The 131,964-nt window shown below is 42.1% G+C and overlaps 11 protein-coding genes across 16 annotated transcripts; 6 read left to right on the top strand and 5 right to left on the bottom strand.

Annotated features, from left to right (window-relative positions):
- The first annotated feature begins 39,599 nt into the window (after positions 1-39,599).
- On the top strand, positions 39,600-50,930 carry LOC121995501. The gene is made up of 9 exons (XM_042549228.1): positions 39,600-39,662; positions 44,682-44,809; positions 48,634-48,754; positions 49,225-49,299; positions 49,399-49,458; positions 49,896-50,009; positions 50,392-50,499; positions 50,757-50,822; positions 50,925-50,930. The coding sequence occupies exons 1-9, from the start codon at positions 39,600-39,602 to the stop codon at positions 50,928-50,930; spliced, it is 741 nt and encodes a 246-aa protein (XP_042405162.1).
- A 124-nt stretch (positions 50,931-51,054) lies between these two features.
- LOC121998734 lies at positions 51,055-61,441 on the bottom strand. Of its 2 annotated transcripts, none has more exons than XM_042553774.1 (11): positions 58,497-61,441; positions 58,044-58,283; positions 56,923-57,052; positions 55,539-55,691; positions 55,109-55,353; positions 54,954-55,020; positions 53,740-53,946; positions 52,746-52,981; positions 52,110-52,188; positions 51,411-51,683; positions 51,055-51,317 (listed from the first exon to the last, which is right to left on the bottom strand). In XM_042553774.1, the coding sequence occupies exons 1-10, from the start codon at positions 61,220-61,222 to the stop codon at positions 51,528-51,530; spliced, it is 4,239 nt and encodes a 1,412-aa protein (XP_042409708.1). In that variant the 5' UTR covers positions 61,223-61,441; the 3' UTR covers positions 51,055-51,317; positions 51,411-51,527. The 2 variants fall into 2 exon arrangements, with proteins under 2 accessions (XP_042409708.1, XP_042409709.1); XM_042553775.1 differs by having other exon boundaries at positions 54,954-55,014.
- Positions 61,442-62,062: 621 nt separating this feature from the next.
- LOC121998733 lies at positions 62,063-64,355 on the bottom strand. Its single transcript, XM_042553773.1, has 4 exons — positions 64,202-64,355; positions 62,632-62,671; positions 62,456-62,565; positions 62,063-62,381 (listed from the first exon to the last, which is right to left on the bottom strand). The coding sequence occupies exons 1-4, from the start codon at positions 64,298-64,300 to the stop codon at positions 62,274-62,276; spliced, it is 357 nt and encodes a 118-aa protein (XP_042409707.1). The 5' UTR covers positions 64,301-64,355; the 3' UTR covers positions 62,063-62,273.
- A 168-nt stretch (positions 64,356-64,523) lies between these two features.
- Positions 64,524-68,111, top strand: LOC121998732 (THUMP domain-containing protein 1 homolog). The gene is made up of 7 exons (XM_042553772.1): positions 64,524-64,643; positions 64,749-64,865; positions 65,052-65,420; positions 66,681-66,820; positions 66,913-67,033; positions 67,327-67,467; positions 67,766-68,111. The coding sequence occupies exons 1-7, from the start codon at positions 64,575-64,577 to the stop codon at positions 67,847-67,849; spliced, it is 1,041 nt and encodes a 346-aa protein (XP_042409706.1). The 5' UTR covers positions 64,524-64,574; the 3' UTR covers positions 67,850-68,111.
- An 883-nt stretch (positions 68,112-68,994) lies between these two features.
- LOC121998731 (copper transporter 5.1-like) lies at positions 68,995-69,714 on the top strand. The gene has a single exon (XM_042553771.1). It carries the CDS (start codon positions 69,118-69,120, stop codon positions 69,544-69,546), a length of 429 nt encoding a protein of 142 aa, XP_042409705.1. The 5' UTR covers positions 68,995-69,117; the 3' UTR covers positions 69,547-69,714.
- A 292-nt stretch (positions 69,715-70,006) lies between these two features.
- Positions 70,007-74,413, bottom strand: LOC121998729 (chaperone protein dnaJ 16-like). 4 transcript variants are annotated; one of them, XM_042553766.1, is made up of 12 exons: positions 74,033-74,413; positions 72,388-72,511; positions 72,144-72,226; positions 71,928-72,039; positions 71,751-71,855; positions 71,524-71,574; positions 71,242-71,328; positions 71,039-71,147; positions 70,825-70,973; positions 70,689-70,742; positions 70,395-70,593; positions 70,007-70,331 (listed from the first exon to the last, which is right to left on the bottom strand). In XM_042553766.1, exons 1-11 carry the CDS (start codon positions 74,188-74,190, stop codon positions 70,399-70,401), a joined length of 1,227 nt encoding a protein of 408 aa, XP_042409700.1. In that variant the 5' UTR covers positions 74,191-74,413; the 3' UTR covers positions 70,007-70,331; positions 70,395-70,398. The 4 variants fall into 4 exon arrangements, with proteins under 4 accessions (XP_042409700.1, XP_042409703.1, XP_042409702.1 ...); XM_042553769.1 differs by having other exon boundaries at positions 70,007-70,316; XM_042553768.1 differs by having other exon boundaries at positions 70,007-70,309.
- A 1,906-nt stretch (positions 74,414-76,319) lies between these two features.
- LOC121995500 lies at positions 76,320-77,362 on the bottom strand. The gene is made up of 2 exons (XM_042549227.1): positions 76,659-77,362; positions 76,320-76,497 (listed from the first exon to the last, which is right to left on the bottom strand). The coding sequence occupies exons 1-2, from the start codon at positions 77,360-77,362 to the stop codon at positions 76,320-76,322; spliced, it is 882 nt and encodes a 293-aa protein (XP_042405161.1).
- On the bottom strand, positions 76,335-81,114 carry LOC121998730 (putative DNA glycosylase At3g47830). The gene is made up of 4 exons (XM_042553770.1): positions 80,639-81,114; positions 80,338-80,538; positions 79,703-79,759; positions 76,335-79,628 (listed from the first exon to the last, which is right to left on the bottom strand). Exons 1-4 carry the CDS (start codon positions 80,963-80,965, stop codon positions 79,392-79,394), a joined length of 822 nt encoding a protein of 273 aa, XP_042409704.1. The 5' UTR covers positions 80,966-81,114; the 3' UTR covers positions 76,335-79,391.
- Positions 81,115-91,574: 10,460 nt separating this feature from the next.
- On the top strand, positions 91,575-93,380 carry LOC121995499 (U-box domain-containing protein 41-like). Its single transcript, XM_042549226.1, has one exon. The coding sequence runs from the start codon at positions 91,575-91,577 to the stop codon at positions 93,378-93,380; it is 1,806 nt and encodes a 601-aa protein (XP_042405160.1).
- A 2,887-nt stretch (positions 93,381-96,267) lies between these two features.
- LOC121998728 (succinate dehydrogenase subunit 7, mitochondrial-like) lies at positions 96,268-103,630 on the top strand. Of its 2 annotated transcripts, none has more exons than XM_042553764.1 (4): positions 96,268-96,381; positions 96,495-96,569; positions 101,902-102,004; positions 103,376-103,630. In XM_042553764.1, exons 1-4 carry the CDS (start codon positions 96,316-96,318, stop codon positions 103,420-103,422), a joined length of 291 nt encoding a protein of 96 aa, XP_042409698.1. In that variant the 5' UTR covers positions 96,268-96,315; the 3' UTR covers positions 103,423-103,630. The 2 variants fall into 2 exon arrangements, with proteins under 2 accessions (XP_042409698.1, XP_042409697.1); XM_042553763.1 differs by having other exon boundaries at positions 96,492-96,569.
- Positions 103,631-105,179: 1,549 nt separating this feature from the next.
- Positions 105,180-112,560, top strand: LOC121998727 (pre-mRNA-splicing factor ATP-dependent RNA helicase DEAH10-like). Its single transcript, XM_042553762.1, has 12 exons — positions 105,180-105,852; positions 105,942-105,988; positions 106,144-106,224; positions 107,159-107,375; positions 108,233-108,629; positions 108,953-109,156; positions 109,777-109,937; positions 110,067-110,252; positions 110,851-111,082; positions 111,636-111,838; positions 111,921-112,055; positions 112,154-112,560. The coding sequence occupies exons 1-12, from the start codon at positions 105,764-105,766 to the stop codon at positions 112,335-112,337; spliced, it is 2,136 nt and encodes a 711-aa protein (XP_042409696.1). The 5' UTR covers positions 105,180-105,763; the 3' UTR covers positions 112,338-112,560.
- The last annotated feature ends 19,404 nt before the right edge of the window (positions 112,561-131,964 follow it).

Here is a 131,964-nt window from a genome sequence, read left to right as displayed (position 1 = left end):
GCAGGCCGGGCGGCGCAAGCAGACCGCCCGGAATATGTTTCAACAGGAGGGTTCCTGAGGCACTCTTCCGTACTCCCCCATAAATCGCGCCCGCTCACGGGGAGCAAGGATCTTCATCCGATGAGCCTCCCGTTCGGGATCATAAGAAGGGCAAAGCTCCCCGAGCGAACGCACCACCCGAGCAGGTTCACCGACAGTTCTCTGAAGCCATACATCGGGATCCGTTACCAAAATACTATACACCACCGCCGATCGGAGCTTACAATGAGGCGACCGACCCCGACGATCATTTGGGGAAGTTCGACAGCATCGCCACCTTGCATCAGTACTCCGATGGCGTAAAGTGCCGGGTATTTCTCACCACTCTATCGGAATCTGCACATAGGTGGTTTCGGAGGCTGCCGGACGACTCTATCACTAGTTTCCAGGAGTTCCGAAAGGCATTTCTTCATCACTTTGCGAGCAGCCGATGTTATCAAAGGACAAGCGTCAGCCTGTTCACCATCAAACAAGAACCAAGAGAATCTCTCCGGGCGTATATACAGCGATTTAATCAGGTAGTGATGGACATCCCCACAGCCACCTCGGAGACAATGGTAAACGCCTTCACGCAAGGCCTCGCGGAAGGGGACTTCTTCCGCGCGCTCATTCGCAAACCGCCCAGAGACTACGACCACATGCTACACCGGGCGAATGAGTATATAAATGTGGAAGAGGCGGAGGCTGCCCGACGGAAGGGAACTCATGCCGAACGTCCGGCCCATGCCGAACGGAAGCAGCCCGCTGCCCATCAGCCACCAAGAGGACCAAGAGTTGAGGCATCCCGGGCACATCATGCGAAGTCCCCAGTGGTCCAAGAGGTAGCGGCCGAGCGGTCAAAGATGAAGAAAAAGAGGGTATGGACCCCCAATGTTTTGCTCTTTCCATAATACTGACTCCCACAACATCCGCGACTGTCGGGGCCTGCCTTCAATCACCCATTCCGTACGACGGGGTGGCCCTCGTCGATCGCCTTCACCCGGCCGCCGGTAGCGGCATCAAGAGTCCGGTCGGAGAACATATAGAAGATCTCCCGAACAGCGTTTCCCTCCAAGGCATGAAGATCGCTCTCGAAGGTCCAATGAGCGACCTAGGCAGTCCGCTCGGGAAGAGGAGAACAGAAACAACACCTCCCGGGGAGAAATCAATATTATTGCGGGTGGGTCGACCGGAGGAGATTCACACAGGGCGAGAAAGGCAAGCGCCCGGCAGTTCAGAATCCATGAGGTGGGTTGCAGCCAAGAAAAGGCGAGCGGACCCGAGATCAGCTTCGGGCCCAAGGATCTTGAGGGAGTTGAAGTGTCGCATGATGATGCCCTTATCATCAAAGCGGTGATAGCCAACTACACCATCCACCGTATCTTCATTGACACTGGCAGCTCGGCATCATCTTGAAAGGCCTTTGATCAACTACAAATCGATCAACGAGCTGCTGCCCATGACAACCCCTCTACGGGTTTACGGGCAATGAGGTTCTGACATGTAAGACTGGCTATCTCCTTAGGGGAAGAACCGCCCGGAGAACGAGGACAACAAACTTTGTGGTGGTCGCCCTTCATCCTACAACGTGATCTTGGGCCGGCGTTAAGCGAATTCCGAGCTGCTGTGTCGATAGATCAAATTCCCGGTCGAGGACAAAATCGGTGAAGTACATGGAGATCAGTTAGCCACTCGGAAATGCTATGTGGAAATGGTCCGAGCCGAATCCAGCGCCGCGCGAAAGGCTCCACGGATCGAGGTACACGCCATAATCGAGAAACCTCCTGCTTTAATTTATGATGAAAAGGAGGAGGTTCAGATCCATCCGAGCCGATCGGAGGCTACAACCTTTATTGCCGCCGACCTGGAGGACGAACAGAAAGAAGAAGTGGTCAAATGCCTCCAGATGAATCATGACGTCTTCGCTTGGTCGACGCATGAGCTGCCCGGTGTCTCCCCTAGCATAGCCCAACATAAGCTTCACATCCGGCCGGACGCTCGGCCAGTAAAACAAAGGAGGGAACGGGCGTCACTCCATTTCACTTGGTATATGGAGGCGAAGCAGTCATCCCGATTGAAGTTGGGGTGGAGTCCGTTCGAGTACAAAATTATGATGAAGATAACGTCGAACGGAGGAGCATGGAGCTAGACTTGGTCGAAGAGGAAAGAGCTAAAGCGTCCGTTCGGCTGATGGCGAACCGGCAACGTATGAAACAGAACTACAATCGGTGCGTGATCCCCAGAGCCTTCCAAGTAGGCGACTTAGTTTGGAAGAAAGTTAAGCCGGTAGGAGATGTCGGCAAGCTGGAAGCTCCCTGGGCAGGACCCTTTGAAGTGGTCGAGAAGCTCCGTTCGGGTGCTTATTACCTCAAGGATGCGGAAGGTCGGATGCTGGATCGGCCATGGAGTGCAAATCACTTTCAGCCATATAGAGCTGGGTGAGAGGTGTGCTTTTGCTCTATTTTGTGTAAATTCAAAATAGCTGTACTCCTTTTATCGCAGGAAACAAATTATTCCCAAGGCATTCTGTGTTCATAGCCGAACGGTTGGTTATCCGAAGGCCTCGTGCCGCTCGGCCGGAGGTAAATTATCGGAGCCAAGCGCTCGACGACGAAGGCCCCGAGCCGTCTGGAGGTATATTGTACGAGCCAAAGGCTCAATTCAGAAGACCCTGCGGCCGGTAAACGATTGTCTAAATTAGGCTTAAAAGCCGACGAGCTCCGTCGTTAAAGATCGAGAGCTGCGCCGACCGCTATAAATATCCAGAGCCCCGCCGTTAAAGATCGAGAGCCGCCCGATCGGCTATAAATATCCGCTACCGACGAGCTCGCTATTAAAGATCGAGAGCCCGACCGCTATAAATATCCGCTACCGTCGAGCTCCGACGTTAAAATCGAGAGACGAGCCGTATAAATCCGGGAGCGCCGACGAGCTCCGTCGTTAAAGATCGAGAGCCGCGACCGGCTATAAATATCCGCTACCGACGAGCTCCGTCGTTAAAGATCGAGAGCTCGCCGCCGACCGCTATAAATATCCGCGCCGACGAGCTCCGTCAAAGATCGAGCAGCGCCGACCGGCTATAAATATCCGCGTCGAGCTCCGACGTTAAAATCGAGAGACGCAGCCGGCCTATAAACCTCGAGCGAAGACCGACGAGCCCGTCGTTAAAGATCGAGACACCGACCGGGCTATAAATATCCGCTACCGACGAGCTCCGCCGTTAAAGATCGAGAGTCGCGCCGACCGACTATAAATATCCGCGCTGACGAGCTCCGTCGTTAAAGATCGAGAGCCACGACCGCTATAATATCCGCGCCGAGCTCCGACGTTAAAATCGAGAGACGAGCCCATAAATCGAGAGGAAGACCGACGAGCTCCGTTGCTAAAGATCGAGAGCCGCGCCGACCGCTATAAATATCCGCCGACGAGCTCCGTCGTTAAAGATCGAGCCGCGCCGACCGCTATAAATATCCTCGCCGACGCGCCCGTTAAAATCGAGAGATGAGCCGACGCCTATAAATCCCGAGCGTAAGACCGACGAGCTCCGTCGTTAAAGATCGAGCCGCGCCGACCGGCTATAAATATCCGCGCCGACGAGCACCGTCGTTGGAGATCGAGTGCCGCGCCGACCGCTATAAATATCCGCTGACGAGCTCCGTCGTTAAAGATCGAGACGGCGCCGACCGGCTATAAATATCCGCGCCGACGAGCCCGTCGTTAAAATCGAGAGCCGCGCCGATCGCTATAAATATCCGCCGTCGAGCTCCGACGTTAAAATCGAGACGAGCCCGCCTATAAATCCTCGAAGGAAGACCGACGAGCCCGTCGTTAAAGATCGAGAGCCGCGCCGACCGGCTATAAATATCCGCGTCGATGAACTCCGTCGTTAAAGATCGAGAGCCCGAACGGCTATAAATATCCGCGCCGACGAGCTCCGTCGTTAAAGATCGAGAGCCGCTCCGACCGGCTATAAATATCCGCGCCGTCGAGCTCGACGTTAAAATCGAGAGACGAGCCGCCGTATAAATTCCGCGCCGACGAGCTCCGGCGTTAAAGATCGAGAGCCGCGCCCGACCGGCTATAAATATCCGCGCCCGACGAGCTCCGCGTTAAAGATCGAGAGCCGCGTCGACCGCTATAAATATCCGCGCCGCGGAGCTCCGGCGTTAAAGATCGAGAGCCGCGCAGTCCGAGCGGACTACCGACGAGCTTCGTCGTTAAAGATCGAGCCGGCCCGGCGGCTATACATATCCTCGCCGACGAGCTCCGTCGTTAAAGATCGAGAGCCGCGCCAACCGGCTATAAATATCCGCGCCGTCGAGCTCCGACGTTAGAAATCGAGACGAAGCGGCCTATAAATCCTCGAAGGAAGACCGACGAGCCCGCTGTTAAAGATCGAGCCGCTACCGACCGGCTATAAATATCCGCTACCGACGAGCTCCGGCGTTAAAAATCGAGAGACGAGCCGCTATAAATATCCGCGCCGACGCCCGCTGTCAAAGATCGAGAGTCGCGCCGACCGGCTATAAATATCCGCGCCGACGAGCTCCGTCGTTAAAGATCGAGAGCCGCGCCGACCGGCTATAAATATCCGCGCCGTCGAGCTCCGACGTTAAAAATCGAGAGATGAGCCGGCGTCTATAAATATCCGCGCCGACGAACTCTGTCGTCAAAGATCTAGAGTCGCGCCGACCGGCTATAAATATCCGCACCGACGAGCTCCGTCGTTAAAGATCGAGAGCCGCGTCGACCGACTATAAATATCCGCGCCGTCGAGCTCCGACGTTAAAAATCGAGAGACGAGCCGGCGTCTATAAAAACCGAGCGGAAAACTGACAAGCACCATCGTTAAAAATCGAGAGTCGGTCCGGCGACTATAAATACCCCGGGCGGACGAACGAATATCAAAGAATAAGAAACCGCGGAAACCACAAGTATTAAAACATTTAGGCCCGCTCGGGCTTTGGTCCTTCGATACTTGGCGTTTGTTGACTTCACACAGGCTAGATACGTGCAGAGCGAGTAGGCCCTCCCGCTCGGACTTTGTTTAATGGGTTAAGCTGATCGACCGCGTGACGGAGAACACTTAGAGCATGACTGACTCCAAGCATAAACGTTAAGGAAACAGAAGAATATTATGGATAATGATCAGGAAGACGCAAGCAAAGACATAATTGCATTAAAGGGAAAGCATACCGGACGGCAAGTACAAAAAGTTGCGCTGGGCGTAAGAAACGCAAAAACAAGATAGAGACGAGGAACACTCTTCACTCGGGGTCTTCGAAGTTGAAGAAATCGTCCGGAATGTCGTCTGTCATGGCCGCCAGATCGGAGGCGGGAATGTGCATTCCCGCAGGAAGGTGGCCACCCTTCTTCAAGTAGGCCATAGTGACCTTAACGGCCTCGGCAAAGGTTGAAGAGACGCTGCCGCCAAATTTCGTGCCGAACCTCTCCGAGCGGAGGTAATCTTGACGTGAAGCAGCCAGACGACTCGGCTCCTCTTCCTTGTACTTTCTGAGCGCCGCCCGGGAGGCAATTAGTGAATCTTGAAGAACTTTCTGGTCCACCTCCGCTTTAGTGCGTTCAGCTGAGCGCCCATCCCGTTCGGTAGTTAGTTGGGCTTCCAGCTCCTTAGATCGCTGATCTAGGGCTCGGACTTCAACTTTCATCTTGTCCAGATCAGCAATCGCCCGCTTCTTCCGGCTACTGGCGAGCTTTACGTCTTCGTCGCGCTTCTTCACCAAGCCTTCAAGTCGAGCCACCTCTGTAGCCAGGTCGGCGGCCTTCTTCTGTTCGGCCTCGCGGGCTTGTTTCTCCCGCTCGGCCGATGGACCCCCCGAGACTTGAAGCTTTTCCATAAGATCCTCCAGCTCGGCCAGCCGATGGTTAGTGGCGATTTGCTCAGCCCAATGCTGTAAGGGAAATAATAAAATCAGGAACCGAACAGTAGCATGGCACAGGAAGAAAAATGAACCTACCTGAGTGGCCTGCTGCATGTGGTTATCGCCGAGCCGCTTAGGCCATGAGGGCCACCAATCTGGGCCCCTCGAAAAGTTTGGCAGCGGACCCGCAAGGTTATTTCATGAACGGGCTTGATGGCCGATCGGCAGACAATAAATATTCCTCCGACGGGAATCGAAGGGTAGTCTTGATGGTCGGGTGGCGGCCAGCACTTCCTCAGCCGCGATCGCCTGGCCCGAGGACTCCCTATGGTTGAAGTTTCGCCCAACGTAAGCGACGACGAGTCCGTGGAGGAGAGCCGAGGGTTGCGGTGGGCGAGGCCACGGGGTCTTGATCTGCGGGCGTGCGATCTGGAGAAGCGATCTCGATCGGCGCCGCGGTTCGCCCTCTGGGGTTGGCGGAAGGACTCGACGTTTCCGCCGAACTTCCGTGGTGAATCCCACTGGGGACTCCTACCGAGCAGAGGAAGCAGATCCGCCTCAACCTCCGTTGAAGCGGGTTGGGTGACTGCTTGTGGCGGACCGCCCCCTCTCCGCATCTGCCGGTGAGATAAGACCCGCCGGCGAGTTCTTTTGGTAGCCTCAATTTCACGCCTTCAATTTCGATGATCGGTAGCCTTGGAGTGCCACATGACTTCAGTTGCAGAAGAAAATCAGTTAGACAAAAAAGGCGAGGGGAGTAAAGAGTCCTTACCCATGCGGTAGGGGAGATTGGCCCGAACGGGAGATAATCCAAAAATGTACAACACCCCTTTGAGAAGCAACTGGTCGATCTTGTACCGCTGACCGGACAAGCAATTTGCCGCATGAAGGTAGGCCGGATTGCTTCTGAATTTGCCGAGCTCCGGTTACCATTTGGTTCTGAATGCTGGCCGCTCGGGAAGCCGTATATAGAAGAAGAACTCCCTCTAGTGCTTGTTGGAGGTCGGCATGTTCTCAAAAAATTTGAAGCCTATTCTACTTTGGAAAATAAAAGTACCCAACTCGGATTGTTTGGGGTAGAAGAAGTAGTGGAATATTTTGGGGTCAAGTGGGATACTGTGCAGCCTAAAGAGGACGACAACCCCGCTCAGTAGCCTAAAGGAATTCGGCACAAGTTGGCCGAGCGGGATGCGGAAATAATTACAAACTTCCAAAATAAATGGATGAGTAGGAAATCTAAGGCCGCCCTGGAATTGGTCCAGAAAAAAATAAATAGTACCGATCGGCGGGTTATGGGGCCGGTCGGTCGGGCCGGCTACAACTATTTCATGGTCGTGCGGGATCCCGTAGGTCCTAACAACGCGCCGGGCGCGCTCCTCATCTAACCTACTCTCCATACTCATATACCACGAACCGTGAACCTCGGTAGCGGGTACAGAAGTGCTCGCCATGACTAAAGAAGGGATGGAAGCCTAGCAATACTCGGAAACAAGGGGACGAGAGAAGAGAAGAAGCTTACTGAGGGAAGATCAAAGGAAAGAAGCCCAGGAACTCGAAAACCACCGGAAAGCAAGTACTGGGAGTCGCCGGAGTAAGCTAGCAGCAGGCAGCTTCGACAGAGGACGCGAGATGAAACAGAAAGTGCGGCGTGAAGGCCAGAACGAGGGCTTTATACAAACGAGACCGCTCAGCCTCGTCCGTCGGATGAAGGGCACAAGAGACGAGGTCATCATCTAGCCGTTCATTTCAAAACAAAGGGCGTCTCATCGTACGGAGCGTCACCGCCACTAGAGACAAGCCACGTGGCGCTCTGTCACCAAGCGCAATTAATGCGCCCATACCGCGCATGCTTCGGCTTAATGAAAAAGACTTGCGCGATTTTCAAGAGGATTTAGACAAGCAAACATTCACGTTGGGCGCCAAGGCATACAAAGCGAAGAGCCGAGCGGATAAATTTGGCATGAGGGCCGAATGGCTCAAGGGATATCAGCAGCAGCGATAAGGTGACGATCGCCCGCTCGGACACACAGTCCAGTCAGTCGGACTCACTGCCCCCTTCGACTAGACTTGAAGGGGAGGCAAGTGATCCGGCGGTAAGAATGGGGGACCCACAGATGGGGTCCCGTCCGAGCGGAACCAGAGATTACCCAGCCAAGGTTTCGGCTCGACCGAGGACAGAATGGCCGAGCGGAGGTGTCCGCTCGGCCGGAATCGTGGCGAGGGAACAGTGGTTAGCCGAGCGGCCTATTCGATCGGCTCGGGATATGATATGTCAGCAAAGGCATGATGATTAGACTGTACGCAAGATGGCACTATTAAAGGCCCCACCATCACGTCACGGACAGGTTGATACAGTAGCAGTATGGTCTTATGGATGCCCTTCTGACAGGTCCACACTTAGGCATGGTCGAAAGCAGGTGATCGCTTCGATTGGTGTGCCCAGGCTCCTTCGAGAGGTCTATATAAATCCTCCATTTCTTCAACCGGAGGTACACAGGTCTACATTTTCTAAGCCACTTTCTTATTCCTTCGCCTAACTTGAGCGTCGAAGGGCCGTCGCCGGGACACCCCCCCCCCCGGCTCGGTTTTGTTGCAGGTTCACCGGAGCACTCGAGGATACAGCAGGGAGCGCCACATCCCCAGCGTCCATTAATCCTGGTTCGGACAGGATCACTAAACTTTCATTAATTAACTCAATCAATTAATATAAAATTTAAAGTTGTGTTAATTAAATAAGTATTAAATTGAGTTACTTATTATTGAGTTAGTAACAAATAAATTCTTAACTTAATTAGAATAATTTATTATTGATAACCTTATTTTATTCAAGCTTATATAAAAAAGTATATAGAAATTCTTTGGTAAATAATACACTTGATAAACTGTTACTAAATCCCCTAAAACACTTAGAAAAATGTGTTAAGACTTTAAAATTTAACATACCCAAATCTTAATTTAACATAAGGGAGAGAGATAAATTAAGGAAAAGTAATAAATTAAGGAAGAATATCAAATTCAAGAAGAGATCCAAGTTTTTTTTACTTAAAAAATTATTTCCTTAAGTTTTTTATTAAAAATTGCTTAGATTTTTTTTCCTTATCAAATTTCTCTTTTGAAAATCCTACCTCATTTTTTTTAAAAAAAAATACTTTGAAAATCTTACGTTAAATATTAATGTTAGGTTCAGGGGAGGATTAATTCAAATTATTTTCATATTTATTATTTTCTCTTCTTTGAAAATATTTTTTGTAAACTTATTTTTGAAAAGTATTTCTCAAAATACTTTAGCAAAATTGTTTTAATTTTTTAAACTTATTTTTGATAAATGTTTTGAAAATTTGCTTTAATTTTACAAACTTAGTTTTGAAAAGTAAATTTTATAAAACTTATTTTTGATAAATGTGTTGAATTTTTGCAAAACAAAAATTATTTTAACTTACTCTGAAAATTATTTTAGAAAATTTTATTTTGAAAAATTTTAACTTATATTTTCAACATATTTTGACTAACTTATTTTTCTAAGTTAACTCCCCAAGGTCAACGTACAAATTTTATCAGAATTCACTGTTGTCCAATTTTATTTTCTAAAGTTTTTCTAGCTTATTATCAACCCGAAAATTATCTATGCTTGTCATTTTTTTGATGAATGCCAAAGGGGAGAGTTAGGTGGTTTAAGTTAGTTAGCAACAAAATACCAAACATAAAACAAGGCTAACTTAAAAACCACGTCTTCCACTTACTTATGTTTTGCATATTTTTTCACTAACTTAACCCAAGTTGTCATTGCATCAAAAAAGGGGAGATTGTTGGTGCAGTTATCACTAACGGTCTAACTCAGATTTTGATGAATGACAAAGTAAGATAAGTTAGTTTCATAGTAATCTAACACTTTGACGAAGTGTGCACGAGAAGCTCAGATAAGCCGACAGGCCGACCGGATAGCTGGCATGAAGCCCAGACTGGTCGACGGGCTGACCGGATGTTTGGCATGAAGTCCAGACTGGTCGACGGGTTAACCGGATGTCTGGTGCAAAGTCCAGATAGGTCAACGAGCTGACCTGATAGCTGACACGAAGTCTAGACGGGTCGATGGGCTGACCGAACGTTTGTCAGGTAAGTTAAGGTAAGTCATTGGAAGGGAGTGACTTGGTGAGGACACGTTCCCAGTTAGGGAACTTAGGCGCCGATCCAACTTAGAACCATTTAGGAAATCTAAGTTGAGATTTTGACTAGATTCCGGTCTCGGTGAGACAGAATCTAATTACTATTCTTTTGTCATAACTGTGATAACACTTTGTTTTACAGGATAGTATAATTTGCATTTGCCTCAGACTAACATTTTCTTGCAAGAAGTTGATTGCTGGAAAATGGGGGTCCGGGCGCCCGGAGTGTAAATCTTATCCAGTCGTAGTCATCGCACGTGGAGCTCACTGGTTGGCTAGGCTACTTCACAGTCCAAGCGCCCGGAAGGGATCCGGGCGCCCGGAGCTTCCTATATAAGGAGGGTGAGCCCTGGAGCAATGAACAACAACAACATCTTCCAACGACTGCTCTACTGTGTTGTGCTCCTGCGATGCTGCTTCTCCGATGACCTGCTAAAGTTTTCTTTCTTTCATTATTGTCGATATCTTTCTTAATAGTTCTTGTACTCAATATTGTAATCTGATTTTGCGAACTATTAGTAATTTCCCAATGAAAGCACTCGACGAGTGCAGGCCTTGGAGTATGAGTCGACCAAAGCTCCGAACCAAATAAATTGATTTGTGTTAGCATTATTTTGCTTTTATTCTTCCGCCATGCTTACTCTAATTCGATACTGATCCGGCGGTTAGAACAGGGGACCCCCATTTTGAGGGGTCAACGCCACGTGGAAGTCAAAGGGCCAGGTGGCCGTTCGGAGAAGAGCGGACCGGTCGGCCGACCGGAGAAGGATGGGCTGACCCCCCGGCCGGCCGGTCGGTAAATAACCGATGGTAAAAGGCGCCCCGACAGGGGTCGGGGTTCTCATACTCAGCCGTAGACATAAAGTAACATACTGCTAGCGGTCCCCACATAGCACCTTACCGAGGATCTCCCCAGCATACCGAGGCATGCGAAGGGCCGGACGTGATGTGAGTGCCGTCCGGCCGGGTGAAGATGATGTCCGGCCGGACGAAAAGTGCAGCCGGCCGGACGGACGCCCGGCATGGAGTAGGAGGAGAAGGACAATCTTATATCTTATGACTAGACCATACTCCAAATCTGGCGGAGGTGTTCTGCTGTCCCATCGAGAGTGTGTTGGACTGTAGCAGTATGGTGTCAGGTAAGCTTTCTGACAAACACATACCGAGGTATGGGCTAAGGACACGTATTTGCCTCAGTAGGTGTGCGTGAGCTCTTTCACTGCTCTATATAAAGAGCCTTATACTTCGCCGGAGGTATGCGTTCTACAACTTTGGGAGCCACTTCTTCACTGTTAGCTTGCCTGACTTGAGCGTCGGAGGGTCGCCGCCGGGAACCCCTTCCCGGCCCGACTTCTTTGCAGGATCGCCGGAAGTTCGCACCAGCATTCGAAGACCCACGTCAGCAACCGGAGAGCTCCACGTGCCCAGCGTCCGTTGATTCAGCTTTCGGACAGGATCAATTTGGCGCCGTCTGTGGGAACTCTCCTGCATCCGAACGGAAACAATGGACGAGGATGGACGACAACACACGGTGACACTTTCCACGGAGGAAATTGATGCTCTGATCGAGTTGAGGGCCGCTAAGCTTGTGGAACAAAAACAGAAGGCACTAGCCGAGCGGCCTGAGCAGCAAGCCACATCAGCATCAGGTGGCCGAGCGGAAGCACCACATACCACGGTCCCATTCCATCGAGCTCTATTCCGCACTCCTGAAGCCGCAGCAACTAATCGAGATCGGGGATCATCTTCGGATGAAATGCCAAGATGAGATAGCAGAAAAGGGAAAGCCCCCCGAGTGGACGCATCGCCCGAGCGGATCAACCGCCAATTTTCAGAGGCTATTCTACGAGACCCTCTGCCCAAGCACTATGTGCCTCCGACGATCGGCGAGTACAATGGAACCAGCGACCCGGATGATCATTTGGGTAAATTTGATAACACTGCAACCCTGCATCAATACACAGATGGGGTGAAGTGTCGAGTTTTCCTCACCACCCTCTCCGGATCGGCTCAACGGTGGTTTCGGAGGTTGCCGGACGAATCTATCACAAGCTTCAAAAACTTCCGTACAACCTTCCTCCACCACTTCGCAAGCAGTCGGCGCTATCAGAAAATCAGTGTTAGTCTGTTTGCCATCAAACAGGAAGCCCGCGAATCGCTCCGAGCCTACATCCAGCGGTTCAACAGAGTGGCCATGGACATTCCAACGGCCACCTCGGAGACCATAATGAATACCTTCACACAAGGCCTCGTGGATGGAGATTTCTTCCGATCACTCATTCGGAAGCCGCCCCGAGACTACGACCACATGCTACACCGGGCCAACGAATACATCAACGTGGAGGAAGCGCAAGAGGCCCGGAAAAAAGAAACTCCAGCCGAGCAGGCTCCTCCTGCCGAACGGAAGCCGCACGCTGCTCATCAGCCACCCAGGGGACCAAGGGCCGAAGCAATCCGCTCCCCCCATGCTAGGTCCCACGTGCAAGAGGTAGCTGCCGCGCGGCCCAAGCCAAAGAAGAGATGGACCCCAATGTTCTGCTCCTTCCACCGGACGGACACACATAACACCAGGGATTGCCGTAGTCTTCCTCTAATCGCCCACCCCGTTCCCAGAGGCGGTGGTCGACGGTCGCCATCAGCCGACAGGCGACAGAGGCCTCGTGAAGCCGATCGGACGGTAGCTGACAGACGACAACAACAGACTCCAAAGCGGCATCGCTCTCTGAGGCGGGAGAATCTCCGGATGTCTAGGGAACGTCCCAGACCGTCCACCCGGGAGGAAGAAAATAGAAACAACACTTCCCGGGGCGAGATCAACATCATAGCTGTTGGGCTGACCGGAGGAGACTCCAACCGAGCAAGGAAGGCGAGCGTCCGGTAGCTCCAGATCCATGCAGTCGGCTGCAGCCAAGAGCGGGCGAGTGGATCCGAAATCAGTTTCGGGCCCGGGGACTTGGAAGGAGTTGAAGTGCCCCACGACGACGCTCTGCTCATCAAAGCGGTAATAGCCAACTACACTATTCACTGCATTTTTATTGACACAGGAAGTTCGGTCAACATCATATTCAAAAAGGCATTCGATCAACTACAAATTGACCGCACCGAGCTGCTGCCCATGACAACCCCCCTCTACGGGTTTACGGGCAATGAAGTCATGCCGGTCGGACAAATCCGGCTGGCTATCTCACTGGGAGAAGAGCCGCTCAGGAGGACGCGGACAGCAAACTTCGGGGTGGTCGACTCTCCCTCATCATACAACGTCATTTTGGGACGACCGGCGCTCAGCGAGTTCCGAGCGGCCGTCTCCACCTTCCACCAGAAGATCAAGTTCCCCGTCGAAGACAAACTGGGAGAAGTACGGGGAGATCAACTAGCAGCTCAGCGATGCTACGTCGAGATGGTCCGAGCAGAAGCCAATTCCGCTCGGAAGTCGCCACGGATCGAGGTGAACACTATAACTGAAAAGCCTCCCTCTCTAATTTAAGAAGAAAAAGAGGAAATGCAGATTCACCCGACCCGAGCGGAAGACCGTCGAGCTCCGACGTTAAAAATCGAGAGACGAGCCGGCGTCTATAAACTCTCCGAGCGGAAGACCGTCGAGCTCCGACGTTAAAAATCGAGAGACGAGCCGACGTCTATAAACCCTCCGAGCGGAAGACCGTCGAGCTCCGACATTAAAAATCGAGAGACGAGCCGGCGTCTATAAATCCTCCGAGCGGAAGACCGTCAAGCTCCGACGTTAAAAATCGAGAGACGAGCTGGCGTCTATAAACTCTCCGAGCGGAAGACCGTCGAGCTCCGAAGTTAAAAATCGAGAGACGAGCCGGCGTCTATAAACCCTCCGAGCGGAAGACCGTCGAGCTCCGACGTTAAAAATCGAGAGACGGCAGTCTATAAACCCTCCGAGGAAGACCGCCGAGCTCGACGTTAAAATCGAGAGACGAGCCGGCGTCTATAAACCCTCCGAGCGGAAGACCGCCGAGCTCCGATGTTAAATATCGAGACGAGCCGGCAGCTATACACTATCCGAGCGGAAGACCATCGAGCTCCGACGTTAAAAATCAAGAGACGAGCCGCGATATAAACCCTCCGAGCGGAAGACCGCCGAGCTCGGGCGTAAAAATCGAGACGAGCCGGTGTCTATAAACCTCCGAGCGGAAGACCGTCGAGCCCGACGTTAAATATCGAGAGACGAAGCTGCGTCTATAAACCCTCCGAGCGGAAGGCCGTCGAGCTCCGACATTAAAAATCGAGAGGCCGGCCGGTGATCTCTCCGACGGAAGACTCGAGCTCGACGTTAAAAATCGAGACGAGCCGACATCTATAAACCTCCGAGCGGAAGACCGCCGAGCTCCGATGTTAAAATCGAGAGACGAGCCGGCTCATAAACCCTCCGAAGGAAGACCGCCGAGCTCGACGTTAAAATCGAGACGAGGCCTATAAACCTCCAGCGGAAGACCGCCGAGCCGACGTTAAAATCGAGACGAGCTGGCGTCTATAAACCCTCCGAGCGGAAGACCGTCGAGCTCCGACGTTAAAATCGAGACGAGCCGGCGTCTATAAACCGCCAGCGGAAAAACCGAGCCCGACGTTAAAAATCGAGAGACGAGCCGCCTATAAACCCTCCGAGCGCAAGACCGTCGAGCTCCGACGTTAAAAATCGAGAGACGAGCCGACATCTATAAACCCTCTGAGCGGAAGATCGTTGAGCTCCGACGTTAAAATTCGAGAGACGAGCCAGCGTCTATAAACCCTCCGAGTGGAAGACCGTCGAGCTCCGACGTTAAAAATCGAGAGACGAGCCGGCGTCTATAAACTCTCCGAGCGGAAGACCGTCGAGCTCCGACGTTAAAAATCGAGAGACGAGCCGGCGTCTATAAACTCTCCGAGCGGAAGACCGTCGAGCCCGCGTTAAAAATCGAGACGAGGCCTATAAACCCTCCGAGCGGAAGACCGTCGAGTTCCGACATTAAAAATCGAGAGACGAGCCGACGTCTATAAACCCTCCGAGCGGAAGACCGTCGAGCTTCGACGTTAAAAATCGAGAGACGAGCCGACGTCTATAAACTCTCTGAGCGGAAGACCGTCGAGCTCTGACGTTAAAAATTGAGAGACGAGTCGGCGTCTATAAACCCTCCGAGCGGAAGACCGTCGAGCTCCGACGTTAAAAATCGAGAGACGAGCCGGCGTCTATAAACCCTCCGAGCGGAAGACCGTCGAGCTCCGACGTTAAAAATCGAGAGACGAGCCGGCGTCTATAAATCTGCAGAGTGGAAGACCGTCGAGCTCCGATGGTAAAAATTGACGTTAAAAGGCGGGCAACCGGAGCCTATAAAGCCGTAGGACGGGTAGCTCTCTGCGTGGTCCTACTCGGTTGTAAAGGTCGACCTCAGATCGGGCATACCGATGAGGCAAGAATAAAGAAAGTGTGGGGCCGAGCGGCTCCTTTATCAAATGTACTTGGGACGCGAGAAAACTGTGACTGAGACGAAAGTAAAGGTGGGACGCTGGTCGAACAAACAAATAACAAAAGGAGACAATCCACTTACGTTGAGCGGCGGACAGACAAAATTTATAATATTCGCCCCGAATGGCAGGCATACAAAAGATTACACACTTAGAGAAATTACATAAACCCCTCATTCACTATCATCAAAGTTAAAGAGAGAGTCGGGGATGGAGCCCATCATGGCCGCCAAATCTTCGAGAGACGGACAGCTCGGCAGGTATGTGGCCTTTGGTCTTCAGATATTCCACTGCCACTTTGATCGCCTATCAAAAGTTATGGACAGCTTGTCGCTGAACTTTTCGCCAAATTCATCCGAGCGGACGAATGCTTTGCGCGCTTCCGCCGACCGACAGGGCTCCCCATCTTGATATTCTTTAAGAGTGGCTCCGGAAGCGTCAAGGGTCGCCTGAAGATCTTTCAAAGCCCCTTCCGCTTTAACCTGGTCGGCCGAGCGGCCCTCCCGTTCAGTCTTGAGCAAGGCGTCTAATTCCTTCACTCGCTGCTCTAGCCCATGGTTCTCTACCTTCATCATATCCATGTCGTCGATGGCTTGGCGCTTCCGGGTGGTCGCGGTCTTTATCTCCTTGTCCCACTGCTTGACCAAAGCCTCGAGTCGAGCCACTTTGCTCGACAAGCCGGAGGACTTACCCCGTTTGGCTTCCAGCATCTTTTTGGCCTTCTCCAGAGCGGTCATTGACTGTCTGCTTTCTCCCGCTACTTTGAGCTTTTTCAGCTCGTCCTCCAGTTCGGCTAGGTGATTGCTGATAGCAATCTGCTCCACCCAATTCTGCAAATGAACAGGAGCAAGTTAGAAACTAAATCCAAACAACTAACAAGGCAAAGAACATACCCCGGTCGCCTGTTGTAAATTGCTGTCGCCTAGTTGACCGGGAGTCATCATTGCAATTCGGAGCCGAGCATCCTCCCAAGCTTTGGCAAGAGGACCCGTGAGGGTGATCTGCTGCTCGGGGACCACGGGTCGATCAGCAGCCGCCATATATTCCTCCGACGGTAGGCGCAGGACAGTTTTTATCAATCTCGGGCCGCTCGGATCGCCTTGGGACAAAGCCGCTTTACCAGACGGCTCATCGCTTGAGGAAGGAAGGTCGCCCAATCGCCTAAGGCGACGCATGGTTCGAGGAGGACTGGCGGGCGGCACCTCAAAGGTAGCCCTAGGAGAGCCGCGCGGCGTGGGGGTACTCTCTATAGAGACCGTCCCGGACAGCACTGGAGCTTCATCGCCCCGCCCGGACTGCGGTTCATCAGATGGAGTTGGTTGAGAGGCTGGCTCTGGCCGTCTGCGTTTTCGAGCTGCCAGGGGAACTTCGTCGGCCGAACGACCCTCTACCTCGACTTGAGTAGAGGGCTCTATATCGCCCGCAGCCTCGTCTAGAGAGGCAGAAGCGTCTAAGGCTTCGGGGACACTCTGAGTCCCCTCACCCTCTCCGCTGGCCGGACTAGCTGAGGCCAAGCTCCGCTCGGCGACCTCCCTATTCTTGGCCGCCTCGATCTCAGCGGCTCGCAGTTTCAGCCGCTCGGTAGCCTTTGCGCTCCACATAACTTCGACTGCAGAAACAAAGAATAAATCAGTTAGAACAAAAGAAACGGGAAGATAAGAGAACTTACTCATGCTGCAAGGCAGATCGACTGGGATAGAAGACAAGCCGAATATATACAGTACTCCCGGAAGGAGCAGCTTGTCGATGTGATAGCGCTGGCCGACCAGCCAGTCGGCTGCATGAAGGTAGGTCGGATCGCCCCTAAACTTGCCGAGCTCCGGTTGCGCTGGCATCGTCGTCTGCCATTTGATACGGAAGGCCGGTGGCTCAGGGAAACGCACGTAAAAAAAATGCTCCTTCCAGTGTTTGTTGGAGCTCGGCATATTATCAAAAAGGACAAAACCTATCCTAGATTGGAAAACGAAAGTACCCCACTCGGCTTACTTAGGGTAGTAAAAGTAGTGGAACACTTTGGGGTCCAACGGGATATTGTTCAGTTTAAACAGAACTACCACCCCGCTTAGCAGCCTGATTGAATTCGGAACTAGCTGGCCGAGCGGGATGCGAAAGTAGTTGCAAACTTGCAAGAAAAACTTATGGGGCGGAAAGCGTAGCCCGGCCAAAAATTGGTCTCGGAAGAAAAGAACGGTGTCGGGCGGCGGTTCAGGAGGCCGGTCGGCGGGAGTGGCTAATACTATGTGGTGGTCGGCAGGGATTTCATAGGTCCGAGCGAGGCGCAGCGCGTCCTCCTCGTCAAACCGGCTCTCCATGGTCATGTACCAAAGACCGGGAGCGCCGGCGGTTGGCTGTGAGGAACTAGTCATAGTATAAATCAAGGAACGAACGTAGAATGAAAGGAAAAGGAAATAAAGCAAGGAAAGAAGGGGGCAGAATGATAGAGACAACTAACAGGAAGAAAAGGAGGGAGGAAGCGAGGAAAAGAAAGGCTTACGAGGAAAGGATGGTCGCAAGGGGCCTCGAGGTCACCGGAGAAGAAAGGAGCAGCGGGGCGTCGGGGATCGATGAAGCCGAAATGCGGCGAAGAAGAGAAGTCGCGAGCTTTATAACGTCGGCCGCAAGCAGCTTCCACCGTCCGATTCAGGTCGTGAAGAACGAAGCCATCATCCAGCCGTTCATTTCAAACGGCGGCTGTCCCATCAGAGGTAACGCCACCGCCATACGCTGACAGAAGCGAGATCGCCACGTGTTAGCAGGACACGGGTCGCATTTAATGAGTGCCCCTTACCGCGCGCAGCGCACGTGATTGGCAGTAGAGGAGAGGATTCGGCATGGATTCCAAGGGAATACAAGGCACGGGCAAGACACCGCCGAATGGAGGAGCATCCCTAAGCCTGGCCGAGCGGACTAATGCAGCGGCCGTTACTCAGTCAGATCGGCAGTCCAGTCAGTCGGACTTCGCCTCCTTCGACTAGACTTGAGGGGGAGGCAAGTGATCCGGCGGTTAGAACAGGGGACTCCCATTTTGAGGGGTCAACGCCACGTGGAAGTCAAAGGGCCAGGTGGCCGTTCGGAGAAGAGCGGACCGGTCGGCCGACCGGAGAAGGATGGGCCGACCCCCCGGCCGGCCGGTCGGTAAATAACCGATGGTAAAAGGCGCCCCGACAGGGGTCGGGGTTCCGGCGCTCGATTGAACAGTAACGAAGGGCCGAGCGGAAGTCATGCTCGGCCGTAGACATAAAGTAACATATTGCTAGCAGTCCCCACATAGCACCTTACCGAGGATCTCCCCAGCATACCGATGCATATAGAGGACCGGACGTGATGTGAGTGCCGGCCGGCCGGACGTGAGATGAGTGTCGGCTGGCCGGATGGGAGATGAGTGTCGGCCGGCCAGACCGGAGATGAGTGTCGGCCGGCCGGACGGGAGATGAGTGCCGGCCGGCCGGACGCCCCGGCATGGAGTAGGGAGAGAAGGACAAGGAATATCTTATGACAGCTGTCAAGTCCTATGACTAGGCCATACTCCAAATCTGGCGGTAAGGTGTTCTGCTGTCCCATCGAAGAAGTGCCGGGACTGTAGCAGTATGGTGTCAAGTAAGCTTTCTGACAAACACATACCAAGGTATGGGCTAAGGACACGTATTTGCCTCAGTAGGTGTGCGTGAGCTCTTTCACCGCTCTATATAAAGAGCCTTATACTTCGCCGGAGGTACGCGTTCTACAACTTTGGGAGCCACTTCTTCACTGTTAGCTTGCCTGACTTGAGCATCGGAGGGTCGCCGCCGGGAACCCCTTCCCGGCCCGACTTCTTTGCAGGATCGCCGGAAGTTCGCACCAGCATTCGAAGACCCACGTCAGCAACTGGAGAGCTCCACGTGCCCAGCGTCCGTTGATTCAGCTTTCGGACATGATCAGATACAATAAATTTTCGATCGTTATTCCCCCCCCCCCCCTCTAGCGCTTTCACGATCCATCACATGTATCGTCATACTAATGAGCATAGGAATGCTTTCAAGCACATTTTAAGATATTTAGGTAGTACCATTGATCAAGACATTCTACTTCATCGTCAATCGTTTCTTACTGTACCTGTCTGATCCTGTCCGAACCAGGGATCAACGAACGCTGGGGATGCGGCGCTCCCTGCTAGATCCTCGAATGCTCCGGCGAACTTGCAACAAAACCGAGCCGGGAGGGGTGTCCCGGCGACGGCCCTCCGACGCTCAAGTCAGGCGAGGAATAACAAAGAGGTGGCTTAGAAACAGAAGACTCGTGTACCTCCGGTGAAGAAATGGAGACCTTATATAGACCTCTCGAAGGAGCCTGGGCACGCCAATCAAAGCAATCACCTGCTTTCGACCATGCCCAGGTATGGGTCTATCAGAAGGGCATCCATAAGGCCATACCGCTACTGTATCAACCTCTCCATGATGTGACGGCTAGATCCTCTATCGTGAAATCTTGTGTACGACATAATCATTAGGCATGCCTTTGCTGACATCCCATATCCCGAGCCGAACGAATAGGCCATTCGGCTAACCTTTGTATCCTCGCCCTTATCCTGGCCGAACGGACCACCCGCTCGGCCCTTCGGTTCCAGCCGGGCAGACACCCGCTCGGCCCTTCAGTCCTCCCGCCTTGGCGTCGGAAACCCAAGCCTATGGCTGGGTTATATCTGGCTCAGCTCGGACCTGCTCAACTGCTCGACGCGGCCCTTACCCGCTTAGTCAGCCCTCCATCTGTCCTCAGGCTGGGACCCTTCAGGAAGTGGGTCCCCCATTCTCACCGCCGGATCACTTGCCTCCCCTTCAAGTCTAGTCGAAGGAGGCAGTGAGTCCGACTGACTGGACTATGTGTCCGAGCGGGCGGTCGTCGCCTTACCGTCGCTTATAATATCCCTTGAGCCGTTCGGCCCTTATGCCAAATTTAGCCGCTCGGCTCTTCGTTTTGAATGTCTTGGCACTTCACGTAGATGTTTGCTTGTCTAAATCTTCTCGAAAATCACGCAAATCCTTTTCATTAAGTCGAAGCATGCGCGGTATGGGCGCATTAATTGCACCTGGTGACAGAGCGCCACGTGGCTCTTCTCGCGTGGCGGTGATGATCCGTACGATGGGACGCCGATTGTTTTGAAATGGACGGCCCGATGACGTCCTTGTTTCTCGTGACCTGGATCGGACGATGGAGGCCAATCGACTTCGGCCGTATAAAGCCTTAGCCCTCCTCCTCTGCCGCATCTTTGCTCGTGCTTTGTCCTTCTGCCTCCTCTGTTGCTGCGGCCTCCGGCGATCCAGTTCCCGTTTTTCGGCGGCTATCCTCTCACCGGCGATCTTCTCCGCCCATCTCCTTCTTAGTGAGCCTTCTTTCCTCGCTTACCACGTCTTTCCTAATCGTTTCACCTCTCTTTCGTTGCTATCCTTTTGTCTCTTCGAGATGGCGAGCTCTTCCGAACCCGCTACATATGTTCACGGTCCATGGTATATGAGTATGGAAAGTAAATTTGATGAGGAGGGCGCTCGGCGTCTTGTTCGGACGTACGGGATCCCGGACGACCATGAAATAGTTATAGCCGACCCGACCGATCGGCCCCATAACCCGCCGATCGGTACCATTTGCTTTTTTCTAGACCAGTTCCAGGGCGGACTTAGATTTCCTACCCATCCATTTATTTTGGAAGTCTGTAATTATTTCCGGATCCCGCTCGGCCAACTTGTGCCGAATTCCTTTAGGCTGCTGAGTGGGGTGGTCGTCCTCTTTAGGCTGCATAGTATTCCACTTGACCCCAAAATATTCCACTTCTTCTTCTACCCCAAACAATCCGAGTTGGGCACTTTTATTTTCCAAAGTAGAATAGGCTTCAAATTTTTTGATAATATGCCGACCTCCAACAAGCACTGGAAGGAGTTTTTCTTCTATATGCGACTTCCCGAGCGGCCAGCATTCCGAACTAAATGGCAGACCGTCGTGTCGACCCAGCCGGAGCTCGGCAAATTCAGAAGCAATCCAGCCTACCTTCATGCGGCTGTTGTCCGGTCATACAAAATCGACCGATTGCTTCTCAAGGGTGTTGTACATTTTGGATTGTCTCCGTTCGGCCAATCTCCCCTACCGCATGAGTAAGGACTCTTTACTCACTTAGCCTTTTTGTCTAACTCGATTTTAATTTTTTCTACCGCGGTGAAGTCATGCGGCGCCAAGGCTCTTGATCATCCGAGTTGAAAGTCGTGGAAATTGAGGCGGCTACCAAAAAAGAACTCACCGAGGTGGGTACAGGAGAGGGGGGGACGCAGTCCGCCCCGAAACAGATATTCCATCCGCTCAACAGAGGTTGAGGCGGATCCTCCTCTGCCCGAGGGAGTCCCCAGTGCCGGATTCACCATCGAAGCTCGGCGGAACGTCAAGAGACCCCACCTTCCACGACCCAAGAGGGCGAACCACAGGCGCCGATCGAGGTCGCTTCGCCAGATCGCACGCCGTCGCAGATCGGGACCTCAGTGGCCTCGGCCACCGCACAGCCCTCTGGCTCTCCTCCTCGGACTCGTCGTCGCTTACGACGGTTGGGCGAAACATCAACCATAGGGGAGTCCTCGGGCCAGGCAACTGCAGCTGAGGAAGTGCCGGCCGGCCACCCGACCGTCAAGACTACCCTTCGATTCCCATCGGAGGAATATTTATTGTTTGCCGATCGGCCTTCAAGCCCCGTTCATGAGATAACCTTGAGGGGTCCGCTCGCCAAGCTTTTTGAGGACGCTCAGATTAGGGTGGCCCTCATGACGCCCAAGCAGCTTGGTGATAACCACATGCAGCAGGCCACTCAGGTAGGTTCATTTTTCTTCTTGTGTCCTGCTACTGTTTGGTTTCTGATTTTATTGTTTCCCTTACAGCATTGGGCCGAGCAAATCGCCACTAGCCATCGGCTGGCCGAGCTGGAGGATCTCATGGAAAAACTCCAAGTCTCGGGGGGTCCATCGGCCGAGTGGGAGAAACAAGCCCGTGAGGCCGAACAGAAGAAGGCCGCCGACCTGGCTATAGAGGTGGCTCGACTTGAAGGCCTGGTGAAGAAACGCGACACAGACATGAAGCGCGCCAGTAGCCGGAAGAAGCGGGCGATTGCTGATCTGGACAAGATAAAAGTTGAAGTCCGAGCCCTAGATCAGCAATCTAAAAATCTGGAAGCCCAGCTAGCTGCCGAACGGGATGGGCGCTCCGCTGAACGCACTAAAGCGGAGGTGGACCAGAAAGTTCTCCAGGACTCGCTAATTGCCTCCCGAGCGGCTTTCAGAAAGTACAAGGAAGGGGAGCTGAGTCACCTAGCAGCAGCGCGCCAAGAATACCTCCGCTCGGAGCGGTTCGGCGAAAAGTTCGATGGCAACGTCTCCTCAACTTTCGCCGAGGCGGTCAAGGTCACCATGGCGTATTTGAAGAAGGGAGGGCACCTTCCTGCTGACCTGAGCATTCCCTCTTCAGATCTGGCGGCTATGATTGACGATATCCCGGACGCCTTTTTTAATTTTGAGGACCCGGAGTGAAGCGAGTTCTTCCCAGTACTTTCTGTATTTTATCTGCTAATGTAAAATTTTTGCATGTGCCGATCGGCGTAATTGTCTTCCTTTGTTTATTTTTGCTTGCCCTTCATTGTCGTTTTTTGTCTGTTTGGTGCGTATTCGTAGAATCAGTTAAGCTCCACGTGTTCCACACTGGACGACCGATCGGGTTAATCAGTTGACTTGTTTTCCCCGAAATCGTTTAGCGCTTGGCTATGCTGTTTGCATTCATTGATGGCCGATCGGACTTAATCAATTTAGTACTTGCGAACGCTCGTTATTTGGCGTCCTTAGTTTCGTCCAGTAAGCTCACAATCGCGGGTTTGACTCTCTATCTTTAACGTCGGTGCTCGACGGCGCGGTTATTTATAGCCGGTCGGCGCGGCTCTCGATTTTTAGTGACGGGGCTCGTCGGTCTTCCGCTCGGACGTTTATAGACGCTGGCTCGTCTCTCGATCTTTAACGTCGGTGCTCGACGGCGCGGTTATTTATAGCCGGTCGGCGCGGCTCTCGATTTTTAACGACGGGGCTCGTCGGTCTTCCGCTCGGACATTTATAGACGCCGGCTCGTCTCTCGATCTTTAACGTCGGTGCTCGACGGCGCGGTTATTTATAGCCGGTCGGCGCGGCTCTTGATTTTTAACGACGGGGCTCGTCGGTCTTCCGCTCGGACGTTTATAGACGCCGGCTCGTCTCTCGATCTTTAACGTAGGTGCTCGACGGCGCGGTTGTTTATAGCCGGTCGGCGCGGCTCTTGATTTTTAACGATGGGGCTCGTCGGTCTTCCGCTCGGACGTTTATAGACGCCGGCTCGTCTCTCGATCTTTAACGTCGGTGCTCGACGGCGCAGTTGTTTATAGTCGGTCGGCGCGGCTCTACGGTTTAACGTCTGGGCTAGACGGTCTTCGGCGCGGATATTTATAGCCGGTCGGCGCGGCTCTACGGTTTAACGTCTGGGCTAGACGGTCTTCGGCGCGGATATTTATAGCCGGTCGGCGCGGCTCTACGGTTTAACGTCTGGGCTAGACGGCGCGGATATTTATAGCCGGTTGGCGCGGCTCTATGGTTTAACGTCTGGGCTAGACGGTCTTCGGCGCGGATATTTATAGCCGGTCGGCGCGGCTCTACGGTTTAACGTCTGGGCTAGACGGTCTTCGGCGCGGATATTTATAGCCGGTCGGCGCGGCTCTACGGTTTAACGTCTGGGCTAGACGGCCTTCGTTTTTTTGAGCACTTTGCATGAATAATTTACCTCCGGCCGAGCGGCTCGAGGCCTTCGTCTTCGAGCCTCTGGCTGGCTCGTATATCAACCTTCCGGCCGAGCGGCTCGGGGGCCTTCATCTTCGAGCCTCTGGCTGGCTCGTATATCAACCTCCCGGCCGAGCGGCTCGGGGGCCTTCATTCGGAAAATTACGATGAATTCTACGCCCGAAAGAAACTATATCTGAAAAACTAACCTGCCGATCAGCATAAGATCTAACGCAATTTCTCAACTCCCGAATACCCGTGGAGTGAGGTGGATACAATGTACTTCGTCGAAATTCATCCAAGGCCAGGAGGATGGCGAAACTTCCCGGTCGGTCCTCCATGGCCGTTCGGCCTACCAGAGGTGGAGGCGTCCTGCTGCTTTATCCTTTTACTTGAGCCTTCTGCTCCCATTACTCCATGAGCCTTCGTCAGCGAGCGCCTGGCTCGGATACTATACCTCCAGCCGAACGGCTCGAGGCCTTCTTCATCGATCCAAGAGCGCTTGGCTCGTATCTTATACACCATGAAGATAGGTCACTGGGCCAATAATTCCAATTGCGCACATTATAACATTTTGCCTTCTACATTTCAAATATACAACCAAACGGAAAATATACAGCACATATTCTATTGGTGCACCTCTCGCCCTGCCCCGGACAGGCTAGAGATAATTTGTGCTTCATGGTGGATCCAAGTGCCAATCCCTCTTCATCCGCTCGGCGGCTCGTCCACCCAACTTCCTCGTATGCGGTCGATTCATCGCCTGACATCAAACTCCCGCTCTTGAGGTTCCAGAAGGAGGGGCTTGCTATAAGTCGAATTTGGGAGATGAAGTATCTGCTTTTGAGGGAAATGGAACTGTGGCAGTCGGTGCTTCCGCTCGGGAGAAGCGTCCGCTCGGAGGATTTTACCCTTCCTATGATCCCGCACGGGAGGCTCATCAGATGAAGATCCTTGCCCCCCGTGAGCGGGCGCGATTTCTGGGGGAGTACGGAAGAGTGCCTGAGGGAACCCTCCTGTTGAAACATATTCCGGGCGGTCTGCTTGCGCCGCCCGGCCTGCTGAAGCCGAGGTTTGCTGTTGCGCTCGCTCAGCCTGTGCTTTCTCCTTTTGCTGCGCCACTATCTTGGCTGCCCTCGCCTCGACTATGGCGTCCCACTCTTCTTGTGAGAGTGCCACGGTATGTATTCTTCCAGCCTCGTCCATCGTTCCCGTTCGGATGCAGGAGCGTTCCCACAGACGGCGCCAAATTGATCCTGTCCGAACCAGGGGTCAACGAACGCTGGGGATGCGGCGCTCCCTGCTAGATCCTCGAATGCTCTGGCGAACCTGCAACAAAACCGAGCTGGGAGGGGTGTCCCGGCGACGGCCCTCCGACGCTCAAGTCAGGCGAGGAATAACAAAGAGGTGGCTTAGAAACAGAAGACTCGTGTACCTCCGGTGAAGAAATGGAGACCTTATATAGACCTCTCGAAGGAGCTGTTGGTTGCTACTCGGAAAGCCTAGAGGTTCCACTGTACAAAAATTTTGTACAAAGATCTGAACCTTTTCCTAGCTACCATGTGTTCTTTTAAATTAAATTTTGGATCGCCTGCGGAACTTAACACGTTTGATCCAAAACTTAATCTATTCGTTCTTTTAGGTTTTGACTTGGGTCTCCTGCGGAACTTAACACGTTCGACCCAAATCACCTTAAGTTATTAATTCCATTAAATATTAATTTCCATAATTGGTTCCCAGTACTGACGTGGCGAGGCACACGGCCTTCTTGGATATGGGAGCAACCACCACCGACTAGACAAATCTTTTATGGAAAGCTAATATTTAATTTCCTAAAATAACTTTAGGTTAACCGAAAAGAACAATCAAATCACAAGGAAAAGAAAAAACAAAAGAACACAACATCGAAAAACATATTCGAAATTCTAGAATCGTAAGCCTCTTGTATTTGGTATTATTTCCATAAATAACTAGCATGATGCGGAAAGAAAAATTACTAGTTATACCTTGTAGAAAAACCTCTTGATCTTCTACCATATTCCTCTTCTAACCTCGGACGTTGTGTGGGCAACGATCTTCCGAGACGAGAAACCACCAAGCACCTTCTTCTCCTCCTAGCTAGGTTCGGCCAAAACAAGAAAGCTTCACCAAGGAAGAAGAAAAACACCAACCAAGCTCTAAGAGATGCAAGCTTCCTCTCCTTCTTCTTCTTCTTCTCCAAGTAGTATCCGGCCTCCACAAGACCTCCAAGCAATAGAGAGTTTCGGCCACCACAAAGAGGAAGAAGAGAAGAGATGATGGCCGGTCACAACACCAAGGAAAAGAGGGAGAGAAAACAATAGAGGTTGTTCACATGAAGGCACCCTCACCCCTTCTTTTATATTCCTTGGCCTAGGCAAATTAGGAAATTTAATTACAATAAAATTTCCTCAATTTCCTTGACATGATTTAATTTAGAAAAATAAAACAAATTTTCCAAATTAAACTTCAATGGCCGACCACATCATTGGAGAGCAAATTGGACAAGTTTTAATCAACAATTAAAACTTCCTAATTTGTTTCCGAAAATTTTAAAAATAAAATTTCTCTTTAAAAATCTCTTCATGGTTGATAAAAGGAAATTTCTATAATTTTAATTTTATCAACGTGTGGATAATTTTTTAAAGAGAAAATAAAATAACTCTCCAATCTACAAATAAGGAAAGAGATCTAATCTCTTTCTTTAATCTTTTGTAGATCTTTTACAAGAGAGATATTTTAATTTTAATTCTCTTTAATAAATTATTTCTTCCACATAATAAAAACTAAAATTAAAATCCCTTTTAAATTTAATTTGGCCGGCCCCCACTAGCTTGGGTTCAAGCTAGGGCCGGCCACCCAATAGGCCCTAGCTTGTTCCCAAGCTAGCTTGGCCGGCCCCTTTTGTGTGGGTATAGAAGGTGGGTATAGGTGGGTATAGAACTCTATAAATAAGAGGCTACGATAGGGACCGAGAGGAGGAATTGGTTTTGGTCTCCCGATAAAATTAAGCATCCCGTGTTCGCCTCGAACACACAACTTAATTTTATCAATAACAATTCATTCCACTAGAGAATTATTATTGAACTACCGCACCAATCCCAAATTACATTTTTGGGCTCCTTCTTATTATGAGTGTGTTAGTCTCCCTGTGTTTAAGATATCGAATGTCCACTAATTAAGTGAGTTACTGACAACTCATTTAATTAATTTCTTAGTCCAAGAATAGTACCACTCAACCTTATTATCATGTCGGACTAAGTCCACCTGCAGGGTTTAACATGACAATCCTTATGAGCTCCTCTTGAGGACATTATCAACCTAGTATCACTAGGATACAGTTTCCTTCTATAATCAACAACACACACTATAAGTGATATCATTTCCCAACTTATCGGGCTTATTGATTCATCGAACTAAATCTCACCCATTAATAAATTAAAGAAATAAATATCAAATATATGTGCTTGTTATTATATTAGGATTAAGAGCACACACTTCCATAATAACTGAGGTCTTTGTTCCTTTATAAAGTCAGTATAAAAAGAACGACCTCAAATGGTCCTACTCAATACACTCTAAGTGTACTAGTGTAATTATATAGTTAAGATAAACTAACACCTAATTACACTACGACCTTCCAATGGTTTGTTCCTTTCCATCTTAGTCGTGAGCTACTGTTTATAATTTATAAGGAACCGATAACATGATCTTCTGTGTGTGACACCACACACCATGTTATCTACAATATAAATTAATTGAGCAACTACATTTATCATAAATGTAGACATTTGACCAATGTGATTCTTATTTCTAGATAAATGTTTATACCAAAAGCTAGGCTTTTAGTATACACTCTGACAGGAGCCTGGGCACGCCAATCAAAGTAATCACCTGCTTTCGACCATGCCCAGGTATGGGTCTGTCAGAAGGGCATCCATAAGGCCATACCGCTACTGTATCAACCTCTCCATGATGTGACGGCTAGATCCTCTATCGTGAAATCTTGTGTACGGCATAATCATTAGGCATGCCTTTGCTGACATCCCATATCCCGAGCCGAACGAATAGGCCATTCGGCTAACCTTTGTATCCTCGCCCTTATCCTGGCCGAACGGACCACCCGCTCGGCCCTTCGGTTCTAGCCGGGCAGACACCCGCTCGGCCCTTCGGTTCCGGCCGGGCAGATACCCGCCTTGGCGTCGGAAACCCAAGCCTATGGCTGGGTTATATCTGGCTCAGCTCGGACCTGCTCAACTGCTCGACGCAGCCCTTACCCGCTTAGTCAGCCCTCCATCTGTCCTCAGGCTGCGACCCTTCAGGAAGTGGGTCCCCCATTCTCACCGCCGGATCACTGTCTTTTTTGATGCAGTCTGGGTGAAAATAAAGATGATTTTACATCCACTATCATTTATATTGTCTATCTTAGATGAAATCCTATTTTCTAGAGCTTAAAAAAAATAACACATTGTTGTTCAATCCTCTACTGAAGCAGAATATCGCTCTGCCACGATCACGACTACCGAACTACGTTGGTTATCTTGTCTTCTCTTCTTGGCGAGCTTGACTTCTCTTCCTACAAAAAGCCAACTTGTCATCTACTACGACAATATGGATGTCACCAATTTCTATTATAGCCCGATGTTCATGCTTTCTTACAAATGTTTCGAAACTATTTTCACCGACTCAAACTCAAAGTCTTTGATGTGTTTCTTGAATTACATGGTAAAGAAATGAGATTCAAATTTCTCTTACAATTGAATTCAAAGTCGTACCTTCCATGAGGCCAAGGAAGCAACCGCCTTAGGGCCCGATCCAAGAAAGGGCTCATTTTTTTAATGATACCAAAAAAATATGAAAAGCACGAACCCTAAATAACCACTAAACCCTATTCTCATGGCTCCGAGGCAAACATCGACACATGACTATGTTGAATAAGTGTGAATGGAGAAAGAGGTGGAAGAGAAGAAGCTCCATTGTGAATGAGACTTTAGTCCCACATTAGGAGTTTCAAGGCACTTTTGTTGGTTTATATTGATTCACATACATTGAGGATGTGAACAAATGCATGGGGAGAGGCTCTCACTCACGCGTGGGTGCAAATCCAGGGCCCAGATTGCATTAAACCAAGGTGACTCGTGTGTTAGCGCGACCTGCGCACACGAATGTCGGACCGATCGAGGCAAAAACTTGCCCAAGTGGAGCAACCAACATTTTGCCACGTTGATCTTTTTGCAGCTGTGAAACGGATGCATTAAATTCGAGATTAATGTAGAAGCAAAACGACCGAGGAATATTGAGTGAAACGGTGGACGTTGCACTGCTCGGTGAGTAATGGTCATTAATCGACCATTAACCCTGACATTGATCTGAGCTCCTATATAAGGAGGCTCTGATCATAGGCGGAAAAAAACACAGAAGAAACAAGCAGAAGTTCTCCGCCTCATTCCCCTCCTCTGTCGTGCAACTCCTGCTCGGCAAAGTGCCCGTGATAGCGATCGGGTTCCTCTCAGTTCACCGTGATCACCAGTGCTTGGTGGAGTTCACGGTCAAACCGTTGTATCCTGGGAAACAGACGACCCGAGTAAGCCTCAAAATACATCCGGAGGTAGGGGCGAATCTGTTTCAAGGAAACTGCGACTTGTAGGCCTTAGTCGATCCTCTCGGCAGACCTACCCGCTCGGCCGACCCGACCTTCTCTCTGCCAACCTGACTGCTTGGTCGATCCGCCATCTGTTCAGCCGACCTGCCCTCTGGGCCGACCCGACTCCCGCTAGGCTGACCCGGCTTCCGCTCTGCCGATTTGACGTGCTCGCTCAACCGGCCCGCCCATTCGGCCGATCTGCCCTCTCGGTCTTTTCCCCGCTCGAGCTCAGTTGTTCGCCCGACCGGCTCCTATCTACTTCGACTGATCTACCGCCCGACCTGTCTGTTGCCCAGTCTGCCTTCTGACAGACCTGTCTTCCCGACCCGTCTGCTTCGATTGGTCTGCCTCTCGCTCGATCGGTCTGCCTCCTGACAGACCTATCTTCCTAATCTGTCTGCCTCTCGCTCGGCCGGTCTGCTCTGCCCGACCAGCCTCGTGGTCTGCTCGACCTATATCTCTGATCTGACGAAGACTTTGCCCGATTGGTCATACTGCTCGGTCGACCTTTCTGATCTGCTACGCCCGCCCGATCAACACAGTGTAGACTACCTTCATCACTTGGCAGAAACCAGCCCCTGCTGGCAGCCTGAGATCATCCGCTTAACTCTTTTCAACAAATAAGTGAATTTAAATTCGATATATTTAAATTCAACTAATACCCCGAAAAATCTCCGATAAGATTATTCGTAATCCAACAATCTTGAAATAGATTCGATTCTGTTGAGATGGCCACGGAACAGAATGTTGAGGTGCAACAGACTCAACACGTGCAGGCCCCCTCCTCCCCAATTGGAACTATGCCAATCAGTCATGGAGAAAATCCAGAGAAGTTCAGTGGACTGAACTTCAAGAGGTGGCAGTAGAATATGCTCTTCTACCTGACCACGCTCAATCTGGCTCGGTTCTTGATCGAGGACCTTCCCAAGCATGCTGACGATGCTGATGCGCAAACCATCAGTACAGTGGAGGCATGAACCCATTCTGAGTTCCTTTGCCGAACTATATCCTCAATTGCTTTGCCGACTCGCTGTATGCTATGTATAGCATGAAGAGAACGGCTAAGGAGCTGTAGGAGTCCCTGAACAAGAAATACAAGACGGAGGATGCAGGGGTAAAGAAGTTCAATATCTATCCGTATCAAGATTCAAGAAATGAAATTAAGGTGGCGTTTGGTTTGGGTGCAGGAATAAGAATGAGAATGAATTTGATAGACTGGAATGAGAATGGATTTAGCCATTCTAATATTATTGCTTAGTTTATATGCTGAGATTAAGTATGATTGTCAATACTGTTATTTGAGTTTGTCAGAGGTTTGGAAATACAAATACAATAAATATCATATTTGTCCTTAAAATAAGTAATATTATTCCTATAAGGTTTATATATATTTTTATCTCCAAAATTATTTCTATGTTATTTTGTAATTATTTTCTTATTTATTATTCCTAATAACTCTCCCTCCATATCGTGGGGGCTAGCAGGTAGCGGATCTACCTTTGAAATATATTTTATTACCTTAGGATTTAATTCCATATTATATTTTTAGAAACATATTCCTAATAACTTGAAATATAATTTATTACCTTAGGTTTTAACTCCATATTATATTTTTAGAAACATATTCCTAATAACTTGAAATATAATTTATTACCTTAGGTTTTAATTCCATATTCTATTTTTAGAAACATATTCCTAATAACTTGAAATATAATTTACTACCTTAGGTTTTAATTCTATATTCTATTTTTAGTTTGTTTCGTATTTAATTAAGTATGTTATTTAATTGAATTTTGTATTTAGTTGAGTATTTTCTTTAAGTGTTTTAAAAATTTTAAAGGATGTTCAAAATAATTTTCTAAAAAGATTTTTTTAACCGTTTTAAAAATAATTTTGAAAGATTTTAAGAAGATTTTTTAAAAGGATTTTAAAATAATTTTTAATTATTTTCAAAATCATTTAAAAAAGGTTTTTAAAATATTTTTTAAAGAATTTTTAAAAAGATTTTAAAAGAATTATTAAAATATTTTTAAAATAATTTCTAAAAGTTTTTTTTTAAAAAAATAATATATTGTTAATTTAATTATGATTTTAGATTTAATTAACATTATTAAACCAAACAATTTAATTTTCTATTATTCCATTCCTTTCCAAACCCTAAATCCCACTTAACTATTTAAACCCCCTTTCCTTCCAACCCTACCATCCACCATGGATCTCGATCGCGATCGCCGCTTAGTCGTTCTGGCCTTGGTAAAAGCTGGCAGGGCCTACTTAGACGCCGCCTCGGCGGCCTACCAAGTTGAACGCCTCGGCTTTGGCCACCTCGTTGGCGACCCAGCTGCCGACGCAATCTTGTCCTTCAAAGCTGCCGCCGCCTTGTCCTTCAAAGCTGCCGCCGCGTCCAGCGCAGTTTTAAACGGCGCGGCCTACCCAGCTGCTGCCGTCCCCGTCGCCGACCTCCCAGTCCCCATCGCCGACCCCGTTGCAGACCTCGCCCCAGTCCCCATCGCCGACCCCGATGCGGACTTCGTCCCAGTCCCCATCGCCGACCCCGTCCCAGTCCCCATCGCCGACCCCGCCGCCGACCCCGTCGTCGTCCCCCGTCGTCCCCGTCGACAACCTCCCCGTCGACAACCCTCCCGCCGATGCCGCCGCCGCCGCTGATCCGTCGTCGTCGCTTTCATCTCATCACTTGTTTTAGCTTTGGTTAGCTTTTGCTAACGGCTGATAAAACTTTCTAAGTTGTTAGTTGCACATATGGTCTTACCATGGGGGTCATCGTCCCCTCTTTAGTTGACTATTTTTTATGTTCTTGATTTAGTATGTTTGCTAGTACTTCAACACCTATTGTTGTGGTTGTGTTGGTTGGAGTTTGCTATTGATGTACTTACTAGCTGTCAAATGCTCAAGCTTAACTGATCGATAATTTTTTTTTTTTTTTATGTTTTCTTGCAGATATGAATAGACCCTTAGTAATTAAATACTAAAATGATGGCCAGTCAGTGGGAAGCACAAAGATCATGGATAGGTCATTAGAAGTAAGTGTGGCTTCTGATGTATCGGGAGAAGGTACAGATGGAATAAATAGATTAACAAAAAGAATTAGTGCTTTTTTAGAAAATGAAATTTGCTTCGATGGAGCAGGAGCAGAGCAGAAGAAATAGTCCATGCTGTAGATAGTTCCAAACAACATGTAGTTGACAAAGATATCACAAGAAGTACAATTAGTTAAGGGTGTAAATGAAACAAGCCGCTTGTGAGCTATTCGAAGTTCGATTCGATAAAAGTTCGTTTGAACTCGTTTAATTAGGCTCGTTAAGATAAACAAATCAAGTTCAAGTTTTACAATATTCGGTTCGTTAGCTCGTGAACATGTTCGTTAATTTATGAATTAATTTTTAAATAAAAATAATAATAGTTTTGATATTGGATTTATGGATTTTACACTCTATTTATGAAAAACATAGATAAATATATTAAATTTATTTATTAGAATAAAATTATAAATTTTAATAAAAATATTATAATTTTTTTAAAATATATGATTTAATTTTTAATGAATATTTAAGTTTGAACTCAGCTCGATTATAAACGAGTCAAACTCAAACATCCAAGAGTTTAGTTCGGCTCGGCTCAATTACACCCCTACAATTGGTGTCCATGGATGTGTAAAAAATTTGAAAAAGATGTCTGAGACAGCTGATTATCTACAATTTCTATAACAGAAGGTGGGTATCGTCTTTCACTCTGAAGATGAAGCATTTAATTTCTATAATTCATATGCTAAAAGAAAAGGTTTAAGTGTACAGGGGCGTCTTTGTCGAAGAAGAGATAACTAAGTAACCGTGACCATTAGAGAGAACAAAATAAAATGTTTGACTCGTATTGAGTTCAAAGTAAACCATTGAAATGCATGGGTAATAAATAAGTTTGTTGAAGATTATTTTATACATGTTGAGTTTTCATAGAAAGACATTACCTGTTGAACGGGCAGATTTTACTGAAGCAGATTACTACTATGGGGTTAAACCGTCTCAGATGCATCATAATCATTCAAAGGAGTTACATGGAACAGAATTTTAAAACATTCCTAGCTATTAAGAGATAAAAGAATCATCCGCATCAGACATTTTTTCTTAGAAGGTTCATAATTTAATTTGAAAAAAAATAATCTATTATATAATAGTGTAAATATAATCCCTGATACTCTAATTATCTTATCAAATAAATAGCAATATGAACTTAACTTGACAAACTCAACCAGAAAAGGCAAAGAGAGGAAATTATAACAGAATTTTAAAGCATTCCTAGCTATTAAGAGTAAAAATTAATTAGTTTGCTACATGCAAATTTAGATTTCTATAACAATGTACTTAAACTAGAAATGTTATTGATCATTGCTATTTTTAAATTGTTTCTAGCTACCTGAGTTCATGGTGTCAGCCAATTTTCCAAGGCTTTAAGCCCAGTCAGATAGCAGAAACTAATCCAATAACTATAACAAGGCACCGCACCGCACGCACTGTGATCAAATAGCGCAGTAATTCGTGTTCAGATTATATAAAAAAAGATAAATCACAGGTCAGTTTATATCCGACCGTCAAATAACTAAGGGAATTTTTTTCGAAAGCATGTGTCCGTCGGAAATTAATCTCTTACTCTATTTTAACATATCTATCACCCTCTAACCAATTGAGTATCCCTTGAGAACAACTCGACAATTAATTTGTGCATCTATTTTGAATGGTGTTTGAGTTTCCATCCAACTTGCCTAGCTATTTTGAATCAATTTTGGTTTGGTTCGGTTGGATTCAGTTTAGTTTGATTAGTAATTGAGAGACAGTTTTTTTTTGGAACCGGTTGAATCCTAACTTAAGCCAAGATGTTGCGCTAATAGATATTGTGCTAAATTAGTCCATTGAAAAAAAAATAATAATAAATAGCCAGATCAGGTAACAATAAATCCGGCACGCTGAAAAAAAAAATCCAATCATAGCTAAGAATGACCATTGCCCAGGGATTTAACATCAATGATATCTGATAAAATAATAACTTCAAATTAACGATTTATTATGATAAGGTCGAAAAAAAAACTTTTATTTATATTAAAAGAATCATAAAACAGTAAATTGAATCATCCATTTAAAAGGGTAGATATGGGTAACCAAGGCTCTACTTCTTTAATTAATAAAAAAAATTGATAATCTCAGTTAATCTTATTGATTATTTCTGGGACGACTAATCTGGTCCCATAAAAATTTTTCATCGATCATCAGGATAAATAAGGAAGCATACGTGACGACTAATCCAAAAACCCAGCATGTCATCATGCAATATACGTTTCTTTCGCGGTCTTACACAAACATTGGCAACCACCACTTATATCCACTACCACTCCATGCCATCATGCAATCAAAAAACATTCAAGAATTTCTCCCACAATGAAAACAAGGAACAAGAAATCTCATCGACCTTTTAACTTTTAGATACGATGAACTCTATCGTAAAAAGATTTAAAGCTTTTAATAGCTGTTCAGAGAGGTTAAACTAATATGTGAAACATAGAATGATGTAAGATATTTAGAACTTAATTTAAGATTTCTGATGCTTCAATATAAATTTAGGCTTTAAATAAATAGATTGATCAATTTAAATAATCTAGTTAGTAACAAATTAGTTGGAAACTAAAATTCAATTTGAGTCAGTAGTTACTATCTTATATTTAAAGATTATTTTATAGATATTTTTATTCTCTTTAAAATATTTTCAAAATTTATGCATTTTATATTACTTTGACTTTAGAATAGATTTAATTAAGGGAGAGGAATTCATCAATTTTAGCTACTTTCAAAATTAATTTTCAAAAACTTTTCAAAATTTCCTTAGATTTTTTCCCAAAACTCTCTCTCACAATTTTCAAAAAAATTTCAAACTAATTTTTGAAAAATAGTTTTAAAATTTGTACTTAAAAAATATTCGAAGCGACGGGGCTTGCAAGGCTAGCTGGGCCGGTGGGCCTACAAGGCCGACGGGGTTTGCAGGGCCGACGGGGCGGGGCCCTGCAGGCCCACCGGCCGACCAGCCTGGCGGACCCTATTGCTCCGCTAATATAATATTTTTTGACCGGCCTCTCCGTATTAGGGTTTAGCATCTAGAGAGACCTTCCACTTCAGTGTTTGATAGAGGTGATGTTGGGCAGAAAAACATTAATGTATATGTTAAAAAACTATGGGAAACATTTTTTGTTCGCCGGCTCTTTCAATCATTAGAAAAGGTTCGTCTCTTATTTTTCTCAAATTTCTATGGTGAAAGTGTGTAGATGATAGACTTTTTAGATGCTCTCCTTTCTCCATGCTTCGTTCAATTTGCTCAGCCAACAAGAGAGAGGAGAATGACGCTTTTATATGCCTTTACATAAGAAAGTGATTAGGCTTATAGTCAGTTTGTTCCGAGCACTCAGCATCACATAGCACCGAACGTCTCCCAGCACTCAGTGTAGGGGTGTAAATGAATCAAATCAAGCCGAATATGAAGAAAAATCTAAGGCTCAAATTCAACTCGAATTAGTTATATTCGACTTCGATCTCAATTCGAAGCTCGAAATATTTAAAATTTTTGGCTCGAATTCGGCTTGAATCAGAGCTCGGGTTCAAGTTCGACTCGAAAGATTTGAACATGTTCATGAGCTATTAGAACTATTGCTTAAAAATAAGTACTCGAAGGCTCGAAATATATTTATTTAATATATAATTATATTATATTAATAAAATATTAAGGCTCATCAGCGGCTCGCCAACTATCGAACTAAATAATTTGGGCTCGAGTTCGGCTTAAAAAAAAGTTTGAGCAAGTTCAAGTTCAACTCAAATTCAATAAGTTCGAATACGAATCAAATATTTATCGAGCAGGTTCGAAAAGCTTGTGAATGGACTCGATTCGTTAACACCCCTAACTCAGTATCATAGGGCACCGAACATGTCCGAGCACCCAATATCACAGAACACTAAATATCTTCGAGCATTTCTGTATCCCAAGGCGCCAAACATATCCGAGCACCCAATATCCCAGAACATTGAACATCTCCAAGCACCCAATATCTCAGGGCACCGAATATGTCCGAGCACCCAATATCCTAAAACATCTCCAAGCACCCAGTATCCCAAGACACTGGACATGCCCGAGCACCAAGTATCCCGGGGCACCGAACATGTCCAAGCACCTAATATCTCCATACACCAGACGACTTAGAACTATTATATTAATTAGGTTTATTACTTTCCCAACGCAGTTACATTGCTAACCTTCTTGTTCATACCAAAATGATAGATGCTCGTCTTGTTTCCACACCACTACTTTCCATGCCTACTCTTACACTTTGCGACGACATAATTCTCTCTGATCCGTCTGAGTATTGTACTATAGCAGATAGTCTTTAGTACTTATCTCTTACTCATCCTGATATTGTTTATGTGGTTAACAAGTTATCTTAGTTCATATTGTTGGTGCGGTTAGCACTAACGGTCTAACTTAGGTTTTGATGAATGACAAAGTAGGTTAAGTTAGTTTCATAGTAATCTAACACTTTGACGAAGTGTGCAGGAGAAGCCCAACTAGGTCGACTGGGCGACCGGATAGCTGGCACGAAGCCTAGCTAGGTCGACGGGCCGACTTGATAGTTAGCACAAAGCCCAGACTGGTCGACGAGCTGACTGGATGTCTGGCACAAAGTCCAGACTGGTCGACGGGCTGACCGGATGTCTGGCATGAAGTCCAGCTAGGTCAACGGGATAACCTGATAGCCGGCACGAAGTCTAGACTGGTCGACGGGTTGACCGGACATTTGGCAGGTAAGTTAAGATAAGTCACTGGAGGGGAGTGACTTGGTGAGGACGCGTTCTTGATTAGGGAACTTAGGTGATGATCCAACTTAGAACTATTTCGAAAATCTAAGTTGAGATCTTGACTAGATTCCGGTCTCGACGAGACGGAATCTAATTACTATTCTTTTGTCATAACTGTGCTAACATTTACTTCGGACTAACGTTTTCTTGCAAAAAGTTAATTGTTGGAAAATGGGGGGCCGGGCACCCAGAGTGCAAATCTTATCTCGTTGCAGTCATCGCACGTGGAGCTCACTGATTGGCTGGGCTACGTCACAGTCCAAGCGCCCAGAAGGGATCCGGGCGCCCGGAGCTTCCTATATAAGGAGGGTGAGCCCTAGAGCAACGAACAACAACAACATCTTCCAACGACTGCTCTACTGTGCTGTGCTCCTGTGACGCTGCTTCTCCGACAACCTGCTAAAGTTTTCTTTCTTTCATTATTGTCGGTATCTTTCTTAATAGTTCTTGTACTCAATATTGTAATTTGATTTTGCGAACTATTAGTAATTGCCCAACGAAAGCACTCGACAAGTGTGGGCCTTAGAGTAGGAGTCGACCAAGGCTCCGAACCAAGGAAATTGGTTTGTGTTAGCATTATTTTGCTTTTATTCTTTTGCTTTGCTTACTCTAATTCGATACGATAAATTTTCAATCACTATCCACCCTATAGCGCTTTCACGATCCAACAAGTGGTATCAGAGCAGGACCGCTCTGACTTGGTGCAACCACCAGTCAGACAAAGTGGGTGAAATTCTTTTTCAGTTTTTTTCGGCTTTAGGTTTTATGTTATAATCCAAACTAGAATCATTACCTTTTTGGAAGTTTTTTCGTATCAATTAAGATGAACTGGTGCAACACCAATTCAGTTTTAGATTCTTTTTAATTTAATACTGCACTAGTAATCCAAGACCAAGTCTTGAGATTCCTCTCCTCATTTTCTTGTGTGCAAGATCTATGACCCTAAACGAAGATATAGCACTGTTCATCCCCCTCTATTCAACGGTGATGACTTTCCCTATTAGAAGAAGCGAATGGAGGTCTATCTGAAGACCGACTTTGACCAGTGGTTTAGCGTCACAAAAGGCTACAAGGCGTCGATCGACAACTCTAGAAATCCACTGGACCTAGAACAATGGACTCCGGACATGAGAAAGAAAGCCTCGACGAACTTCAAAGCCCTTAACACACTGTAATGCGGGCTGACGAGGGAAGAGCTGAACCGAGTGGGTCCACACCAAAATGCAAAGGAATTATGAGACAAGTTGGTCGAACTACACAAAGGAACGAGCGACGCCAAGGTAACTAAACGTGACCTTCTTTTAAATAAATTGTTTAATATTAAAATGCAGGAAGGAGAAACGGCAAGTCAGCTCCATGAGAGGATCAAAGACATCCTTAACGGACTTCACGCAATAGACCACCAAATGGAGAATCGCAACTTAATCAGGTACGCTCTAAATACGTTTCCTGGAAATGAAATGTGGGCATCCATCGTGGATGCCTACAAGATTTCGAAGAATCTTTCTAAGTTGGAATTAGGCGAGTTGTTTTGCAAACTTGAGTTACACAAGCAGACTAACTCCAGAACCGAGAAAGGTATCGCTTTGTTTGCAGGTTCCTCCAAGGAAAAGACAACCAAGAAGAAGGCTCTTAAAGCAACATGGGATGACTCGTCTTCAGAAGAATCAGAGGTCGAATATCAGAAGCACCAAAGCCACCTCGCGCTAATGGCCTGCAAATTAGAGGACGAATCAGAAAACGGGTCAGAACCCAAAACGAGTCACGAGTCCGTACTCGTTTCCGAAGGTCCCAAAGAGGTATACCTTAGTTTAAATAAGAAATTTTGTAAAGTCATTGCATGATTAGATAGAAAGTTAACTACAATTGAAAACGAAAATAAAATGCTCCTTGTGGAAAACCAAAACCTCAAGGAACAAATCACGAATTCTAATCCAACTCAAGACTTAACACTTGAGGAGGAAAATTCAACACTGAAAATAGAAATTAATAAATTAAAAGGGCTTTTAGAGAAATTTACAACTAGATCTAAAAATTTAGATCTTATATTAAATAATCAAAAAGTTGTTTACAATAAATCTGGACTTGGATCCAAGTCGAATTCAAATAAGTCGTTTATATCTCTAATAACTCAACACAAACAACAAATTAAAGCTTGGGTTCCGAAAACGTGCTTAACCACGCAAGTAGTAATTAACTAATATTATATACCCAAAGATAAAATATACTATGTAAAATCAAATAAACTAAATCAAAAGCCAAAATACAAACCTAGACCAACTAAACCAAAAATAAACTATTTTAGAACCTACCAAAAATTAGACTATCATCAAGTTAAATACAATTATAAAAGTAATCGACATAAAATCAAAACTAAAACCTAAATCGGATCAATAATTCAAGGGGAGGCTCTAGAATAGTTGGCACCTCCAAAACTAACCTACTCGACAGGGTAACAAAAAACTAATCTACCCGGTAGGGTAATTAGGACTAGTTTAAAAAGGGATAATAGTTTAACTTGACCTACGGTACTGGTGAAGTTTTGGATGATAGTACGTTAGGAAAACTCTGTTTATGCATGTCTAGGAAGATATGACTTCGACCTGGTGCATTTGGCTTAGTGGAACTAACCGAAGCTACCCCTTACGGATCCTAACTAGTTAGACCAAGGTTTTTTACTAAGTTCAGTGGATAGGACTATTTGGAAAACCTCGAAGGTATGATTACTCTAATGATGTCCAAGTAACTCACCATAGCCCAGAAGTTTATCCAAAGAATACTTATTTGTTGAGCTCAAAGTTAAATCTGAATCCAAAAAAAAATTAAACCAAACCCTAAAAATTGAACTTAACTTCATCTCACAAAAATTATAGGTTTCCCTAATTGAAAATATAGATCGGTCGAGAAAACTAAGGACTTCAAATCAAACCAAATCGAATTAAATCGAATCAAATCAAACTCAATCAAATCAAATCGAATTAAATTTAAATTAAATTCAAATAAATTAAAATTAATTAAATTATAATTAAAATTATAATTAAATTAAAATTAAAATTAAAATTAAATTAAATTAAACAAAAATTAAAATTAAATTAAATTTAGATTAGAATTAAAATTAAAACTATATTAAAATTAAAATTAAATTCAAACTAATTTAAAAATTAAATTAAATTAAATTTAAAATTTCAATTATAATTAAATTTAAATTAAAAAAATAAATCAAATTAAATTTAGCTTAAAATTAAATTCAGAATTCAAATTTCCAATTATTTTAACACATAAATTATTTTAAATTAACATAAAAAATTATTTTAAAATTTATTTTAACTTTAAAAAAAGTTATTTTAAAAATAATTTCCCATAAAAAATTATTTAAAAATTATTTAAAAATTAACTTAAAAGATTTATTTTTTAAATTATTTTATCTTAAAAATTATTATAACATTAAAAAAATATTTTTAAATTTATTTTTAATTAAAAATTTATTTTAAAAATTAGTTTACCTTAAAAATTATTTTAACTTTAAAAAATTATTTAAAAGTTATTTTTACTTATAAATTATTTTAAAATTAATTTAACTTTAAAATTATTTTTAAATTATATATAATAATTTTATTTTAAAAATTAGAATAACATAAAAATTATTTTAACTTAAAAATTATCATTTTAAAAATTAATTTAACCTAAGAAAAAATTTTAAAATTTAAATTAACTTAAAAATTATTTTTAAAAACTATTTAAGCTTAAAAATTATTTTCAAAAATTATTTTAACTTAAAAATTATTTTAAAAAAATATTTTAACTTAAAAATTATTTGAAAAAATATTTTAACTTAAAATTTTGTTAAAAATTATTTGCAAAATTATTTTAACTTAAAATTTTCTTAAAAAATTATTTTTTTAAAAAATATTTTATTTTAAAATTCATTTTAACCTAAAAATTATTTTTAAGTTTTTTAAAATAAAAAATGTATTTAACTTAAAATTTTATTTTAAAATTTCTTTTTAAAAATTTTATTAAATTAAACTAATTAAATTAAAATAAATTAAACTAATTAAATTATGTAAAATTTAAATTAAGTTAAAAATTAAACTTTAAACTTAAAAGTAACATTAAAATTAAACTTTAAAGTTAAATTAAAATTAAAATTAAAATTAAGTTAAATTTAAATTAAAGCTAAACTTAAAATTAAAATTAACCTGAAAATTAAAATTAATTCTAATCTATATTGCTTAACTTAAATTTCAACCTAATTTAACAATTTGAAATTAACAACTTATTTAATTTACTTAACCTAACCTACTTATCTCTTAACTTGTTAAAAAGATTAATTAATCTATTAATACACTCAATCAAAATCATGTTTAAAATTATTTTTATAAAATTTTATATAAAATTTTTTTAAAAATTATTTTAAAAATTCATTAAAATACTTTTAAAAATTATTTTAAAAATCCTTTAAAATTATTTTAAAATAATTTTAAAAAGTATATTAAAAATCCTTTAAAATTATTTTTTAAATATTTTAAAAATTATTTTAAGATGCTTTTAAAAATCCTTTTAAATTATTTTAAAATATTTTTAAAATTTATTTTAAAAATCCTTTAAAATTATTTTAAAAATACTTTAAAATTATTTTAAAAATACTTTTAATTACTTTAAATTATTTTTAAAATACTTTTAAAAATTATTTTAAAAATACTTTTAATTATTATTTTGAAAAATTATTTTAAAAATACTTTTAAAATTATTTCTAAAATCCTTGAAAATTATTTTTAAAAAATAATTTTAAAAATACTTTTAAATAATTTTAAAATTATTTTAAAAATTCATTTAAATCAAAATTCAATTAACCTAAACTTTAAATTTAATTAAACAAAATATAATAAAATTAAAATTTATTTATTTAGTCTAACCTTATTTAAGAACTAAGATTGACTTAATTAGTATCTTAATTTAACTTAATCAACTTTACTCTAAATCATTTTAAATCAAACTTGATTTTATATTAAAATATTAATTAAAATATTTACTACTTTATCTTAATTAAAGAACCTCAAAATTACTTAACTTGCTTAATAACTTTAACTCTGAATTAATACTTAAATTAAATCTAAAAACAAAAATGTGAAATAAATGAAAAATTATATTATAACTAAGACTTTCATTAATTAACTCAATCAATTAATATAAAATTTAAAGTTATGTTAATCAAATAAGTATTAAATTGAGTTACTTATTATTGAGTTAGTAACAAATAAATTCTTTACTTAATTGTAGAATAATTGATTATTGATAACCTTATTTTATTCAAACTTATATAAACAAATATATAGAAATTCTTATGTAAATAATACATTTGATAAACATTAGTGTTACTAAATCCCCTAAACCACTTAGAAAAATGTGTTAAGGCTTTGAAATTTAACATACCCAAATCTTAGTTTAACTTAAGGGAGTGATAAATTAAGGGAAAGTAATAAATTAAGGAAGAATATCAAATTCAAGAAGACATCAAAGTTTTTTTTACATAAAAAATTATTTCCTTAAGTTTTTTATTAAAAATTGCTTAGATTTTTTTTCCTTATCAAATTTCTCTTTTGAAAATCCAACCTCATTTTTTTTAAAAAAATTACTTTGAAAATCTTACGTTAAATATTAATATTAGGTTCAGGAGGAGGATTAATTCAAATTATTTTCATACTTATTATTTTCTCTTCTTTGAAAATATTTTTTGTAAACTTATTTTTGAAAAGTATTTCTCAAAATACTTTAGCAAAATTGTTTTAATTTTTTAAACTTATTTTTGATAAATGTCTTGAAAAATTGCTTTAATTTTACAAACTTAGTTTTGAAAATTAAATTTTATAAAACTTATTTTTGATAAATGTGTTGAATTTTTGCAAAACAAAAATTATTTTAACTTACTCTGAAATTTATTTTAGAAATTTTATTTTGAAAAATTTTAACTTATATTTTCAACATATTTTGACTAACTTATTTTTCTAAGCTAACTCCCCAAGGTTAACGTACAAATTTTATTAGAATTCACTGTTGTCCAATTTTATTTTCTAAAGTTTTTCTAACTTATTATCAACCCGAAAATTATCTATGCTTGTCATTTTTTTGATGAATGTCAAAGGGGAGGTTTAGGTGGTTTAAGTTAGTTAGCAACAAAATACCAAACATAAAACAAGGCTAACTTAAAAACCACGTCTTCCACTTACTTATGTTTTGCATATTTTTTCACTAACTTAACCCTTGTTGTCATTGCATCAAAAGGGGGAGATTGTTGGTGCAGTTAACACTAACGGTCTAACTCAGATTTTGATGAATAACAAAGTAAGTTAAGTTAGTTTCATAGTAATCTAACACTTTGACGAAGTGTGCAGGAGAAGCCCAGATAAGTCGACAGACCGACCGGATAGCTGGCACGAAGTCCAGACTAGCCAACGGGCTGACCGGATGTCTGGCACGAAGTTCAGACTGGTCGACGGGCTAACCAGATGTCTGGCACGAAGTCCAGCTAGGTCAACCGGCTGACCTGATAGCTGGCACGAAGTCTAGACAGGTCGACGGACTTACTGGACATTTGACAGGTAAGTTAAGGTAAGTCATTGAAGGGGAGTGACTTGGTGAGGACACGTTACCAGTTAGGGAACTTAGGCGTCGATCCAACTTAGGACCAATTAGGAAATCTAAGTTGAGATCTTGAATAGATTCCAGTCTCGGTGAGACAAAATCTAATTACTATTCTTTTGTCATAACTGTGCTAACACTTTGTTTTACAGGATAGTATAATTTGCATTTACCTCGGACTATCATTTTCTTGCAAGAAGTTGATTGCTGGAAAATGGGGGTCCGGGAGCCCGGAGTGCAAATCTTATCCCGTCGCAGTCATCGCACATGGAGCTCACTGGTTGGCTAGGCCACGTCACAGTCCAAGCACCCGGAAGGGATCCGGGCGCCCGGAGCTTCCTATATAAGGAGGGTGAGCCCTGGAGCAACGAACAACAACAATGTCTTCCAACGACTGCTCTACTGTGTTGTGCTCCTGCGTTGCTGCTTCTCCGACAACCTGCTAAAGTTTTCTTTCTTTCATTATTGTCGATATCTTTCTTAATAGTTCTTGTACTTAATATTGTAATCTGATTTTGCGAACTATTAGTAATTTCCCAACGAAAGCACTCGACGAGTGCGAGCCTTGGAGTAGGAGTCGACCAAGGCTCCGAACCAGCAAATAAATTGGTTTGTGTTAGCATTATTTTGCTTTTATTCTTCCGCTGTGCTTACTCTAATTCGATACGATAATTTTTCGATCGCTATTCCCCCCCCCCCCCTCCTCTAGCGCTTTCACGATCCAACACATGTATCGTCATACTAATGAGTATAGGAATGCTTTCAAACACATTTTAAGATATTTATGTAGTACCATTAATCAAGACATTCTACTTCATCGTCAATCGTTTCTTACTGTACCTGTCTTTTTTGATGCAGTCTGGGTGAAAATAAAGATGATTTTACATCCACTATTATTTACATTGTCTATCTTAGATGAAATCCTATTTTCTAGAGCTTAAAAAAATAACTCATTGTTGTCCAATCCTCTACTGAAGCAGAATATCGCTCTGCCACGATCACGACTACCGAACTACGTTGGCTATCTTGTCTTCTCTTCTTGGCGAGCTTGACTTCTCTTCCTACAAAAAGCTGACTTGTCATCTACTACGACAATATGGATGTCACCAATTTCTATTATAGCCCGATGTTCATGCTTTCTTACAAATGTTTCGAAACTATTTTCACCGACTCAAACTCAAAGTCTATGATGTGTTTCTTGAATTACATGGTAAAGAAATGAGATTCAAATTTCTCTTACAATTGAATTCAAAGTCGTACCTTCCATGAGGCCAAGGAAGCAACCGCCTTAGGGCCCGGCCCAAGAAAGGGCCCATTTTTTTAATGATACCAAAAAAAAATATGAAAGGCACGAACCCTAAATAACCACTAAACCCTATTCTCACGAGTCCGAGGCAAACATCGACACATGACTCTTCTTTGGATGCGATTTTTTTTTCTAGCGTTGCTCTTCTTTGCACGTAATTTTTATAAGTACTCCGGGTTGATTTTGATGTGATCAACCAGGTTAAGTTAGGTTCTGCGTTATTTGATGTCTTGTGTCTAAGTATGTATGGACTTAGAAAGACAAGAATTCGAGCGAAAGACACAGCGAGCGAGAAGGATGACACTAGAAGCGAGTCGACGGACTCGGTGCAACCGAAGGACGAGGAGATGTGGAAGAGTACACTGGTTGATGAGAAGGACGTGCATGGTGCTTCCAAGGGACGAGAAGCCGAATGGAAGACTGCTCGAGAAGAAGGCCGGAGTTGAGTTTGGGTAAGCTCAACTCTAGATGACCAAAAAATCACCCAAGCGACTAGAGGAGCGACCGAACAAGTCAACATGCAATTGACTTGTTCTTAGCCCTTGGAATAGCTCTAAGCACCCAGAATCTAGGCGCCCAGAGTAGTTCCAGCGCATGGATCATTTTGGGCCAGAACAGGAACCCTATCTCGAGGATAACGTTCGGGTCCACGTCAACGTCAATCAAGGCGCTCGGAGTTATTCCAAGCACCCAAACAAGGATAAAAATTTATCCTCAAACCATTGTGTAGCCATTGAGCTTGCACCGTTGGGGGCTCTAGGACCTGTGATAGGAGCCTGGAGGTGCCACATCAGCCAACGGATGAATTCGACCAGTAGGCTATAAATAGAGCCCTAGTCCTCTTCATTCATGACAACATTTTCTGTATTTCATTTTCAACTCTGTTTTTCGTATTTACACTTCGTGCTTTCAAATGTTGTACGGGGCTTCTCCGCCTCCGACTTTGCTTGAAGAAGGAGACTTTGCTAGTGCTTACATTGCCTTGGATTAGCAACCTTCTCGGTTGCAAACCAAGTAAATCTCGGTTGCCTCGTATTTATTTATACACATTTTCTTTTTATTAAAGTGTGTGTCTAACTCAAGTCGAAAGAATGAGAAGGGTATAATTGTAATTTCAAGATAATTCCCCCTCTTGTCGGCTGCACCGGAAGAAACAATTTCTTCTCTGGCGTTCTTTCCACCAAGGCACGAATCCACTGAACAAGAGGTCATCCTAATATTCTTCTCCGATCATCTTCTTTGTCTTGAAACACACGACACCAATTGTGTCCGAATCGCGCAACAATGGTCATTCACGCAACCTAATTGCGTGGATTCTCGAGGTGGCTGCCGCATGCGACGTGGGCCGACACACGACATCCACTCACGTGACCTATTCGTACGGCGCAGTGGTTGTTACATGCTACGCCAGTCGCTCATGCAAACTATAACCTAATCGTGTGGTGGCTAGCGCCTGCAACCACGGTTTTGGTCTCAATGTCATAGGATTACTAAATGTATTTGCAATACTATCGATTGAGAAAAAAATAATCTGATAATTGGATTATACATATTTAATAAATATTTTTACCTCTAAAACAGCTAAATAAATGAGTTTATATAATTATTTTAAATATTTATTAATTTTTTATTAATGTAATATATTATTTTTGGTTTATTTTTTATTTAGCATACATCCTATTCGTAAATTAAACTTTATCGTTGATCCTGTCCGAACCAAGAGTCAGCGGACGCTGGGCACGTGGCGCTCTCTGCTGGATCCTCGAGTGCTCCGGCGAACCTGCAACAAAACCGAGCCGGGAGGGGTGTCCCGGCGACGGTCCTCCGACGCTCAAGTCAGGCGAGGAATGACAAGAAGGTAGCCTCAAGATGAAGACGTGCATACCTCCGGTGAAGAAATTGAGGCCTTATATAGACCCCTCGAAGAGGCCTGGGCGCGCCAATCAAAGCAATCACCTGCATTTGACCATGCCCAGACATGGGTCTGTCAGAAGGGCCATGCCTAGATATGGATCCGTCAGAAAAGGCGTCCCTGAGGCCATACTGCTACTGTATCAACCTCTCCATGATGTGACGGCAAGATCCTCCATCGTGCGATCTTGTGTACGACCTAATCATCAGACATGCTTCTACCGATATCCCATATCCCGAGCCGAGCGCATAGGCCGCTCGGCCACCTTTTTGTCCCCTCGCCCTTATTTTGTCCGGGCGGGTTGCCCGCTCGGCTCTTTGGCCCCTGCCGTTCGGTCTCCCGGTCGGCCCTTCGATCCTCCTGCCTTGGCGTCGGACACCCAACCCCATGGATGGATTATCTCTAACTCCGCTCGGACCAACCCGGCTGATCGGCTCGGCCATTGACCGCTTAGTCAGTCCTTCATCGGTTCTCAAGCTAAGACCCTTCAGAAAGTGGGTCCCCCATTCTTACTGCCGGATCAATCGTTATTTACCCCAACACCAAAAAAAAAAAATCACTCTTTATTATTCGTTTAAGACCCATTGAATCACGTACGGCTCTGCTTGAATTGCTTTCGTATTTAAGGACTAAAAATATTAGATATCAGCAAATGAGAATTTTGCGTCTCTTCAACAATATGTCTTGATGTTTCATTATTTCAAGTAACTTCATTAAATCCTATCTGAATTTATGAATTATTTGCTAATTATTAAATTAATTAAAGTCGCATTATTTAGTTGTAAATAATGAATGATAATCAAAATTACAGTATAAACATTTCAAGGAAAAAAAAAAAGAAGCCGCAATATCTTCCCTCTATACTGCTCTCTCAGCAAACAAACAGGGACGGATCTAGGCGAGGGCTGGAGGGGGCTGAAGCCCTCACCAAGATTTGCCGGAGAAAGCCAAGGAGGAGTCCCGGTGCACTCTTGGAGAAGCAAATTGTTATTGTTTGCTCAAATTTGGTAACTTATTCTCTCTTTTTAACTTGTCTTTTAATTTATATTTCTACTAATTCTTATTTGATATTTTGTTTATTGCTGTACCTTTTGTGTCCCGTTTCCAAGACAATAACATATTCTGTTCATGTATTGGAAAATGCTTGACCTAATTCTTTGCTATGTTCATTAATCATATTCCGACAGTAATTCAATATTGTCCTATTGTGAATTTTATTGCCAAGTAGGTTTAACCGTTTAAGGAATCTTTATTTTTTTCTTCTTCTAGTGATACTGTCATGTTCTTTCAAATTAACTGAGGACCATCTAGACTCCTATCTTACAATCCTTGTTTGCGGTTTCTCAAGCATTCTTTAGTGTCATCTAGACTCTGAATTTTGGTGCACGTAATAAATAACAGTTGTTGTTTGGTTATCTATCTCATCTTCTAAATTGAAGCTACTGTATATATCATGTAATCAACATTTAATGCACAGGGAGTCTTGTCAGCATCAGTATTATTAGTTCTTGCATTGATACGCCCCTATCAGTGGCATAACCTTCTAATGCCTGTATGTAACTTGAACTTGCCAATTCTTTACTGATGTTATGCCTGGAGAGTTATTTCTCTACCTATTGTCCAATAACATGTGCTTGCATCTGAAATTAAGGTTTTGCCGAATGACATGCTGGACTTTCTTGATGCACCTGTTCCATACATCATAAGTTCAGTATTTTGTCTCCTTGTTTACTTTTCTGAGCATATACATATTATGATCAACTTAAAGAATTAAAATAATTGTTTGGTTCTCTTGCATATGTGGTTTATCTCTATATCAGTGATGCTAAAATATAGTTCCTTGGTATACTGAATCATGGTAGGAGAATATTTTTGATATGATGTAATAGTTTGTTGGTCATGTGGCAGTAGAGTTAACAGGTCTCCCATTATGCATTTTTCTGATGAGAAAACAATCACAAAAGATTCTTTATGAGCTTGGTATAATTACTTCGGTGATAAGATTTAAATTCTATTCTTGTCTACCATTGGGTCCATGATCTTACAACCCGTCACAAAGGACATAGGAACTGTACTATCATTGTCCTCCTGCCAAGGGATTCACTTGCAGTGAAACCACATGGAGATGACTTTCCAAAATGAAGTTAGGTAGGACATTGGATTAAGATAGACACTATATCTTCAAGGCTCCTGCTAGCAAAGCTTGTTGGTGAAAGCTACCTAGCCCAAAGAAGACCTGTGTATGAGTGCACAGATGTTCAGGTAATTCCTGTTCAAGCATGATTGTTAACATCAAACAATGGCGTAAAGAATTTCAAGTTGGGTATGTATTTGTGGTGTAGACCCAGTTTCCATAAGTATGACTTGCCCATTTACTGATAGTGGATTATCCCACTAAATGATAAATTCACATACTGGGTAGTGAATTTTTCTTGTTTTTGGTACTCAAAAGTCGTTGTGTTATGTTCCTTGATATCGTAAAACACACGAGTACACAACTTGATTGTATTTTCATGGTAGCTAATTGCACATAAATTTCCATCCGGAAGTTATAGAGATGAATGCATATTCATAATAAGTAATTTTAATGTACACTCTAAAGTTACAGTTAGGTCTACTAATGTGTTTTTGCTCATCTTCACAGATTGAAGCTGCTAAAGGTTTCTTGGCAGTTATTAGGTTGTATCTTGATTCATTTTGCTCCAATCTACGATCCCACACTATCACAAATGCGCAATCTAACAATGACAAGGTTTGTGTCTGATTTTGACAATGTTCTCATCTCCAAGGTTATTATTTCATGTATTCCAATAAAAACAAACTTTTTTTCTTAGCATGACCTTGATCGCTGTTATATTGCCCTAACGGCTTGACTAAGTCTTTGAAAGGTTTAAGTGAAGATTTGAAGTGGAAACTTCTGTAACTAAGATAAATAATAGACATAATACTGCAGTGATACTAGGATAATCATAGTTATATTGTTAACCTTTTGCTTTGTGCCATCTACAGGTTTCAGTGCTGTTGACAGATAGTTATATGGATTCTTTTCCATATCACGACAGACCTTTTATGAAGGTACATTCCATTGCATTCCTTTTCCTGCTCTATCCATTTGTGTTGATCCGAGGAGTTTATTTACTTAGTGGATAGAATGTGAAATCAGATTATCTATTTCAGGATTAATCAGGTGTAAAATTCAGATATCTGGTATATAGAAAAAAAAAAAGTTGGGTTACCAAGAGCCATGTGCGAAAGATCATGTCAAATCTTCTTACCTCACACATTCTTTATCGTAAACGCTCGAGTGTTGAATTAACTGTCAAAGATCATCGTAGATTATACATAAATCAAGTTAATTAAATTAAAAAAAATATTCACAAACAAAATACAAATACAAATCCTCTCTACATGTATACAACACACAGAAGCATGCAGACGCAGTCACCCATGCATCTGCCCAAAGCATACATGAACTGTCCTCTGTTTTCAGTTTACCAAGTATAAACATTCTTCTTCAGCATGTCAATAGAAATGGACTCGCACCTCAAAGTTTTCTCTTGTTTTTGGCTCCTGTCTCTCAAAAAAAAATGATTTACTGAGTGGAGATTTTGAGAAAGGAAGATGAAGCATAATCATATTCTCTCAAATGTTAGTAGATTATACCTTGCGGGTAGGAAAGCCGCATCTCAACTTCTTTCTCATTTTTAGCGCCTTTGTATCTCAGCATGGTTTAGTGAGTGCAAACTCCGGGAGAGGGAGATGAGGCATAATTATTTTCTCTTAAATTTTATTAAATTTATACCGCGTGGCGTCAGAAAGCACTGTGTATGCCTCTCCTATCAACTTGAACAATCTGTCTGCATCCCTGTGGACTTCCTCAGCTACCTCTTTCCAAAGCCCATCAGAGGTTTCGCTCCTAACCAAGATCTGACCAGCCTGAAGTTGGAGTAGAAGTTAATAAACTGAGAAAGGGTTAAATATAAAGCAAACAAGAAAACTAAGTTTTTTAGGAAGTATTTAAGTTGGCAACTGTTTAATTTTTAGGATATTAATTAGTGTTACTATGTTCTAATTTGAATGGCAAAATAGTTTTAGTAGAAATCTATCTAGATTAGTGTATTTCCTAATTTGCATTATATTATTTTCCTAGTTTGCTTGGGTTGAGATCAACCAAAGAGGTGAAATTCTTCAATATTAATCATTTTCCAAGTGATATAAAATCCCCGTTGTGAGTTTTCATTCTCTATGAGTTTTTTTTTTTTTTTTTTTGGAGCATCAACTCAGCCCCAATTCTTTGAGTGCTTTGGTTCAATTTTGGTGTCGTATCAAAATATTTGAAAATTATTGTCCATTAAACCATACCTTGTCAGGGTGATGTCGGAGTGCAGCTTTCCGGTATGCCTTCTTTATATCAGCAGCAGAGCTTGATGGTTCAATTCCCCTGTATACACAAGTAGTAATAAACTGGGTTGCCCAAACAAGACTAGCAAGTGTTCTGCATATGCATGTTCACTAATGGACAAATATTTAGATCAATGAAATTAATCCTAAATATCAGTATATCAAATTCAAACTGAATTTTTTTGAAAGATTTTCTGAATAACAATTCTGTTTAATCTGGGGACAGAAACAAAAAAGTAGTGACCCCTTTGCAAAGAAAGGGAAATGGATGTCTACAACAATTGGTGAACATCCATCAGCACAACCCATTCATCATTTTACACTAATCATCATTTTCATCATTATCCATCTGTCTTTGCCCAACCTACTTGGATAGGCTTCATAGATTCTTAAAGCACCATGTAAGTCTATAGCACTAGTAATGTTCAATTCATGTTTTACCCTAATGTGACTGTTATAAATGTTGGAGTAGTGGAGAACTAACATAAACAATTGCCATTCGGGCTTGAAAATCATGAATTTCTTTTTGAAATAATGTCTTTCTAAAAACATAGTGTAACCATGAATTAAAAAAGACAGAAGTTGGTGAGAACTCACAATATACGGTGCATATCCAAAGGGATATCTTTCCTAGCTGCTTCCTCTGCAATAGAAAGCCGCAATCGGGCATGATGTAGATCACTAAGGTTACTGTCTGAGTTTTCTGCACAAACATTTTGATTATCCTTGACTTTGATTTGCCTTTGCAAAAGAGACACAAGTCTGTGGAGATCATTAGATGCTTGTTCGTAGTCTTTGATCATCTCATATAAGGAAGCCCTTCTAGAAAGTGCCTATCAGAGCAACAAAAACAACAAATCAGCACATAGAGCAAAGGTTTCAAATAATAGTTTGTTAAGCATTGATCTGATACCATTATTCTTAACCTTTGAGTTATATTGCAGGAGTACATATAACAGAAACATACACAAACTATATGGTCTAGTCTGGTCATCAATCTCATCAAAAAGTACTTGCATATTGTTAATAGCAGCACATTTAAAACAATTTTGAAACCATGTCCTTGTAATGAACAAGTCAAATACTTCCCGTGTTAAGTTGTTTCTAAGAAGGTTTGAACAATTTGGTTCAGGAATTTTAGTTTAAGACAATTTCGATAATTTCTAGCAAAGTGGTTGATTTGTAAACTTTTTGGTGCTCTCCAGGAGTTTTTTCCAAATTGGTTTAGGAATTTGTCACAGATACTTAAGATTGGTTTGATAATATATGCATATCCAAATCTTAGTTGCAATGTTCCTTTCTAATACAATCAAATAAGCAATACAATCAAATAAGCAAAGTGACCAGGGAGAACCTGAACTCAGTTACTTCACAAAAACTCAAAGTTCAGGTTCGGTGTGACCCAGAAAGGTGTTTTTCTGTGCAATTAAGGATTCATTGACTGGTTTAAGAGAGAGAGAGAATATTTTCTATATAAGCTATAAGCATGTGTCTAGGCTACGGTTTGATTGAAGTACAAAGGCCAGGTGCTGAAATCTGTTAAAAGTTCAAATTACAATTTGAAAAACAGGAAATATAGTTACTGGCCAACCTTTGGGTAGGTAGGATCAAGAGCTATGGCTAGACTGCAATCTGCAATTGCATCAGTAATTTGGCCTAGGGATTGGTATGAAGCAGCACGGTTAGACAGGCATATTGCAGTAAATGGGCGTGATTCAATATTCAATGCTAAAACAGCACTGTAATGTTTTATTGCATCCAAATGCCTCCCTTCTTTAAATGCTTCATTTCCAGCAGCCTGATAATGAGAGATTGCAATAATGACATCAATACAAAGACCTCTGCATGTATATGAAGGAATAAACAAACAGATAAGATCGAAACATTGTCATGAAAAGAAGTATCCACATGATTATGAAAAATAGCACAAAATTGACACAGAAAGTGTAAAGTAGCAGAACAACCTCATAAAAATTCATTGTGGGCATATTGTTTCATTTATTACTAGTTCACTTCTTTCTGAATGTTAGTGTATTTACCTACTCTAGGTCTATATCTACTCTCTTGTGAATAAACATTACCTTTTTAGATTGAATTGGACACCATGCTACATATTGTTTAATGCTTTTGGTGGAAGTAATTAGATGAAAAAAGCAATGCTTGAACCAATCCATTTCTTCTCCTTTAACCACTGTTCATGCTCCCAGTTATTTACTTTTTGAGGAAAAGGAAAATATAGCCTACAGATAAGAAAAAATGTTTACAAGGATAGAACATCTAGATAGGCACTACTGGTGGGTGGTCGAATATGTAAATAGCCTATCAAATTACTTGATGCTACAATCCTGTGTTAGCCTCATAATACTTCTCCAACAGATAATATGTAATATTGACTACCAGCATCTCATTCAATCCCCTAGAAGTTCTGGCTTATCCTGCCATTATAGCACTTTACTCATAATGTGTTCGGAGCCTAGTAAAATTAGTTTTAAAATAAATTATCACCAGTCTTTACATGACTATGTTTCCCATTTCTAAAGATTAAAAAAAAAAGAGTCAAAGAATCAATTCAGGTGTATAGCATTGTTGTGGTGTTGTTGTTAACTAGTATTTACACTACAAAAAGCAACTGACCTGGTTAAGTTTACCTCAACTTACAGTAATCAAATGTCCAATGATTCCAAACACCAAAAACTAAATAATATAGCTACAAGATCAGGTGTCTCAAGTATACATTATTTTACATGGAATTTATAAAATAGTTCTGAGAAGTAGAAAAGGCTTAAAGAAAATGAATGGGCTTACTTTACGGTGTAAAAGATCATGAATGGTAGCAAAAAGCTGAGTTGAAGAGTCTGGCTCATTGCTATTCCTGGGTATCATTATATAATTATAAGAACATATTTGAAAATTGGTATGTCCCAAGTAACTTATAAATTGCAAATAAGATTGAATCGTACGTGTCAGTTATACTTTTCCTTTGATTGTGCTTCTTTAGTAATTCAAATGCTTCATCAAGTCTTCCCAAAAAGAAGTTAGCCTTTGCCATCAAGTGCAAATGCCAAAGCCCTAGAGGAAAATCTTGTAAATTTTCAGGTTTTTCTACTTTGCTTGACTGCCCATTGGTTCCAGATGTCAACACATTATATTCAGCATGTTCCATAGTTTGCTCACAGAATTTGATAACTTCTTCATACCTTCGAATCTGTAAAATTGAAGAAGCATTCAAGATAGAAAAATACATACAGCCAAAAGAAATATATGTGATTATATATATTCCGACAAAATCTATGAGATAGTATGACTACTATTGCTACGTTCTAATATATATGCAGCAAGAAGAAAATTAATATGTAAAGGACGCTACTCCAAGATATTTAAACCACAAACCATAAGGAGAGCATCAGCTTTCCATTCCATCAATCTTTCTGAATGTGTACTTATTAGTAGTGACTCCGAGATCAGTTGTAAGGCCTTTGTCACTTCATCAAATGTCTTTTTATGTAAAAGCTCCTCAGCGTGACCCACATGATCGGCCACATGCTGTTACATCAGAACAATACATGTCAGACCTAGAATCTTCACACACTTTATTTCATTTATCATCTTAGGAAATTACAACTAATTGCTCTCATCTAATAATATGCTTACAATTTCCATCTTAGTATTGTCATGTTAGCTACACTATTTTTTTGTTGTGTTGTTTGCTAACTGTTAACACTAATACCAGTTGGGTGTACAACAGCATTATAAAGTACTTTTAGCCTAAGAGGCACACAACTATATAAAATACCACCATTTTACTAATTCATCTATTATACTATTATCAACAATGATATATTCATCAACATCTCTTAGTTGGATAATGAATCGAAGATATTTAAAACTGTTTGCATGGATTTCTTGTTCACTAATCTTAATTATTCCCTTATTTTTTAGCTAAATAGAAACCACATCTCAAATATTCATTTTAATTACATAACTTAAAACCATTAGTTTCTAAATTTCTCTAAATAATTCAAGTTCCAAGTTTATTGTGTTTATACTGAATCAACTAGCACAATATCATCTACAAGTAGTATACATAAAAAAAAGGCTCATTATTTCATCTTCAATATAACTGGTAAACCCATCTATTACTATTTTTTTAAAAAAAAATTATATGGTTTGAAAATAATCATCTTTAGCATCATCATTTCTTTAGTTGCATAAACGAAATAGTTGCATAAATGAAACATGACAGAAGAAAAATAGAAAACGTTAATTTTGTAGGCTGAGTCTAGTATTCATGTTAGCTTGCCTAGACTCCGCTCCTAGGAAGTACTAATAAGAAAAGATTCTCAGATACAGGATATTGCATAGCATATATGAGGTGATTGTTCTTCATTTTCCACAAATGAGCAATGACAAACAAAACATGAAATTTTCCATATCATCCAAGTTATCCTGGTACTTACCCAAAGGATATCCTTTCTCAAAAGAACCTGATATTCTGTATCTGCCATCTAATCTTAAAAGGTCAAATTATTCCTTTCAGAAAGGTTTTTAATCTGCTACTCAAGTCTTTGTCATGGAAATTAAACTGAAAAAAAGAACTGCCACACATAGCCATATCTCTATCATGCTCCCCAAAAAACTTTCGGAGATTACAGGTCCTTGTTGGTTTCTGGGCTATTGAGAGCTATCTCAAAAGCATAAAACTTGTTGTATGTAACGTAAATCACATCAAGTTCTACTATAAAATACTTGATGCAATAACTAGATCAAGTGCTACCTGAGCTTTCTCAAGTCCATCAGAAGCTTCGGTCAATATTTTTGCATCCTGGTTTCCCTTAGGCATTGAAGATAAGCATTCTTTAAAATGTATCATAGCTCTATCAACTTCTCCCAATGCGAGATAGCAACTATGTCAAACGAACATTAGCCATTATCATAGTTTTGTCTACCATAAAGCAAGACAAAAGCAACAATGTATTATTCCACTAAATATCTCGCTATCAAACAATTTTAGTTAACTAAAAGCTTAGTAGTAAATAGCTACTAGAAAATCCTCTAAAATTTCCTATCATAGGCAAAGGAGATTAGTAATTTGCAGCAAAATTAGTATTCAAGTAGCTGTTTGGCAACAAGCATTAAAATTAAATCATCTCAAGGGAATCTTTCAGATAAGGACTATGGAAAAATGGAATACGAGACCATATTAGAAAGAATGGAGAAATCATCTCACTCAGAATCTTCAGGTAAAGACAATGGAAATATGGAACACCAGATCATATTAGAAAGAATAGAAAGAAAGGTATACTACAGTAATGGCCTAAACCATGTAATTTGATATGTGGAGATTAGGCAAAAATGAAAAGTTCCTGAGTAGGAAGATTAACTGGTATCACTCTACTATATTGACAGAAAATAACTTTAACTTAACAGTTAACTCTCATATCTTAGTTTGCACTTTCAGCTAAAAATTCAGACACAACTAGAAGCTTATATTAATATGATTTCTTGGTCAGTCTTCTTGTTTCGTCTAATTGTGCATGCTTTCACAGTTTCACTAAAATATTTTGTCTTGCGGAATGTATATCGAATGCCAAAGGTTTCTTTTCGTCTTTTCAAAATTTCTTCATAGAAACAGAAGTTTCAAACAACGCAGAAACAAAATAAAAGACTTGATATAATTTTCCTTGCAATTAGATAATCTACAATTTTCATTATGGTGCCTACCAATTTCATTAAATGGGCACACTTCTCAAATGAGTTAAATTAACAACCAAGGATTCCCAACAACTACTGAGTATCAAGCGAGATGTACAGTTTCGAAGAACCAAAATTCAATATTCTGGGTATGCACACAATATATGAAGACAAGATATCAATAATCAAACCAAGACAACTTACTTTCCAATCCTTACTTGAGCCCGCAGGAAGTGGGAATCTATTGCAACAGCTTGCATACAGTCATCAAGAGCTTCTCTCATCCTTCCAAGGGACATCCTTGCAGCTGCACGATTACTGTAGCACAACATCAATTCTCGATTACAGCTTCCATAATGTTCTTTATGAGACACAGAGTTCAGCCCTTGTGTATAATACTCCTCAGCTTTGAGCAGATGACCGTTTGCATAAGCTTGATTGCCCCTAATGCATGCCAAATTGTCAACAATGTAATTCCCAGTTTGCAATTAATTGATTGCATTTTTTTGAAACAAAAGACCCTCTAATCTTTAATAGGATTAATCAAAGTTACCAGTAGTTATACATAGAATTACTGATACTGCTAGGACTGCTGCCTCTGACATACAAAATATATGAAAGCACATAGAGTCAACAAATAGGAAACTTATAAAGTACCTAAGTCTCCATCTTTCACAGGCTTCCTGTTCTGCAACTCTTTGAGAATGATAATTTTCAAGATCTTTCTTGGTCTCCAGGTTTGTGTTTGTTTTGTCTTCCGTATTGCCCACATTTTTGGTTTCTCTTGTATTATTTGATTGCATAGACTTGCTGTCAATTGGAATAGTATTTGTCATGGAACCCAAGAGACTGGAACTTGAATTGGAATCTGACACCTCAGGAACAACTTCCATGCTGTTTTTCCTTCGATATTGATGCTTAGAGGTTGACAATGGAACTTGAGTAAAAGATGAAGAACCAAAAGTAAAATCCGACCCTCTAAAACTTTCTACACTAGAAGTGAAAGTAAAGCATGCCCCACAATCACTAGCTTCTGCAATACATCCTTCACTGAGAAGTTCATTTTCCTTTTCCATTGAATTAAAGCAATGTTCACAAGAAAAATCAATAATTTCAGGCTTAGAAACAAAACTTTCTGAAGTATTGAGATCAAAATCTTTGTCAAATTGATCTCTGGCATTAATATGACCAGGTTCTCCATGTGGTAGATTATCTTCAGTGATATTCAAGCATTGTGTAGCAGAAATAAGATTCTCGCTTTCATCTATGTTAACAGATTTTTCTGTATTAATTGGTGTTCCAGATTCGGTAACATGGTTGAATTCATATAATGGTGATGAATCTTCTCTTGAACTTGCATCAACAACTAGGTTTTCTTGATAAGGAGTGTAATCCATTGGTGAGTAACAATTGGCAGAGTCTGTATATTTACTTTCAAAAGCTTCTTCAGCAAAGGGAAATGTTTGAGCAAAGGTTTGGTGTTGTGGACTGAGATTATTTAGTTTACCATTTCTTTTTCTCATTCGGGAAGCCTTAGATTCTGCCTTCTTTCCACTAAATGGCGCGCTTTTCCGTGGTCCAGAAAACAAATTCTCTTTCAACATGTCATCAGTAGTTCTTGAGCTCCTAAATTCCATGTGTGGCATCCCTACTTGTTCTCGCGTGCTCATGAAATTGAAGAGAGCCTCACTAGATTGTGATGCTTGCATACTCTGAATACTCACTTTATTAATCTTCTCCGACAGCACATTCACAGGACTCTGAATAGTCACTGTATCAATCTTCTCAGCCAATGCATTGACAGGACTACCAGCAGAGGAACTAGGAGCGCCCTTGTTATTACCAAAAAGAAATAAATTAGCAGAATTAAGCTTCCCACAGTCATCAGCTTGGTTCTTCATTTGAGAAGTAACATGGTCACCAGAATTTTGCAAATTCAGTTTCTCCATGTTGTCACAAAGGCTAATTGAAGCAGACTTATTATTACCAAATATGAAAGAATTAGCAATGTTGTGTTTCACTTTCTCTTCAGTTTGGTTGCTCCAATGAGAAGCAACAGGATCACCATAATTTTGCAAATTCAGCTTCTCCTTGTCATCATGCAGACTAGTGAATGAAGGAATATTAGAAGCAATTGAACTAGAACTTATCCGCACTCTATTACTGAATAGCGAAGGAAGTTCATCATAAATACCACTTTTGCAATTGGTCACATTACCTAGAGATCTCATGTGATTCGTTGGAACACTGCCTTTTGAATCAGAATTGCTTGTTGAACTGACCCCAAAAATGAAAGTGCTTTCAAGCTTCGTAGGTACAGAAGTATTTACAGCTGGAACCCCTGGGTTTTGTGATTTGCTACTGCTCATGGTATCACTTTTTCTCAGACCACTTGAATAAGAATCCATGTGTGTCTTATCAACAACGGAAGATGTTTCGTTTGATAGTTTGTCAGGATCATGTCCTTTTAGATTATTAACTATCTCCGGAACAAATGCTGCACTTCTAGATGTCCCTATATGAAAAGCACTAAAATCTAGGTCACTGAGTTTTGATCTCTCCGGTGAAGTCAAATGAGGTTTAAAACTTTTCTTCCCACAAGCTGCAGATCCAAAGGGATCCAAATTGCTTGGTTTATTCTGAGGGGCAGTATAATTCCTGCTGAAATTTAATGAGGATCCAGCACCATAGACGAATCTGGCACTTTTGGACTTGGACAAGGCAAAATCGTCCAAGTTTGGATCAATGAATGGTGAACTTTGACCAGAACAAACATTTTCCTTCAACCCATTCCCAAATGTGAACATACCATCTGCAGCAACACACCGGTTTCTGTCATGGTCCGCTACAACACTCTCAGGTCCTAAATTTCTGACTGTTGGCTGTGAATAATAATCAACACGCCCTTGCTTCGAAAGATCTTCTCCTATACTTTGACTGATACTGGAGCTTGCTTCCATGCCACTCTGAAAAACAAAAGCACCAGCATCCTTCCCATGCTTGGAATGCTCAAGATTATCCAACTTTGAACTCTCAAACGGATTCCATCCCACGAACCTCTCGCGAAACCCCTGGGCTCCATCACTCTCAGGAGCACCTGAGGCTGCCCCCCCTGCAGTATAGCAGGATGTACTGAACCCCGATCCATCCTTCGTATCTGCAACCACTGCCGGCCTCGCTCGCGACGAAGAAAGTTGCTTCCTTGCCTTCGCCAGCCGGGGTCTCGAGAGCCCAATAGCCGCCGACTGCTTCGCACGAGCCAGAGCCGGAGGAAGGTCGACAGAGGGGAAAGGCGAGACAGGGGAATCGAATCGAGCATCAGACTTTCCATCTACGAAGCGCATAGAGCCGTGATATTGATGCCCTAGGTCAGTCCGATCCATGAAACCAAAACCAGAAGAAATGGGGAAGCGAACTGGAGTCGGCGAATTTGGGCAGGGGGATATCTCTATATTGGTCGGGAATTCCTTCCTAGACTCAAATCCGGCTACTCCAAAGGCGGAATCCGGCGAACGGATCGCCGTCGGAGGTAGACGTATCGATCTTTGGGGTTCAAATTTTGGGTTTCTTCAACCATTTGCCGTCCGTTCCGCTACGAAGTCGGCGACGTTATTCCTTTTTTATCAGCAACAAGAAAACTTATATTATTATTCATATTTTAAATTATTTTTTAAAAAAATCATTAGGATTAATCATTTTTTTAAAATATCTCCAAAACTTAATCGATATAAAAAAAACTTTAAAATTTTATTTTATTATTATAGCGTTGACTAAAATAGACAACTGAATATTTAAAAATTTTAACAATAAAATAAAAAACTTCAATATATATTAACATTAATTAATTCTTGGCACCATTAAAAAAATAGTAATCATTAAATCATTTTAAAGTTTTCTTAAGTGGCCTTTTCCATTTTATCTTACATTTAAATCTATCTGAACAATTATATTATTTCATATAAAACTAATTATAATTTGTAAAATATTTTCATAAATTTTAACATATACTAATTCATATAAACTAAATATATGTTATATAAAATAATTTAAAATTTTCAAAAATAATTAATTCACAAAAGTTACTATTTTATTATATTTACAAATGCTTAGCTAATCCAATTTCTCAAACAGCCATTCTTTCAAGCGTTGTATGACATTGATATAATCTTTCTAAAAAAACTTAATGGAAAAAATATATAATCTAAATGTTGAATCTCAAATGCTCGAGACAACCATAATAAATAGACTGCAATTATATGAAGATTTTTTTTTGTCAAAAGAAGAGAAAAATGTTTCCAAAGTCAAAATAAAAGTTATCACAAACCAAAAACCAAATGGATATTCTGTAACACAAGCTTAAAAGGTACATAAATTCTAACTCATAAATCTATAATCTATAGAGAAAAGGTAAGAGATTATGTTGAAAACCACCACTTAAGTTGTCAATTTGGCATCAGCATCCTTCACTGCACTAATTAGATGAGTGATCCGATATTGAAGTTTCCGGTTTTCTGCTGTAAGTTTTTGTATTTCCTTCGCGGCCTGCGAGTCGATGCGTAAGCTTGTAATCGAAATATAGCATCATGGTTAAGAAGCAATTTGAGTAATACAACAACCTTGTCTCTTTCACTTGCTAATTCAGCCTGTGCAGCTTCTAGCTTCGACTGGAAATCGTTAATGATGATGGATGATATTTCCGTGTTTGCGCATCCACCATCCGTCTCGCCTAACATAATTAGTAGTTTCACATGAATACAATTTGAACTTAGTTCCTGAGATAATTTAACCATACCTTTCTTGGCAAGCAAGGTCTCCAACTTTGCTAATCGATCCTGGAAAAAAAGGGGGTGGTTAAGGACAGGCATTCCAAGTTCTTTACCAATGTATCATTTAAGGAGATATAAACAGGTAGAGTCGGATTTAAGGAGATATAAACAGGTAGAGTCGGAAAAAAGAAAGAAAATGAGATAAACTCAGAGGAAGAAAATGGACAAATTGGCCGCCCGAGAAGTGAGAATAGGACAGTTCTGTCAACCGAAGGAGTAAGAATCCTATCGCAAAGATGTCTATCTATGATTCGGCACATAGTATGAGAAAAATGTATTACAGTGATAACATAGATCAAAATTAGTGGTGTCTTGCGTAATTATTTTCCAGTAAAGGCAAGACCCATGACAACCAGTTGCACCCTTGGTTAGAGCAAATCATGTCCCAAGTACAGATGATGCTCAAGTGTCTCTTAATTATCACATAACAAACGAATGGTGCTATCACGAAATGCAAGAAAATTATTCTGTAGAGTTTATCAAAAAGAGATGAAAAAAATGGTAGAAAAATGTAATCATTAGATGAACCTTGCTGGAGCATCTAAAAGTATATGGAATGCATTAGGTGAATGAAATATTGTAAACTAGAACAGTTTCACGTTAAATAGATAATTTCCATTGCGCTATTTTGATGCAACTACTTTTGGATGTTTTAAGAATATTATTTCTATGTGATGTATTTTGTTGAAAAAAAGGGTAGGGAAGTATTCTTATATAGTTGGAAGTATTGAGGTATAACAACATGACTCAAGGAAGATGATGATGATTTGCACTAATGATACTGTGAAATTCTAGTAAGCATATCTATTTGAGAACCAATAGGTAATTAGGATGTCATCTAGGCACTAATATATACAGTTTGAAGGCTAAAACAGTGCTTAAATAGCCCAAAAATAGTAGTTGAAGAAAAAAAGTGGAAATTTTGTCTATATGATTATTCTACACGTACAAAACCAAAGTTAGCAAAGGAATTAACTAGTCTGTGATATTCCAATAAGTTCAATGCCAATTAACAGTCCTCCTAGCAGTTAATGGCCTTAAATATTAAGAAATCATTTACAAGACTCCTGGTACTAATTTCATTAGCACTATAACTTTTTCCCACTTTCTGTAACGTGTTAATAGTTGAAGGTGTAACTTTGTTGACCTAAAAGGTGCCACCAAACATGAGAAGGAGCAGCTGGTGCACAGTAATTGCAAAAGGAAACTACAATCAATTACTTCAGTGAACTCCTGATGGCACAGAAGCATATCGCTAACCATCAAACAGTATGAAAAATGGAGATACAAGTAAACTGAGAAGAGTAAATGATGTCAAACAACTCTATTACGTCATGCTAGATATGACTCAGACTGAACATATCGTGGGGGAGAACACAAGAATCGGAACCATGTTTTCCAAAAAAAAAAAGAATTAGTGTCGCTCAAAAAATCGAGTTTTTTCCCCCAATTGTTGCTAAAAAAAAATCGCTTCTAGAGGACGAAAACCGAGAGGGGACTCCGATCGACGAAGAAAGCAAAAATGGAGAAGAGTACCTCAGCTTCAGAAGCCCTTTGGAAGAAGGGCTTGAGGACCTCTTCCATGTCCGAAGTAGCCTTCTCGGCCTCCGCCGCCGCCATCGATTGCCCTTCCATTATTCGCCCATGAATCGGACGAGCGAATTTAGAAGCAAAAAATTTCAATTTGGCCCCTGTAGTTTGTTAATTTACTATATGTTGGTCCTCTAAATGCAATTTTTATTTTCTCCTCCTTTACGGACCTAGAAAATCAAGTTGAACCGCATTTATCTAAACCGGGTTCGGTGAACCGGGATCCACTCGCCCACTACCTGCGGCGGTTCGATCCTAGGGTTTAAATCTCCACAACGCCACTCGTCTTTCAGAGAAGTGAGAGAGAGAGAGAGCGGCCATGGCGGACAGCAACAAGGCTAGCGTCAACGGCAGCAAAGGGAAGAAGAGGAAGTACCTTCCTCATGGGGTAAATCTTCTCTCCTCCACCTTTTAACCTTCTTTTACCTTTCTCTCCTCCTCATGCATCATCAACTGAACTTTGTGTTCGATGATCTGTACCGTTGCCGCGCAGAAACCCGTCAGGAAGGGATTATATCCGCTGCGTCCAGGTGTGCAAGGTTTTTTCCTTACTTGCGACGGAGGGAGGGAGCGCCAGGCGGCAAATGAAGCCCTTAATCTCCTGGAGACTGTTCGTTCTTGTTCTCCTCTGAATTGGGTTCCACCTAGGTTTTATATCTAGGTTAACTGTATTAATGTAGCATTAAAGATTAGAGCTTTCTCATCTTATTTTTGTGTCTGCTTTTTGGCTTTTGTTGTTGCATAGCAATCCATGGATGTGTGGTCTAATGTAGGATTGCTTTCTTTCAATGTGCAGTTCTATGAAGAGTTAGTGCATGGGAAAGAGTCGGATGTGAAATCTAGTGATGTTCCTAGCAAACCACTAAATACGAAAATTAAATTTAGTGATTCTGATTCTTCTAGTGATGAAGAAGATGATGCTCATGCGGAAGAACCAACTGCTTGCCCACAAGACCAGGAAGACCTGCAAACGAGGAAGGACAAAGAAGATACCCCCGCTGTCCCCCATGACGGTGAAGAATTGGAAATCCCAGAACATGCCAATGAAAGGGAGGAGATACCATCTAAGAAGCAACGAGTAGATGCAGATGCCCGAAAACAAGAGGATAAACCTATTGATGAGTTGATTGAAGAGGAGCTCAAGGAGCTAGGAGATAGGAAGAAGGTTTATTTTAATTTGATTATTACTTTTAAATCTATCTTATCCTGTTGCTATACTGATTTGCTCAGAAAATTCAAATATGGTACAATCAGGAAGTTAGAATAGAGCTTATTAGTGCCGTACTCTCTCAAATCATGATCTTTACTTTCAATTGATATCTCAATTGACCTTTACATGCTTCTTTATTACTGCCTTGTTTGCTGATGTCTGTGTAATTAATTGCTGGCTGTACTTCATGCATCTTTGCTTCTCAAAAACCTTTTTTTTGGACCTCAAACATTCCAATGATAATTTGTTTGGAAAAGTTACTGGATTTATCAATTTCTATTTTTCTGAAGAATGTTAGTCTAAGACATAATCTTCAATATAGCATTATTTTTGTCCATCCTGTAAATTGCTAAAGCTGTATTCCAAAATTCAATCTCACTCTCTCCATTATATGGTCCAGCCAGCACAAAATGAAGTATATCCACTATGGCAAAAAATGACATACATCCATCAATCTCTTTTTGGACGACATTTTAATCCATGCACCATGCACTTGAACTGGGGTTTCATTAATAGGGTTCCTTTTTATTACTAATCTTCATTCTCCTGGAGCAAGGCACTGAGTATTTCTGGTTAGCTGATCGCACTGTGTGCACTGCACTAGCTTCTGTCCCCAGATTTGGCTTTCTCTCTTGATTGGTTTCCTGCCCTCTGCTGCTTCTTGTCCGATTTTCCTTTGGACTTACTGCCTTTTTGTCTTGACTAGCTCTCTATTGTTAGTTTGTTACTCATCTGACTTGCTCCATATGGGCAAGTCAATTTTAGAATCTGCCAATAGTCATTGCTTAGTATTTGACACATTGACAACACGGTCCCACTACAGGCCCTGAATTCGAAGAGTTTTTCAGCTCATTAGGTATTATCACCTTAAGAAAATCTATGTGAACTCTACCAAGAAAGGCAAGATGTCCCCCTTGCTTGGTATCCTTCATGCAGCAAGCAACTTAAGAGGGCTGACATGTAACTTGTTTATCTTATTCCAGAGATTGTGACTGTAGTTTTATTGAATTATATATATATATATATATTCTCTTCTAACTAGAATCCTTTGTAAGCTCTAGGTCTCAATTTGGGTTTCTTCTAGGTGTATTAGATCCTTCATATCCTGAGGCCGATTGTTTGTTGTCCTAACTTATGTTCATGTTTCTTTGATGCTTTAGAATTTGTTTTTTTGTTTGTTATGTTAACTTTTTTATCTTTGCATTTTAAAAACAGAGGCACTTTGTGAGCCTTGACTCGGGTTGTAATGGTGTCATCTTTATTCAAATGCACAAACGACCTGGAGAGCCTGGCCCTAGTAAAATTGTGCAATACATGATGACTAGAATTGCTTCGACAAGGAAGCATATGTCAAGGTCCATTTTTCATACCATCTCAATTTTTGCAAATTTTGTTGGTAAACACTATAAAAGGACCAAACTTATTCAAATTCCAAACTGTCTTCCAGATTTATATTGAGATTTTTACCAGTTGAGTTGGCATGTTATGCATCAGAATCGGAGATTTCAAAAGCAATCAAACCATTAGTTGCAGAATACTTTCCGAGTGAAGCTCCTACTCCACAAAAGGTATGGTCATATCCTTCTATTTGAGATATTATGCATGATATCTTCTACAAGCATCTCTTAAGAACATGGATGAAATATAGAGGAATAAATGATAAAGAAATTTGCCACTTTGTTTTGAGAAAGTAGCGACTTCTGTTACTTTCAGCTCATAATTTTATATGTATCTCCTGTCACAATTTCCCGGGTTTTTTTCTCTCCTTTTCTCCATGCAAGTATTTATTGTTTTTGTTTTCAATATTCTTTAATTCAAGAAATTGATAGAAGATAGCTTTAGCTACTCCTTGCTCTTGTAGTTTGCAGTGCTATACGATGCTCGAGCTAATACCAGTGTTGAGAGGATGACGGTCATAAATGCAGTGGCAAAATCTGTTCCCCAGCCTCATAAAGTGGACCTCAAAAACCCAGATAAGTCCATCATAGTACAGATTGCTAAGGTACTTCTTTTCTCTACCACTGCAGATTTGTTGATCCTACTTTCAGTCTCTGTATCCTTACATTTGGGAGTAGATAAACTAAGTGAAACATATTATAGATTAAAATAAATACACTACCAGAAGTTGTAGTTTTCCAGTTGAAGACAAAACTTCAGTATGAAGAATGAAATGATGTTCTTGACTTGAAACTGATTTCACTTGTTAAGTTTTACTTGGTCATTAATATTTTTGCCTTTGTTTGACAAAACCAGGCTAAGTTTTATCTGATCATGAAACTATTTTGGTGATCTGTTGTCAGACGATTTGCTTGATTGGAGTGGTTGAAAGATACAAGGAGCTTTCCAAGTTCAACCTGAGGGAATTAACGTCGCCAAAGCAGTAAGGGTGGTACGACTTCCATGAAAACCGATACATCCACGAGAACATGCATTATTATTATCTAGAAATAACCCGGTCCGAAGTTGATAAGGCGATAATTGTGTGATAGAGCAGAGACCTGTCCATTTATTCAGTAAGTTATAAAGAACATTCAGTGTATCTTTAAAATGGAAGCCTCGTTCTTTAGATCAATTGCGTGTCATTGTGGGATCATTAGAAATATTCTTCCGTGTATTTTTGGACTAAGGAGACATTTTTCAATCTCATTTATTACTTAGTTTATGGGCAAGTTTGTATAAGCTGCTTCTAGGGTCATTGTCTCGTGATTTACCTCTAGAAGGTTATAGTAAAAGGGTGGAACGTGGTCCGTCCCAATGATGAAGAATTTGGCACGGATGCAGGTTGGTCCAATTATTTGTTCCACGTAGCTAAAAAATATTACTAAATGAAATAGTTACCGAGTAATTTTTTTTTTAATTTATATATCCAGTTCAATCGATTAATCTTGAAAGTAATTGATCTAATTTTAAAATTTTTAATCGATGATTAAGGTAAATCGTTCATTAGATCTGTCTAGATAATTAATATTTTTAAGCTCTCATTTAAGGGAAAAATTCGTTGAAATTTAAATATTAGATTCTAGTTATTTATGAGAGGATTTAATCATTACATCATTATTTCAGAAGCTACCGAGTAACATAAACAAATCGAATAATATAAATATATATATGATATTTAAATTTGATCTGGAATTCAAAAATATAAATAATTTTAATTCATTTGAAATATGTTCGAATTTTAGGTAATGTGAATTATTTAAACTTTAATTATTTAGATCAGTGCCAAATGATGTGCATTTTAAAAAACCGCCCTCCAAAAATAAAAAATATATAATGAACTCGCGAGTCGCGAGTCGCGAGTCGGCTGTCGTTTGCTTGGCCCCTAGTTGAGATTATTAAAGATCAAATAAGTGTGTCGTGTGGAACCGGGTTCGAGTCCGACCCCAAGAGTTGGAATTTGGACGTGATTGTGGTTAAGTGCATCTCAGTTATCGGATTGGTAGTACAAGTTGTACTGCACCCATTACTCAATGTAAAATTACGAATCCGTCCTTCCACCGTGGGCAGATGTTACAGGGTAGAACCCAGAGTTCGAGTTATAGCGGACGATAGAACGAACGTTGGGTTTTTATGTACACTTTCCCCATTTAAGTTTTCTCCTTTTATCCAATTTCTTCTTCCGTCGCTGGTTCCTCCGATCTCAGCCCTCAAGATGATGCACATGACCTTCTATTGGGGCATCAAGGCGACGATCCTGTTCGATTCCTGGCGGACCGACTCCTGGACCTCCTACCTCCTCAGCCTCGTCGCCCTTTTCGCCATCGCCGCCTTCTACCAGTACATGGAGGACCGCCGACTCCGATTCAAGTTCCTCGCCGTCAGATCCAAGCGCTCCCCGATCGCCGCCCCTCTCCTCGCGCCCGCCTCCTTCGCCGTCGCCGGTTCACCGGCCAGGCTCGCCACCGCCCTCCTCTTCGGCGTCAACTCCGCGATCGGGTACCTTCTCATGCTAGCGGTTATGTCCTTCAACGCCGGCGTCTTCATAGCCGTCGTCGTGGGCCTGGCCCTCGGGTACTTGCTCTTCCGCAGCGGCGGGGAGGAGGACTTGGTCGTCGTGGACAACCCATGCGCCTGCGCTTGATCGGATCCGGATCCGAATCCGGATCTCTTCGTACGTACGCCTCTCTTGTTACTGATGTATCATCTCACTCTTGCTCCCTTATATGAACTGAAAAGGCTGCGATGTCTTTATGGCAAAATCTCTTGTACAAGGTTTTATAACTATATTTATCTTGTCCACTCTTTGATATGCTCCAAATCTTCTATCTTGAAAACCCTAAATCATATTTAATGATGGATCTTAAATTCTTCCATCTAAATCAAGCTAAATCTGTGATTACTCTGTGTCTTTGGATTAGGGTTATCAATAATGGTTATGACGCTGTTTCTAGTGGTTGAATTTAACATGAATTGTATGAAACTTATAGTAACACTCAATTACTTAATGAATAAACTCCACAATGAACAACGATAGTTGTTATTTGATACCATGCTAATTATATAATAAATAAACATGTAATTCAGATCAGTATAAAGCTAAATAAAATAATATAAAAAGCTGAATCTTGTTAATAAGCTTTACGATGCACAAGTTCATAGTGATGAATGAAAAGGATCAGGGCAGGTATCAAGACCATAGATGGTAGTCTAATATACGCACAGCATTGCCTATATCCAAACTGCCAAAATGACAGCTAATAGATAATATTAGCTTATATCATTCAGAATTCGCGATTGATAATCTACCAACGAACACGAAAAAGGGTAGGGAAGGAATGGACCCTTACAAAGATTGAACAAAATGTGGTCCTGAGAGGCATCCATGATTGATCCTTGCAGCATCTCTAAATGCTTCAAAAAGCAAACCTATAACAAAGCTTAACCATTGGACGGTAAGAAAGTTCGAGTAGAAGATTGGCAATTTCTAACCATTTTAACATGCTTTTCGACGATCGACCTTCAAGTGAATTTTGAACCATTTCTTCTTTCTCGATCGGTCCCTTGGCTTCTTTTCTTTTGTCGGGCACTCTTCTTCACACCTAGACCCCTTGAAGGTGGTTCGTTTTGAAGGCAGATTGGTGGTGTATAAAGCATGGATTGCATTCCTTTCCTTCAGAAGCTCATCGATCTATCGCAGGAGTAACAATAACAATCGTGATAGACCAAGTAAAAATAGATAAGAAAAAGTGCACTTATTCAGGTTGTGCGAAGCAAAGAACTCACCCCTTTCATTTCCTGAGCATATCTGTCGGTCATCTCTCTGAATCTTGCTAATACCTGTTAATTTCATATGAAGAAGAAAAGAAAACTGGTATGAACAATGTAAACAAAATATCGGCAAACCAAGAGGCACATAAACCTCTCTATACTCCATCTCAAACTTGGAGATCTCAGCTCTTTTAGTTAATATCTTCGCTTCCACGTCCTGGAGTTCTCTTGTTTCAACTGAAAAGTTCTCCGCTGACATAACTTCTATTGTGTAATTTACACTTTTAAAGAAGTTGTCGCCTAGAAAGAACTCTACGATAAGAAATCACTCGGCAAAATAATATAAATATGACTAGAAAACTTACCATAGACTGCAAAGACATGGATGCCCGGTTTCAACTCATTTACCTCGCATGCTTGAAACCCATCCAATTTCTTAAAGAAGGCGGAATCAGGATCTTTAGCAACTGATATCTTGAAGAAACAAAGGTGATCAATACAAAAGAGAGGTTAAGTTAGATGGTCCAAAAGTTGGGTGTACAACTTTTGAGACAGTCGTCGACCTTACCGAATGGCTTGGATCAAACCGATATACTGGAAAACGAAGGAAGAACATTCCTGCTGAAGCACCCTTGCCAGTTTTAGTGCTGTCTTCCTGCACCATTCATTAAGTTTGATGAACATCAAAAGTACTATTAGTTAAAAGATATATCATCATCTAATAACATCATGAAGTTAACTACAAAGAGAGGACAATTTCAACATGATTACAATTTAGTATGAACTTCAAACAGTCTTCTTTTGTAGATTTAATTTCAAACAATAGATATTAGCCCAACATTTAGCTAACCTGCAACACGAGGCTCAGTCCACCATTCTCTTCCTGCTCGAAGTACAGGAGCTGTACAAAACAAGAGGTTTTAAATTCCCGAAATGAAAAAAATAAAAAGTAGTTTAGAACCTACGTTATGAACAAATTGAAAAGCAAAATCATTTTTTGTCGTAAAATATCCATAAAGAACTGCTAACTGGCGCATTTATGCTCGATTAAAATGTGGACTAAGATACTGAATTAACCTTGAATTTGCTTTTCTCAGATGAGCAGACCCTACAAACCACTCCCGCGTGAGCCTCCCTTTCTGTTATTTCTACTGAATAAAAATGCGCGCACTGCTTTTCCACCTGCGCAACATTGGAAGAGTAAACAAAGGAAAAGTGGGATGCAGTCCTAAAGCCACTAAGACAGAGTCTGACCTTTCTAGAAATTGACTGCCCCAGCGAAAGCGGAAAAACAGCAACTGAACCATTAAGTGCCTCCTCCAAAACAATTGCAGAAACAGTTGTCTTAATTGGAACACCAAGTTTACTAACATGCGGAACAGATTGTGAAATTTAGTCATCGAAACTTTTTTCAATAGTTGTGCAAAACTGCTATGATGAGATGCAAGAATAGTAGCTGAACGCATTTGCCTGAATAGTGCAGCAAACATAGTGTTGACAGTACTAAGACTGGAAAGATCAAGCTCCAGCTCTTGACCTTCTGCTTCAATAGCCTGGTCAGGTTAAATTCTAGCTCGTTATCCATTTGGTGCTTGAATGAGAGGATGAAATAGACAAAGAAGCGGAATGTAAATATAGCTGTATGCAGAATCATACGAGAAAAGATAATAGCAAGCGAACCAATATAAAGAACGAATGAACTTGAATCACAAACCTCGAAACCTGATGTGTCATATTGATGTCGTTTATTTGGATCGGACAATATACTGTATGCAAAAGTGACTTCCTTAAAAACATCAGCTGCTGCAGCATCATTTGCATTTTTGTCAGGATGGTACCTGCAAAGTAAGCACAACTACATGGATTTCCAAGCAATGAAGTTTTGATTCATTGCTGTTACTAGAGAATTTCCAAGCAATGACTTGAAAATAGCTACCATTGAATGAACACCACAAGCTTAACAAATATTCCCTACCAAGATATGGATTAACCAAGTTTGCTGTAAATAATTTAGTAAATTAACTTATTGATGAGTCCAAGTAAACAAGTCCTTGATGCCCAAGTTGTAAGAAGCATACTACATAGTATCCAAAATTGATTTTGTTAGATGGTAAACTGATTTTGCTTACACTTTGAATCCACCTAAAGCATTTTCTTTGTCTAACCAGCTAGCTCATTGTCTGCATAACCAACGTCAGTATGAACTGGATGTTTTTATCTGGATTTTATTATAGCCGAATTGTCAATAAAGATATAGAATTCAATATATTAGCAAACATAAAGATGCTTATTTGCGTCAGAGTTTGTGGATTTCATTGTTTGAGTCTTCGTGGTAAACAACAAGCAAATGATTAAAAAAAAACTATGGTTCACCTTGACCATGAATCCTATGACATTGAACTAAAGCCTAAAACAGAATTAGCAACACCTTAATCACAAAGTTGATTTTTCACAGTTGGATATTATCATGTTATTAGTCCTGGCTGATTTCATACAATAATTCAAGAATTAGTTAGCAAGGACATGGTACAGAGCAAAGAGTTCAATCAATTGGATAAATTGTAATCTGTATTCTCAAAGATGCCAGTCACATAATCTGCATATACCAAAGGTAGGAGTTGAGGATGATAATTTAGTTCCTTAATAGCATCTACATAACTTCGTCCAGACCTAGTGCTAGCCTTGTGGTCATTTGCAGAGGAGAAAGCTGTGCAATCGTGAATATTGAAACATATATTCATCAGACTTGACACAGGTAGTAGCAGCAAAGCCGCATCTACTTGATTTTGGTTTCCAAAACTTCAATCCCCTGGTCAACTCTAAACACTCTTATATATCACGGGTAGTAGCAGCAAAGCTGCATCTACTTGATTTTGGTTTCCAAAACTTCAATACCCTGGTCAAGTCTAAACACCATAGATATCTGGACAACAGACATTCTGAATGTTGTTCATCGGGATATAGATTTTTTTTCTACTGAGAAGCTAAAATGTACGTGTTGAATGTGTACATTTTAACATTGCAGACTACAAGGACGTCGTTGACATGTTGAATGTTATTTACCTTGATACAAGTTTTTCCTACTATAATTTATAAATTCTTTGTAAGATCAACTGCAAACTAAAAGGAATATGATATGTAATTTTCAACTTCGAATTTGTTCCTGTGTTATGCATATCTGTTAGCAAATTAGTCCTTCATTCAACCCAAAAGGCTGGATTTCGTTCTCATCCAAACACGCCCCTTGTAGAAAATAACAAACCGAATCCAAAAAAACAAATGCACCAACAGGATCGACATTCAAGAAATAAGCATGAATCAAATAGCAAACAAAACCAAAACTAAACCCAGGTCCTCACCTGAGCGCCAATTTCCTGTACGCACTCTTGATTTCCTGATCCGTAGCATTGCGAGCCACCCCGAGAACTTCGTAAGGATCTCTCCTGGGATTATTCGGCGCATTATTGGAATCCGCCTTCTTCTCCGACTTCGACGAAGAGAAACCCGGAGCAGGCATCTCCCTCCTTTGAAGAACGACAGCCTCCCAGAACTACTCCCAACTCCTTCAAAGGATCTGGGCCGGAGACTACCACCCGGATTTCCTCGGCTACACCTCTCAAAACCAAACTCCAAGGCAATGGCGTTGCGGGATGGTGATCGGAGCCGCCTCGAACGGTGGAAGAGGCGGAGAGAAGAGAGCGAAAGAGGAAGAGGACTTTCAAATGTACCTCAGGAACACTCTGAACGGTCTTATTCTTAGCCACAGGACCTTCCCATTTAACGTCCGCATAAAAAGACATATACGAGATCATACATCTGACCGTTTATTTATTCATTTTATAACATCGGACGGTGGATCCTTCCCCTCAGGACGAGAAAGCTTTACTTTTCCCGACGCATTTTTTATCCACTCAAGCCAATACCGAACTCGCGATTGGGTTTAAACGCAAGCTTTTTGTGGAGCCCGGTGGAGCAGGAGCTCTGCTTCTCGTCCGTCCACCGTACACTATTTCCTGCATCCGATGGGACCCGCTGAGGAATACTCGGTCACTATCTGTTGTACCCAGACTTATACCTTTATGTTCTATTAGGTGTCCTTTGGTGAGGTCACCATGCACACAAAAAGAAACAAAAAGAGAGAGAGAGAGAGATGGGTATTTCGATCCGTATTTTTGCTTTTCCATTCCGCTACCGTAGGGATGGCAATGGGTCGGGTTCGGGTCGGATTCTATATCCTCCGTCCTCATACTCATCGGGTATAGGATCTCCGATGGGTATACCCATACCCATTAAATGATCGGATATCTTCTATAGTTTTAATTTTTCTTCTTTCTATCCAACTATTATCATTCAACAAAAATATATTAAAATTTAAATCCTATTAAAAAATATATATATAATTTAAAAAATAGATTAAACATCTATATAGTCTCCTCCTAATATCAACAAAAATAACAAGTTGATTTTGAAAAAAGAAAATTTTCTTTAATATATGTACATATATTATTTAATCGGGTATTCGGGTCGGGTATTGGGTATTGATAGTCCCTCCATACCCTCCTCCATTCGGGTCGAGTATCGGATCCTCCATCGGATTCGGGTGGAATTGCCATCCCTAGGCGCTACGCATATAGTTTTGTCTTCTATCTTCAAGAACATGCTTTCAAATAATATTTTTTAAAAATATCATATATATAGATCATTCATGGGTAATTTTGCATGCAGTCCCTATTGACAAACAAATCTTTGCATGCAGTCCCCATCCATTAAAATCATTATTTTCACTCCCCAGTTAAGTATCTTTACCAAATTGCCCATGATATTTTTAGGTACAAAAAGTCTAAAAATCAGTATAAATCCTCTTAAATTGAGTATATTAACTTAGAATCTAGTATATTTTCTATCAAATTGAGTACGATTCTAAACCCTAAACCCTAAACCCTAAACCCTAACCCTAAACCCTAAACCCTAAACCCTAAACCCTAAAAAATAAGAGGAACAATTTTGATAGAAAATATACTCGATTTTTAATATAAAGTACTGACTTTAAGAAGAATTATACTCATTTTTGGACTTTTTGTACTCAATTTTGAAATTTTTGTACTAAAAAAATCTGAGGGGCAATTTAGGTATCAATATTTGCATGAGGGAGTTGAAACAAGTAATACTTTACATGCAGGGAGTGGAAATAAAGTTTTTTGGACATAGGGATTGCATGCAAAGTTAACATTATGATTGGGAATTTTTCTCTAATTTACGGATCATTCATCTTCATTTTCCGGATGCAGCCTCCGATATATATAAACCGATTTATTCCTCATTATATATACAGTCATATTTATGTAACTGAACATACTAATTTTCCCCTCAAATAAAAATATTATATTTTATTATTTCATATTTCATCAAAAGCAAAGAATTTTTAAATGCTTTGAAAGTATTTTGACAAATTTATAGTCTACGGCATTTTGAAAACAGATAAATTTTCCCATAAAATTAGTATCTAAATTACATCCAAATGCTTAGAATTATTTAGTTGTAGCCAGATTAACATTGACAGCTTCGAGCACTGATTTACTGATATCTACCATCTCAAATCACCTTACATAGATCGATCAATCATCTCTAACATAAAAGTTAAATAAGTCACAGACCAACATAGAGCTCAATGAACGACGATGAGATGATGACGAAGATATAAACAAAGAATTCATCTTTATAGAGGCAAAATATGTACATCTCACATAGAAGCTCCTCGTCGATAGTCGATGCTTCGATGTTGGGGCAGTTGTCTAGTTCTTGAAGTCTACGAGAACAAAAGTTGCTGCGAGAATATAATTCACATGCAACAATTCATTGGATGACACTACCATGTAGATTGAGATCCTTGCAAGTAGCTTTTTTAGTCGAGGAAATCGGTCGATCCATGTATTGTGACTTCGTGAGTTCATAGGCTGGAACATGTCCATTGGCTAAGCTTGGAACCCATTTCTGGTAGTGTTGCAGGCAGTGGACTTCACCGCAAGGCGCAGCTGAAGGTCCAGTTCCTGGTAACTTTGCTTTGACCTGGACAAGGACGAAGATATGGCGGCGATTGGCCAGCTTGGCAATTGTTTCTCCTGTTGCATCATTCCCTGCAAGCCGGGGTGCTGCTCGACTGGAAGATGAGGCACAAAGGTAGGTGGCTTAGATGGCAGAAGGCCGCCTGAGAAGGCATTCTGATCCACAGTCTTGAAGTTCCCATTTGACTCTTCAAACAAGAGGTAGTCAGGCGCGGTGGCACGGTAGTACCATGGCACCGATAAGTCGAATCCGGAGCAGTGGCTTTTGATGAGAGGTTGGAGGTAGAAACCGACGCCAGTTCTCCTGGCCTGGAGCTCCAGCTTCTTCCTCTTCAACCGCTCTTTCTTGTGGGCATTCTGATGGCCCCCGAGCGCTTGCGAGTTTGGGAACTCCTTGCGGCAGAATTGGCACCCATACTTCTTGTCCTCCGGTCCACTGACAGAGCAGAAAGCAGGGGCAGGTGAAATCTTCTCACCATCCTCCTTGTTTCCACTCTCCCCATCCCCATTTGGATCGAACTCAAAGCCAAACAAGCGAATCCTTTTCTCTTCTCCTTTGTCTGGATAGAGAGAGTTGGCTTTCAGCTCCCTGGAACCAGAACCTTGTGCTGCCACACCAGTTTCCATTTCTTCAATAGGGATATTGGATGAAGAGCCAATGTCGGATCGAACCCATCCTTATACTGAGCTGACATGACTTTTCTCATCAGTAAATTAATGTTTCTCCACAGCAAATACATTGCTAGAGTCAATCAAAGGGAAAAAAAAAATCAAGATACAAAGAGCATCACCAAGTGGATGCAACTTTTGTTTTATATTTTTCTTCTACATGATAGCATGCTCTGGAAGTTTCATCGTTTCAATAAACAAAGTGGAAACATACTAATAACTGCAGGAGGACAAGATTAGTACCACTTAACAGAAAATCCAACTTTGTTTGCAAATAAACGTGAGAATAAGAGAGCATATCACTTGAAATCCTAAAAGGTGAAAAGCTAGAGATGCATTTGTGTAGCTCCACAACTTTGTCCTACCAATTCAATATAAAACAAAAATGGGAAAGAAACTTGTTTTTTGCTTACCATGCTTAAAATCTTGAAGCACTGGTCCACTACGGCAGGTTGAGTGGCCTCGTACCCAGTAAAGTTGGACAAATAATAGTACTTATGCAGCTATTTGCATAATCACACACATGAGTGTGAATCAAAGAGGAAAAGAAGTATGAATATTAAAAATGCAGATGACAAGAGAGTGACTTAAAGGTACACAACCTAATTTTGGCCAGAAAAAAAAAAGAGAATATAATGAGTGGGTAGTGATGTAAGCAAGTATTAACAATGTTGATAATATCAGAACATATCTTCTTTAGAACCAAAAGCATAGGATTGCCTATGAGTTAGTTGCTAACCTCTATGATAGACAAAGACAAGCCAATGAATAAGAGTTGAACAGAAAATTTTCAAGAATATTAAACTCGATTGCATCCACTTTCTTCCTGACAAATCCCCATCTAACATATTGGTTTGAAAGCTCTCAGTTGCGCAGTCCACCGATAGCTCCTGGTGCAATCAATCCTTATACCAAGATTAGTTACTTTAATCTACTGCTTTCTTGCAAGACTCCCACTCAACCAATTGCTCTTTTAAATAGATGTCTTTATTGGACTAGCAAGTCATCAACCATTTGCAAGTTACAAGTTAGAACCAGTGGACAACTAAAACAAAAAGAATCCTTGAATTAGTCATCAATTGATTGCATTAATTATGAAAGATCGCCTTTTTTTTTAATTTACTAACAAGGAACTATAAGACACTATCCAAAAAAGAATACCTTTTTGTTGGACAAGGACAAATAAGATATGGGTGTTCAATTGGAAGGGAACTATTTCAACTTCTACATTGTTTTTCAAGTAAGGAACAGGATTAGGTGGCTTTGGACTGAATTCTCTAGGAAACAATACAGGTTAAAGACAAAACAGTTTGCTTTATGACATAACCAATTGCAAAGAATGTTTTTCTTTAAAGAGATAAGCTGTTGAGGAGAGAATTATCTCTCAGGCTTCCCCTCTTAGCCGTATCTTGTAGCATATACAAGTATATAAATGACTTATCTGCCTATCCTTGATTGATACAATCATTCATTAGCACTCCCCCTCGAGTTGGACTACTACCTCATATCAGCCAAGCTTGTCACATACAACTTCAACACTAGGGCTTCTTGAAAACTTGATAAGATGACCATCATTTGAACTGATACATATAGTGGTGATTTTTAAACCTTGAATTTTCTCTCACAAAGGGACAACCAACTTCAGTATGTTAAATGTATTCATGGAGCGCTATATTCAAAGCAATATTTCAAGATAGCTAATTGTCATAGTACAGTTTCATGAGTTCATCTTCAGTAATCAGTAACTTTCATTTAGGTCAAAGACTATTCAAGCACCCTAAGAGATGACCAATGAGGCCCAACTATGACAAGCAGATGTACAGACTAGGTAGAGTTCAATGTGTTACAGCTCAGGCAATTGAAGAAGGCAGAAGTTGCAACCAACATAAGGATAAAATACAGTAGCTTCAGTGCTTCACTCATAATATTTATGGGAAAGATAGCAGGTGATGCAGATTTACAGAGATGCAAGCTGGAAATGATTAGCTTATTTCCTTGTATTCTTACAGTACTGAGTGAGAGGGCAGGAAACCTGTGGACCATCTTCCGTGTTCTGATTACCTCTTCTAACAGAACACCTGTGACAAAGTCTTCCATGAGTTACAAGAAGACAATTCAGGTCAAACTTCAAATGATTAGGTATTTTATTATTGAGGTGGATATATGCTTGCTCTCTGTTTGCTTTAATGGGGATCCAACCAATGTCCCTCGTTATCCGAAAAACCTGCAAAAGCACCATGGTTCTGCATATATTAGTTGATACTTTGCTGGAATTTGAGATTAGTTAAAAGAGCACACATGAGTATCCACTGGGAAATCATCTCGCTGAAGCTGGAACATTAGAACACACGCTACCTGGCATGTAGAAAGTGATTAAAACATGATTGATAAATAAGGACCGTTTTGATTGCACAGAATAGAACAACAACAAATTTGATTAACTTGAGCTCACAAAGTTTCAAGATTTGTAGTTGAACAATGACAAGGTTCTTGCGAATCAAGATTTGTAGCAAAAATATCACTGTTTGATCATCCTTCCAGCCAATACAATTGCTCACACAAATGGATTTTCCCTAAGCCGTTGGATTAGCACAAATCCCTAAGCCTTTGGATTAGCCCAAAGCAGCGCATTGAATCAAACCTATCTCACAATGCCCGTGATTTAAAGCCCGAGATAAGCTCAAAACTCAATGGAAACACATCGCATAGTAAATCTTCAATTCTTCACCCTAGATATCGAGAATCAAATGTAGCCAACAAGGTAACCAAAACATCGTAATCAAGGAGACTCATCCAACACTTCATCCTAGAAAATTTTAACTTTCGAGTAGAAAAGGAACTACTTAGTAGAAATCAAACTAAAATCGGTTTCACTTCACTCCCCTTTAGATTCCCAGACTTAAAATTGAATAAGAATTAGCAAAAAGTGGTACCGTTTTTGGTCCTATTCCCTTGAACTTGGATAGCTCAGCTTTGATCTCGTCCACAGACAAGCTTCGCAAGTATTCCAAACAAATTTCGCCTCTTTTCTCCTTCAATGCCCTCAGAATGTTCTTTATGCTTGCTGCCTTGGTCACAGCCAATCCTCCACACCTGATGGCATCCTCTACCAACTTTGTGTCCGCAACAAGAGCCTTTTCCCATCAAGAAACACAAAAGTCGCTAATGGTTAAATATTAGTATCTACTAGGAAAAATGGAGGAGGTCGGATTGTGGATGCCAGAAACAACTAACTTGATCCCAGGTAGGGAAGGCGGTTTTAAGGGACTCGAACGCCCTTCTCGAGTTCGACTCCGTAGTATTCTGAGACAAGAGCGTACTCACGAGACCATCAAGGACCGTCTCCCTCGCATCACCGCCCTCATCCAGGCTGTCGGTGGACCTCCGGTACTTGGCGAACTCCTGGGGGAATCCGTGGTGGGCAAGGAGAGCGTCACGCACGGCCTGACATTGCTCTGAGGTAGGGAATAGGAGGTCCGCGTAGGGCTCGAAGGAGGGTTTCAGAGCTTCGATGGACCGGGTAGGCGAGGGCGAGAGCTTCCGCTTAGGGTTCCTTGGCATTTTGCAGCAGAGGAACGTAGCGGATCGCGAGTGGTTCTTCGAGGAAAATGGAGGCAGCGGAGGACGACGACCAGTGGCGGCGGTGAGGAGGATGGCCGTTCAGGTGCTCGACGGGAAGCCGCTGCGCAACGTGATCATCATTTGGCAGAAGCCGGTTCCTCATGGGCTTTAAAAGTGAATTGGGATAAATAATGGGCCGATCGGCCCAATTAGACAACACGTGGGCCTCATTAAGGTATTTTGATTAGGACATTAAACGAAGTATAAACAAATTTGGGTTCAACCTTGGTAATAATTTATTTATATTCATTACATACAAAATTAATTAAAAAAATATATTTAAATAATTATTAAACCCAATGAATAAACTTGAATACGTAACTTCATTTTGTTAATCTTCGTGAATAAGGTGTGTGCCCCTGGGTAATAGTGTAGCAACAGAACGTCTTCTCAATTTCTCAGACATCTAAAATTATAATATGTCTTCTCAATTCCTTTAATAGATGATTGATCGAAAAACGTTAGTTGATAGGTTGTCGTTGTAAGTACTTTCTGATTTATCCTGGTGAACGATAAAAATTTTTTGAGAAGTTGGGTCCGTCATATCAGGATTAATCGGTGTAAGCTACATTTATGATGTCAATTTTAAAAAATGAATAAGGTTTGTGAATTCTTCGTGAATAATATTATTATTCATAAATAAAATTTATAAATCATATTCATTGATAAAACTCTTATCAATATAATAAATAAAATGAAAATAAAATAAATAAGCTTGTACGATTAAACTTAATTGTTGGTGCAGAGTGCACCAGAATTGAATTTGAGTTTTGATATTGTCAAAAATTCAAGTTAAGTCTGGTTGTGATCTAACAAGTTGACAGTATACAGGTTGTTTACTCAATCGAAAAAGTCGTAGTTGTTATTAGGCAGGAAAGATTTAGCAGATCGTGGAAGTCATGCGGAAAGATCAAGTGAGTCGAAAGGGCCCGACACTTGGCAAGAAAGCTTGATAGGTTTGGAGGACCAAAGATCGAGGGAAAGTCTTGGTGGGTGGATCCGATACTAAGCGACAAAGTCTAAACAGGTGTGGAGGACTAAGGTTTGGCAGGTAGGTTGAGGTAATCAACTGGAGGAGCGACAATGAGGTCGTGTTCCGGGAATGAACAAACCCTAGGTCGTTGATTCAACTAAAGAAACCTGAAAGGTTTCCAAGTTAAGATCAAGAGAGTGTTACTGTCTTTTGCTACTCATACATTTCACAATATTACTATACTTAGGGGTGTAAATGAATCAAGCCACTCGCGAGCGGCTCGGTCAAAGCTCGACTCTGTTGGTGCAATATCTCTCAGGTCAAGGTTGACCTGGGTGACCAAGCAGAGTCTTGGTTTGAGTTTAAATGTTTGACAATAAAAAATTGATTGAAAAAGAGTCAAGTAGGTCAAGGTTGACCGGATATTTGACAGGGAAGTCCTGGTGAGTGAAGCCAGGCAGAAGGAAAACCCTAGAGAGTGAAGCTAGGTGGAAGTCCTGGTGAGTGAAGCCAGGCAGAAGGAAAACCCTAGTGAGTGAAGCTAGGTGAAAGTCCTGGTGAGTGAAGCCAGGCAGAAGGAAAACCCTAGTGAGTGAAGCTAGGTGAAAGTCCTGGTGAGTGAAGCCAGGTGAAAACCCTGGTGAGTGAAGCTAGGCAGAAGGAAAACCCTAGTGAGTGAAGCTAGGTGAAAGTCCTGGTAAGTGAAGCCAGGCAAGGGAAAATCCAGATGGATCAAGGATGATCGAACATCGGGTGTTGGGAAGTCCAAGTAGATCAAAGGATTGACTGGATACTTGGCATGAATAGAAAAGTCTAAGTGGTCAAAGGGATTGACCAGACACTTGGTGGGAAGTCCTAGCAGGTCAAAGGAGTGACCAGATGCTAGGCATGATGTACCAACAGGTCAAAGGTTAACCGAATGTTGGTTTGAGAGGCTTGGAACTTGGTTTTGGGCAAAAACCAAGTGTTGGATCGATCAGTGGATCGATCCAGGAGCTGGATCGATCAGTGGATCGATCCAGGCTTCTCCTAAGCGAACAGAGAGCCTCTTGATCGATCCGTGGATCGATCCAGATGTTCCAATCGATCAGTGGATCGATTGGGACGCGGCTGCTTCGCGCGATAAGCGCTGGATCGATCCAGAGCACAGAGGCGCTCTGGATCGATCCGTGGATCGATCCAAAGCCTCCCCGATCGATTGGGAACATTCGAATCGATCGGGATCCGACCGTTGGCGTCGATAAAGGCCGCAGGCGTTCATTTCCTTCGGCATCTCTTCACTGTTTCATCTCAGATTTCTCGTCAGCTCCTCCACAGCACTCACAAAGCTCAGATCGCCAGTTCTTGAAGGATCTTGGAAGTTTTCCAAGTCAAGAGGCGGATCAAAGCCAAGAAGAGAAGCTAGGGTTAGGGTTTATACTCATTGTAAGCTTGTAAGCTTGTATTTCTTGTATCCTTTCCCTCTCTTCTTGTATTGAGTCTTGTAGGGCTTCTCCGCCCTTGGTAGTTACCATAAAGGAGAGTTTTATTTAGTGGAGGGTGTGTGTGTTGGTGTGGATCCTTGGATTAGTCACCTCTTGTGAGGTGGATACCAAGTAAAACCAACCGTGTTAGCGTTGTGTGTTTGTTTCTGTATTTTCCGCTGCACATCTTTGAAGGAACAAGCAACGCCGAGCAACGAGCGAACGCGACGAGCTATTCACCCCCCCCCCCCTCTAGTTACTTTTGGTCCTAACAAGTGGTATCAGAGCAAGGCCGCTCTTCACCAGAATCATCGCCGGAAGGGTCAAGCATAACAAGAAAAGCTAGAGGGTGAAGAAGGTTGGAGCAAATTCTTCAAGTTCAAGATTTTATCAAGCTCAACTTCAAAATGCAATTCCAAGATGGACTTGGATTTGACACAAGGGTGGCTCCACCATATTCATCTACAAGCTTCGATTCTTGGAAATCAAGAATCGAAAATTTTCTTATGATGGAGATAGAGCAATGGTTTGCTCTCATGGAAGGTTTTGAAGCTCCCACAAATTCCAAGGGCAAAGTACTCAAAAGGAGCAAGTGGAGCAAAGACCAAATCCAAAGATGTGAGGCCAATGACAAAGTGACCAAGCTTTTGGTCAATTTATTGCCAAGCACCATCCTTTGCAAAATTGGAGAATTTGAAGATGCAAAGGAACTATGGAGCAAATTGGCCAAACTTCATGAAGAGATCCCCTCCACTGTACAAGATCATGAAGAATCCGGAGAGGGTGACTCTTTGGAGCAAGATCAAGAGGAGGACTCCAAGGTTGAGAGATGCTCAACCTCCGAAGAAGAAGAAATCCAAGAAGAAGCTTCATCTTCAAGGGAATGCAACGAAGGGAACAAGGAGGGAGCATACTCCTTGTTTCATATTCAAGATGATGAAGCCTCCACCTCTAGGATTGAGGGGGAGCAATCCTTGGTGACACCGGATCAAGAAGAAAGAGAAGCTTCTACATCCGGGTCAAGAGATGAAGAGATTGAAGAAGCTTCTACCTCCACGAGTCAAGAAAAATCAAATGGAGGAGAATCAAGATCGGATCAAGAGGAAGCTTCTACCTCCGGATCCAAAGGGAAAGATGTCACCCCTACAAGCAAAGGTATAAATATTTCAATTAAAAATAAAAATCATATAATATGTTTTGAGTGTAGGGAAAGTGGGCACTACAAGAGCAAATGCCCTAAATTGGCCAAGAAGAAGGGTCAAGTGGCACAAAAGGGCAAGGCGAAGCCCAAGGAGATCATCCCCAACACAAAGAAGAGCAAGGAGCATATTATATGCTTCTCTTGCAATCAAAAGGGGCATTACTGAAGTCAATGGCCCAAGGGGAAGAAGATGGTCAAGGCTCAAGGAGGCATTCGTCAAGGGGGAGCCTCCAAGGTAAAGAAGAAGGTAACATTTATTGAGCCTACACCTTTACATTATGGTAAAAAGCATGATAGTTCTAACTTATATCATTTTAATGCTATTTACCATGGAAATAGAAAGCATGATAGCGTTAAAGAAAAACATATAGCTTTTCATGCTAAAACCACTACACCTAAGGCTAGGAATGTAGGTAAAAGTCTAGGCAAGAACTCTAAGGATTTTAGATACAAGCCCAAGAACAAATATGCTCATGAATCAAATGAAAAATCTAAAACTAAGGACTTAGTGATAGAAAATCAAGTCTTGAGGTCAAGGCTTGATAAAATGGAAAGGACCCTAAAAAGGATGGAAAATATCCTAAAAGGGCAAAATGAGCATAGCCTAGGTCTAGGAGCACAAAGGTCATCTAATGGCCATAGAAGTTTGGGATACAAACCAAAGGCTAAGAAGGATGTGCCCTCTTACCATAGAGTTCCATATAGTTATGGAACAAACCCTAGGTCTAGTGGTCAAGCCAAGAATACTAGGGAAGTCATCCCTAAGAGTATTTTTGCAATAAATGTGACTAAGACTTCTAAGAAGTCTAAGAAAGTCACAAAGAAGGTTACAAGGGAAGCTATCCCTAGAGTTGACCTAGAAAATGTGACCAAGGCTTCTAAGAAGCCCAACAAGGTCACTAGGAAGGTATGTAGGGAAGTTATCCCTAGTGAGTACCTAGAGCATCCAAGGAGCACCAATAGGTGTTGGGTTCCTAGGAGCATCTTCTCTACCCCATAGATGGGTTAGAGAGTGTCAACTCCGATTAGAAGGGTAGTTAACCCAACTTTGAGGAAATTGACACTCAAGGAGCATTTTCAAGGTTTTAGTTAACCTTTGAAAATGAAATGGAATTATTGTTTACTCCTTGAAAGAGTAAAATGTGCCTGATGGTGGAAGAATTGATTTTAATCTTAAATGGCACATATTGGGAAATTCATAAGAACTATCAAGTTGGGATTTTGGTATGTTCTTAGGCAATTTAAGGCAATCCGGGCCTTAATTTAAAAGTGCTACTCTCGAGGAAAAATGGAATATGCCAACATTTGAGGACATGTTTATTTTCAATTGGCATACATTAAATCAAGGAAATTAGAAATGCCAATTTAGGCTTTGGCATTCTCTTGTAGCACTTTAGGGCAATCTAGGTTTAAGGTGTAAGTTTAGCTAAGACTTTAAGGATACTTAGATAGTTAATCTAGGTATATTTTATTTATGCTAAATCTTGCCATTATTGTTTGCCCATCATATGCCATGACATCATGTCTAGTTTTGCATTCATGTTTTATTATGAAAAATCCAAAAATACCATGTCATGACATTCATACATCATGTAGTAATAGGATATTTTCTTTTGAAAATTATTTTCTTTTGATGTATGCCATAACATTATCATGCATTAAGTTTAATTCCTTGTAATTAAGGACAAATGGCATTTAACAATACTTATTAACGAGTGACATCCTTGGTGGATGTCTAATATTTCTAAAATGCCTAGATAAATATGCATGATCCCTAGATTAGGGCAAAAACCAAAATCTACATCTCACAAAGACTATAAAGTGACTTGTATGTGTTTTGTCCACAATAGATACAAGTGAGATGTTAGGATGATGAACAAAACTCAACATGTTGATTTAGTGCATTCTTTTGAGTTTTTAGGTTCATCAAAATACATAGTTATGTGTTTTCCCATCATTGGGAAAGCTAATGTACAAATCATGTGCATTATGCCCAAGGAACATGATGGGATATTGGTTTTGAAAATGTTTTTAAAATATTTTTGGAAAACTTTGGTGAAGGCTATCTTTTGATAGTAATCACCATTGAATAGTTAGACACAAACCTGAAGAAAAACACTAAAGTTTTTGCAAGTTTTCAAGTTTGTGTCAATCTTTGAAAATATGATGTATTTTCATAGAAAGCTATTTTTCCATGATTAAGTATGCCCTAAATAATGTCTACACGAAATTTCATGATTTTTGGATTTTTGTAGAATTTTCTAGGGGTTTCTGAAGTTGACTGAAATGGAATTTCAGCAACTATCAGAGCTCCGATCGATCCATGGATCGATTGGAGTGCCCGAATCGATTCGTGGATCGATTCAGAAGGCAAGTCTCCCGCGAGCAGAGCTGGATCGATCAGCCGATCGATCCAGGTAGTCTGAATCGATCCGTGGATCGATTCAGAAAGGTTCAATCGATTGGAACCCAACTCCAATCGATCCAAGTTGCTGATTTTGGCTGGGAAGGCTTGATTTCAGCATCTTTGAACCTCTTTGAGTCTAGGTAACCATTCCAAACCCCTAAAATACATTTGTATACATACAAAGGGTGTTTTCATGTGAAACCAAGGATGGATTGGTTAAGGAAGGCTTCATTGAAGTTTAGGTTGAGGTTTGTTTCAAATTTTGAGTATTTGAACCTCAAAACTTCTAAATTTGGGTTTCCTAAAGGTTTTAGGGATTCCAAGTCATTGTTGGTGCAATGACAGAAGTCACCACCATGTCTTTAGGGGGAGGGACTCTTTAAAGACATGAAAAATTACTTTTCATGAACCTTGGAAGGTGGTTAACCTTCTTTAAAGAAAATGCTCATGTATGAGCTTTTGAACTTGAAATGGGGAGTGGATATCCTCATTATTTCAAGTGGGAACTCAAGTGGTTAGATAATGCTCAAGGTTGGGTATTTGTTTACATTGAGGGAGAAGTTAAGGATAAATGAAGGGTATGGGACCTTCATTATCGTGTTGATCACAACGAGTGATGTTGTGAACAATGATGAGTAACTCTTCAGGGGGAGAGTCGTCAACAAATGGATTTGTTGATGTGTACCCAAAATTGGGGCATGGGTTGATGTGTGCCCAAAGATGGGTTGATGTGTGTCAATAGGGGGAGAATGAAAGGACCTATGAACGGGTGTAAGTTAGGCTTTCATTACCTAGAGGGAGTGTGCCCTCGTAGGGGGAGAATGAAGAGCTTAATTTATATGTTCATTACCTAGTGGCATGAAAATTGAGGCTATAGGATTAGCCTAACTTACATGTGGTATTGTAAGTGTTATTGTGGTATTGTCAAACATCAAAAAGGGAAAGATTGTTGGTGCAATATCCCTCAGGTCAAGGTTGACCTAGGTGACCAAGCAGAGTGTTGGTTTGAGTTTAGATGTTTGACAATAAGAAATTGATTGAAAAAGAGTCAAGTAGGTCAAGGTTGACCGGATACTTGACAGGGAAGTCCTGGTGAGTGAAGCCAGGCAGAAGGAAAACCCTAGTGAGTGAAGCTAGGTGAAAGTCCTGGTGAGTGAAGCCAGGTGAAAGCCCTGGTGAGTGAAGCTAGGCAGAAGGAAAACCCTAGTGAGTGAAGCTAGGTGAAAGTCCTGGTAAGTGAAGCCAGGCAAGGGAAAATCCAGATGGATCAAGGATGATCGGACATCTGGTGTTGGGAAGTCCAAGTAGGTCAAAGGATTGACTGGATACTTAGCACGAATAGAAAAGTCTAAGTGGGTCAAAGGGATTGACCAGACACTTGGTGGGAAGTCCTAGCAGGTCAAAGGAGTGACCAGATGCTAGGCATGATGTACCAACAGGTCAAAGGTTGACCGAATGTTGGTTTGAGAGGCTTGAAACTTGGTTTTGGGCAAAAACCAAGTGTTGGATCGATCAGTGGATCGATCCAGGAGCTGGATCGATCAGTGGATCGATCCAGGCTTCTCCTAAGCGAACAGAGAGCCTCTTGATCGATCCGTGGATCGATCCAGATGTTCCAATCGATCAGTGGATCGATTGGGACGCGGCTGCTTCGCGCGATAAGCGCTGGATCGATCCACGGATCGATCCAGGCGCTTTTCCAGAGCACAGAGGCGCTCTGGATCGATCCAAAGCCTCCCCGATCGATTGGGAACATTCGAATCGATCGGGATCCGACCGTTGGCGTCGATAAAGGCCGCAGGCGTTCATTTCCTTCGGCATCTCTTCACTGTTTCATCTCAGATTTCTCGCCAGCTCCTCCACAGCACTCACAAAGCTCAGATCGCCAGTTCTTGAAGGATCTTGGAAGTTTTCCAAGTCAAGAGGCGGATCAAAGCCAAGAAGAGAAGCTAGGGTTAGGGTTTATACTCATTGTAAGCTTGTAAGCTTGTATTTCTTGTATCCTTTCCCTCTTTTCTTGTATTGAGTCTTGTAGGGCTTCTCCGCCCTTGGTAGTTACCATAAAGGAGAGTTTTATTTAGTGGAGGGTGTGTGTGTTGGTGTGGATCCTTGGATTAGTCACCTCTTGTGAGGTGGATACCAAGTAAAACCAACCGTGTTAGCGTTGTGTGTTTGTTTCTGTATTTTCCGTTGCACATCTTTGAAGGAACAAGCAACGCTGAGCAACGAGCGAACGCGACGAGCTATTCACCCCCCCTCTAGCTACTTTTGGTCCTAACAGACTCGAGCTCGGAGTTGACCAAGCTCGAGTCGAGCTCGGAGTTGACCAAGCTCGAGTCGAGCTCGAGTGGCTCATTTAATATTTGAGCCGATCTCGAGCCTATTTAATACTGGCTCCAAGACTCGTCGAGCCAGTTCGAGCTCGGCTAATTTAATATTTTAATATTTAAAATAATTACTACTTTAAAATTAAGTAATAAGTTGAGGAGGTGTTTGTAATTATAGTGTTTCATAAGGTTGTTAGAGGTTTAAGGTTCAAATCTGAACTTGTGCGCACTTATTTTTACATTTAAATTCACTGTTTTCGAGTCGACCTCGAGCCCATGATTAAATGGCCGAGCCGAGCTAGAGCTCAAATTTAGAAACTCGCTCAAGCTCGAGCCGAGCCTCTTTAATTTTCTCGAGCTCGAGCCGACCCAATCTGGAGCTCGACTCAACTCATTTGCAGCCCTAAGTGTGCTAACATTTGTTTTGCAAGGAATTGTATAACTTTGTTTTGTAGGGAACGACCTGATCAGTCGACCGAAGCAGAAGATCGGTCGATCGAACAAGGCTAACTCAAACCAAAGACTAGTTCAGACCAAAGCAGAGCACAGTCCGATCAAAGCTTCATCGGTCGACCAAACCATGATGATGTGGCACAGATTAGATCGATCAGAAACAAAGATGGAAGCTTGGCTGATCGGTCGACCGAACCAGAAGATCCGTTGACCGAAAGATCTCTCATTAATGGAGCATTAAGTGTGAATCTCGGCGACATGGAAGGTCCAATGTTCGGTCGACCGAACCATTAAACATCATTAATGCATGAAAATCATATCTCAGCGAAGAAAGAAGGGAGGGAGTTCAATCAACCGAACTCGAGGATTGGTCAACCAAACTGTGACGATTCTTATAAAAAGGAGCTCGAGGTCTGAGACAGACTATCAATTCTTCTTCAGATCATCTCTATGCAAAATTGCTTGTGCTACTATTTTGCGCTTCATCTTCAAGCAAGCTGCTGCTTCGTTCAAGTGTCTACCGAGCTTTGTCCTCTATTTTTGTCTGTATATTTTAAACTTGCATTGTACTTAACTTGAAAGAAGATAGTAGTCTGTTACTATCTTCTATTTGCATTTGTATGTATTGCTTATTTTCGAATATTTCGGAAAGATAAATTATAGTGAATTACTAACGGTGAAGTCAAGGATCACGGGTCTTAGAGTAGGAGTCGACGTAAGCTCTGAACCAAGTAGCCACCAGCGTCGTCTGTTTTATTATAATATTTTCCGTTGCTTACTTTGATTGATTTTACAATACGAAAAGAAAGAGTCTTTTGACTATCGATATTCACTCTCCCCTTGTCTATCATATTCTTCGATACTTCATTAATAACCAATCAAATAAGTTTAAAATTATAAATTTTTTAAACATTCAAACAAGTTAAGAGAATATAAATAAATCAAACTTAAACTATAAGCAAAATCAAAAATAATGATTTTAATGATTAGATTCATTTTAGACTCGACTAGTTTATCAAAATAAGTTTGTACATCTTAAAGTTTGATTCAGTTCAGCTCATTTATCCTAATTTTGATAATTTAAAAAATACTACATAGTTAGGGAGATGATCAGATGAATAGATAAGAGAAGATTTAACAACATTACATTAAATTAAAGAAGCAACAAGCTAAACACAGTTAATGGTGAGCTATATTGGACTACAACTATATTATAACTAGTGATTTTGTTATTGTTAAAATTTATTGAATATCATTATTATAAAAAAAGAATCATTAGTTACTTGAGCTGAACAATTCAACAATAAAGGGGCCAAGGTCATAATAAAAATAATAATAAGTAAATTTCAACAATTAGAGCATGAGTACAAATAAATAGAGTATTTTTAAAAGTGGGAAAATGACTTAAACTATTGAATGAAGGCCTTAGACTTTGAATGGTTCGTAGGTTATTGAAATTACCTTTAATTTAATAATAATAAAAAAAGGTGAATATTGATTTATTATGAATCATTAATTTTTTTTCATTGAAACGATTGGGTGTATTTTTAGAAAAATAGAAAATATGTGCAGTAAAATGAAATTTCCGTTTACGTTGAACTGTCGAAGTAGTCGGCGTGAGAAAGATAAGAGCTGAGCTACGAGTCTACGACGACGCTGGTAGCGTAGACCAACGACGGCGGCCGCCGCCACTGTCCTTCTCGGTCGTCTCCGAACACCGCCGCCATGGCGCCTCTGAGTCCTGATATGCCGGCAGAGTACCTCTGCCCCATCTCTCGCTCCCTAATGGGCGACCCCGTTGTCGTCCATCCTTCCGGCCACACCTTCGAGCGCAGCTGCATCCAGGCCTGCGCTGACCTCGGATACGCCGTTCCCGGCCTCGGACTCCCTCTGTTTCCCCTCTCCGATTTCACCCCGAACGGCGCCCTCAAGCTCACAATCCGCCAATGGTGCCACCGCTCCGGTTTCCGCCCTCCTCTCCCCCTTCCCTATGACGCCGCCGTCATCCTCGTCCGCCGACTCATGGCACACTCGCCTCCTTCTCCTCCTCCTCGTGCTTATTCTGCAGATGGGAGGTGGATCCGAAGAGACGATGTATTGAGCAGATTCGCCGAGTTCTCCTTGGAGGAGGAGGAAGAAGAAGAGGAAGGAGGCAGGGGAAAGGGTTTCAGATCATCGGCGGCGGATTACGGCGGATACTGGCAGGAAAGGGAGCTTCCGCGGGCTTCTTCAGTGTTCTCCGATGACAAAGATGGAAGCTTTCTCTCGAAATCGACTAGCACGGAGCAGAAATTGGAGGCGGCCGCGGCGAGTCCCAGTGCTCCTGCTCCCCACTCTGTTCGCAGGAGGAAGCAGCATTCCCATCGCCATTCGAGCTCGTCCGCGTCCTCCAGTTCCTCCAATGGGACTTTCTTCGAGGAGGACTCCGACAAATTTTCGCCGTCGCCATCCCAAATTGTCATGAACTCGCCGGCCACTGATATTCCCCCGCCTCTGGCCTACGAGATCGACGTACCGGTGGAGATGATAGAGATCTATTTGACAGGAACGGAGGTCTCCGAGCACGAAGTTGCTTTGGTGTCGCTCCGGCGAGCCACGAGGGAGAGCGGGGACCACCGGATCAGACTCTGCACGCCGCACATCCTTGCCGCCCTTCGCCCTATGCTCCTCTCCCAGAGGGCTGCCGTACAGATCAACGCCACGGTCGCATTGCTGAACCTGGCCGTGGAGCCGGCGAATAAGATTTTGATCGCGAATTCGGGCGTGGTGTCGCCGATCGTGGAGGTGCTCAAGGACGGAGACGCGGAAGCACGCGACCACGCCGCTGCCGCCCTCTTCAGCCTCACCCTCGAGGAGAAGAACCGCCCGACGATCGGCGTTCTCGGAGCCATCCCACCGCTGCTCCACTACTTTTACAAGCCCAACGCCCGCGGTAACGACGGCCGGCGAGACGCGGGGACGGCGCTGCACTACCTTTCTCTCGTCGGCGATAATTGCTCAAAGATCGCGCGAGCTCCAGGGGCGGTGCGAGCGTTGCTCTCGGTGGCGTCGAAGAAAGAGGAGGCGCCGCCGTCGCCGCGTCCGTCTCTGGAAAGGCTAGCGATGATGGTGATATGCAACCTAGCGGGCAACAAAGAGGGGCGGCCAGCTCTGATGGATGGCGGGGCGGTGGCGGCGATGGCGGCACTGATGCGATCTCCGTCGCGAGAAGCACTCCAGGAGTACTGCGTGGCGGGGCTCTACGGTATGAGCAAAAACATCCTCCGGTTCCGACGTCTGGCGAGGGAAACAGGGGCCGAGTTGGAGCTGATGCGGGTGGCAGAGGACAGCGTAGGAGGCGGCGGCGGCATGCGGCAGAAGATAGCCAAGAAGATACTACGGGCGATGAATCCAAAGGACGACGACGAGGCGGCTCCGCCGTCACTTCTCCCGGCGGAGGACGGCGACGACATTGTGACGGAAGGAATGATGTCATTTGGCCGGCGACCCCACCACCACGGCAACTCGCGATCCAACACGGCGAACTTTTGACCGAATATTGTGTGTTTATTTTTTAAATGTTATTTTTATTTTATATTGTGAAATAAAAATATAAAAAACAAAAATGGAATATAAAATATTAAAAAGTCAATATAAAAATGTTCCTCAATAGGTATACTTATTTAGAAAACAATAAACTGATATTATTAATTTTTTAAAAAATGAATAAATAATATCTGAGTTGACTTTGAAGATTGCATTGCATACTTTAACCAAGTCAACTTGCTTGCGTTTTGGCTGTTAGTACTCGTTCCATGAAAGGCTAGTGGCTTGCTTGCGTTTTGGCTGTTAGTACTCGTTCCATGAAAGGCTAGTGGCCAATATATTTGTTTTTGTTTACTTCCTTCCTGGTAAACAACATGCGGGTATCAATTTTTAGTAACGACAGGATTATTGTGTTTTAATTCAAACTATTTTTTTTTATAATGTATATGTGTATGTATTTAGTCTCATATTATTAAGGTTGGAAGGTCTTATATATGGAGTCCTTCTATCCTTGCTTAGCAAAGTTAAAGGGATCTACACGTATGCCGGGCCGAATCCAAATCAGGTGGTTTCGGAGGGTTTGAGCCGGAAATCCATAAACCGTGCGCGACGCACGCGATCATCACACGCAGGGGGTGCAAATCCCCAACTCGTGGGCTTCACACTTGTAGGTGACCTGGTTATCTCTGGTTTGATTCTGTCCCTCGCACGTGCTTTAGAGTGAATAAATATGCAGTCTGCTTTCTAATTCTTCACTCAATCAATCTGTGCGCAGCTTTGTTTTCTCTTCTTCCTCTGTGTGTTTGTCCGCTCCCTTCCTTTCCTTGTTCTGAGTTTGAGGCTTGGTTCTGCGATCTGAGGTTGAGTCCGAGTGCGACGTTCGTCTTGGAGTGCACCTACGGACGACGCGAGCGGTTGTCGGATCTTGGGAGAATTTTGTCGGAGAGTCTCTGCACCGTGGGCGGCAATAAATTCTCTAAGACAGTCGGCACGGTGACGCTTCAACCAGAGATAATATTTTCTCGACCTCTCTTTTTATTTACCTGTGTACTACATAACTAATTGTTGTTTTAGTGTAATTATATTACTGAGTTGCTGCTCTCGTTACAACAACAGGGGTTACTACCAACGTTTTAAGTTAGCAACAACAGTGATACAACAAAATCTATCGCCTCATCTAAGATCTCTTAATATATACCTAAGTCATTACATAAACTCCAAAAAAAAAAATAAAAATGAGATCTTAGTTCAAAATTTGTGTTTAAACATACCTAAAACTAGAGAGATAAGGAAAGAAAAGATAATTATTTCTTTATTATTGATTAAAAATTATCTTAGGCTAACTCACATATTTATACATATTGTCAAGATAATATATGAAAAGTATAATGATAAATATGAAAATATATTATTATAAATATGGTAAGAATAAATATAGAAATAATGAAAAATATGGTTTGGATTACAATCCAAACATAGTAAATCATCAATAATTAAAATCAATCTCTGGAGCTGGGTATATCTCCGATCTACCCCTCTTCCTCGCGACCCTTGTAGTCAGCCACTACCGCCCTCCGAGGCGTTCGCACTATAGTTTGCTTTCGACGTAGATTTGACATTTGATCCACCGCTGTGTTCCCGGCCATATGTTGTTTTTCGGCTATCGAGCCGTTGTGTTTTGCCTTTCGTATCACTATTATGATTGTGAGCCGTTGTTACTAGCCGACCTATGAGCCATTATTGTGTTGCATTCCAGCCTGCGTCGTCGTCATTCCGCCCTGCATGCCGACGTCATATCCTGGCCTGCATGTTGTCTTCCAGATCCATGCCTTGTCCGACTCCGGGCAGTTAGATCCAACGCCATGATCAACTCACCATCTACAGGAGGGCGCCCCTCGGGGCCAGGGTACGTTTCCATTCTTATTCTATATGCATTTTACTACTCTAGTATACATTAGGTTCTTTATATATTTGTTGGATCTGCCTTGAGCATCGAGATACGGGGACGGGGGCAACCCGATCACTGGCTGCAAGTGGCATTGACCAGAAGACTTATGACGACTTGGTCAACAAAGAAGATAGTTCATCACCTCACTTCGTTCCTGGTCATGGAGATGTGGTCAACATTCCAGCTACGTCATTTCGACAATTCTGTCTTCTCAGATTCCAGACATGATCATAATAGATCCTTCACCGAGACCTTGCATAGTGGGAGCTTTATGCATCAGACAGTCTTTTTTTCTATTGACATATCTCTCTTTCTTATTATCTGTCTTATTTATATCATCATCCACAATTATGCATCTAATAGTTGAATCCTAACCGCGTCGTATTGTAGTGATTTTACTTTAGTGGAATGATAATTTTAAAAACATTGACCGTTTGAATGAGTCTCTACATATACTTTCTGATTTACTCTTGTAGTTGATGGAAAAGTTCTGTGCATGATCGATCGCCACTAGAATTAATCAGTTCAAAAACAAAAAGTTGATACCTGAATTATATATATATATATATATATATATATATATATATATATATATATATACATATTATAAATTATAGAGATTTAAATAAGTTGTTCAGAAAAATAAACAAAGTCCACGAAAATACTTTAAACGAAGTCCTCTCCCAATAAATAAATATATATTTTTATTAATATTATAATGCCTCAAAATTTAATAACACTAAAAATAAATATTAATTTAGCATAATAACATGAATATTATAGTCGTAGATAGGGAAATTATAACAATAAAATAGAAGATTTAAGTAATCTCTTAATATGAATTAAAATTTGAAGGATATTTTTACAAAGCCGGCAAATATTTAAGAGCATTTTAAAAATTACCTATAAAATTTCCCCTTATATAATCCCGCGAGTTCCACTTCCACGGGTTCTCGATCTGCCCAAACTGTCGTCGCGTTCGGCTTCCTTGCAATGGCGGCCATTCGTAAACTAGCCGAGAAGACAACCCTCTTCGGGGCCATCAGCTCCACTCCTCAGGTTCCTTTCTCACTCATCTTCCTCTTCTTAATCTGATTCTCTGGAAGATCCTATTCGTGATCGATCCACTTACTTTTTCTACGATCTCATGATCTTTGCGTTGGTACTAGAAGGAGATGTTGCCGTCGCCGATGAACCACATCGCGCGGCGCGGATACCACATCGATCTCGGAGCTCGGGAGAAAGCGGTTAGTAATTATCTGATCTATTTCCCCCTTCGATGGCCTTTTGGTCGTCTTGATCTACGATAAAATCTAGGTTTTTTGATGATCGCCTTTCGATCCGCTTGTTTTAAAAAGCACTGGTGGGGTTTGGTTGGCTATTGATAACACTCAAATGAAGAAGAGTCAAAGAAAACACCTGATAGCACTTAGATGAATAAGAGAAAGATAGCAGAGAATTAATGTACTATTGGTTTCTCATTAAAAGTTCATCCAAAGCATAGGCTATACATATGTCTTTATATAGCAGTAAGAAAAAACAATCCGATCCTAAAATTATGCATCTAGATCTAGCCTTAGCCTTTCATTTATTCAAAGCATATCCATTAAATACGGATATATTCTATCTTAATTATGACTTGATTTAAATAATACAACATAGCCTCCCTTAAACCAAGTCACAAATGTTAGCCATCCCAATTGCCTTCTTCAACTTGAGAAAAATCTCTGTCTTCATTGGTTTTGTAAAGATATCTGCAACTTGACATTCACTAGGACAATACTCGATGTTGATTTGTTTTTCCGCAACCCATTCTCTGATTTTATGATACTTGATATCTATATGCTTGCTGCGGCCATGAAATACTGGATTCTTAGATAATGCAATTGTTGACTTGTTATCACAAAAAATTGTCGTAGGACCATCTTGTTTGTGTTGTAGAAAATCTAAAATCTTTCTTAGCCAAATTGCTTGCATAGCACAATTTGTTGCCGCTATATATTCTGCTTCTGTTGTTGAAAGTGCTACCACCGGTTGCTTTTTAGAAGACCAAGAAAATATAGCTGAACCAAGATGAAAAGCATATCCCGATGTACTCTTTCTAGTCTCAACATCTCCAGCCCAATCACTATCTGTATATCCAATAAGTCCCACAGTTTTATTAGTAGAATACAAAATTCCATCATTAATTGTACCTTTGACATATCTAAGAATTCGCTTTGCTGCGGCCCAATGCGAATCCTTTGGTTTCTCCATAAACCTGCTAAGTACTCCAACTCCAAAAGAAATATCTGGCCTTGTAGCAACCAAATATCTTAGACTCCCAATCAAACTTTTATAAGCAGTAATATCCATACTCTTACCAGTTTCATCTTTAGACAACTTTATCTTTTCAATCACTGGAGTAGGAACTGGTTTGGAGCATTCCATCCTAAACCTTTTCAAAATATCAGAAGCATATTTCTTTTGTGAGACAAAAAACCCATCATCCATCTGAATAACTTCAAGCCCTAAGAAATAACTCATTAGACCCATATCTGTCATTTCAAATTTACTAACCAAGGCTTCCCTGAATTCTATGATTAACTTTAAGTTATTTCCGGTAAAAATCAATTCATCAACATAAAGACAGACTATGAGTGTATCACCAGATTCAATATGCTTAACATACAAAGTATGCTCATAAGGACATCTCAAAAAACCATTTTCAATAAAATAAGAATCAATACAACTATACCATGCCCTTGGTGCTTGTTTTAAACCATATAGAGCTTTCTTCAACCTGTACACCTTATTCTCTTCCCCTTTCTTCACATATCCTGCAAGTTGTTCGACATATATTTCTTCTTCCAAGAAGCCATTCAGAAAAGCAGATTTTACATCCATTTGATACAGTTTCCAATTATTTTGAGCAGAAAGTGAAATAAGCATGCGTACTGTATCAAGTCTACTTACAGGAGCAAAGACCTCAAAATAATCAATACCTGCTTTTTGCTTGTAACCTTTTGCAACCAACCTTGCTTTAAAACGATCAATTTCACCATTTGGCTTATACTTTGTCTTGTATACCCACTTTACTCCAACTGGTTCTTTTCTTGGAGGTAATTCAGTCAATTCCCAAGTACCATTAGTTTCAATGGCTTGAATTTCCTCGTCCATTGCCTTCAACCAATGAGTCTTTTTAGCAGCATCTTCAAAAAATATAGGATCACAATCTGAAAAAAGAGCAAACTGAACAATTTCTTCATCAGACAGATCATTATCATTACTTAACACATAATCTTGCAAGCGAGCTGGTAATCGGCACTCGCGTTGTGATCTTCTAGTTGGTGTTTCAGATTGTACAGAAACTTGAACATTATCTTGAGTAGGCTGTTCATCCAGAAAGTCGTCAGGAATATCAGGAACAATAATAGACTTTTCTTTTTCTATACACCAATTCCAACTACCATGTTCATCAAAGACCACATCACGACTAATAATAACTTTCTTAGTTTCAGGGTTATATAGCTTATAAGCCTTTGATGTATCACTGTAACCAATAAAAATACACTTCTCGCCTTTATCATCAAGTTTCTTCCTCAACTTATCTGGTACATGTGCATATGCCAAACAACCAAAGATCTTGAGATGTTTGACAGTCGGCTTTCTTCCACTCCAAGCTTCCTCAGGTGTCTTATCATGAACACTTCTTGTTGGACACCTGTTCAACACATAAATAGCACAAGATACAGCTTCTGCCCAGAAATGCTTAGGCAGATTTTTTGATTTCAACATACATCTTACCATATCCATAATAGTTCTATTTTTTCTCTCAGCCACTCCATTTTGTTGTGGAGTATATCTAGCTGTCATTTGATGTTGAATACCATGCTTCTTTAAAAAATCATCACACACAATATATTCTGTACCTCTATCAGTTCTTAAGATTTTGATTTCAAGTCCACTTTGTTTTTCAACAAATAATTTAAATTGCTTGAAAATATCACATGCTTCTGACTTGTGATGTAGAGGATAAACCCAAGTTTTTCGACTCAAATCATCGATAAAAGTAATAAAATACTTATTACCTCCAAGTGATGGTACTTCCACTGTGCACAAATCTGAATGTATAAGTTCTAACTGTTTTGTGGCTCTCCATGACTTGCCTACAGGAAAAGGTTCTCTATGCTTCTTGCCAATTAAACAAGTCTCACAAACATGATTAGACTTCACAATATCAGGCAACTCAAAAACAAGCTTCTTTCTTGCTAAATAATTTAATCCAGAAAAATGAAAATGCCCAAAGCGCATATGCCACAACCAATTATCATCCAAAATCTCAGAATTAAAGCAAGAAAGAAATTTATGCTGAATTTTCAAAGGAAATAATCTATTCTGAGACATTTTTACCTTTGCTATCAACTTCCCATTTCCATCTGTTATGATGCAATACCCCTGAATAATGCATATTTTATAACCCTTTTCTGATAATTGTCCCATACTTAATAAGTTTTGGTGAAGTTCTGGAACATAAAAGACATCAGATATAAAATTTTGAGAACCATCCTTCAACTGGATATAAATTTTACCTTTTCCCAATATTGGTACTTTTGTCTTATTTCCAAAAGTAACCTCTGATTGAATTGATTCATCTAATTCCGAGAATAACTCTCTTCTTCCACACATATGGTTACTACATCCAGTATCCAAAAATCATACGTTCTCATTTGCAGGTAAACTATTACTAGCCAAAAGTAAAGTCTCAGATTCATTAGAGTCCTCACCATAATTTCCAGCAATGTTTGCCTGGTTGCCATGATTGTTGAATTTCTTGTATCTACAATCTGCAATTTTGTGCCCATATTTTCCACAATTATAGCAGTGAGCCGAAAACCTCTCTTGCATGGCATTATCTCCACTTCTTCCTTGATTTGAGTAGTTACCTCGACCTCTTCCTCTATATCCTCTTCTTGCTCTTCCTCGACCTCTATTGAATCCTCCTCCTCTTTGACTAGAGTCAGTCGTGTTAAGAGTAACCTGACTCTTTAAAGCTTCTTCATTTGCTGGTGTTTCCGTCTTTGCTTCGATCCTGTCAATATGGCTTTCTATCATACCTTTTAATTCTGCAATTGTCAGCAGTTCAATGTCATGTGATTCTTGAATTGAGGCCACCACATGATCATACTTCAATGGTATGGTTCGAAGAATCTTCTCAACAACAGCATCATCTCCAATTTTATCACCATATAATCTCATTTTATTGACAAGATCAGTAAGACGTGAAAAATAATGCTCAACTGTTTCTGTAGATGACATCTCGCATCGATCGTATAACCTTCGTAGCGACTGCAACTTGGATTTTTGTGCTCGATCAACTCCTTTGTATGACAATTTTAAGGTGTCCCACGCCTCCTTTGCCGTCTTGGCATTTGCAATCAAACCAAAAATTGAATAATCAACTCCTTGATGAATTTGTCCCAACGCAAGTTGATCTCGACGTTGAGAGTTTGCATCGGCTCCTTCTGAAAGACCTGAATCAATAGAGCTCCAAAGATTTTGAGCTTTTAAATGTGTAGACATCATTATCTGCCAATAATTATAATCGAGCTTCCCATCTAATTTGGGACCAGACCAAACAACATTAAAATTGTTTGTCATATTTTACTACAAAAAAAACGAGCTAGAAGGTTACCGGCTCTGATACCACTTTGATAACACTCAAATGAAGAAGAGTCAAAGAAAACACCTGATAGCACTTAGATGAATAAGAGAAAGATAGCAGAGAATTAATGTACTATTGGTTTCTCATTAAAAGTTCATCCAAAGCATAGGCTATACATATGTCTTTATATAGCAGTAAGAAAAAACAATCCGATCCTAAAATTATGCATCTAGATCTAGCCTTAGCCTTTCATTTATTCAAAGCATATCCATTAAATACGGATATATTCTATCTTAATTATGACTTGATTTAAATAATACAACAGCTATAGTGTCCTAATCTTTCCGATTGTCGCCGGTCATATCTTATGCTCTTGTCTTTGTGGACCTTTTCGTGGTGGTATTCGTCCCCAAAGGATGATCATCGAATTTAAATAATGATGTAAAATTTCCAAATTAGGCGATTCATGTCATGTTATAATTCATAATCTATAGTCAGTAGAACTCTGTTTGAGATGTGGAATAAAAACCTGAGGCATGAATTTACCATGGCTATTATGGCGCTGTTAGCTATTATTCGTGTACAACATTGATATGGTGCATGCTTGCAAACATAAGAATGGTGCATGCTTGCAATATCACATCTTGTTTGGAATGCTGAATGGTTGAGTCAGTTGCAACTTTGGCAGTCTACTCCTGCAGGATACTTTGCCCATTCCTTACAACTTGTCAAGAGTATGTAGTAAAAGATTTTTTTATTTTTTATTTTTATTTCTGAGTTCTGATAAAAAAAGACAAGAATCCTATGGGTCATTTTTATTTGGCTATTTGAAATTTTATATACGACATGGATGGATATTATGCCAAGAATACTATTTTGGATTATGGATATTTGCTAAGAAGATCCTTAATGTGATTGATATCTTCCATATACAGCTCTTGGAAGAAGATCCTGCATTAAAGAGATTCAAATCATACAAAAATAACCTGAAGCGCATATCAAAGGTCGGAGATGCTCTCACTATCGTTGTTGTTGCTGGTATGTCTTTTCCCTGATGAAACACATCCCAATTCTTATAGACTTCTAGGTTACTAGAAGAATTTGAGATATATCGAGTCTGGAATATATATCCAATTGAACATTTTTCTTTATAATTTTATTCATACCTGAAAATGTGTCATTTTTCATTTTTCTCCAATGGCAGCCATTTTCCAATGCCTGCCCATTACTCTTAATGATTTGGCCACTTGCATAAATCACACACATGCTGACTAGTTCTTGTCACTCCACCTAAACCAAGTCTGGCAAAAAAATGTTAACATGGTGCTACTTCGGCCATTGCTCTTCTTGGCACTTCCTCTATATGAGCCTTATGTTGACCTTCATCAACATGTATCCTCCCTAACATGGACTCTGATTACCACTTTTAACTTGCAAATCTCATTGATTTTTGGCTTCCCGAGATGTGTTTTTAATGCCCTAACATGGTGCCCTTGTTGCCTCAATTCAAATTGTCTGTCATGAAATTGTACTTGCCAAATTTCTTGGTGATTCCACAATGTTGAGTTGTTTTTCCTCGTCGACTTAGTTAATTGTTGCATTCTGTTTGCCAAATCTCTTGATCAGACTGCGGATTCATAATATTCTCTCTATTTATGCCTATTCCTCAATGGATGCTTCCTCATACTTGGTTTGACCAAGTTCTTCCAAAACCTAAAAATCATATTTCCTCTAGGTATTATTATTTCCTATACTGTGTCAGCTCTGGATCTAGACCTCAAACTTTGCTCATTCAGAGGGATTTCCGTTCTAGTACTCAATATATGTCATAGAAAGGTAAGCTCTTTTGATCAATTGGTGTCGAGTTTTACTTGAACCTTACCTTAAGTCTTGATCTTAGTGCATAGGAATATATATGTTGTAGAAAGTTGAATTCTTTTGACCAAAATCCGTATTGTGTTTACATATGTTGCTCCTATTACCGAGAGTTCTTTACGGAAGATCTACTTCTTGTTCTATAAGAGGCAACTCTTTCAGTATCTGCACTTTAGGGAGACCTTATCGCAAGTTTTAATCTAAGCACTTAGGATATATGCTGTAGAAAGCTAAATTCCTTTGACCGAATTGGTGGTCCTCATGTGAAGTTAATACAAGTTGTTTACGTTATCTCAACCCATCATTTCATAAGTGACAATTCTTTCATTACCATCAAACTATGGAGACTTTACCACAAGCTTTGATCTTGATGCTTAAGATAAATGTTGTTGAAGGTAAATTCTTTTAATCAAAAGTACATACATAAAATTACAATAAGTTCTTTCTGTAAACTCAACTAGTCATCGTATAAGAGGTGATTCTTTCACCACTTCACGTTATTGCAAGCTTTGATCTTCCCTTTTCGTCTTCCAGCATGCGCCTACCAGCTTTACGCGGTGACAACTGTGAGAAAAGAATAAACGCACTGATAGCTAATAGCTGTGGTGAGCTGTCGATGCCAACAGAACAATTTGCATTCAAAATGCTCTTCATTCGATCTTTGTGGACGTTTAGTTGTACGTTGGCTATGGCTTTAGAATAAATTTGCTTCACGCGATGACTTGTGTCGTGATGTATAACAACATTTCCTCTGCGATAACGAAGAATTGTGTATGCGGATTTCATTTATGCTAAATTATTTGAATTCTTTTTTTTTTCTTGGCAGTAAATGCTCATATTCACTGTGCGATTCCCAAAAATGTGCAAGCACGACAACACACATCTCTAGCCGGCGATACCATCTGTGATGACGGCCTCGGCCTTTTCCAAGTTCCGAGCTTTACAAAGGGAAGCGACGCGGACGTTCAACAAGCATGTCGAAGGTCTGCGGATCATCACCTCATATGAAAAATGAAGCAGGAAGAACAAGATTGAATTTCGAAGAGCAGGCGGTGACGAACAATATGATCTGTTAGCTGTGAAGAGAAGCGTCGCCGTTAACAAATCGAGATTGTATAATGTAAAGATTTGTCCCAGAACGGTCGGAGACGACGGAGAAATCCGCCGTGGTGCTTCTGCAACGGAAAGTTCCAGCGGCCGGAAAGCTCATCCAGAAGAAGTGAAGGGCTAATACCTGACTATAACTGGTCCAGCCCCATTGGGCCCAATTACGGTCGCCCGATTAAGCCAAATTTAAGGTAGTGAAAGAGGAAAAATAAATTTTGTTTTTTTTTTAAAATAATTTTGAAGAGTGAAAATTTCGATTATAAGTACAATCCAAACCCTCTTATTTCTCGCGAACCCAAGCTGTTGCAGTCCGGATCCTCTGGATCAGGGGTCCCTTGATATGAATTGGTGGGATGAATGATTCCTATCTATTTTATAAATAGGGATCATTCATTTTACCAATCTATGTCAAATGACCATCCCTGGATCGCAAAAAAGGGTTCAGGTTTAGAGGATCTGCCCTCAAGCCATAGACCTATCTCCCTTAGGCTATGTTTACTCTAGAGTGTGGATGAGGAAAAGAAATGAATCAACGATAGAAAGTTATCTTTGGAGGAAGAGAAAAGAAAGGGTGAAGAAATCTTTTCCTTTGCACACTTGTTTACCTTGATAGAGGAAAGTGAATACTTGTGATGTAATTTTGTAAATAAAAAAGGGTGCATGCGTCATTTTTTTTGGTACATAGTGTAATTTTGTGAGTTAAAAAGGCTACATGCATCATTTTTTTTTAGTATATAATGTAATTTTGTGAATGCAAAAGGGTACATGCGTCATTTTTTTTTCCATCCGCTGCTTTCCGTCCGATTTTGAGATGATCAATTTTGACTCCAAAATTATCCGCTGATGGATTGCGTTACTTTTCCTTCGGAAAATTTTAATAAAGTAAACGACGGAAACTTTTCCACCGTGGAAACTTTTCCTTAATTTTACTTTCCACTCTCCCAAGTAAACAGAGCCTTAGCCTATGGTGGGATGGGGAAGGAAGGGGAAGGGAAGGGGAAGGGGAAGGAAGTGGAAGGGATAACATGTTTTACATTATCTCAGAGAATATAAAATTATAAAACTATCGAATAAATCATAATAAATTTATTTTAAATAAATTAAATCAAATTAATAATAATAATAATAACTTAAATATATATATAATAAATAATTTTTTAAAATATTTACAATTTTAAAATAAATTTAGATATCTTATTTAAATTAGAAATTAACTGAAATAATGAATTAAAAACCTAACTTTCCTGCTCTCCTCTCCCCTCGCCCGACGCACTCCTCTCGCCCGCGCGACCCACTCGCCGCCTGCTGCCCTCTTCCCCATCGAGCAGAGAACAGCCGCCGCCGGCGTCTCCTCGGCGCCGTCTCCTCGAGTACGCTCGCGCCGCCACGCGTCTACTCCACTGTTGCTGCCCCCCTCTTCTCCATCAAGCAGTCGGAGAACAGTCGGCGGCGGCGTATCCTCACCGCCGGCGCCGCTTCCTCGAGCACGCTCTCGCCGTCACGCGTCACCTCCGCTGTTGCTGCCCTTCTAGAGAGACTCGGTCATGCCCTCCTAGATTCGTCTCTTTGCTCCTCTTACACTCAATCCCAGGCGCACTACCGGCGCCCACCTCTTCTCTGCTGCATCACCGTTTCTGATCTACTCGTCCTACCGGAGGTGGATTCTTCGAGCGTATTCTATTTCCTCATTCGCGAAATTAAATCGTGTACACTTCCTGAATCCATTTTTACCCCGGAAGAAGTGAAATCTAAAATTTTGACTGTGAAATAGAGCTAATATAGTCTGCTGGATCCATCATTCTTTGATTCTTAGCCATGCCATCTTTTCCCCAAGTTTCTTCACCTCAGGATAAGCAGCACCTGCTCGCCAACGAGGATCATAGGCACCAGCATCTTCTAGCCAGGTTAGCTCGACCTCCCCGTTAAAGTGTATTCTTGGAGCTTATTATTATAGTTTTGACGCTTCATATGTCTCCTTGATTTGGTATCTTAGGAGGCAGTCAATTCTACTGCATAGGAAGTCATTGCCTATAGCCTCAGGTGTATTCTTCATTCTTCATTCTTTTATTCTTATTCTTATTCTTATTCTTATTATTTTTGTTTTGATCATCCTAGCTATTTGTTTTGGTTAATTTGAGAAAGAGGATCGTTCTAAATTTCCCTTTTTATTTCATTCTTTTGATTGGTTGTCTCAGTTGAGCGCCGGCTTGTGGAAGAAGTTAGAAAAAATGATACTTTGATAATCGTTGGGGAAACAGGAAGCGGGAAGACTACTCGTGAGTTATTTTTATTTTCCTCCAAGTGCTTGTTTTCTTCTTATACATGCACATATTTCGTCCTTAAGCATTTTTTTCTCTATTGATGCTACTATCATCATCACCATTCTCTCCACTAGTTCTTTAAGCCAATGAAATCAGTTAATACCTTACTGATTTATTTAATTTTCATCTCCATGTCATTTGCTTACAAGAGTGAAAAGGTCACAGAAAATAAGTAGGCAGATGAGAAACCATGCTATATTGGAAAAGGATACGAGGGGATATTGGACTTCTTAATTAGGGCAATCTTCATAAAGCTTCTTAAGTTATGAAGAAAATATTCATCGTTACTTGGTTACTTTTCATAAATTATTTTTTCTATAATTAAAATCCTGAATTCCTGATATTACAATTGTGCACTTACCTATTTCATCATTCTTTCTACTCTAAGAATTACCTTCCTATTTTTCTTATTTAATCTTTTTCCTCATCTATTTTTCCATCATTCATAACAAAAAGCATTCAGGTTGTATTTATCAGGGTTGATATTCCATATTCCTATCCTTGGTTATGCTTGTATAATTTTTGGATGTCTTTTTTTTGCTCCATAAAATAATCTCTGTTTTACCCTCAGTTCTCAAATTTTGTGGCAACTTGTAGACTTGTAAGTAAGACCATGGGTCAGTTAACTATGAAAAAAGATCAAATGAACTTTCCTATCTCGATAGTTGAATAAGAATGCACACAATATGAAGCAAACAGCATATCTAAGAATCTAGTATCAGTGAACATCCTAAAAGAATGTATATCTAAGTGTAATATGCGCTTATATATATCTTTTTTTTGCTCATGCATCATGCAGGAGAATGATGTGATTAGTTGCTACTTTTTGATTGATTTTTTTTTGTTTATATTAAATTTACTCACTATGGTTTAGCATAATTTATTACAGAGCTACCACAATTTTTGTACAATGGTGGATTTTGTTGCGATGGGAAAACCATTGGCATTAGTCAACCTCGACGAGTTGCTGCTGTTACAGTTGCAAAACGAGTAGCTGAAGAATGTAGTGTCAAGCTAGGTCAAATGGTTGGTTATTCTATTAGATTTGAGGATGTCACATCCAGCTCCACAAGGATTAAGTACATGACCGATGGTTTGCTTCTTAGGTTAGTTATAAGATTTTTGTGTATGTTTTGGCATCAATCCATGTGCTTAAGAATTTTAGCAAATGTTAAATATTACAGTCTGCTATTCTGGTTCAGTGCTACTCATTTTAACAAAAAAAAAAAACATTTGCAAGTGCACATATGTGGCAAGTCAAATTTCAGCCGTGCTCAAATGTTTGTCAATTCTTTGTACCTATGCATCAACAGGGCTCTATGTTTCTTAAGTTAGATAGTTTCATGATTGGATGACAACAAACATCAGCATTTTACATCACAGTTGCAATTGCTCCCCTTTTTTTTTTCTTGCTCATATTTTGATGATAAAATGAAAGAAATAGGCTGAGATGGTATCAACATATTTAAAGGCGACCAATAAATTCTATAATTGAATGGAACATATTAGTGTGGAAAGGTAACGAGTAGATGCAGATCAAAGAAATTATGCCTACACTTAAGATTTATTTTTGCCCACAAGTTTTTCTTCTCCCTTCTTCCATGAATTTATTTTTCTCCTATACTTAACTTTCAGCTTTGTTGTAGTTCCTAAGATTGCGATGCCTTGTGTTTATTAATTTGTGAAACCTGATAACATTGGTACTTAGAATCATTCCTCTTTGTAACCTAATGCCTTTTGCAATTTATTTAATTCTGTGTTCTACTCAGTTTGTCTTTGAAAGACAATTTATTGCCTTCTAACCAACTACCAAGTGTTTGTTGCGTTTACCTATCAATTCTTAATGAAATCAAAAAGAGAAATGAATATGATGATCATGTAATTACTTGTTTTTCCCACTAACACAGATTTGAAGTTTTACTATTGTTTTTGCTGACTAGTAAGGTTGGTCACATATCTACAGGGAAGCACAGCTGGATCCCTTTCTGTCTAGATATAGTGTCATCATCATTGATGAAGCTCATGAAAGAACAGTGCACACAGACGTGCTGCTTGGGTTGATGAAGAAAGTGCAACTTGCACGGTCTCATGCTACTAATAAGGAGAACAACTTGAGCAAGGAAGCTGCTGATGGCCTAGCAAAGTCCGGCAACTTCTCCCTTATGCCATGTCAAAATGCAAAACTTACTTCCTTGAAGTTGATAATTATGTCTGCCAGTTTGGATGCACGGTGCTTCTCTGAGTACTTCTGTGGTGCGAAAGCTGTTCACATTCATGGGCGCCAATACCCTGTAGAAATACTTTATACTTATCAACCTGAGCCAGATTACCTCGATGCTACCCTAATTACCATTTTTCAGGTTGATATCTCTGTCTTTGTTTTTAAGATTCTTCTTTAATCATATAATTTTCTTTGACCTACAGCACGATATGCATTTGTGTTCTGACTTTTGAAGTAAAACCATATGTTTTCCTTGATTTACTTTGACCTACAGAAGGATAGCGATATATTAACTTTTGAAGTGAATCATCATTTTTTCTTGCCGTTCTCACATTTAGAATATTGGCAAAGTTTGGTCTTACCCTACCGATCTTGTAATTTCACAATGGAAGATAATAATAACTTGCAATTTTGGTATTGCCTTATTGAATACCATCCTGATCAACTCTCTTTATGTGGTAGATACATTTGGAGGAGACTGCTGGAGATATTCTTGCATTTTTAACTGGGCAAGATGAAATTGAATCGGTTGAAAGGCTCATCAATGAACGCATCAAGCAACTGCCTGATAGCAGTCAAAATCTTCTGGTTGTCCCTATTTATGCATCACTCCCCTCAGAGCAACAAATGAATGCCTTTAAGCCTGCTCCTTCTGGTTTTCGAAAGGTATGACAAGTTTGTCTTGTGAATTTTCATGTTTTATTGCGCTTGCACCTAGACCTCAGAAAACTCCAATTAATGTAATGAAAAATGGCTTAATTGATGTAAATATTACTAGTGTATAATCTTGCATAGTGCTTAATAAAGGGATAATAATTATGATTATGGTTGTAACTTGAGCCTATGTTGTAACTTGCAGCAATCATAGGCTCAAGTTTTTGATTGTTTGTTACTTTGTTTTGAATATTTTGTTCCATGTAATAATTGTCAACGCTCTAATATTGTTAAAGCATGTGACATATAAGAAACATCCTTGTTTCTTGATGTTCTCAAACCTTTTATTGTTGTTGGATTTTAAACTGAATATTGATGCTTCTGAGATGCTGTCATATTCTTGTAAGCATATTTCTACTATTGCTCCATTGTTTCTTCTATAGTGTTTTGTATTCTTGACAATTATGATATAATGTTCATTATAGTTGTATACAAAATGACACCTTACCTTTATTTTGCATTTCCCCCTTCTTTTTCTTAATATTGTAGATTATGAACTACATCCTTAATGTTTCACATCATGTATGTGCATAGTCGACATCATTCTCATAGTTTCTTTATGGTTTAAATAGGTTATTCTAGCGACAAATATTGCAGAAACTTCTGTAACTATTCCTGGTATTAAGTATGTTATAGATGCTGGGTTGGTCAAAGCTCGTTCTTACAATCCAGTGACTGGTATGGAGTCATTGATTATCATTCCTACCTCAAAAGCACAGGCTCTACAAAGAAGGTAAGTTATATCATAAGTTGCATGCAATTTCTGGATTTCAAGCGTCATATGAGAAAGTCTGCCTTTAGACTTTAGTGCTTTCAGGCTTAACCTACTTTCATAATATGACTTCATCCATTTCTCGTGCAGTGGTCGTGCCGGACGAGAAGGGCCTGGAAAGTGCTTTCGATTGTACCCTGAGAGTGAGTTTGGTAAACTTGCAGATGCTACTGTTCCTGAGATCAAAAGATGCAACCTCTCCAATGTTGTTTTGCAGCTAAAAGCCCTTGGTATTGATGATATCATTGGGTTTGATTTCATGGAAAAACCTTCTAGGTATACTACAAAAGTTTGCTATGGCATTAGATGTTGTCCGAGGCATTATATATTTCTTAAAGATAAAAAAGAAGAGAGAAACTAACATCTGGATTCCCATTTTATGTTTTTAGACGCAACTAGTTCCAATTGCAGTTCTGTCAAGAAATATATTTATTTAGTTACTGAGCCTTTTACAGAGCTGATATTTCATATTAGATTATTTTGTTACTGCAATTCGTGATCCTGCCCTTTTGTCCTGATCTTGGGTATCATTGGTTCTTTAGGATATTATGTTTAATTAAGTCAATAAATCACCAAACTGAGAAAAATCAGTTTATCATTGTAAAATAGAATTCGATACTAACCGAACATGTGCTACATGTTGGATCAAAACTTGCTATGTGCTTGTGAAAGTTTGTGTATCCAAATTAAACATTAGGAATCTTCTTTCTTTGCCATAGTATACAACATATTGGCAGGTCTAGAACCTTTATCTCTTTTCCTATTCTGCATTTGACTCTTTGATAGAAGATCTCTGTTTCATTCCGGTCTTATAATTTTTTTTTTTTGTTTTATCTTATATTTGTTAACATATTGTTCTCGAAACTTTTGCTAGGATGACTATAGTGAAATCTTTGGAACAGCTGTTCCTACTTGGGGCTTTGACTGACGACTACAAGCTCTCAAGTCCAGTCGGACATCAGATGGCAAAGCTGCCCTTGGATCCTATGTATTCAAAGGCACTTATCTTGGCTGCCGAGTTTAAATGCCTGGAAGAAATGTTAATAGTTGTCGCTATGCTGTCAGTGGAGTCCATATTTTACTTTCCACGAGAAAAATTGGAAGAGGTGAACATTCTTAAGCTATACAAATATGCACCCTTTTTATTAGTATTTAGGGAAGTAGGGGACCAAATTTTTTCTCATCTTCTTAAACTTCATTAGTTATTTTTAAAATATTATTCGAAGTAAATTGGTATATTTTTTGTTGTTTAACACTTGCGAGGTTTCTGTTCTGTACTAGTCTAACAAAGATCTTATAGCACTCGACTTAAGAAGTTTTGCTCTCAGAAGACGAACTGTTCATTTCAGATTCTTTCCTTTCATAGGCAAGAGCTGCCAGAAAGAGTTTTTCAAGCCCTGAAGGAGACCGCATAAGTATGTTGAATGTGTACCGTGCATCTGCAGAAAGCTTGGAGAAGAACAATAAACTACATTAGTTGTTTTTAAAATATTATTCAAAGTCAATTGGAATCAAAATTATCTTCATATTTTTACTTGTTTAGCACGTCTGAGGTTTCTATTAGGGCAACTGTCTAACGAAGATCTTATAGCTCTCGACTTAAAAGTTTTTAAGCTCTTAGAAGATGAACTGTTCATTTCAGTTTCTTTCTTTTCATAGGCAAGAGCTGCCAGAAAGAGTTTTTCAAGCCCTGAAGGAGACCACATAACTATGTTGAATGTGTACCGCACATCTGCGGACAGCTTGGAGAAGAACAAAATTGCAAATGTCAAAGAGAAAACATTGGAGAAAAAGTTAAATAAATGGTGCAGGGAGAATTTCATCAATTATCGTTCTCTTCGACACGCACGGGACATTCACAGGTTTGAAGATATTGCACTTTATTTTTTAGTGCACAATCTAAAGATACTCTTGATTGTACTATCTCATCGTTTCCTGTTGCAGTCAAATTGAAGGTCATATCCAGCAGATGGGTTTTCCTGCATCATCATGCGGCAACGATACACTTCAGTTCCGCAGATGCCTTACTGCTTCGTTCTTCCTTAATGCCGCGATGAAGCAACCAGACGGATCATATAGGTGTGGAACCATAATAACCCAAACAAATTTTCCGACTATGAGTTTGTATTTGCGACATGAAGTGTATAACAACACTGATTCTTCCTTTACTGCCGCAGAGCTTTAGCTAGTGGTCAGACCGTGCAGGTGCATCCTTCTTCAATGTTGTTCCGCACAAAGGCGGATTGTATCATCTACAACGAACTAGTCCGAACGAATCAAAATTACATTCGTAATGTGACTCGAGTGGACCCATTGTGGTTGCCGGAGCTAGCTCCACAGTACTTTGCCGCCAACGGCTAGTTCTTCTCTTTGGTTCCACTGCTGATCCCAGTAGTATGTATCCAGATTATTTATAGTGAAGCTTTTATCGTAAAGACGGTATCATTTACTTTATATAGGACTCATTATCATTATCAGCAAGTCATGTTTGCCTAAACTATTCTTTAACAACTGATCATCTTGAGTACTTTGTATATTTCAGAAACATTTTACTTGTATATAAGTAAGAAAGCTTTGAATCCTAGCTACTCTTCTTTTGTGATAACTAGAATTTTAAATTGATTAATCAAAATGACTGCTATTTTATTATTGTCACATTTGATTACGTCACATTTGATGATTTGATGATGTAGAAGAGATTTTTAATAATTAATTTTGTTCCATCTCAATTTAATTTTAATTATCAATTTGGAATTTGAATTATTAATTTTGTTTTGGTAAGGGTGGTAAAATAAGTTTTTGGCTGGTTATCTGTTTTAGAGTTTTTATTTTATGTTGGAATATATATAAATTTTGTATGAATTTTTATCTAGAATATAATACTCAATTCAATATGTGATTTTCGCTTTTATTATCATTGAAAATGATAAAAAAAAAGATAAGGGCTTAATTGTTATTTTGCACATTTGACCTTTGATAAGGGGTTAATTATAATTTTTTAGATATAGGGGATAAATATTACTCGATAGAAAATAAAGGATTAAAAGTGATTTTCTCTATTTTTTATATATACTAATTATTTTGGCTTAGTGAGAAATGAATTAGAAATTCTATTAGAGGTGTTCTTAGAAATATTTATTTATGAAATGGTCAACTCAATGAATATAATTTTTTATATTATTTATTTATTTTTTCTGGGTGGGAATTTATCAGCCTACAAGGATGGTGGGCATGCCCTCCTTGCAAATAATGGACTTTTGACGGATCAATCATCTAGAATAAGTCATCTTATCACTTTTATCGTATGGTAAAAAGTAATTCATTTATTTAAATATTTTTATCAATTTATCTCTAGATCAAGATATTACAGATGACTACTAACCATTAATGTAAGTTGTCAAGATATTACGGATGACTATTAATCATTAGTATAGATAGCCAAAATATAAGAAAAGTGATACTTGAAAGTATCGAGTTTTAATCCCAAGATCTAATATAAAATATTTTATATTTTAACCACCACATTATTCTACGAAGACAGGTCTATCAGCTCTATCGATATCGATATTTAAATGTGTAGTCTACCTTTTAGATTAGTTGGGCAAAATTTAAACACTTGATTTTAATTATCAATTTAAATGATAAAATATGATCTTAAGGTCATGGATTGTAGTTGTGAAAATATTTTTTCTTTAGTAGAATGTCAAAAAAAAAAGCCGGGTATCCGTTGTGGTCTGTTTTTATTGGTACTGTATTGATGAGAATGCATAGAAAACACTTCAAAAATATCACAAGGTTGGTTATTTAATTACATCAAAAAGGTTTGCCCAACTAAACATCATCAGCTGTGTAATTTTCGTTGGGCGATTCGAGTGTTCGCCCAAGCCCATGCTCAAATTCATGTGTTTAAACTATTTACAGGGCTTCCACAACCTTCTTCAATGTCCAAGGTTTGTGATCATAACGATGGCAGAAGATAACATTCATTCTGTTGTTACAATTTGTTAGAGTATATACTAAAAGCCTAGCTTTTGGTATAAACATTTATCTAAAAATAAGAATCACATTGGTCAAATGTCTACATTTATGATAAATATAGTTGCTCAATTAATTTATATTGTAGATAACATGGTGTGTGGTGTCACATACAGAAGATCATGTTATCGGTTCCTTATAAATTATAAACAGTAGCTCACGACCAAGATGGAAAGGAACAAACCATTGGAAGGTCGTAGTATAATTAGGTATTAGTTTATCTTAATTATATAATTACACTAGTACACTTAGAGTGTATTGAGTAGGACCATTTGAGGTCGTTCCTTTTATACTGAATTTATTAAGGAACAAAGACCTCAGTTATTATGGAAGTGTGTGCTCTTAATCCTAATATAATAACAAGTACATATATTTGATATTTATTTTTTTAATTTATCAATGGATGAGATTTAGTTCGATAAATCAATAAGCCCGATAAGTTGGGAAATGATATCACTTATAGTGTGTGTTGTTGATTATAGAAGGAAACTGTGTCCTAGTGATCTAGGTTGAGAATGTCCCCAAGAGGAGCTCATAAGGATTGTCATGTTAAACCCTGCAGGTGGACTTAGCCCGACATGATGATGAAGTTGAGTGGTACTACTCTTGGAGCTAGATATTAATTAAGCGAGTTGTCAGTAACTTACTTAATTAGTGGACATTTGTTATCTTAAACACAGGGAGACTAACACACTCATAATAAGAAAGAGCCCAAAATGTAATTTGGGATTGGTGCGGTAGTTCAATAATAGTTCTTTAGTGGAATGAATTATTATTGATGAAATTAAGTTGTGTGTTCGGGGCGAACACGGGATGCTTAATTTCATCGGGAGACCAAAACCAATTCCTCCTCTCGGTCCCTATCGTAGCCTCTAGTATACAGAGATTTATACCCACCGCATACTCACCTTCTTACTCATCCAATGGGGCCGGCCAAGCTAGCTTGGAACCCAAGCTAGGGCCGGCCAAGACCAAGTGGTGGCCGGCCAAAGCTTGGGTCCCAAGCTTAGGTGGCCGGCCACTAGAATATTAAAAAAGATTTTTATTAAAATTATTTCTTATGTGGATATCATGATTTTAAAAGAGAGTTTAAAAATTAAAAATTTCTTTTTATAACTTTCTACAAAAGATTAAGAGAAGAGATTAATCTCTTTCCTTATTTGTAGTTTAAAAGGATGATTTTAATTTTTGGTAAAAACTTTCCTTATTTGTAAATCATCTACATGTTTAAAAGAGAATTTAAAATTTGAAATCTTTCCTTATTTGTTGATTAAAGGAGGATTTTAAATTTTAAGAAAACTTTCCTTTTTAACCATGTTCATGATTTAAAAGAGAGTTTAAAATTAAATATTCTCTTTTATAAGTTTCTACAAAAGATTAAGAAAAGATTTGATATCTTTCCTTATTTGTAGATTAAAAGAGATTTTAATTTTTAGAGATAACTTTCTTTTTATCCACATGTTTAAAAGAAAGATTTTAATTTATTAAATTTCCTTTTTATAAACCAATCATGAAGGGATAAAAATTATTGGAGAAATTTTATAAATTTCCGGAAGCAAATAAGGAAGTTTTAATTTGTGTTTAAAATTTTTATTTGCTTGGAAAATTTTATGGTGTGGGCGGCCAAATAAATTGGAGAAGAAAAATTATTTTTAATTAAATAAAATTTTCCTTTTTATGGCAAAAGAATTAAGGAAGTTTTTATTAAATTTTTCTTATTTGCCAAGACCAAGGATTATAAAAGAGGGGGTAGAGGAGGCTTCAAGCGAAGGACTCTATTCTATTTTTCTCCCTCTTTTCCTTGGTGGTGTGGCCGGCCCTTTCTTCTTCTCTTCTTCTTCTCTTTGTGGTCGAACCTCTTCATGCTTATGGAGTTTTAATTGGTGGCCGGATCTAGCTTGAGGAAGAAGGAGAGAAAGCTTACATCCCTTGGAGCTTGGTTGGTGGAAAAGATCTTCATCTTTTGGAAGCTTTGTGCTTGGCCGAAATTTGAAGAAAGGAAAAGAAGGTGCTTTGGTGGTTTCTCATCTCGGAAGATCGTTGCCCACACAACGTCCGAGGTTAGAAGAGGAATACGGTAGAAGATCAAGAGGTCTTTCTAAAAGGTATAACTAGTAATTTTTCTTTCCGCATCATACTAGTTATTTTTGGAAATAATACCAAATACAAGAGGCATGCGATTCTAGTATTTCGAATATGTTTTTCAATGTTGTGTTCTTTTGTTTTTTTTTCCTTGTGATTTGATTGTTCTTTTCAGTTAACCTAAAGTTATTTTAGGAAATTAAATATTAGCTTTCCATAAAAGGTTTTGTCTAGTCGGTGGTGGTTGCTCCCATATCCAAGAAGGCCATGTGCCTCGCCACGTCAGTACTGGGAACCAATTATGGAAATTAATATTTAATGGAATTAATAACTTAAGGTGATTTGGGTCGAACGTGTTAAGTTTCGCAGGAGACCCAAGTCAAAACCTAAAAGAACGAATAGATTAAGTTTTGGATCAAACGTGTTAAGTTCCGCAGGCGATCCAAAATTTAATTTAAAAGAACACATGGTAACTAGGAAAAGGTTCAGACCTTTGTACAAATTTTTTGTACAGTGGAACCTCTAGGTTTTCCGAGTAGCAACCAACACAACTCTCGTTAGTTCCGAGTAGCTAATTATAAGACCGTAAATGAATTAAATATTCATGAACAAATTTAATATTTTGATTTATAAAAATTTATTTATATTTATTTAATATCTATAATCTCAATTAATTGAGTAAATTTGAATAAATTGTTAAATTAAATAAATAATTTTAAATACATATGTGTTTATTAACATTTGTAAATAATTTTCATGAATAATATTGATTAATGAAACTTTTATTAGCATGTTAAATAAATAAGTTTAAACTAATACTTTAATATTATCAAACTCAATAATTAGTTAAATAAGTTTAGAAGGTAAAAATTTTAAATAATCAAATAAATTTAAATTGAAAACTCAATAAAATGTAAACTAACCAAACTTAAATTTAAACAAGCAGCAACAAAAACAACAACAGTAACTAAGCCTTTTCCCACTAGGTGGGGTCGGCTGTATGAATCATTTTATGTCATTGAGCTCTATCTTCTATTATATCATCATCTATATTTAAATAAAATTTATTTTGTTTTATTGTTACTAACCAAGTCTTTTTTTGGTCTTCCTCTTCTTCGTTTGATATGCATGTTTATCATAGTTTCACATCGCCTAACTGGAACATTTATTGGTCGTCTAAGTACATGTCCGTATCATCTTAAACATGTCTCTCAGAGTTTTTCCTCAATAAATGCAACTCTGACTTTCTCTCTAATGCTCTTATTTCTTATTTTGTACATCTTCGTATGTCCACACTGTTAGGATCGATGGTCGCGGCTAGAGAGGGGGGGTGTGAATAGCCGTCCCCAAATTGCTCGTTTCTTCCTACGATTAGGGTTAGCGCAGCGGAAATAACTAAATAGAAACGCAAAAAGGAAAGATCAAACCTCAAACTCGAACTCGACGATGTAACGAGGTTCGTAGATGAAACTCCTACTCCTCGGCGTGTCCGTAAAGTGGACGAAGCCTATCAATCCGTCGGTGAATGAGTCCCCGGAAAACCGGCTAATAAGAACTCCTTCTGGGTGGAGAAACCTCACCACAAACTCTTGCAACAGCAATAAGGAGTACAAATACAAGAAGCACAACAAGATACAAATATAAAGATGAATGTAACAACTCTTGCTTGCCTTCTCGTCGTCGACTGAAATCTGTAGATGAAGCACCAACTTCACAGAATCACAGCAGCAGCTGAAACCAGTCGAAGAAGTCAAGGAAGCTCACGCGAAGCTTCGGAAGCGAGCTTAACAAAGCTCTAGAACAGCAGAAGCAATAACTTGCAGAAGCAAGAAGAAGATCAAGAAGAAGCAGAAGCTTCGGAGAAGAAGAATAATCTTTGCTGTAGAAGCCCTTGATCTCCTTTTATAACCTGCACTGCAAAGAAGACAGCGAAGAAGACGGAGATAGCCGTTGTCACTCACAACGGCTATATTTGGACCGATCAGGCTCCACCCTGATCGGTCTGCGGCCTCCCTGATCGGTCTTGGGGACCGATCAGGCTAAGTCCTGATCGGTCCAGGAAGACCCTGATCGGTCCTGGGGACCGATCAGAGCTTCCTCTGATCGGTCCAGGGACCGATCAGCATGCATGTCTCCCGAACTTCTTGCCTTCTGATCGTTGTTTCCTGATCGGTCTGCAGACCGATCAGATAACACTCAGTAGGCTACTGTTTGGTTACTGATCGGTCACCAGACCGATCCAGATACCCAATGTATCACTGGATCGATCCACTGATCGATCCAGAGCTTGGTTTTTGCCCAAATCAAGTCCCAAGCCTCCAGACCAACATCCGGTCAACCTTGACCTGTTGGTACATCATGCTTAGCATCCGGTCACTCCCTTGAGCTGCTAAGACTCCCAACCAAGTGTCCGGTCAATCCCTTTGACCCACTTGGACTTTTCTCTTTGTGCCAAGTATCCGGTCACTCCCTTGACCTACTTGACCTTCTCAACACGAGATGTCCGATCACCCTTGATCCATCTGGATTTTCCCTTGCCCGGCTTCACTCACCAAGACTTTCACCTAGCTTCACTCACTAGGGTTTTCACCTGGCTTTACTCACCAGGATTTCCAATCTGCCCGGCTTCACTCACCAGGATTTATCCGTCTGCCTGGCTTCACTCACCAGGACTTTCCACATCCGGTCCAGAGAACGAGCTACCGAGCCCTCTCTGACCACAGTTCGGAGAACGAGCTACCGAGCCCTCTCCGACTTCCATCCGGTCCAGAGAACGAGATCCCGAGCCCTCTCTCACCACAGTCCAGAGAACGAGCTACCGAGCCCTCTCCGCTTCCCATGTGCGAAGCTTCCATACTTGGACTTCTCCGTGCCAAGTCTCCATACTTGGACTTTTCTCGTGCCAGGCTCCCTGCTTGGACTTTTCACCATGCCAAACTCCCTGCTTGGACTTTTCTGAGTCAGGTCAACTCACCTCGGGTCAACCAGGTCAATCCTTGACCACGGGTTGCACCCACAATCTCCCAAGCTTGTATCCTCGTAAAACATCAAGATACAACTTTTCTGTTCACATCAAACATTGTCAAACATAACTCGTCAAACATCAAAACACAACTCGAGTCAAGTCAACTCGAGTCTGGTCAACCAGGTCAACCTTGACCTAAGGTTGCACCAACAATCTCCCCCTTTTTGATGTTTGACAAAACCCATAATCAGACCCATAATCAAGTTAGGTTAACCCGATAACCTAACTTAGGTTTTCCAATATTCTTCCCTGAACATTCTCTAGACATTCTCCATTCTCCTTTCTACTCTCCCCCTTTTTGACACACATCAAAAAGAGTGAATCAAGGTCAAGAGTTTCTTCCTAATGAAAGTCCCATACCTTTCATTGAAACTCTTAATTTTCCCCTTGATACTAAGGTCCAACAATTAACTTAGTGATAATCCCATATCACTCAAGTCTTTAGGAGTAAAAACTCCCTGATCCGGCGGTAAGAATGGGGGATCCACTTCCTGAAGGGTCTCAGCTTGAGGACAGATGGAGGGCTAAGCGGTTAATGACCGCGCCGAGCAGCTGAGTAGGTCCGAGCGGAACCAAAGATAACCCAGTCATGGGCTGGGGTTTCCGACGCCAAGGCGGGAGAACCGAATGGCCGAGCGGGGCGTCTGCCCGGCTGGGACCGAAGGGCCGAGCGGGTGGTCCGTTCGGCCAGGACAAGGGCAAGGGTACGAAGGTTAGCCGAGCGGCCTATCCGTTCGGCTCAGAATATGGGATGTCAGTAAAGGCATGTCTGATGATTATGCCGTACACAAGAGTGCACGATGGAGGATCTCGTCGTCACATCATGGAGAGGTTGATACAGTAACGGTATGGCCTTATGGACGTCTTTCTGACAGACCCATATCTGGGCATAGTCCTTCTGACAGACCCATACCTGGGCATGGTCGAAAACAGTAGATTGCTTCGATTGTCGCGCCCAGGCTCCTTGGAGAGGTCTATATAAGGTCTCCGTTTCTTCACCGGGAGGACACAGGTCTTCTGTTTCTAAGACACCTCTTCATCTATTTCCTCGCATGATTTGAGCGTCGGAGGGCCGTCGCCGGGACACCCCTCCCGGCTCGGTTTTGTTGCAGGTTCGCCGGAGGACTCGAGGATCCAGCAGGGAGCGCCACATCCCCAGCGTTCGTTGACCCCTGGTTCGGACAGGATCAATTTGGCGCCGTCTGTGGGAACGCACCTGCATCCGAACAGAGACAATGGACGAGGCTGGAAGAATACACAATGTGGCACTCTCACAAGAAGAGTTGGACGCTCTGGTCGAGATGAGGGCCGCCAAACTTGTGGAGCAAAAACAAAAAGCGTTAGCCGAGCGGCCGGAGCAGCAAGCAACATCTGCGTCGGGTGGCCGAGCGGAAGCACCTCAAGCCACCGTCGCATTCCATCGGGCCTTATTCCGCACCCCTGAAGCTGTACCAGCTCGGAGAGATAGAGGATCTTCTTCCGACGAAATGCCTAGGCGAGAAGACAGAAAGGGGAAAGCTCCCCGAGAGGATTCATCTCCCGAGCGGATCAATCGCCAATTCTCGGAGGCTATTCTACGAGACCCTTTGCCCAAGCATTACGTGCCTCCGACGATCGGCGAGTACAATGGAACAACAGACCCGGATGATCATCTGGGTAAGTTCGATAACACAGCTACACTCCATCAGTATACAGATGGAGTAAAGTGCCGAGTCTTTCTTACCACTCTATCGGGATCGGCTCAACGGTGGTTTCGGAGGCTGCCGAACGGATCTATCACTAGTTTCAAGGACTTCCGAACGACCTTCCTCCACCACTTCGCCAGCAGTCGGCGTTATCAGAAGACAAGCGTCAGCTTGTTCGCAATCAAGCAAGAGCCGAGAGAATCGCTTCGAGCTTACATCCAGCGATTCAACCAAGTGGCGATGGATATTCCCACAGCCACATCGGAGACAATGATGAATGCCTTCACGCAAGGTCTTGTGGATGGGGACTTCTTCCGGTCGCTCATCCGAAAGCCGCCCCGAGATTATGATCATATCGCACCGCCAATGAATATATCAACGTGGAAGAAGCACAGGAAAAAAGAAACGCCAATCGAACGGACTCCTCATGCCGAGCGGAGACCCTTGGCCGCTCATCAACCGCCGAGAGGACCAAGGGCTGAAGCAATCCGCTCCCCTCGTGTGAGGTCCCATGTACAAGAGGTAGCTGCCACTCAGCCTAAGCCAAAGAAGAGATGGACCCCTATGTTCTGCTCCTTCCACCGGACGGATACGCACAACACGAGGGATTGTCGAAGTCTTCCCTTCGTGGCTAATCCCGTTCCTAGAAATGCCGAACGACGGTCTCCTTCCATCGACAGGAGACACAGGACCCATGAAGCCGACCGGACCCGCACCGAGAGGCGACATCAACAGACGTCCGATCGGCAGCGCACCGAGAGGCGATATCAACAGACGTCCGATCGGCAGCGATCTCCAATACAGGAGAATTGCCGAGCATCCAGAGAACGGTCCCGACCGGCCACTCGGGAAGAGGAAAATAGGAGCAATACTTCCCGCGGCGAGATCAATGTTATTGCTGGTGGGCCGACCGGAGGAGATTCCAACCGAGCCAGAAAGGCAGGCGTCCGGCAGCTCCAGATCCACGCAGTCGGTTGCAGCCAAGAGCGGGCAAGTGGACCGGAAATCACTTTCGGGCCCGGGGACTTAGAAGGAGTCGAAGTGCCCCACGACGACGCTCTGCTCATTAAAGCGGTAATAGCAAATTACACTATTCACCGCATATTTGTTGACACAGGGAGTTCGGTCAACATCATATTCAAGAAGGCGTTTGACCAGCTGCAAATTGATCGAGCCGAGCTGCTTCCCATGACAACCCCGCTCTACGGGTTTACGGGTAACGAAGTTCAGCCGGTCGGACAGATCCGGCTGGCTACCTCGCTGGGAGAGGAGCCGCTCAGGAGGACCAGGACAATAAATTTCGTGGTGGTCGACTCTCCCTCGTCCTACAACGTCATTTTGGGACGACCGGCGCTCGGCGAATTCCGAGCGGTCGTCTCAACCTTCCACCAGAAGATGAAGTTCCCCGTCGAAGACAAGGTGGGAGAGGTACGGGGAGATCAGTTAGCCGCTCGGCGGTGTTACATAGAGATGGTCCGAGCAGAATCCAACTCCGCTCGGAAGGCGCCTCAAATCGAGGTAAATGCTATCACTGAAAAGCCACCCGCCTTAATTTATGAGGAAAAAGAGGAGGTGCAGATTCATCCGACCCGATCGGAGGCCACGACTTTTGTTGCCTCTGATCTGGAGGAGAAGCAGAAGGAGGAGCTGATCTAATGCCTCCGACGAAATCATGATGTATTCGTCTGGTCGACACATGAATTGCCTGAAATTTCGCCGAGCATAGCACAGCATGAGTTGCATGTCCGACCGGACGCTCGGCCGATAAAGCAGAGAAAAAGAGATTTCAGCGCCGAGCAGAACTCCATCATCCGAGCGGAGGTCGAGCAGCTTCTGGAGGCCGGCCATATACGAGAAGTACAGTTTCCGAGTTGGTTGGCTAACGTAGTATTAGTCTCCAAGCCGGGCGGCAAGTGGAGAGTCTGTATTAATTTTCGGGACTTAAACAAAGCATGCCCCAAAGATTTTTATCCCCTGCCCCGGATAGATCAGCTGGTGGACTCTACGGCTGGCTGTGAATTAATTTGTATGCTCGACGCCTACCAAGGGTATCATCAAGTGCCGCTCACCCGGGAAGATCAAGAAAAAGTAAGCTTCGTAACGACTGACGACACATATTGCTATAATGTGATGCCGTTCGGATTGAAGAATGCCGGGGCCACTTATCAACGCTTGATGAACAAAGTATTCAGAGAGCAGATCGGGCGGAATCTAGAAGTTTATGTGGACGACATCCTTATCAAGTCCGCCCGAGCGGCCGACCTCTTCAAGGACATGGAAGAAACCTTCCGAACGCTGCGCAAATATGGAGTCAAGTTAAATCCTCAAAAGTGTCTGTTCGGAGCAAAAGGAGGGCGTTTCTTGGGGTACATAGTGACCGAGCGGGGAATTGAAGCCAATCCCAGCAAGGTGAAAGCTCTGCAAGACATGCCGCCTCCAAGGAATACAAGGGAAGTGCAGCGATTGACCGGTCGGATAACTGCTTTATCCAGATTCATCTCCAAAATCGCCGACCGGAGCCTACCATTCTTCAAAATTTTGTGCAAGGCCACTAAATTTCACTGGGACGAGGAATGCGACCGAGCATTTGAAGAATTGAAGACATATCTTAATTCTTTGCCTATACTAGCCAAGCCGATCGAGGGTGAGTCACTTTATATTTATCTGTCGTCAACTGAACATGTTGTAGGGTCAGCACTTGTGAGGGCGAGCGGCGAAGAGCAACCGGTGTATTTTCTAAGCCACATTTTAAAAGATGCTGAATCTCGTTACACCGGGCTCGAGAAGTTGGCCTTTGCTTTGGTTCTAGCCGCTCGGCGCCTTCGACCATATTTCTTGGCTCACACCATCATCGTCCGGACAAACAGTCCACTAGGAAGAGTGCTGTTGAATCCAGAAGCGTCCGGACGGCTCATCAAGTGGACGACAGAACTAAGTGAATTTGACATCCAATACCAGCCCCGCTCGGCGATCAAAGCGCAATCCTTGGCTGATTTTGTGACCGAAGTGCAGAGGCCAGAGCCGGAAGCTATGTGGAGGATATATGTGGATGGGTCTTCCACTCGGCTCGGAAGTGGGATTGGAATACTGCTACTCTCACCCCAAGAAGAAAAGATGCACTTATCTGTCCGGCTGGACTACAAAGCCACCAACAATGAAGCAGAGTATGAGGCCCTCATAGCCGGACTGCAGGCAGCACGGCATGTAGGAGCCGGTCGGGTGACACTCTATTCGGATTCACAGTTGGCCGCTCAGCAACTTTCTGGCACCTTTGAAATCAACAGCGTTCGGCTTAAGCTCTACGCTGAAGCCTTTGAAAAACTCAAAGCTACTTTCCGAGAGGTCCTTATTCGAAAGATTCCCCGAACGGAGAACCAGGTAGCCGATGACTTGGCCAAACTAGCAAGTTCTATAGTGCCGGTCACCATTCAGCAACCAATTGAAAAAGTATTGCTGGTGGCGCACGTCGACCGGATGGAAAGCCTCACGTTTCCAAGCGACTGGAGGACACCCATCGTAGAGTTCCTCCGCTCGGGAGCCACACCGGCTGATCGAGATGAAGCCCAATTGCTCAGGAGGAGGGCCGGTCGGTTCACACTCATCGGTGATCAGCTCTACAAGAAGGCTTTCTCACGTCCGCTGTTGAAATGCGTGAGCTCGGAAGACTCGGCTTACATTCTCCAAGAAGTACATCAAGGATCGTGTGGAGGGCATCCGGGCGGACGATCATTAGCTAAGAAGATCCTGCTAGCTGGATACTTTTGGCCGACCTTACAAATAGACGCCGCTCGGACAGTATCTACATGCCTTTCGTGCCAGAAGTATCACAACTTCTCCCACCGACCGGCAGAGGAGATGAAGGCATCAACCGTCTCATGTCCGTTCGATCAATGGGGAATGGATATCGTGGGTCCATTTCCGATGGCGACCGGGCAGAGGAAATTTTTGCTGGTGGCGGTCGATTATTTCTCCAAGTGGGTGGAAGCCGAGCCACTAGCCAGGATCACCTAGCAGATGGTCAAAAAATTCATATGGCAACACATCATCTGTAGGTTCGGTATCCCTCGCCGATTGGTTTCCGACAATGGGCGGCAATTCACAGGGAAGGTGCTAGAAGATTGGTGCAAAAGCTATGGCATTGAGCAACACTTCACGTCCGTGGCTTACCCCCAAAGCAACGGTCAAGCCGAAGTAGCCAACCGGGAAATTCTCCGTATTCTGCGCGCTCGGCTCGACCACGTGGGAGGAAGTTGGCCGGATGAAGTGCCGGGCGTTTTATGGGCCATCCGGACGACTCCTAAGGAAGCGACGGGCGTCACACCTTTTCATCTGGTGTACGGCGGCGAAGCAGTCATCCCGGTTGAAGTCGGCGTCGAGTCCGTCCGGGTCCAATTGTACGATGAAGGCAACGCCGATCGGAGGAACATGGAGCTGGATTTGATTGACGAGGAACGAGCCAAGGCATCCGTTCGGCTGATGGCATACCGTCAACGAATGAAGCAAAACTACAACCGCCGCGTCATTCCCCGATCATTCCAGGTCGGCGACCTTGTCTGGAAGAAAGTCAAACCGGTCGGCGACGTCGGCAAGCTTGAAGCGTCGTGGGCAGGCCCGTTCAAAATCATCGAAAAGCTCCGCTCGGGCGCATATTATTTGGAGGATGAGGACGGCCGACAGCTAGATAGACCGTGGAGCGCGAACCACCTCCAGCCTTACCGGGCGGGGTGAAAGGTGTGCCAATGTAAATCATCCTGTGTACTTTTTTCGACTGAATACTTGAAATGCAGAAATGAAAAATCAAGAGAACAAATATAAGGCATCGTCAACAAGGAACGAAGGCCCCGCGTCGTTTGGCCGGAGGTAAATTAAATGGGTCAAGCCAAGCGCTCGAAGATCGAAGACCCAGTACCTTCCGGATGGAGGTAAATTATCCGAGCCAAAATGCTCGACGAAGCAGACCCTGAGCTGTTCGGCCAGGAGTACGTTCTCCAAGCTAGGTGAAAAGGGCATATGGATTATCCGAACCAAGCGCCCGAATAGTAAAGGCCTCCCAGCCGATTGGATTCGCAAGCAAATGACCCGTGCCGTTCGGCCAGGCACAAAGACTGTCCAAGCGCGAGATAAGTTATGAGGGCCAAGGTCGCTCGACCTGGCGAGGAGTTAGCCTTAAAGGCCGTCTAGCCCAGACGTTAAACCGGAGAGCTGCGCCGATCGGCTATAAACATCCGCGCCGACGAGCCTCCGTCGTTAAAGATCGAGAGCCGCGCCGGCTATCCAGCATACCGGCGAGCTCCGTCGTTAAAGATCGAGCGCGCCGATCAGCTATAAACATCCGCGGCGAGCTCCGTCGTTAAAGATCGAGCCGCTGATCGGCTATAAACATCCGCGGCGAGCTCCGTCGTTAAAGATCGAGAGCCGCGCCGACCAAACATCCGCGGCGACGAGCCTCCGTCGTTAAAGATCGAGCCGGCCCGGCTATAAACATCCGCGCGGCGAGCTCCGTCGTTAAAGATTGAGAGCCGCCGATCGGCTATAAACATCCGCGCCGACGAGCTCCGTCATTAAAGATCGAGCGCGCGGATCGGCTATAAACATCCGCGCCGACGAGCTCCGTCGTTAAAGATCGAGAGCCGCGCCGATCGGCTATAAACATCCGCGCCGACGAGCTCCGTCGTTAAAGATCGAGAGCCGCGCCGACCGGCTATAAACATCCGCGCCGACGAGCTCCGTCGTTAAAGATCGAGAGCCGCGCCGACGAGCTCCGTCGTTAAAGATCGAGAGCCGCGCCGACCGGCTATAAACATCCGCGCCGACGAGCTCCGACGTCAGAGATCGGGAGCCGCAGACCGGCCCGCGCCGACGAGCCTCCGTCGTTAAAGATCGAGCCGGCCGACGGCTATAAACATCCGCGCCGCGAGCTCCGTCGTTAAAGATCGAGCCGCGCCGATCGGCTATAAACATCCGCCGACGAGCTCCGTCGTTAAAGATCGAGCCGCCGACCTGCTATAAATATCCGCGCCGACGAGCTCCGTCGTTAAAGATCGAGCCGCGCCGATCGGCTATAAACATCCGCGCCGCGAGCTCCGTCGTTAAAGATCGAGCGCGTACCGATCGGCTATAAACATCCGCCGACGAGCTCCGTCGTTAAAGATCGAGCCCGATCGGCTATAAACATCGCGCCGACGAGCTCCGTCGTTAAAGATCGAGCCGCGCCGATCGGCTATAAACATCAGCGCCGACGAGCTCCGTCGTTAAAGATCGAGAGCCGATCGGCTATAAACATCCGCGGCGAGCTCCGTCGTTAAAGATCGAGCGCGCCGATCGGCTATAAACATCCGCGCCGACGAGCTCCGTCGTTAAAGATCGAGAGTCGCGCCGATCGGCTATAAACATCCGCGCCGACGAGCTCCGTCGTTAAAGATCGAGAGCCGCGCCGACCGGCTATAAACATCCGCGCCGACGCGCTCCGGCGTTAAGTATCGAGCGCCGCGGCGACCGGCTCAAAACATCCGCGGCGAGCTCCGTCGTTAAAGATCGAGCGCCGCGCCGACCCGCGCCGGCGAGCTCCGTCGTTAAAGATCGAGCCGATCGGCTATAAACATCCGCGCCGACGAGCTCCGTCGTTAAAGATCGAGCCGCGCCGATCGGCTATAAACATCCGCCGCGAGCTCCGTCGTTAAAGATCGAGCCGCGCCGATCGGCTATAAAATCCGCGCCGACGAGCTCCGTCGTTAAAGATCGAGAGTCGCGCCGATCGGCTATAAACATCCGCGCCGACGAGCTCCGTCGTTAAAGATCGAGAGCCGCGCCGACCGGCTATAAACATCCGCGCCGACGAGCTCCGTCGTTAAAGATCAAGAGCCGCGCCGATCGGCTATAAACATCCGCGCCAACGAGCACCGACATTAAATATCGAAAGACGAGCCGACGTCTATAAACTCTCCGAGCGGAAGACCGACGAGCCCCGTCGTTAAAAATCGAGAGCCGCGTCGACCGGCTATAAATATCCGCGCCGTCGAAACTAATGACGCCAAATAACGAGCGTTCTCAAGTACTAAATTGACTAAGTCCGATCGGCCATCAGTTTTCCAATACTTCGCATTCAAACAGTATAGCCAAGCGCTAAACGATTTCGAGGAAAACAAGTCAACTGATTAACCTGATCGGTCGTCTAATGGGGAACACGTGGAGCTTAACTGATTCTACGAATGAGCACCAAACAGACAGAAGAGGGCAATGAAGAACAGACAAAAATAGACGCAAAGGAATACAATTAGGCCGAACGACACGTACAAAAATTTTACATCCGCCGAGCGGATGAAATACAGGAAGTACTTGGAAGAATTCACCTCACTCCGGGTCCTCAAAATTGAAAAAGGCGTCCGGGATATCGTCAATCATAGCCGCCAGATCTGAAGAGGGAATGCTCAGGTCAGCAGGAAGATGCCCACCCTTCTTCAGGTACGCCACGGTGACCTTGACCGCCTTCGCGAAAGTTGAGGAGACGTTGCCACCAAATTTTGCGTCGAACCGCTCCGAGCGGAGGTATTCTTGGCGCGCTGCTGCTAGACGACTCGGCTCCCCTTCCTTGTACTTTCTGAAAGCCGCTCGAGCGGCAATTAGCGAGTCCTGGAGAACTTTCTGGTCCACCTCCGCTTTAGTGCGTTCAGCGGAGCGCCCATCCCGTTCGGCAGCTAGTTGGACTTCCAGATTCTTAGAATGCTGATCTAGGGCGCGGACTTCAACTTTCATCTTGTCCAGATCAGCAATCCCTCGCTTCTTCCGGCTACTGGCACGCTTCACGTCTGCGTCGCGTGTCTTCACCAGGCCTTCATGTCGAGCCACCTCCGTAGCCAGGTCGGCGGCCTTCTTCTGTTCGGCCTCACGGGCTTGTTTCTCCCGCTCGGCCGACGGACCCCCCGAAACTTGGAGTTTTTCCATGAGGTCCTCTAGCTCGGCCAGCTGATGGCTGGTGGCGATTTGCTCCGCCCAATGCTGTGAGGAAAATAACAAAGTCAGGAACTGAACAGTAGCATGACACAGGAAGAAAAACGAACCTACCTGAGTGGCTTGCTGCATATGGTTATCGCCGAGCTGCTTGGGCGTCATGAGGGCAACCCGAATTTGAGCGTCCTTGAACAGCTTGGCGAGAGGACCCGTCAAGGTTATCTCATGAACGGGGCTTGAGGGCCGATCGGCAGACAGTAAATATTCCTCCGATGGGAATCGAAGGGTAGTCTTGACGGTCGTGTGGCCGGCCGGCACTTCCTCAGCCGCAGTCGCCTGGCCCGAGGACTCCCCTATGGTTGAAGTCTCGCCCAACCGTCGTAAGCGACGACGAGTCAGTGGAGGAGAGCCAGAAGGCTGTGCAGTGGGCGAGGCCACGGGAGTCCTGATCTGCGACGGCGTGCGACTGGGCGAAGCGACCCCGATCGGCACCTGGGGTTCGCCTTCTCGGGTCGGCGGGAGGCTGGGGTCTCTTCGACGTTTCCGCCGAACTTCCATTGGGGGATCCCCGACCTGGGGGACTCCCAGCTCTGCTGGAGCAGAGGAAACAGGATCCGCCTCAACCTCCGTTGAAGCGGCTGAGGTAACTTCTGTTTCAGGGGCGGACTGCGTCCCCCCCTCTCCTGTAGCTGCCGGGCGGTTGGGGATAAGACCCTGCTCGGCGAGTTCTTTTTTTGTAGCCGCCTCAATTTCCACGGCCTTCAACTTCAGATGATCGGTGGCCTTGGAGCGCCACATGACTTCAGCTGTAATGGAAGAAATTAAAATCAGTTAGACAAAAAAGGCGAGGAGAGTAAAAAGTCCTTATTCATGCGGTAGGGGAGATTGGCCCGAACGGGAGATAATCCGAAAATATACAACACCCCCTTGAGAAGCAACTGGTCGATCTTGTACCGCTGACCGGACAACCAGTTCGCCGCATGAAGGTAAGCCGGGTTGCTTCTGAATTTGCCGAGCTCCGGCTGGGTCGGCACGGCGGTCTGCCATTTGGTTCGAAATGCTGGCCGCTCGGGAAGTCGGATATAGAAGAAAAATTCCTTCCAGTGCTTGTTGGAGGTCGGCATATTATCAAAAAATTTAAAGCCTATTCTACTCTGGAAAATGAAAGTGCCCAACTCGGATTGTTTGGGGTAGAAGAAGAAGTGGAATATTTTGGGGTCAAGTGGGATACTATGCAGCTTAAAGAGGACAACCACCCCGCTCAGCAACCTAAAGGAGTTCGGCACAAGTTGGCCGAGCGGGATGCGGAAATAATTACAAACCTCCAAAATGAATGGATGGGTAGGAAATCTAAGGCCGCCCTGGAATTGGTCTAGAAAAAAGCAAATGGTGCCGATCGGCGGGTTATGGGGCCGATCGGACGGGCTGGCTATAATTATTTCGTGGTCATCAGGGATCCCATACGTCCGAACAAGACGCCGAGCGCCCTCTTCATCAAACCGACTCTCCATGGTCATATACCAAGGGCCATGAACACCAACAGCGGGCTCAGAGGAGCTTGCCATCTCGGAGAAGCAATAAGAGGGCAAGAAAACAGAGGAACGGGAACGAAAGAGGCAAAACGACTTGGGAGGACCTTGTAAACGAAGGGAGAAGACTCACTGAGAAGGAAACGGGCGGAAAAGATCACCGGTGGGATGGTAGCTGCCGAAAAACAGGAACTGGATCGTCGGAGGTCACAGCAGAAGAAGAGGCGGAAGGACAACGCACAAGCAAGCATGCGGCGAAGGAAGTAGACGGAGGCTTTATACGGCCGAGGCTGGTCGGCCTCCGCCGTCGGATGCAGGTCACGAGAGACGAGGTCATCATCTAACCGTCCATTTCAAAGTAATCGGCGTCCCATCGTACGGATCATCACCGCCACGCAAGAAGAGCCACGTGGCGCTGTCACCAGGCACAATTAAGGCGCCCATACCACGCATGCTTCGGTTTAATGAAGAGGATTTGCGTGATTTTCGAGAAGATTTAGACAAGCAAACATCCACGTTGAGCGACAAGACCACCAAAACGAAGAGCCGAGCGGCTGAATTTGGCAGAAGGGCTGAACGGCCCCAGGGATATTATAAGCGACGGAAAGGCGGCGACCGCCCACTCGAACACATAGTCCAGTCAGTCGGACTCACTGCCTCCTTCGACTAGACTTGAAGGGAAGGCAAGTGATCCGGCGGTAAGAATGGGGGATCCACTTCCTGAAGGGTCTCAGCTTGAGGACAGATGGAGGGCTAAGCGGTTAATGGCCGCGCCGAGTAGCTGAGTAGGTCCGAGCGGAACCAAAGATAACCCAGTCATGGGCTGGGGTTTCCGACGCCAAGGCGGGAGAACCGAAGGGCCGAGCGGGTGGTCCGTTCGGCCAGGACAAGGGCGAGGGTACGAAGGTTAGCCGACCGGCCTATCCGTTCGGCTCAGAATATGGGATGTCAGTAAAGGCATGCCTGATGATTATGCCGTACACAAGAGTGCACGATGGAGGATCTCGCCGTCACATCATGGAGAGGTTGATACAGTAGCGGTATGGCCTTATGGACGTCTTTCTGACAGACCCATATCTGGGCATAGTCCTTCTGACAGACCCATACCTGGGCATGGTCGAAAACAGTAGATTGCTTCGATTGTCGCGCCCAGGCTCCTTGGAGAGGTCTATATAAGGTCTCCGTTTCTTCACCGGGAGGACACAGGTCTTCTGTTTCTGAGACACCTCTTCATCTATTTCCTCGCCTGATTTGAGCGTCGGAGGGCCGTCGCCGGGACACCCCTCCCGGCTCGGTTTTGTTGCAGGTTCGCCGGAGGACTCGAGGATCCAGCAGGGAGCGCCACATCCCCAGCGTTCGTTGACCCCTGGTTCGGACAGGATCACTCCCCTAAAAGTCAACTCCCCTTGACTAATAGGTAAAACTCCCCCTAAATGTCAACTCCCCCTTGTCCATTGCACCAACAATGTCTTGGAGAGTTTCAACCCTTTAGAAATCCAAAATACCAACTTCATTGTTGAAATTTCAGAAATTTCAGATAGCACAGTCGAAACTGGCACGCCCTGATCGGTCACCAGACCGATCAGAAGTCCCCTGGATCGGTCACCAGACCGATCCAGCCTTTCCTGGATCGGTCACAGTGACCGATCCACAACTGCCTGGACCGATCAGACTCCCTTCTGATC

The sequence above is a fragment of the Zingiber officinale genome, chromosome 6A (assembly GCF_018446385.1).
Source record: "Zingiber officinale cultivar Zhangliang chromosome 6A, Zo_v1.1, whole genome shotgun sequence".
NCBI lineage: Eukaryota > Viridiplantae > Streptophyta > Magnoliopsida > Zingiberales > Zingiberaceae > Zingiber > Zingiber officinale.
The sequence above is the reverse complement of the archived record's forward strand: the minus strand, read 5'-3'. Positions and strand labels throughout refer to the sequence as shown.

Bases quoted from the DNA above. Each gene is read 5' to 3' on its own strand.
- LOC121995501 (XM_042549228.1), top strand. From the start codon at position 39,600: ATGGCCTGCAAATTAGAGGACGAATCAGAAAACGGGTCAGAACCCAAA. The intron at 39,663-44,681 runs GTACTCGTTTCC...TTTGTTTTACAG, and splicing joins CCAAAACGAGTCACGAGTCC to GATAGTATAATTTGCATTTA. The intron at 50,500-50,756 runs GTTTGTGTCTGA...TGCCATCTACAG, and splicing joins CGCAATCTAACAATGACAAG to GTTTCAGTGCTGTTGACAGA.
- LOC121998734 (XM_042553774.1), bottom strand. From the start codon at position 61,222: ATGGATCGGACTGACCTAGGGCATCAATATCACGGCTCTATGCGCTTC. The intron at 53,947-54,953 runs GTAAGCCCATTC...TCTCATTATCAG, and splicing joins ATGATCTTTTACACCGTAAA to GCTGCTGGAAATGAAGCATT. The intron at 52,982-53,739 runs GTTGGCCAGTAA...TTGCTCTGATAG, and splicing joins TTGATCCTACCTACCCAAAG to GCACTTTCTAGAAGGGCTTC.
- LOC121998733 (XM_042553773.1), bottom strand. From the start codon at position 64,300: ATGGAAGGGCAATCGATGGCGGCGGCGGAGGCCGAGAAGGCTACTTCG. The intron at 62,566-62,631 runs GTATGGTTAAAT...TAATTATGTTAG, and splicing joins GACCTTGCTTGCCAAGAAAG to GCGAGACGGATGGTGGATGC. The intron at 62,382-62,455 runs GTTGTTGTATTA...ATCGACTCGCAG, and splicing joins TAGCAAGTGAAAGAGACAAG to GCCGCGAAGGAAATACAAAA.
- LOC121998732 (XM_042553772.1), top strand. From the start codon at position 64,575: ATGGCGGACAGCAACAAGGCTAGCGTCAACGGCAGCAAAGGGAAGAAG. The intron at 64,644-64,748 runs GTAAATCTTCTC...GTTGCCGCGCAG, and splicing joins GGAAGTACCTTCCTCATGGG to AAACCCGTCAGGAAGGGATT. The intron at 67,468-67,765 runs GTACTTCTTTTC...ATCTGTTGTCAG, and splicing joins TCATAGTACAGATTGCTAAG to ACGATTTGCTTGATTGGAGT.
- LOC121998731 (XM_042553771.1), top strand. From the start codon at position 69,118: ATGATGCACATGACCTTCTATTGGGGCATCAAGGCGACGATCCTGTTC.
- LOC121998729 (XM_042553765.1), bottom strand. From the start codon at position 74,190: ATGCCTGCTCCGGGTTTCTCTTCGTCGAAGTCGGAGAAGAAGGCGGAT. The intron at 72,512-74,032 runs GTGAGGACCTGG...CTTACTTTGCAG, and splicing joins TACAGGAAATTGGCGCTCAG to GTACCATCCTGACAAAAATG. The intron at 72,040-72,143 runs GCAAATGCGTTC...TCCGCATGTTAG, and splicing joins ATGTTTGCTGCACTATTCAG to TAAACTTGGTGTTCCAATTA.
- LOC121995500 (XM_042549227.1), bottom strand. From the start codon at position 77,362: ATGGAAACTGGTGTGGCAGCACAAGGTTCTGGTTCCAGGGAGCTGAAA. The intron at 76,498-76,658 runs GTTCCAAGCTTA...ATATTCTCGCAG, and splicing joins TGCAACACTACCAGAAATGG to CAACTTTTGTTCTCGTAGAC.
- LOC121998730 (XM_042553770.1), bottom strand. From the start codon at position 80,965: ATGCCAAGGAACCCTAAGCGGAAGCTCTCGCCCTCGCCTACCCGGTCC. The intron at 79,760-80,337 runs GTACCACTTTTT...TCTACATGCCAG, and splicing joins AGGGAATAGGACCAAAAACG to GTAGCGTGTGTTCTAATGTT. The intron at 79,629-79,702 runs GTGTGCTCTTTT...GTGCTTTTGCAG, and splicing joins ATTTCCCAGTGGATACTCAT to GTTTTTCGGATAACGAGGGA.
- LOC121995499 (XM_042549226.1), top strand. From the start codon at position 91,575: ATGGCGCCTCTGAGTCCTGATATGCCGGCAGAGTACCTCTGCCCCATC.
- LOC121998728 (XM_042553763.1), top strand. From the start codon at position 96,316: ATGGCGGCCATTCGTAAACTAGCCGAGAAGACAACCCTCTTCGGGGCC. The intron at 96,382-96,491 runs GTTCCTTTCTCA...CGTTGGTACTAG, and splicing joins CCATCAGCTCCACTCCTCAG to AAGGAGATGTTGCCGTCGCC. The intron at 102,005-103,375 runs GTATGTCTTTTC...TTCGTCTTCCAG, and splicing joins CACTATCGTTGTTGTTGCTG to CATGCGCCTACCAGCTTTAC.
- LOC121998727 (XM_042553762.1), top strand. From the start codon at position 105,764: ATGCCATCTTTTCCCCAAGTTTCTTCACCTCAGGATAAGCAGCACCTG. The intron at 105,853-105,941 runs GTTAGCTCGACC...TTGGTATCTTAG, and splicing joins CACCAGCATCTTCTAGCCAG to GAGGCAGTCAATTCTACTGC. The intron at 110,253-110,850 runs GTATACTACAAA...AACTTTTGCTAG, and splicing joins TTCATGGAAAAACCTTCTAG to GATGACTATAGTGAAATCTT.